This window comes from Lonchura striata, chromosome 2, assembly GCF_046129695.1.
Source record: "Lonchura striata isolate bLonStr1 chromosome 2, bLonStr1.mat, whole genome shotgun sequence".
NCBI lineage: Eukaryota > Metazoa > Chordata > Aves > Passeriformes > Estrildidae > Lonchura > Lonchura striata.
Genome location: NC_134604.1, coordinates 47,846,749 through 47,990,927, shown reverse-complemented (window position 1 = coordinate 47,990,927; position 144,179 = coordinate 47,846,749). Strand labels below are relative to the sequence as shown.

The following is a 144,179-nucleotide window of genomic DNA, read 5'->3' as shown; positions in this document are numbered from 1 at the left end:
TTAGCCCAGTTCTTCTCCACACACAGGAGGGCTACGAGCCCAGATGGGCATCACATAGCCTTGGCAAAGACATTTATTAATGTAGGTAAGAGCTGAATTGGGGAACACATTTGAGTTTAGATCCAAGTTCAAAAATTAAATTCTTAGCCTCATTGCCTGCTCTGTGCAAAACAACTTTCTATTGTATTTTCTAGTAAATGAAGACTGCACTGTGAAAATACAGATATGAGAAAAGACAGCATGGGAGAAATATAACATTTACTGGCTACCAGCTACTTTCCTTCAAATATAAAAGCCTCATAAAATAAAAGAAAGCTTCTCCTGCTAGGTTTTGTATGAGCTGGCATGTCCTTGTCTTACTGTGTATTTTATCTCATAGGAGACAAATGTTTAGATCTTTGCTGAAGCAAAAAGGCTGGATAGAGCTGAGCTCTGGGTCACTTTGATGTGCATTATTTTAGTTTAACACACTTATATTTGCAAGTAACAGAAAAACTAGTTGCAACAATAATACATGCACAAACATTTGAAAATTTCCTTCATGTTACTCCTCTTTCCACCATTTGTATGAGAAGGATTCAAAATTACTAAAGCAGAATCAATTGTTATGAAAAAATATTAGATTTACATTAGATTTACATTCCTTCAAATAATTTATTACACACTGAAAATGCAAGGTCTAACATATCATTAAGGTTAAAAGGCAAACAGATTAAATCCTCAAATTCTATTACGTTTCTTGTATTTTTTCACTTGTTTAGAATTACTGCTAAACTGGATCCTCTTGGGACTTTTTCAAGAGTTGTCTCTGAGTACTTGTACTGAAATCAATCTAAAAATATTTAGCATTGTGTAAATCCTGTAATAGGAGCATGCATCTTTGTTAGATCTTGCCAATATGAAAGAGATTTACAAAAATCCAATGTGTTTGTTGTACTATATTCCTTACACTACTATGACGATTATTAAATTATTTTCAGATCACAAAATTAATCTATCCATCAAATAAGATTATATAGTTTTTAAAAAATATTTATGATTGCAGCTGGATTTCTAAGGATACATTCAAAAGTATAATTGTTTAGAAAGCTGTGCATTTGTTTGTATGTGTTTATATTTATATCTATATAAATATATTTAAAAACTGAAACTAAATTGCTTCCTTCCCCTCAAAAAAAAGCTCTCTTTTTAGATATTTCAGAAATGGTTGCTTTAACACATTTCCAATGCATTTTCATTAATATTTTATTCCACCATCTTATGAACCCATTTCAAGTCACAAACAATAACAAGTACAGTTAGAATGCCTACAAATGTAGCCTCTTTTCAGTGACTTTCAAATACATGGGGATTTAGTTCAATAAGGCAATGCACCTGAATGACAAAGGAACTCAAGTGAACCAAAGTGAAAAGCACAACAGCTGTAGGCTTCTGAGCAGACAATGTGCCTATGTATTCTGGCACTGGGCTGTGCTCGACCAAAAGCAACACTTTGCATTCAACTTTTCTTTCACAAAAAGTAGGACGCTGAACTTTCTTGATTGCATATTTTATTTGAGATTTAACAAGCATTACTTCTAACTGGCCTGACCGTCTCTCTGACTCATTTTCTCTCCTTACTATTTTATGGTGCATGCCTTTTCATCTCTTGCATCTTTTCTCTTACCACTGCTACTCCCCAGCTAATTTGGGCTCCACATATGAGCCTAGTTCAAGTTCTTATTCAGGAATGTCAGGTATCTTTGGGTTCTAACAGAATAGTCTATTATTTTTCAGAGATAATTTTTACTACAACACGTAATGTACATGACTTTGTCCAGTAAATTATAATTGGCGAATCCTGACTTGCAATGCAAGAAAATTTAGGGGTTCTTTTGCAAACAAGTAGTCTTTTCTATTTAGTCCACAGTTTTAGTCAAAATTGCGGGTCCTGATTAGATTTAAGACAGTCATAAAAAAGAAACATGACAACATTTGAGTTGTTTTGACTGAGTTTTCCCTTTTCAAATCTGCCACAGTGTAAGCAAACTCTAAGGCAAAGTATTCTCCAAAGTACGTCCGTATAAGCATGTAAGCACGTATACACACACACACACACACACGCACACGCACACGCACACGCACACACACACACACCAAAAAAAGGGCATTTTTCTTTCTTTTACAATGTTAAAATTTAAGTTGAAACAGCCATGAATCCTGTTAATTGATATGTCTTTGGACACACTGCCTAGAATGATGTTCAAAGCAGCAGAGCTCATGATGACTGGTATGCCAAGAGAAGCCAATTAAAGACCAGATAAAAACACAGTTTCAAAATTTGTTTATGTGATAACATATTGCAGATTCAGTGAGAGATTTCTGGTTGTGAAGCCCTGATCTCCTCCACACTGACAGGTCTGTTCTTTTGAGACCCCAAAGTTTAAGCAGTCACCCAGAATGGCATGACCAAAGTCCTCCTATTTCTGAGGTCTTTAATCTCATAAATCACCTCTGCTTCCAGAAATATACTCTAGTCACAAGCCTACAGTGGAGAAGGAGAGAAGCAAAAGTATATTTGCTGTTCAGAAATGTAATATTCACGGACCCAAAATGGAAGAGAACAAGAAATCATGATGCAATATTTTTTGATTACAGCATCAATTGTTTGAGAGTCTGTGAAGAAGCTCAAGCCTAAAAGAGAATGAACATGCTTCATCTCCAAGAAACTGGGAAATCCAATGCTTTTTATTTCTAATGTTCTACAATGACTTGACAAACGGACATCAATAAAATTGAAAGATCATTAAACTGTTATCAATTATTTTATTTCTGGTCTAGGCCAGTTCCAAGGTACTCTTCATGAGGCACTTCAGTTTCAAAGATACTGAAGATCAAGAATTGTGATTCTTATCTAGAAATTCAACTTGCAATATAATGTTGAAGATAGTATGGCAGAGTGGTGCTGAAATCTAGACTTATCTCCAGACTGAGGAATTAATCAAAGAGGATATCTGTTAATTTCTTCAAGAGCCACCTATTTCCCTTTAATTAATGGTTTAGCAAATGAAGTATAGTATTTAGAAATAAAGATGGGAATGCTAGATATGTGATATATTGCTTTAAGGCTAAGGTGATCAACTTTGCTTTCCACATCCTAGCAGAGCCAGTCTGGAGGAGTCTAGGGGTCTAACCTGAAGCTGCACTGAACCTATAGCCTAAGCATGGAAAAAGGAAACTCCATCATTCTGTTTGTGCATTTCAAAGTTACGACACATTTCTGTCTTGATTTGTGTGAGATGAGACAGGGCAGTGTGAGAGATTTTGGGAGGGGATCTTATCATAAATGCTCTTGCAATCTGTAGGATTGTAACAATAAAAACCAGCAACTTTATGAATTGAAAATATTTTTGAAGGTAGGAGGGATTTGCATTCATGCTGACAGCTTCTGTATCAAGTTTAGCCCAGTGGGAATTGAAACCGCTGAGATATTAAACCTTGAAAAGAGGGATTTATAATGGAAAGGCTGACAGAACTTTAATTATAGCCAGTAGCACTTTAAGCATACTTAAATGTATTATGTTTTTATAAGGACATTATAAAAACCAAAGGGAGAGAGGTCACAGATTAGATTGTGCTGGAGTAACCACTGGAACATCTAAGCCTTTAGGCCACTTTTGGCTCATGTTGACTGACTGGGAGATAAAAAGTCAAGTACCTAGGAATCTAGGCAGTATTAGACAACAAAATCTCTTGTTTTTAAAGTTATTTCACTACCATTCATATACATATATATATATATATATATATATATATATATATATATATACATATATATATATATATATTCCAATTATTATATAATTGGTAGTATTTTGCCTTATACAAATAGATGAAAAAATGAAAATAAGGATAAAGAATTCTTTACATATTGAGACATTTTTATGCCCAAACCACCTAGTACATTATAATCCTAGCAGGGATATACCATGTCACTAAGAATTTGCTACACTGTAAATTTGTGATTTGTTCATTCTCATGGTTCACATATTTTGGGGCTCCCTTTGTTAAATACTTTACTATATTTTAAAAAACCCACCAATAAACATCTGCTATTTAAAGAAAAAGTCTAACACTAGAGAAAGAGGTGAGGCTGACACCCTGGTAAACAAACTTGATTGGTTTTATATGGAGCAGCACTGCGTCAAACATCTTAGCCACAGCAAGATATAGGACACAGATCTAAAATCTGAAGCCAGCAAATTTTTTCCTGAAGAGGTCACAGTGATCAAAGTCTCACTAGAAATGATTAATTTCAAATCTCAAATGACTGAGTTACCTTCTGGTAATGAAGGAACAAAAGGACTGTAAAAATTAGTTTGCATTAATCAGTAAATGTCAACAAATCCATGTTTGCCAAGTAAGCACCAAAAAGCAGATTTATAAATAAACATTTATATTTATTAAAATATATTAAAAAGACTAAAATAATGTAATGCAAGAGATAATTGTTGATAGGTTCAGCTCTTCCATTTAGCAAAGAATACCACAGGACAGCTGTTGACTGGGATCACGCAGTTTTTAAGAAATCAGTTTATGGGGAAACTGCTGTGAGACAGAAGAAGTATCTGCTTAGGTTTCACCCTAAGCATTCTGAAGTTTAAGGTTAAAAAATGATTATCAATAATATTAAGATTTAGCATAACCAGTATAACAGAAGATTCATTATGAAACACAGATCAGCTCTTTCACAGTTTTGGCTTCTATTTCCAGCCAGGACCAAACCAAAAGTGACTTCCTGGCTGCCTCATTTCTAAAAGAAAGGGAAGACAACTGAGTAGTTAATAAAAAGGCTTAGTTATAAAAGTAGCATAGTTAACAAAAAAACATTTTACAAAAGAATGGATGGTCAAGATGTTTGATACTCTAATCTCTGGTTATAAATATCTTCAATAAGTAATATACATATTAGAGAGGAGAATATGTTCCATTTTCTCAGTGTCTATAATGTCTCTTTCTTGAGACACTTTACAGATAAATGTAACAGGAAAACATAAGCTGAATTTTGTGAAGTATTTCTATAATTAAATGTTTAAAAAATTATCCAGAGTGAAATCTAGATCTGTTCACAAAAATTTCTGAAAACACATAAGACAAAAAAATCCTCTGTAACCCAAAGACCTTAAGCCAAGACATGCAAAATCACCATGTAAGTCCCTGCTTTGATAAATGCAGATTAAGGATCTCCTGTGATCTAAATAAACAATTTACCATTGTCCTTAGTGGTGATTGATAGTTTATGGTGAGTTATAGCTCATATCGTTCATATTTACTAGTGCTAAGCTGCTGCATAGTCTCAAGCTCCATCTTGGTACCCTTCCAAAAAAAGCCATGTCACAGTTTTGATTTCAGAAAAATACACATATAAAAATCAGTGCTTATAAATAAAAATATTCTATGCTAAGCAGCTTTAATGACTCAGCTTCAAAAAGCAGGAATGTTAATTTACAACACCAAGGTATTCATCAGTTCAGTTTGGACTTAGGTTGTGCCTGCTGTTGTTTCTAACCATTTAGAGATGCCAACTAGATAACATAAAAAGCATAGAAATAGTCAGGAGACAAGGAATCTAATCAACACTGCATCAAGGACTAATTCTTATTTCTTTATTTATTTGTTTATCCATTATTATTACCTTGGGATGGTTGAAGGACAGTAATTTTTCAACTCTCCTTACTGCCAGTTAAATTTGAGGACTTTGCAATTTGCTTACTGTTAGAAGCCTGGAGAATAGAAAATGGATCTTTGATTTTGACTGTCACTACCAACTACCATTTCCAACACTATCTAACCTCTCTCTTTCACTGAGCATTGCAGATCACTACTGCTGTCTCTGGACCATAACAGGAAAACACATGTACAAATGTATTGCGTTTTGTAAAAAGTGTGAGCTGAAACATGCAGGATTTTATGCAGGGCTGTGTTCAAAGGACAGGGAAATGCAAGTATGATAATAATTTGTGAAAGACTACAGAATGGAAGAGGGGGAGTATAGTCATGGACAGGCTCTACCAGTGGAACTAGAGATCAACAAGAACATTCCACATACAAAAATTTCCAAAGGAATTTGTAGATGGTTCATTCTAGGTGTACCTATAGGAATCACAGAGTTTAACCTTCATAGACAGGTGAAGTTGGTCCTGTTGCTTAGGGTAGCAGCCAGTCATTGACCATATCTGTAGAAGCATGACAGTGAAGAGATTTACTGCATGCTCCTGCTGCACAGCTACAGCTAGTTCATATTCTCCAACCCAATATCATCTGAAAACAGTGCTGCTTTTAAAATAGTAAAAAATAGTCTCTCTTTTATGTTTTTTTTCTCTTAAAAATACCCATTAACTGACTTTGCAGATATCAAATAACTGTGGCCCACTGTTGCGCTGATGTAGATACAGGAAAAGCAGTAAGCATAATGTATAGACCATGCAGAGTGATTTATTGAACTGGTTGTTTGGTGAAAAACTAAGCAAGGGGCTAATCTGATTTATGGTTCTAATTTTGTTTGGTCACAGTGTTACTTGCCTTTTTTGTAGTATGAAAAGATTACTATGAACAATAAACTTCAAAGAATCATTACCTCTGGCACTTGCAAGTGTGCTCAAATTGAGTACTTAATTACAAAATCTCAAATGCATGTTTTTTACAACTTTCACCTTATTAGGGAAGAGCTGTTGGAATATCTGCCTCATAGAAATGAGCATGATATTCTAAGACAGCAAGCAAAAATGAAAAATAAATTTTTTCTTTAAAAATGATTAAAATTATTTGTTAAACTCTTTTCACCCTTGCAAAATGTGATGATTCTAGCATATAAACAAATGTGTGTTCTGCTCACAACAAATAAAACTCATTGGGAGCTCACTTAAATAAGGTAAATATTAATTTATTTTTTTGCAAAAGTCAATGATATCTATTGATGCCATCAAAATCTATTAAGATTTTTTTTTGTTTCAAAACAAAAATACAAAGTACTCTTAGGGAGGAACTGAGAGAAAACCCACAATGCAGATATTGAGATTCAATTATATGATTAATTGAAATTGCAAGGGAGAAGAAATAGATTTCATATTTCAGTTGGTACTCATTTTGTATTTAAAATCTATTGGGTATATCTGTGGGTGTAAGTCCCATTAAACAGCATTAGACCTGCTACACTAAGCTTCTTGCAGCAAATAGATCCTAAGAAAACTTCTGTCTCTAGGTAGTTCATTATTGCAGAATTAATATGAACTTAATTACTTATTTCTTTTTAATTTCTCTAATTTTGAATCACAATAAACAAGATTACCTGGTATGAGATTAATGCTTTTCACCCATAGATTTATAATACCTGTATTTGCAATAAGTAATCAAACAGTGCAAGGCTACCCCTTTGTTTCTGAAATTGTATGTGTAAGTAGAGCAGATAGACCAAGAGGAGCAAAGGCTTGTCCTCTGCCATAACTAGTCCCACGCCTCTAGAAAGATCCCAGCTGCCTCCAGTGGACTTAGAGTCAGGTATGAAGTGGTCTTTGGAGAAACCTTGTGTTCCTGCCCACAGATCACTGGGGAGCTCTGTCTGTCTTAAACCAGTGGGATATTTAATTGATTTGCATCCTTATCAATTGCTCTACATGTAACAATAAATGCCACTCTTAAAAAAAAGTCTGCCATTTGTAAGAAATGAGTAGATCTATCAGCTGTCAAGGACCAATATCCTGGTGGAAAAAGCAGTTGCGCTCTTCTTTGTGAGTTCAGCCTTGCCTACAGGAAAACATTTTGCTTGCTTTTTCCCGTGCCAGCCTTATATAAGTGGCCAAAGAATGTAAAGTAGAGGATCTGAAATTCAAGAAGGAGAGGTAATATGTGTATAAAAGATGAGAAGATAAGAAGAAGAGCATAAGATAAGAAGATAATGGGGGGAGACTAAAGGATTAAGCAGGAGTGGAGCAGAAAACTTTATGAGTCTAGAACTGGCAAGCAGCTGGCTGGCATTAAGCCTAGAATATTCCAAGTATCAAATAATATGGAATGAATGGGCTTTGAATAAATGTGCTAGTCACCAGTGCTGAGAAATCATTTTTGGCATCATGCCCCATTCTTCTGGAAGGCTTGTAAAACATGTGTTCACTACAGTGACACATTTTAGGTCATAACTGCACAAGCAGCTGAAAAAAGACTACTACTTATGCCATAACTCATAGCAAATACAGAAGAGCAAATAGATTGCCTCTGAAAAGTCAGTGCCTACCAGAAAAATCAAGAAGCAAAACTGCACCTTCAGTGATTTCCTGGTAAGAAGGCTGAAATTTTTGGGAAATTTATTGACTGAGAAGCAGAATTATCAACCTTATCTACAAATCAACACATTGATTACAATGAAAATAAAGAAGTCCTTGTGTTACAAAAAAATGCTACTGTTTCTAGAAAGAAAAAGTGATGATGTTGCCTTCTAGACATTGCATTTCCAGTTTCCTGTGTAGGCACATTTCAAGACTATGTTTAGTTGCTACTGAACTGCAAGGACAGCAGCTTACCTTCAAGCACAGCCTATGTGACCTTTGATGTCATGTGTTACTTGTTGCTGGCCACCATGCAGAGGGCTAGTGTGCAAGGCTCACAGGATCATCTCCTGCTTTTGGAAAGGAAATGAGTCTTGCAGGCATCATATGTTGCAGGCCTGTTGCATGGCATTTGTGTTCTGTTTCAGATGTGCTACAGCAAAGTGAGGAACTGACTCATCACAGAACCACAGAATGAGTGAGGTTGGAAGCGACCACAGTGGGACATCTGGTTCCACTGCTCAAGGAGGTCTCTGCTCAAGGAGGGCCACCCTAGAGCACAAGTCACAGGATTGTGTCCAGAGGGTTCTTGAATGTCTCTAGTGAGGGAGACTCCACAACCACTGTGGGCAAGTCTTCCAGAGCAGGTTCAACTGCACTGTAAAGTTCCTCCTCTCATCCAGGTGGAACTTCCTGTGTTCCAGTTTCTCTCTGTTGCTTATCCTGTTGCTTGTCCTTTTGCTTGACACCACTGAGAAGAGCCTGGATCCATTGTCTTAGCACCCTCTCTTCAAATACTTGCATAAATTGATGAGGTCCTCTCTCAGTCATCCCCTCGTGAGGCTCAACAGGCTCAATTCCCTCTAGCGTTTCCTCTTAAAAGAGATGCTCACATCCCTTTATCAGCTTTGTACCACTGTTGGAGCTCCATGTCTGGCTTATGCAGTCTCACAAAGTTACAATTTTAAAAGCTAATTACAAGTCCTGCAATAAATGATGTGTGTTATAGGTTTGTGTAATCATGCAACAGATTAAATCAAGCACAGCTTTTGATGTGCTATTGATCATCCTCCTCAGTGTTTTGAGGAAGATGAAAGTGTTCTGTACAGTTGATCGAAACAGTTGGATTAGTCTTTTCATTTTCATAGAATTATAGACTCATTAAAGTTGTAAAAAACCTTTAAGATCATAGGATCTGACAATTAACCTCACACTGACAGGTCTGCCATGAAACTATGAAAGCACACACCTTTTGAACACTTCCAGGGGTTGTGATTTCACCACTTCTCTGTGCAGCCTGTTCCAGTGCTTGACCACCAATTCAGTGAAGAATTTCTTCCTAATATCCAGTGTAAATGCCCACTGGTGCATGATGGGGTCAGTTCTTCTTGTCCTATAACTTGTTACCCAGGAGAAAAGACCAGTCCTCACCTCACTATAACAAAGAGCAATAATGTCTCCCCTGAGCCTCCTTTTCTCCAGGGTAAACAACCCCAACTCCCTCAGCCACTCATCATAAGACTTCTGCTTTGTCATAAGACTTGTGCTCTGTTTTGACTTGCAAAACTCAGGAAAGATGTTCACAAACTCTATTGTTTTAAAATTTGTGGTGTCTGGGATGCCCTTGGAGAAGACACCTCCCATTTTAGCCATCAGGAGAGGAAGCAGTGAGTGGGAAGGCAAACAGCAAAAAGGCAAAGGTTGAAGGGAGTCAAAAAGCCAAAGCAAAACGAGGGTATATAGGATCAACAGGGCCAAGGGAGATTGTGGACATCCAGACAAGTCCCATAACCCTTTCTGAAAAGATGATGCACTGAGGACTGAAAAGGAAATTGAAGGATACAGCAAACTTTGCTGATAAAGGCAAAACTCATTATACTTCTTGCTTATGGCATCGGCAATTCTGTCCCTGATGCTGTATGAACTAACATCCTCCTTTACCACTGCTCATTATCATGGAGACTACTTTCCCATTTTTCAAGGCAGGTTGCTACAATAAATGGTGACTGTCTCAACTGGTATTTTACTCATGTGCTGTAAGTTGGCCAAAAAAAGCCTTTCATAATGATTGTGCCTAATTTTTTCCCCTGAGCACCAGCATACTGTTTGACTTAGAGGATTGCTCTCTGGAAACTTGTGAGCAAGTAGGCTATGTTTAGAGCTAGTGTCCTTCCCCTTTAGAAGTCCTCTGTGGAGCTTGAATGCTAAAGACTTCTTTACCATGATGTACATTTTCTCATTTTTAAAAATTTAAATATGCAATTTACAATTCTGTTTTTATGTTCCAATATATATCATAAAATTAATTATTCCACAATCCTTTTTGAATTCTTCTAGTTAGCATATCAAGTGTTTCTCCTACTGGAAAAAAAATCCTTGAATTTTGTTCCAATAAAAACAAAAGAATCCTTAATATTGACTGCTCATACCTTTTCACATTTCAAAGTAGCACCTTGCTTTGCAGTGCCTGAACAGCCTTCCTTTAGGATTTTGCTTTTTAAAATGTTAATGACTTCCTCCTCCTAGGAGATGACTGTTTCTGGGAAAGTTTGTCAATCAGCATTATATTTGTATAGATACAGTATTAAACATTATACATTTACATGGCAAATACAAACCATATCAATCAGTCAGTCGAGAGACTTCTCAGCAATCTGTGTCTGTACTTTTCATGGCCCAAGGGAATAATATGAAAGAGATCTAAGAATATTAATTCAAATGCAAATTTGAATTTCACATCACCCTTTCCTATGACCCATTTGTTTTTGCTTTCCTTGAACGTTAAAGCACTCAAGCAAATACATGTGAAATTGTATCCACCAAAGACCAGGCAGAGACATGTCTGACCCAATCCAGCACTGACCATATTCCCATTTCAAGCAGGGAGATGGCCCAGATTGTCTTCCAACCAACATCTTTATGGTTGCATGATTCTGTGGTTCTGAAGCTGATTTCCACACAAAAAAGTATGCAAATCCACATCCACAAAACCCAGCACCGATCTCTATGTTACATTCTAGTCAATGATCAAAGCCAACAGCAAGGGAATATGCATAGCTAAGTTTCTCAGAACAGCACACTTAGTTTGACCACTAGCAAGTCACTCTGAGCTGACAAGATACCTGCATAAGCTGTGCCATCAGAACAATATTTTTCCATTAATTTCTCAACTGAAGAAGTTGCCATGTTTGAGAGAGAAGCAATAAAAATTTTTGCATTTTAAGAGGCAAATATGTCATTGAGTAGCTGTTTATTTTTTACTATGTCCATTTCTAGGGGAAAAAAATTGACAAAAAGAGTAAGTCTTCATAGAAAACAAAAAAATATGATAAAATACTGACAACTCTAGGATTGTGCTACAAGGACATTTACTGGAATAGAAGGGGGATCTTTCTAGGCTTTCCAAAAATTCTGAGACCAAACTTATTTAATATTTTAATGTCTGAGTTAGGCAAAAGATTTATCTGCATTGAGAAGACATTTGCTGGTGACATGAAGTTGCATCACACATCAATATAAAGAAGTGTTGACATATTTTCTAGAAACAGGTAAATTACTATGGAGATTTTAATAAAGAATATTGTTTAAAAATTAATTTTACAAAGTTCAAAGTGATGCGCTCAGAGGTGAATACCAAGAATTACTGTAACAGGTATGTTTGCAAGCTAGAAATGGCAGAAGTGAGACACCTGTATGTACCAACTGCCCACATTGTGGCTATATCACTCTATTACCTACAAATATCAAATGCACTATTTCAAACTAACCTTTGTTTATTTTTAAAGAGGTTTTAGAGTTTCAAAGGAATGACTGAGATTAGGTAAGCAGCCAAAACTATAATTTAGAAACTGCAGCTATTAATAAAAAATAAGTTTCTTCTGACAATAAATGTATTTACCATAAACTACAATATTACCACACAAAACAGTATTTAAAGAAATTAAATTTAATAAATCGAATATGCACTACATTGGAAAAAATTTAATATAGACCTTTAGTTTTAATTTCCTTCAAGAAGATGGTCTCATCCTCCTAAAGAAACACTCTACCCAATCTGTGGACAAAAATACAGCCAGGAAATGGTATTCATATTCTAGGCTGGGAATATGTGATATGCCCAGCTCTCCCTTGCATAGAGGAGTTCTAAAGTCACACAATACTGAAAAACTTACTTTTCTTAACATACATTTTGGTCTTGATGAGAAGTCATCTGTTGGAAAACACACAGAAAGAAAATGACCTGAAGGCAGAAGTTTGCTATTTTGTTGTGAATATTTTCCCTAGAATATTTCACTTTCTCATTATTTCCATCTGGCAATAAGTATTCACTACCTTTCCCAAAATGAGGAAAATTTTGTATGATTGGATTTGGAGTGAAGTGGGAAGTGACAGAACAAATGACAAAATATATTATCCTTGTTTCCACAGTGTGCTGCACTGTCTGTGAAACAGACAGTTTGCTCTTGTTTTGCTAAACACAGGCCTTGGCTCCTCCCAGCCCGTCACACATCCACTTTCAGGTGAACTGAACGGCTCTCCAGGCTCCACTGGCTCTACTGTGCCAGTGTAGAATTCAGCACCTTCAGTTACCCTACACCACGTGTGATCTCTACACCACATCTACTAGCTGGCACAACAGGTGTCCTGGAGGCCAGGTAGGTGCTCAGGATGTCCAAAAAGAAATCTAATTCATGCACAGTCATTTCTGTGATTACATTTTCATTTTTTGTGATGAAAGAGAAGTATAGAAAGTCAGGGGCTGCAGCAAGCTTTAGTTTGGTAGGATGGTCCAACTAAAATGTTACTGTAGATACTCAAATTATCTATCTCAAGTTCCAAAATAGATGTACTTGTAGCAACCAAAGGCTTTCTGTCTTCTAACTTGTCCCTTCCCTCCAGAGGTAAAAAAGGGTGAAAATGAAAAGAAAGATCTTGTCCTTACTGTGTTGAATTAATAAAAATGAGGGTTTTCACTAAAAGAATGTATTGTCAGTGCAACTTTATTTTTCTAGGGGGAAAAACACATCTTCAACCAGTTTTAGCTATTTGCTATATTGCCCTTCTCTGCAGCACTGGAACTGAATTGTTCCCGGTAGCACAGCACTGAACTTCCATAGGGCAATAGTCCAATCCTCTCTGATAAATGCTCTTCTCCACTGTGGTATATAGCTAAATTCTCCCTGCTCTTAATTAGCTGCACATATCTCATTAATGAGCTTTAAATCAAAGCCAGTCAGAAAGTGGCTACTATCTCCACTTGCAGGAGGGAATATTTCCTCCCTGTTACCCTTAGAGAATCACTAAACAATCAGCAAAGGAGATTTCAGAATAATGTGTCTTCTTGTCCCCTAAAGCTATGCAAATGATCTTTTTTTATAACACTTTTCAATCTAATTGACACTTGTAATAAAATTCTGCCTGTACTGATCAATCTTACCTTAGAGTCATCCCACACCAGCTCTTTAAGTAGTGCCCTTCAATTAAAACTTCCACAAGGCTGTGAAGACTGTAATAATCCACTTGTAGGGAGAGGGAGTTACTTGTTGCTCTGAGGATTTCATTAAAGAGGTTTAAGACTACACATTTTAGGGCAATAGCTTTGTGAAGGGGGCTTTGTGAGCTTATGAATTCCACATGTTGTTTAATTATGTCCAAGAGTCCATTGCCTGAACTCAATGAAAACCATCCCATATTTTCAAAAGAATACAGATCTTTTCCTGTTGTCTGTAACAGGCAGCTTCACCTGTATTTATTTTGAGCATTCTACCACTACAAATCAAAATAATGATAGAAACCACACACTGTCAATAAGTGAAATACTATTTTAAGAAAATAATCCCAATCACATCACTCTAGATTGATCACTCGAAGATGCCAATTAATTATTCTCTGCAAGATTAATCACCACCAACCACATATATTTTCAAGAAAACCAGTGAAGTACTTGATAGAGCATTAGAAAGCCCTTCATATAGCCAAAATAAGATTTGCAAGGGAGATAAATAATTTGTTTTTAGCAAAAAGCTACAGCAACAGCAACTGCTACAGCAGTTCTCCAGAATTGTGGCACAGCTGTCAGTATCATAGAACATTTTGTATATCAAATAAGCAGTCCTACACACTGCCAGCCTCAATCTATGTGATATCTTCCCGCAGGGAAACTAGGGCAGGTTAAAGCTGTTGACATTTTGCTAGTACTGAGGGCAGAACTGGAAGAAAAATGAACAGCATTGTTCACCTTGTATTTTAAATCATTTTAAGAATTTTTACATATTGTTGAAAAAAGTTGTGCATTCTCACTAATGCCTGTGGTTGAGAGGAGGGAAACATCACTTTACAGGAGGATTTGATTCATTCAGTGCAATCAGATTCTGTGTAAAATAGTGAAATAGCATTATGTTGATCTTAAAAAGTGCAACCAGTGCTATGGTTCATTTTCTGTTCTTGTCCAGGGGATTTTTTCAGACCTTGTCTCTGCATACTAGGACTATACCTTACTCACCAAGCTGCACACAACTACAGGACAAGAGGAATGTCACCTTAGATGGCTGTATCGTTATTCTTCATTCTCATTCTGATGTGTAGAACAGCATATAGGATTTACAAAGGTAGATGAGAAGACCAAAAAGAGAGAGACTATAGTTTAATAAGCAAGTGACTTCTTCAAAGAGCACTGAGCTGGCCACTGCTTCTAGAATCAAAAAATGAAGCAGGAGAAACAAGCCTATTTTCTGGGAATACATTTTTTGTGGAGGAAGGAACCTCTTCATCTTGAGAGGCATCTTCCATCAACTTTCTGCAACCCAGCAGATGAGAATGCCTCTGTGAGATGTATCCAGCTCGGCCTTTGATCTACTCACACCTGAAAGTTACGCCCAGGCTGTTCCAGACTCAGTGCCCTGACACTGAGTCCCTCTTACAGAGGTGCTTTGCATCCCTCTGTGGTTGATGCAAAGGAGTAGAGTTCTGGCTTGCTGCCCCTTAACTAGTTTTCAGAAACATTAACCCCGTAAGCTACCTTTTTAACCCTGTAAGCTACCTAGACTTTTCATTCAGGAGGTCTTAATCAGTAAGACCAAAAATCCACTCTTGATATTTGTCATGTTGTGCATATATTCCTACACAGATCACTGAAGATGTCCCTCTGCCTCTAAACAAAGAAGGTGTTGGATTTCTTTTAAAACTTTGGCAATAATTAGGCATGACTAACCTAATTGATGGGAGTAGTCAACAAATTATAATGATCACAGCTTACTGCTATTTTATGGGTGACAAAAGGCAGTAAAAAATGATGCTCCAAGTGTGTGTATTTCCACAGACCCCAGCTTTCAGTAAGCCTGGTGTATTTTAAGCAAAAGTTGAATATGAGAGTAAGCTGCTCTCTTTAGAAGGTCCCGTTCTTCAATTCCTAAGGAGAAGACAGAACAATCAGTAAATTTCAGAGATGTTTAGTGGCTGAATATCCCAAAGAAGACACTGAACATTGCACTCATTTATTTCAGCCTAAGTTTGGCTCACAACTAGATGAGATGTTGTACTCCTGAACAGTTCCTTGCCAGTTTTGCCACCTACATTAGTGACATTTCCTAAAAGCATCTCGTTGCTAGCTAACACACTGGCTTGGGTCCCCTGGGGCTAGCAATAATTTAAAATATATTTATCAGCTTAGGAAGAGACAGATCAAAGAGCAGCTGGGTTGTGGGGTGGGGTGCAGGGAGTAAAGCAACAGCCAAAACTTGAGGGGATTCTTAGGTTTCAAAATAGAAAAAGTTGCTTTTATAGATTTTTGTTTTATATTATACATTTTTCTAACATCTCCACAAATATGCTGATAGAACAAATGAATGCATTCTGTATGAAAAAAACATCTGTGACAGTTTGAAGGACACAGGATTCTTCTGTTCTAAGATCTCTCTGTGGACACTGCCCAGAAGTGATGGGAATTCCTAGACTCCAAGTGCATACCACTTACATTAATTATTGAAATAAACTTCATATCAGGTTCAGCATTTTAAAATTTATTTATTTGCACAGAAGAAGAAAGAAGTAGGATGCCTCCAATGCTTCTGCCATCTGCTCCTTTGAAAAGAAGAGCTGTCTCCTTGTCTCTTAGCATAGATAATTTCTTATTTACAGAGCTGAAAAAGCTGCTCCAAAAGCCTGTGTTAAGCTGAGGACTTTAGTGTCTTAAAACAACACCTCTCAGTTTTATTTTCCATTTTAGAGTTCAGAAATCTTCATTGTGTATTCTTACTCTTGAAGGGCTGTGTCACAAACAACTTAAGGTAAAGCTGACATTGAAAACCCAACTTCTTGGTTTCCCTTCTCTGCTCACTTAACTCTCTAAGGCAGCTGAGATCTCAAAGTATTTAAATCATAGTTATTAAAATAAATTAAATTAAAATCAAGCTAAAAGCCTTCTGATGTTCCAGATCCTCCCCATCCACCACACCAAGCTTTCATATTCCTTATTTTTACACAGTGTTCTTTAGTATGCAGTTGCTATACAGTTCACCTCTAAAGAGTGGTTATGTACTTAGGATTCTGATGTCATTCCCACAAGTAGGAAACTGACACATTCTACACCTACACATTTTTCTACCATGGTTAAATCAGAGGCTGGCATCTTAAAAGCCAAAAGGAATCAAAGTCCAAAAACATCATCTTTCCACAAGCTTGCACTCAAAACCATTTTGAAAGGAAGTATTGTGAGTTTTGCTGTGTTCAGCCAGAAACCATTAGCAGTGAGCTATCACCCTCCAGACCCTCAAAATCAGAACACAGTAGCAGCTGGCCTTTCTCTGAAGAGCTGATTGATTGTCCTCTAAAAACTCTAAGATGTGACAGATATGCCAATACCAGGAATATTTTTCACAGCAGAACTTGTAGCAACCTTCCCAAAACCAAAAACAAAGAACGGAATTTGCGTGAAGGTGGTTTGGAGGAGGCGGCAGGAATACTGGGTATCCTCACCTGCAATACAAATGCCTACAAGCCAGTCACTTATATGTCCTTTCTACACATGCCAGGCTTTTTTTCTTTGTCCTTTGATTACTAAAGTTCAGTCTTTACAGGGTCTTCCATAATGCTTCTGTCTTCTCACAACCAGTCTGGGACTTACTTACTGAAGACTATGATTTTGTCTTATCCTTTGTCTCAAAATCCCTGTTCATTCCCTTTCTTCTCATAGACCATTCAAATTAATTTCCTTGCTCACTGCTACAAAGCCCACATGGTTTTTGAGAGGTATCAGTGAAGCAGGACATGTTCTCCCTCTGCAATTAAATCTGTATTTTTCATTCTGCCTGGTTTGACTCTCTGTGGTCACTATGAAAATAGCATTTTGCCTCAACATTTCCAGCACCCTGGCAATATCTTAGGTCTGTTCAAAATACTGCTTCTCACCTAAAACCAGCAACAATGTGAATAACATGAATTGATTGTGGATCAACGTGGAAGTAACTGTGAACTAATTAGCACAGGGTATTTTAACATAAATTGGATGGATGAAAAAACCTATTCAATTAAACACCTGTTTGTTGAATGAGGTTTGTCCTACTTGATTAATGAGCCTGAAAAGTTAAATAACCATCCAGGTAAATGCTCTTTTATCTACTAAACTCTTCATCCCTGTCTATTGAGATTCAAATCAGATGTAGAAATTCAGACATTTTAAGTAATTTTGCATTACATAGAGGAAATAACCGTACATTAAATATTTGGCAACACCTTTCTAGGGTCACTTTCATTTATTATTGAGTGATGGACATTCATCTAAGGAGGAAAAGTTGTGGTCTAGATACACCTGCTGCTGCAGATTGTGCTGCTGGATTTCTTTTGGTGAAACTGAGGCAAAATCATCCTGAGAGTAAAGACTGAGAGATCTTTCTTTGCTACGGAAAATTAAACTGCACACTTTTAAAATTAAAAAAAAGACTATTATAAGCATGTAATGGAATTTGGATTAATACAGGCTTGAGTGCTTTACTCATAAAACTCTATAAAGAGTAGATGACTCCTGTGGGGGATAGCACATCCCTTATGAAGACATCCAGCTCTGATATGTAAAAGAGGCAGAAAGAAGCTAGAAGACAATTCTCTGTCTTGCTGCTGACCTCTGCTTGGAAAGTGATCTTTTAAAATCTAGAGTAATGGTACATTTAATCAGCAGAAGACAGATAAACAAAGTGCCTGGGGAGTTACTTGTGACAGGTATTCATGAACCAAAACAAGAGAAAAGACAACTGAAATCAAATACTTATTGTCAGCACAAAAGCAATACCAATAAAAGCAAACTGAACATTTAGTTTGAAATCAATTCTGCTGAGCCAGAACTAACAATGGCTGCAATGCAAGGATTTCCTAAAATAATTAATTTTGAGACTTGCATATCTTTTGCTTGTTAATTTGATTTCTGAGGAATCCAAATGTTACATAAAAGCCATGTGGTCATTGGTGATATTTTTTTTTTCCAAAACTAGCCTAAGTTGTTCTGATTCTTTTTTTCCCTGCAAAACAGTATTCTGAAAGGTGCTTGATCAACAAAATACTTCTAGGATATAGTAATAACATGTTCTAAAAAAAATTTGCCATGGTTATTGCAGTGGGACCTCACATGTTAGGGTAAAGTTATGACCACTGGTGAGACATTTCACAGTGGAAAGAGTGCAAAACTCTGTGCAAAATTTCTTTAAGCATTTAAAGATAAATAGATAAGAAGTCTGTGGGGGATCACTCTGAGGTAAAAATCATTGTGGACTTGACATGCCTGCTGAGTAGTTAGTTCCGATACTATATAACTTTGTTACAAAGTAGTTTGGCAGTTTTTTACTTTTAAAATTGTAATGCCCTTAGCTCTCTCTCTTTTGTTTCCAGCCCTGAGTATTATAAATTGAGAACAGAAACTTTTTTAACACTCTGAAATTACTGGCATATACAGAGAGCCATATCTTAATCTTACTCATACCTAAAATCATTTTACTTGTAGAGATGAAAATGCATTTAAAAATTGCAAGAGACTTCCTGAGACATCCAAATATTTTTAATTTCCTCAGAAGTTAGAGCCTGGTCTAGAAATATGCTAGAAAAACTTTGAACTTTAGGTTTCAGGGAAAAAAACTGAGGATTATCTGTACCTTTTCTCAATGAAGATGCATAAAAGTCCTCAGTAATGCAACAGTGGCAAAGCAAATTGCTTTGTCTTTCATTTAATCTAATTAAGAAGTAGCATGAGAAATGATCAATGACATTGTGCTGGCAGTCCAAGTTTTTCAAGCAAGCAGATAAAACTGTAACACAGGCACACAGATTGTAAGGCTTTTCACACAAAAGAAAAAAAAAAAGTGTCTTTTTGTTTCTTTCCTTCATGGCTTTTTAGCTTTCAGCCTTAGTTCTTCAAACTTTTATTTGCAAGCATAATCAGTCAATTAATTTTTAAACTTATTTTAAAGAAAAAATAATCATCTTTTCTATGGGGACTCCTTAAAAAGAAAGCCAGGCTTGCTACCATATAGGGCAGAGATTTGATTTCAAGTATTTTGCTAAATATAACCCGATTTTAAAATTTTCTCACTGTTGGCTGGTCTTTTGTAAGGTTGTAAAGCCAAGTGCATGTGATGCATATGAGTATGATACAGTACGAGTGATAGGAGAGTGGGCACTAAGATGCTAAATGTTGGCAGCTGTGAGGTTACAAGCTCTGGGGTGTAATCAAGGTTATGACACTCAGTGAGAAATGTTAGACAACTGATCCATCTGCTCTTTCGTGAATCACCTGACTCAAGGAATGATGATTAGCTGCCTCAAAAGTATAACATAATGCATAAGTGGTGTTTGAATAGCATTTTAATTGGGTTGTAAAGGCAACCTTTTTTGAAAGAAATTTAATTTAGCTAGAATGCTAGACTGGGATTTCTGCTTAACTGGAGAAACTGGCCTTGGAAGGCTGTCCTCAAATCAAAGAAGAATCAGCAGGTTTCCAGCACAGATGACATTTGGATTGGCAGTCAATCCTGTTAAGGTCTCCTTTACTGCACTTGGCAGTGACAGGTCCCAAAATGTTTCATACATGCTGCAAGAGGCAAAGTACATGACCTGGTCCCTCTGGATGAACCAGGATACCCGATTTGCATCTCAGTTGTCCCTACTCAGGGAAGCAGGACTTCAGAGATAAAGTTCCATATGTAGTCCATGCAAGAATGCTTCTGAAAATTCCACAAAGAGAACTAACCTTTAGTGCCCAAGCTAAATGTGTATTCATGTAGAAGGCCCCAGTTCACCCACTTTTTGGGGGACAACAACACTGTGCATCTTAGCAGCATCTGATGTATAGATCATAGAATCACGGAATCGTAGAATGGTTTGATTTGGGGGTGACCTTAAGGATTGTCTAGTTCCAACCTCCTTGACATGGGCAGGAACACCTTTCACTAGACCAGGTTGCTCAGAGATCTATCCAGCCTGGCCTTGGACAAACACCTTGGGGGATGGGCATCCACAACTTCTCCAGAGAAGTGTCTCACCACCCTCACAGTAAAGAACTTCCTCCTAATCCAAACCTACTTTCTTTTAATTTGAATCCATTGCCCCTTTTCTTGTCACTACAGGCTCTTGTAATAAGTGCCTCTCTATCTTCCTGTGGAATCTCTTCAGGTACTGCAAGGCTGCAATTAGGTGTCCCTGAAGTCTTCTGTTTTCCAGGCTGAACAATCCCAGTTCTCTCTGTCTTATGAGAAGTACTCCATCCCTCTAATCATCTTGGTGGTCCTTCTCTGGACTCACTCCATCAGGTCCATGTCTTTCTTGTGCTGTGACCCCCAAGCTGAACACACGAGGTGCAGCTAAGGCAACAACTTCTTCCTTGTAACAATAAGGAGAATCTTTCTACATCTGTCCCCTCTAGTCAAACAGGCAGCACTATACTTCCTCCTATGGAGAGACTGATTTTAAAAAGTCTTATCAAATCCCTGTACAGTTAAAGCTCTACACTTCCTTCTGGGAACCTACAGCCAGCTCAAACAAGATGACTTGAACTTCTCAGGCTGAAAGAACGTGTCTTCTGTATAACATGTCATTAATTATTTCCTTTTGTGAATGCATTTGTAACACAAAAATCGTATCACAATTTCAAAGCTTGGGGAAGAAATTTCTGAACAAACTCCTTCATTTCAAAGAGGCCAAACTTATTTTGGGGATTGCACAGTTTCGGTTTTCTGAAACCATTAGCTTTTAATCTGTAGATCCTAGGGGCAAGGTGGGATTAGATGGGGGTGTAACAGGCTTCCTTTTGCTGCATAGCCTTCAAGAAGCTATATACAAAGAAGACTCTGGTTTGCCAGACCTTGCCAGAGGAGAACATCTGTGGAAAAGTTGGTTGCTCACAGACAACTCTACTTTTTTCTTACATCTTTTTTTTATCATCTTCCTACAGACCATTTTAAACAGATAATAAAATTCCTTTGTATTATCACATTAGTCACTACTACACAGCATCCTCAATTGCACAAACTTTTACTAGGCAAATTAAACAGTACATATTAACTTTAACTGTAGTAAACTCCCACTATGTGCACCAAGCAGTTTTACATCTGGTAGTATCTGTATTGAAAGTACAACTCAGTGTTTGCAGTAACTGAAATGGTTTTCTTTACATCAAAGAGAGACAGATTTCTTTTTCTCTTAAAAAGACACATAACCATGTAAAATTAAAACAGTGTTTCAGCAAACATTAAACCTTATAGAAAGTGCCTTGTAGTGTCAGTTTATGTGACAGGAATATACTTATTTTTCTTGACTTCTTTCCTAAAATTTTTAAGTATATGTTCATATGAAAACTGTAAGTTTTAATGTGATGGATTTTTATTGGCCACTACTGAGATAAGTGGAAGATCATTTGTTCACTGTGATATGCTCGATTACCTTGGTTTGCATAAGAATGTACTGGTGTGTCTTTGAAATGCTTATTTGCTTACAAGGTGATAAGGAGGTTGAGATTAGAGTCCTGGGTATGTGTATCTGGTCTGCTTGCTGCATCTCAAAAGAAGAGACTTAGAAGATATCACAACGACCAGACTCAGACTACATCTGGAGAGTCACGCCTGCAAGGAGAAGGGGGGGGATAAAAGGAAGGTTGGGACAGAACATTTTTGCGCGCTGTTGGTGGAGCAGGAGACTCCCCGGCCACCCAGCGCTGTGCTTTGCCTGCCTTACTCGCTTGCTGTTTTAAATAAAATTGCTTTATTGAATTAAGACACTTCAAATTGCCGTGTCACAATTTATAATAACTACCACAACCTCACAGGCAGCACAACTGAATGCTCATCCTATACTGCCCACTGACCTAAATATCACATATGTATTTCTGAATTTTCTATGTACATCCCATTGAAAGGCATTGAAAAAATTCCATTAGCATTTTCACTTACACAGTCTCAGGCTTCTGGAGTTTCTTTTGGGGTAACCTGCACACAAATGTCTGTTTGTTATTGTGGGAGCTGTAGTTTTGTCGTCATTCTTATATGTAGCTTTCTGTCTCAAACACCCGTTGCTTTGTCATTAAGCTGAAGAGTAAACTTTTCATAGCACCAATTGCTTTTGTGTGATTTTGCAGAGGATTTTTTAAATATTGTTATCACAAAGGTCCTGTTACAGAAGACTTCCTGTTACATGGAAGACTTCTGAGGCATAAAATATTGAGAAACTGGTGAGTGACAAGGGGAGCTACCCAGGTATGAGGGGGTTGCTTTTCTAGCATGTTTCTCACAGGGACCCTCAACCAAAATCCTGACATTGTCACCCACAAACTGCGCTAAAGGGCCAAAAGGCACAGGCTGTTCCTGCAGCACAGGACAGACTGAAGTCCTTAAACTACTTCACATTTTGCTGCTTGGACTTGAACAAGGGCTTTCAGAGCCTGCTGTGTTGATAATGGACCCGTACTGAGAGAGGGCACCCTCTCTGGCACAGCGCCTCAATTTCGTTGTGGGTTTAACTTCTTCTGCCTATCCAGCCAAGGACCCTGCATTTCCTCCAGCAGTAAATTGAAAGCTATTACATACAGGTTAATTTTTAAAACATGAGCTGAGCAAAATCTTCTCTGTGTGCTATCTTCCTGTTGCTCAGGAAGGTGTCTTGCATGAGAGTTGCAGTCCCTGTGATTGAAATTCAACACAGAAGTCCTCCTCTGACATTGGCTGTACTAGAAACACACCAAGACTTGATGTGTCTTTACCTTAATGTTTCTGCTGCCTACCCTGGGCCTGAAAAGGCTGGATGCTTTTGCTGGTGTGAGAATGGAGGAAGAACACAAAGACTTTGGACCCTTTCATCCCTCACTTCAAACAAAAGGTGTGCTGAAAGAAAGAACTTGGGAAATAACTCATGCTTGAACTTGGGAAACATTTCACGACTTGCTGCATGAGTCATGTGAATCTTCCAAAAACAAAAACACCTTAGGAAAGTGCTTGATTCTATAGGCAGAGAAGCAAAAAGGCATTGTGTTCTTCCCAAGTGATCCTCTGCTTTGTGGAGATTATCGCATTTATGGAAGAATAATACATCTCCTCTCATGCCCTATAGTGGGAAGACTCCCCATTTGACCCATGTGTGCTACAATTTCCTCTGTGCCAGTGTCATCCAAAAACCACCATTATGAGTGGAAAGGAAGACAGACATGAAAGGATTCTGTAAATTTAGCAGGTACCAAACAGATTTCACACACTAAGAGGATTGAATGTTCTTACTCTCATACACAGAAGATCAGAACAGTGATACCAGTGGCACAACACTTTTCTGCAGACACTGAAGGATTTCTTTACAAATTTAAGTGAAGGGTGGGGAAGCAGTGCAGGCCTTTCTCTTTCTAGCAACCTATTTGGTGCCAGTAATTTAAATTATAGGCTTTGGGTGCAAACTCCAAGTGCCTGAAAGCCCCACTCAGCATGAAACAGTCCTTTAATCTCGGGACAAAGACGATCCTTTGGTTGCCTCCAGCCATTAATCAGAAGTTTGGAAATTTTGCTTCTTACACATCTCTATCCCAAGAGCAAAATTAACTTACACCTCTTTCTCACAGAGATAAAACAGCAGAAAATGTAAAAGGCGAGTGATGCTGTGCTAGGGGAATAAGGCAAAGGAAATGTTAAAAACTGATAGCTTATTCCCAAAGAAACAGTATGAGCTCAGCCAAGCAGAAAAATGTGCAAATACTACTCTTAATTCACTCTTGACAATTTGTCGTTTATAATATTTTCTTTAGAGTCTGTGAAATCACAAACATGGTGGGTAAACTGCTGCTATTTCTCTTGTTTAGTTGCTTGCCCGGGGAGGAGAATGGGAACATGGGCAGGGGGTTGTAGTGAGATAATTAAAAATTATCTGGAACCTTAAAAGTTAACATTGAGGTACTTATGGTAGCATTTTCCTCTCATTTGCATATTTAATTCCTTTTAAAACTCATATGTATGACAGGTAAATCTCAACATTTTCTTCTAATTTGTTTTTTCCCCATAATGTTTTAATATTAATACATTTATAATAAATTCAGTATAGAGAAATCTGTACACACATGTATGTGCAGGAGTTTGGAGGGCAATTTACTAAAATGATGAAGTGACATAGACCCTTTAAGTCTTATTGACTTTCAGGGGAGCTATATTTTAAGCTATTTTTTCCCAAGGAAATTGATGGATAAAGGGTTTTTTTGGAAGGTAATGAAAGCTGTGCACATTAGAGCTAACAAATATATGTCCAGAAATTTAGGAATAAGTTACCTTAATTTGTGGCTTTGTAAAACACCAACAAAAGATGTAGTTCAATAGACAGTATAGCGCCTGTGAATTTGACAAATAGCTGTGATGTACATAAACAGAAAAATGAGGCAGTCAGTAAATAAATTATCGAGTGAGAAGTTTTCATTTCAGTGTTTTTTAGGATGAAATATTTTGGTTTCTTAATTTGAATCTTTTTAATGAAAAATCTTTTCAAGTCTACCTGTAAGGAAATGGCTTGGTTTTATTTTTCAGCCTGAAGAAAAATAAGAAGTTTGTTATCTCTTTGTCCACCCACTCCCCACTTATCTGGCATGCTAAAACCCTGTAATTCATACTTATTCCATTAATTTTGCTATGATTTTATTTTCTAAATCACTTCTCTTTTTTCCCAATATTTGTACATTCAATGTTGAAACTATAATCACTGCAGCAACACGGTTATTCTAAGTAATTATGTGAGTCTGTTTCCTCATGAAAAATGACCCCTTAGGCATGTAAAAGTTAACTGTGGGCCCTGAAGTTTCATTATGTACTTCTTGTCTTACTGTCAATTTGGAGGTAAAATTAAGAGCTGAAACAGGTCTCCTAAATCCTAACTACAATACCAAATTCCTTTCCATAAGCAAAGTACTTGATCACCCCTCTGAGTCTTAATCAAGTAGATATAAAGTATGACCTTATGAGCTAATAAGAAGCTGAGACTATTTTTTTTAAATTATTGCTTCACTGCATTTGAAGATAAGAGTTTGACTCCTAAATCATGTAGGTATCTTGGCAAAATTGTCCAATTATTGCAAAACAATCCAACTTATTTTTGTGGATAATTTTTAATGGAAGAAAAATGTCCACAAAAAAAGTGCTACAGTTCCAGATCATACTTTTAATGGAATTAGTTTAGTGAAAGTTCTGATATTCTATTTATTTCAGTATTTTTAGTCTTCCACTGAGATATTAGAAGTCAAAAAAGAGTAATCTTTAGGGATTTCTAAAAGATTAATTAGTAAAAAGTTTAGGGTTTTTTTCAAAATAGTATTCTGTCTTGTTTTGATTCCTGTGTATTCCCAATATATTTCAGTTGCCACAGAGATCAACAGGAGTTGAGCACTTCTTACCCATACCTACTCAATGCAAGGTTTCAGCCTTAATAATTCTGGATTGAGTTGTTTCTTTCCTTTATGTCTAGGTCTGGAAGACATCCATTCATGGACTTCAGCAGAAACCAAGTGGCTGTGCAGGGATAGGCACCTGCCAGGATGAGCCCTTTGTCACACAGGGCCTTTTGTGTCTTGGTTGCTTCAAGCTACCTGCATGCTTTGCTCAAGGCTTTCTGGGTTTTATTAAAAGGAAAATCTAGGCCTTTGTCACTGATCTGTGCCTCTCTGCATGTGTTAGCTAATGTCTTACTGTTCTAATATATGGACGAAATTTCCTTTCTCAGGGAAGCTTTTTATCCATCTGTTATCCAAGGATAATGGTTTTATCCATTAGAGGCCAGGACATAATCTGATATGCATTTTAGAACAAAGTGCAAACGGATCTCATCCAAAATACCACTATAAGCTTTCTGTCAGCAGACTTTTCCCAGTCACTTTTGACCTGTACATGTACCCACTGGAAATGGTTCAATGTAATATTAAACCCTAATATTCACAGTCTGTCTCTCAGGGACTAATATAATAAAAAGTATATAGGAAAAAGATAGGAAAAGGACCTGGAGACTTTATCTTGTCCACTGCATTGTTGCAGTACAGGATCATCTCTGTTCACATCCCTCCTGACCACTTTTTCTCTAATATGCTCTGCAATGAGAAATAATCCACACAGAGGCACACAGATTATCCTAGTGCTTCAAAATCCCTTGCCATTAAAAGCTTCTTCTGATATGAATGCATTGCATTCCTTCTTTTCCGGGTCACATGAACATGAAAACAAGTCTCTTTTTAATTCCTGAAAAATAATTATATGAGAATAAAATTCACGTTCTTGGAAATTCCTACCATGTCCCCACTTGAATTGCTGTTCCTTATAGAACAATCCCAATTATAGAAGTTAAAAAGCTCTCTAAATCTCTTCTAATTCTTGAAACTGACTGCACTTCTTGCCTTAGCCCACATCTGCCTTGCAATACAATATCTGGAAGTTTGAAAATTTTACAGTAGAGGCCTTATCAAGGCTGTCAAGACCAGAAGGATGTACTGAAGTGTGTTGAAAGCTGTGTTCTTATTGATATATCATATTGTGAGTTTGGCTCTCTGAAAGATATATTCAATCACATTTAGTTTGTGATCCTAGTTTATATGTAGTTTTCTAGGTCTTATGCAGAATGTTGCTCTTATTCATCAAAATAATTCTGATTCCTTACTCATTCCTGAAAGATTTTTTCTGCAGTAGAGTCACACACAGGGTCTCCTATACCAGGATACAATTTTTAATATCCTTTGACAAGTGCAACTGCAGTGTGGGGAGTCAGGCCATGCAGGCATGTTAAGCCTTCACAACGCTGTCTTCTTGCTGCCCTAACTGCTCCCTTTGATTGGCTGTATTGTGAGGAGCTCAGCTTGGTGGCACATCACTCTGCTTTCAAACACGTTCTCAAAGGGGCTGTTCCTGCTGTACCATCCTGGAAGAGACATTCTTCAGAGCTGTTGCAAAGGCTTCTTGTAAGTGTGGTCACCGTGAGAAAAGCCACACTGTTGCCTGACGTTAGCTGTGTTGAAAGGGAGTGCTGGATGAGCAAGGCTGCTGCTGAGCTTGTCTCAATTCTCTCCATCTTTGATCTGAGTAAGAAGCATCAACTAAACCTCACTGGTAATCTGGAAAATAGTGAACATACGTGCTTCAGAGGGCAGTAAACAAGGAACAGCAGAGTCTGCCTGTGCTGCACTTTGTATCAGCTGCAACAGGGATGATGTAGGCTCGGGGAAGCAGATGCAGCATAGAAAACATATTAGCTTCCCCATTGCTTTTCTTTCAGTTTCATCTCTGCATCACAGAGGTGAAAAGTGGCTCCACAGTGGGGAAAAATAATATCAGGGAAGAAAAAGGAATAAATCTAGATAAATACAGATTTGGGGTTTGACATAGTTTTGCAAACTACAATGCTGGACTTTCTTTAGGACAAGATAAGAGAGACTATTGTATTCCCAGATAGTCAAAAAGTTGAGAAAATGTAATGTTCAGTTAGAAAGTCAATGTTTCATTTTGGAACATTTTACAACTTTAAAGTTAAAATAAAAGTCAATTTTAGGGAGAAAATGGTTTCAAGTGCACTGAACTGAACATTTTAAGCTTTTAGAGACCAAGGAGGATTCCTCTCAAATTAAATCATTTTTTGAAAATGAGCCACATTGCAAACAATGTTAGTATCTTCAAATTGTCCTTCATCCCCCTCACCCAAATTGCCCATCATAAAACTTCACTCACATCTTACAAAGAACATAGCAAGTATAAGGAGTTAAACACAATAAAAAGCAAAATCTTTAGCAAATGGAAAGAAGAGTGATGTTTCAACTTTTACTCCCCAAATAAGGAAGGATGTAGAGTCCTTTGGGAAAACAACTAATGTAGAAGGAGCAAAAGACTCTCTTTCCTGGAATAACAAAAATACACATATATTTTAATCTCTCTTCTGGCTTTCATAATGCAACTACATGCTTTTGACTCTGTGGTGCTGTCAGCAAAAATTAATTTTAAAAGTAGTACACATGAGTGACTTCAGCCTTTGCCTTAATTTAGTTTCTCACTAAGAGCCGAGATAAGACACAGCCGCACAGAAGCAGGATGGACGGCTGTACACTATATTGTAGGAGACGATAGCACTAAATTAATCATGTTGTAGCTGGAATTTGCAATTCTTTCAGAGATGCTCAAGACAATATAAAAAATTTAGTGGTAACAGTGAAAGTAGGCAGGAGGTTGTGAGGCAGAAAGCTTCAGAGGGCACTTTAAATGTGAAAGATGCATTACAGTTTCTCACACATGAACAAGATAGCATGCCTTACTAAAAATATAATAAATATGGAGTGTATTCTGCCAGATGCAGCTGTGAAGGGAGCGCTCTCCCAGTCAGATGTACCGAGTGTGATTGACACCCCCTTAGCTTTGCTGTGATATGACTAAATATGAAAACGAACAGCCTCGGAATGATGTTTGCATTAGGAACAACATACCATTCTGTTCCTCTCAGAAGCCCAGCAAATATATCAGAAGTTTTGGTACACATACTAGAGGAGTCAGTCTGTTCCTCAGTCAGGATTTCACTTTTCATTTGCTTTTCTCCTTCTGCCTTGCTTTTCTTCTTTTCTTTTCTTTTTTGTTGCACTGTCTCAATGCTTTTTCCTGCTACAAACATCAGGGGAATGAAGGGAGACGTAAATTACTCCATTAGTGGCTCACTGCTGATCGTCTGCTGTAATTTGAATAAATCAGCACACGCCTGGCTGCAGCAGCAACAGGAGGAAGAGACAGACGTGTGCAGGTTCCCCCTCCATCCTTGCGAGGCGTTTCAACTCTGTGAGCCTGCACAGCTCACTACTACATGAGTCCTCACCTTACAGAAAGTAAAATGCAAAAGGAAAACTCCCCTTTAAGTTTGGAAATAAATAACTAGTGAATTTTCTTTTCCTTGCAAACCTATCCACTGCAGTCAGTGGATCACAATCAAGTGTTGAAAGTTGCTGTGGGAGTTTCCACAGCGATCAAAAACTCTTCTGAAGGAAGAAAAGATTATGATCCACTTGATCAAAATTAGTGAACTAAGTTCCCCCTTCCTATCTGAATGCACTATTGATGCTTTTGAGCCAGGGTCTCTGGTGAGGATCTGTATAAATTTCGGAATGGAAGGAAGGACCTTTCACACTGTGGGTTCAGAGATGTGGGGGAAATGACAACCTTTCATCAGGGAAGCCTTGCACATAACTTTTAATCTTGACTCTACTGTAGTTATATAGGTGAATCTAAGAACTGTGGGAAAAGCAGCCAAAAATATATGTGAGGAAAACTCCTAGAGAACTTTTCCTAAATATAGAGGATGAGTGTACAGTTAATGCATAGGAGCACCGTGAGATAGTGACAGTGACAGTGTGAGTGAGGCACACCATACAGTGTTAAGGAAGCATTTTCTGAAATTATTGCCTCATGATTTTGGTAATTCCTGAATGTACAGCAGTGTCTTCCTATTTCTGGTTGCAAGACCTTTTTTTGCAGTTGGATTTTTCTGAGAGATCACAACAAAAATTACACCTCACACTTTAGCTTGAGAACTCAGAGGTCTGGGAAACAAGAAGTGCTTTAAAGGATACTTTTGGATCTCAAAATATCATCAATGAGCATCTGGAGTTAAAAAGCACCTGTTACACTGCATTGGTGCAATCTGCCAAAAAAAGTAAAACCTCTAGGCTTCACTTTTCACTGTACTACTTTTTTTCTGGGAGAAAACATTCCAAACCCTATAGTCTTAGAAAGGAGAGGCTGAAAAAATGCTATTTTTTTCACATTGACTGTTTTTGGCTCTTTCTCTTTTCGCCCACCTGTGCTGTTTCCTGGGAAAAAACAACCAGAGAGCCCACAGGTGCCCTAAATGTGTCTTTAATTGCCAGTAGCCCTGTAAACAGATCATTTCAAGAGCAGAAAGAGGAGAGAAAATGAAGCTACTGAGTAAATAAGTTGAGTCTGTGCTGACTGAGTTTAGTAAAATAATTCTATGTTAATTACAAGTGAAGACAATATTTTATTGTTCTACTGTTCATGTCTCAAAAGATTCACTTTTGACTTACCTGAATCTGGTGATTGTAACCACTTAATAGAGTGGGTATTAGTAACTGTTTCATTATAATTGGCTCATAATTTTTCAAATTCAATTTATGCATGAAATTTCATTTAACTAATGGAATTCATTTAATTATAGATTATGTGAGGCATATATGTTATTCTAAAAAATCTAATAATTTGTAACAAAGATTGATAAGATTCAAAAGATCTCACTGGATACATTTTCATTATAGTGTTCACAAAGTAACTAATAAATCATAAAAATTCTTTAAATTCTTTCTTTTCTTGGAATATGCACACTGTTAAGTACTGCAAAGTCAATCTTGTCTATAAGGTTTTTACCCATTTCAAAAGAGACCTATTTCTGCAGAAAACCAAGCATCTTCTCAGCTCCTGAACTGTTATTTGTTTTTCAATAGCTTTGAACTCCTTTCAGTGTTTAAAAATATCAATCTGGGTTGGAGTACATTAGTATTACTTTATAAGTTTTCAGTTTTTAGACAAAATGGATCCCAACCTAGCAAATTCATGATGAAGACTGGGTGGTGGAAGTTTATCAAAGCAAGTTTTACCACCTTATTTTAAATATCCTGCACATTATTATTTTCTAATTTCATACTATTATTGCCACCTATATACATTGGGGGAGGATTTTTCTGAGTTTGAGGGGGTTTTTTTCATTGTAGATAATTCATCTTGACACATGAGCTGGTCCCTTTGATTATCATGAACCGCAGAAGCAATTTTCTAAGCTGGATTCCTTAGGTCTCTCCTTGTGCAGTAAGAGAAGAGAAGGTGTGATGGCAGCATGAATAATTATTACAGCTTTTACATGGTTAGTAAAAGCATGGACATATTAAAGGGAGGAAGCAAACCTCTGTGCAAATTGTCATATAAAGTGATGTTAAAAGGGTGAGGCAAGTTCCAAAGCCAGGCCGTTATGACAAGTTGTTCTTGAAAATGCTCCATTTGAAAATAATTTTCCAATCTTTCTAATGCTTATAAAGAACCAAGGAAAAGTTACCTTTATCCACTGGGGTGGCTAGGAAGGAAGAAGAATTAGATCTTACCAAGTAAGCAATAATTCAGCGGTTTACTGTGATGGCTGATTTGTGTGTGTGTATATGTATATTTTTGTGTTAAAATAATTGTAGAACAAAATATTCTGATGCAATATGAAATCTTCTGAAGAGCCATTTTAAAATAAAATGTTTTAACTCATGAGTATTTCAATATTTCTTTGTCAGTTGCCAGAATTTTTCTTCACATAGCTAAATACTATTTTATAGGTGGTTCCATTTTTTTCTAATCAATTCAATATTTTGAGGTTCCTTCTAAAGCAGTCGGTAGTTGAATTCACTTCTTTAGCTGAACAATCAAGTACCCCCTGGAGGTCCTTCTATAAATTAGGGCCTTCTTCCCACCATTAGGGTGAGAATATTTTAAATTTAATGCTGCAAAGCATATACATGTCATCTGGCTACAAAAATGCATCAGTTGAGCATATATAGCATAAAACTGGGTTTATTTTTGATGGATATTAGTACATCTTTGAAAATGGAGAGCAAGCATTTTCATCAATTGCTCTTAATACAGTTTTGCTTACCGAGTGGTACTAGCTCCCTTCAGTGACTAGGATAGAAAATGTCCCAAGTGGGGAAAAAAATTCTTAGTGCTCTTTCCTTCTGTGTGAAGCAATGCAAATCCATGACTGATCAACACAATTTATTTTCAACTCTAGTAGAATATATGCTTTTATTTATAAAATACATTATTGGTTCAGGACAAGATGTTAGCTTCTCTGGTCTTTGAGTACCCTGATATAAACTAACCATATTCCAAAAAGGTTTTATCTGCTACTATGTGAAAATGGCAAGCTCTCTTTTTTATCTTTATTAGGAATTTACATCATTCTAATTACAATATGGTTGCTAAGTGGAAGTAAAAAGTAGGATCTTGTGTTGATACACATTAAAGCTGATACTCTCTTTTTTTGCATGAGAGAAACTGTAAGGGCTCATATAGATCCACTACATTTTATGTCTTCCCACTGAAACACCTTTCTGAGGAAACAATCCATACACTTGTCCCTAAAAAATTGTATTGAGCAAAAATTATGTTAACTCTTCAGTTTTTCTGCTGCTTGTGTATTATATCAATTTATATTGCAAATTAAACTTTATATGATTTGGAATAAATGCCAAAATATCTTCAGCCATGAGTGAATACACTTTAAGCCATTATTAGGGCAGAAAAAGACCCCAAATACCTTTCTTGCCAGTTTCAGTATTGTTGAGGTACAGGGTTTCTACTACTGGATTGGACTGTGTAGCTACTGGGGACAGAATGGATGAGGAGAAACGACCCAGGCCTTAAAGACACTGGCAGAGTTTTACCCAGAATAGGGAAAAGATTTCAGCTGGGGCTAGTGTAGTCAAATCTGAGAGAGTCTGAAAATTCTGTTTTCTCTCCCTCACAAAGATAATAAATAGAACTTTGAAACTGTGTTGGACTGTGTGGCATCCTCCTCTCAATAGCTTATATCTCAAACAGCTAATTAGAGTTGAATTTCTAATGGCGGTTGTACAGTAAGAGTGATTTCTATTTAAGACACCTTGTTACCACTCACCTGCTTTGGCATTCCAAAAATTTCAGATTTTCTATAAGACTTAGATTCCACCATCCATATTGTAATTATCATTTTGTCTTTGCAGGGATTACTATCCAGTAAAGATGGGTGACATGCTCAAGGGCATACCTTGTGGAAAAATTCTTTAGCTGAATACACGAAAACATAAAGCAATGGAACAGCAAATAAAGAAATAACCCAGAAAGAATCACTAATCTAACAGTTATATATGCATATAAAAAATCTAACATGCTAATGGCAAAGTTAGTTTGGTGGCAGTTCTGCCGCTTTTACTGTTGTCCAGGAGTCTTTCCACCTGCTTGTGGCAGATACTATTTGTGCTTGATTTTTGGTTTAAAGAGTAAATGGGTTGTTTTGTTAAATTGGAACAGCCATGTTGTCAAAGGGATATATTCCAGCCTGGGAGCAGAGTTTACTTGAGAAGAGTATTCAGCTGAGGCTGTAGAGCTCCTCAAAGGATGTCTCACTCTTGTGACAGTGACAGCAATCCTTCTGTCAGTTCCTGTTAGCCAATTGCAGAATAACATTTCTCTTACTGTGACTGGCAGAGATGATAGAAACTGTACTTTTTAATTAGGAAATATCATACATGCAGACACAAGTCTGGGCAGGAGCTCTGTTCATGGCTGCTTCGTTTATGCTGCTGCCCCTCATTTCCCATTCTGTTTGTGTTTACTCTCTCGTGTTGAGTTGACCTTGACTTGAGGTATGGGGGAAGGTGAGGTACTTTGTGGTGGCAAGAATAAAAGTTTAAATTAAACTAAGCTTGAAGTTTAAGTTTTCTATTAAAGAATAGTGTAAGAACTTGATTTTATGCTGAATACAATAAAATACCTTGATTTTAGGAGCTTAGGAGTAAAACAAGGACATGAAAAGATACATTTGCAGAGAAAGAGTCTGTCCTTTTTTGTGGTAACCTATTGATTAGGGCATGCATCCAGAGTGTGAGAGATCTGGACACCAGCTCCTTCTCCCATTAATATTTAATAATTATACAGAAGGAAAAAGCAGCTAAAGAGAAATTAAGAACCTGGCACGATTGCAGCGGCAAGACAGACCCTGGGGCAATGGGAGACTGACAGACCAATATTGCCACACAGAAGAGTGAGTTGAACCTAGGGCTCTTATACCCTGGCAGGTCCTAAATGTCAGGTTACTGAGTAAAGGAGGAACATCTTTTCTGCTGATATATCCCACCAAAGTTTATCAACTCTCCTTTCTTTCTTCACCCTTGTTTACTGCAAGGTAACAGGTCAGGAGAATGCTTGAAGAATGAGACCTACACATCTGACAAAGAATTAACGGAAAATAATATACAAGCTTTATAACATTGCTTATGCCATTGCTCAGTAAAGCTAGGGAGTGGTTTCAGAGGTGTGTAGACATATTATAACAAAAATAACACCATTAGGATTCAAATTATTACTGTATGTTTCATGGAAAATGAGTTGAAAGAGTTGGAAAGCTCTCAGTTAAATTTAAATAAATCTCTTTAAAAAACCCAGCTAGACAGAATACAGGCAAAATAACCAAGGACAGTATTAATTCATAATTTAAGAATGATAAGTATTCATCCATTCATTTGTATAAATAGTACCTATATGTATATATTTATATGCATTTTATGGCATATATATGCTTTTATCTATGCTTATTTTCCTTTTTCCATTAAGTTTTTCACCAATGTCTTTCTCTTATATGCAGCATATTCTGTATTATCAAGCAGAATTGTTAATGAACAACAAATTAATGTACATATTTAGAGTTACAAACAAACAGACATGATCGATTGGTTTGTGTATCCACAGCAATCCTTTTCCTACTTTCTACCTCCCTAAACTAAATTTGACTGCTTGGTCAATTCTAGACAGAGACTTCAAAACCAAACAGGATAAACCTGCGCAGAACCTCACTCAGATCCTGAGGCAGAAATCACCCAGCCTTGACTTAATTGTAAGGTGCAGAGACAGCAGTCCCCTTAAGTTAGGTAGAAATTCCCAGCCTGTTGAAGCAGTTAGGTGCACTGTTTACTCAGTGGAAAACAGTGGATGTATTGCAAGGTCTCAAAGAGCAGGAGATTATGTTCAAATTTGGATAAATTTAGGGTTCCTTCCTTTGGAATCCTTTGAAAATATCTCCAGCCTTCCACTGACATTACTGAGAAATGAAGCTGCCTTGGCTATAGAATTAAGCCACTCATACTAAGGTTTCAGGCAAAGTATCTATGTTAAGCAGATTCTTTTTAATGTTTTGTCTCTACAGCTTCTACAGGTAGAGTCTGGTATACAAATATACACAATTTTACCACATAATTACTTTTGATTTTGTGGGCTGACAGCTGAAGTTAAAGCTGTCTTCATTTTGCTATCATGATACCTTTCAGAGAAGACCATAAGTATGCATGAAGATGGCATGAAAATTATCTTCTTTAGGTCAAACATTCATCCAAATTACTTGATTTTGAGATTTTGTTCTCAGAAATCTACCATGTAAATCCACTTTTTTGTTTATTCAACTAAGGATGTCTATGCAAAAGAAAATATACGCTTTGTGTATTTAAATTTTAGGGATGATCTGCCATTCTTTATAGGACTTTGCAACAGTGATTTTACAAACTGGCAGCATCCCCTACCTCCTCAATGAGCAGACATCTAAAAAAAGTTCAGGCAAACAGCAATAAAAGTGAAATTCTTCAGGAAGTACTGCTTTACCTGCAAGTACTTCTTTATCTGCAGAAAACCAATATATCTGATATCCAGTGTTTCTGATATCTGTAGTTTGGATTTTGCCCAAACATGGACCAAGAGGAAGTGGACTGGAAAGCATCCCAAAAATTTGGAACATGGAGTATAGGACATAACTCTTTCAGAAATATGTTCTGTATTTGGAACTACAGATCAGAGGAGGCAACGCCACCCTTATGCTGGTTGAACTCCTAATTTACAAATCTGTAGAAATTTGGATCCTGCAAACACTTGTTCTCTTGCCTTCTTGATTTTGAGTGCCAGCAGCACCACTGAAATCATCCCACCAGCACGCCTGGGGCTCAGGTGACAGAAGTCCTTTGCAGAGCTGGGCACACTTGCTGGCTGTGCCTTTTAAGTGAGCCAGTATATAATGGTTGTGTCAAGGGGGAGGACGTGGGGCGCTGGCAGCAGCAAAGGCTGAAAGTAATAAAAAGTGTTTTTCTAATTGGCTGCAATAATGTTTACATTTTCTAATAAATAACATCCACACACATCACAAATAAGCCCTAGGTGAATGTTCCAATGGAGGTATTTATTTGGAGCACTGAACAGATTACATTTACAGAGTTATACTGCACAGCAGGGAAATCACTCTACATGGAGTGACAGGGCAATGGTCTTATAGCAGTCCCCTTCACAGCAAAGCACTAAGGCACGAGAGGATCGATTTCAGTGTTGCAGCTCAAGCTTAGTATTATGGATGTCTATTGCTGAATTGGGTTGTGGAGAGGTGCAGAAACCGAGCAACCTTTAGGAAAATATTTATAAGATCCAGGTGGGGTGTGATAAAGTCCAAGTTCAAGTGCAAGAGGAAGACTGATTGCTTTCTTCCTTAATTTTATGCCCTTGCATTACAACTGTCTAAATAAATGAGTTTATTTTTTTAATGTGTTAACAATTGCATTCTACAAAAGAGAAATTGTGCTTTGTCAAGAGAAATATACTCACAACAATTAATTCATTTTTTAATTAAGAGATGTTATACTATTTTGTACCTTAAGCCATGCAGCTGCTAGGGTTTACTGCTTCTCCCTGTGTATGTGTGTTTGGCCCTTCCATCAAAATGTTCTCCTCCGAGTATTTCTTTTTTTCCCTGTTCTGTGCTGGGATGCATGAGGGAACAAGATGAAACCTGACTAATATTGTTTGGTAATATGGTTGTTTGCAGTTTATTTGCTCTCTGGTGGATTTTATTATAGCTGCTGAATTTTTACTCATTAGTTTAATGGTGGTTATTTTGCAGATTTCTTTTATTCTGTATTTTTTATTGAAACCTTATTCACAATACCACAGTGACTTCACTATGCTCTTCATGAAGCAAAATTTAATTAGATACTAACTAAGTAAGTGGTCCATTAAAATATTATTCAGATTGTTCAGGGAAATGTTTTGGTAAACATTTTCTTTGGAAGTTGACTTTTTGGTAAGGGAAATGGAAACAGACAAATGAATGTTGCTGTTTATTTTGTCTCTCAGCATGCAAAGGGTGAGATAGTGTGCATCTGAATTACATCTCCATTTGCAGTGGGAAAAAGGACCTTGCCATTAGAGGAATCATAGGATCCATTTATTATGCAGTTCAGGTCTAGACTGCCTATACTGCAGTCCATCAAAAAGTATTTTAGGGGAAAGATGCTCATAATGAAGCAGGGAGCTCCACTGTTTGAATGATGATGATGATGATGCACTGCAGTTGCCAAAGCCACATAATACACATTGCTGGAAAATGTCCCATAAAAAAATTTGAGCTGGAAATAAAGATATACATTGTGTGTATTTAAGTATGGCTCAGTTTCACTAACAAGAGAGGCTTTAATTATACATGGGTTTTCACAAACAAGTTAGTTCAGAGAGTGTTCAATTCACAAAGGTCTCTTTCTCTATACTCTGGGCTCTCTGTTCTAAGCAGTTTTGCAGCTATTGAAACAGCTGCACAATTTTTGATTTGGTCATGGATACTTTTAATGTGCACATAAAATGAAGAGGAGAGGGAGGGAACATTTCTTTGCCAGCTCTGTGCAGAAGAGTGAGCCAGCTCGGTATCTGAAGAATACTGAAGGGGTCTGGGCTGACCTAACGGAGCCAGAAATCAGACCTCCCTAAGTCACACACACAGCTTTGATGTCAGGCAGTTTGCCAAGCGGCAGTACATCCTTCGATGGCAAGAGGGAGGGAGAGAGACTTGTTAAATAGGGAGGTGAATAGGAAAAGGTCAACTGTTAGAAGGTGAGAACAGCATGTGAAGTATTGGAATTGGTAGAAATCTCAGAAATACAAGGGTAGAAAATTTCTCTCTCTAGACAATGTGCTGAAACCTTTCAGACAGAGATCTGTAGTCAACACTAACCCTTGTACCCCAGATAAACTGCTTATTTCAGTACCACAAATCAACTTTCTCCCCTCAAGGACTCCTTAGTCTGGAGCATTAGCTGCTTTCTTCTGAGATGTGGCCAAAGGAAAATGCAGTCAATGTTGTGATGTTCATGCACGTGCACAGTGTGAAAATATTGCTATTGAGCAAGCATATTTAAACCAATGCTACAGATAAAGGGGGAACCAAAGTAGGAGGCAGAGCTTCAACCTAGAACTCCACCAGGAGCTAATATGCTTTGATGCTACCATTTGGCAAAGTAGTAACCCTGCCCCACAAGAAGTTCATCTCGGGGTTGAACTGGAATAAGGGACAGGGTTTTGGGGGAATATGGAAGGAGTGAGCCCTTCAGCATTACTAATGGGATTTTTTTGTCCTATGTTAAAGGATGTGTTACTAGCTCTAAAAGGAAGCCAAACCCAAGTGCCTTTCAGGATTCTGGATGGAAAAGATAATCAGATTCAGGAAAGACAAAATGGTCTCAAGACACTTTATAGCAGAGACTTGTTTCTCAAAGAAGTTATCAACTGGTTTTCTTGTCATTCCAACACCAGCAGAGTAGATGATATCTCATTTGCTAAGAATTTACATCTTCAAGTTCAGGTCCTGTGTGAATTACCTGTAGTATTAGTACTTGCATTGCAGCCTTTCAGCCCTCTCAGGAAGGAATAGAACTCCTGCCAATTTCTATAACCATTTCATTCTACAACACTTACAAAAATATAGCAACTTATCAAATAGCATTAAAATTGGGTAACATATTTGTAAACTATTATCATGAAGAGTGCAGATAAGTATGCACACATGCCTGACAATGTGAACATACACAAATGATAACAGAGCACAATCATGTGAGTTTCATATCCTTGAGACATCAGATGAATTATAGTATTTCATTCCAAAGAAATAATGATGTATGTTGATTTGAAAGGCTGAGAGTTCTAGCTGTTCGAAAAGTAGCAATAAAATTGTAATAAATGAAGAATTTTGGAAATTAACTAGATATTTTAATATTTTCAGACTTTCTTTTTGCTCCAAAGTATTCGCAAGATTACCTTAGGATTGCCAACTTTGTATTCTCAGTCCATTCCAAAATTCTAGTGTAAAAATTAAATGTGAATCTGAAAAAACACACACCCCAAACCCTCCCTAGTGAAAAAAAGGAAAAAAGCAAAAGAACCTTATGGATGCAGGTTTCCAGACAATATTTTCTCTTTCCCATTCTAAGCTGTGGCACTTAGATTCTCTGGGAGATCAGGATGTCTTTCTGTTGAGAGGTAAAATGGATGATGCAGCCTTCCAATATCCTCTCAATTAGATGGACAAGGCAGCATCATTTCTGGAGAAAGGATTTTCCCCATTTCCCTTCCCCAAAGTGAGTGTGGAGACAAACAGCATCTGTGGGAATTTGTGCCCAATAGCTGTGGGAGCTCTTGAAACTGTTACACAGATCCTAGAACGCACTCTTCTGTGAGAGCTAGACTGGACAGGGAAAGACAAAAAAGCATTGCAGGATATGAGGGTGGAATAGGAGACTACTAAGCACCTGTCATATATGTCAGGGTCAGTTCTACCTTTCCTCTCTCCTCCATGGAAATATGTTTAGTCAAGTGTCACTTTCACTTGCAAAGAGAGAGCATCAGTTTTCTCTTGTGTTGCACTGTTTCAGGTTTCAGCAGTGCTTGGGTTATGTTGCATTTAAAGGTTTGTATTTTATTCACATAGCTTAAATGGGAGTTTTTCCTATCTTATTGAACCTATAGATGGGAAAGTTCAAAAATTATAGCAAATTGACACTATGAAGTAATTTTTAAAGCATGAGGCACCAGAAATTGTCTTTTGAGAATCATCAGTCAAGGAATATGATGCATGGATGGTGATATTGTGTTATCATTGCACTCATCATAACAGTGTCAGAGATAAGGGATACCTGACCTCATATCACTCACAGTCCTTTCATGTTTTTAAGAGAAATGGAGTAATTGATGACACTAGAGACAGCATCTATTGTAATGTATTTTGGACAGGTCTATACCAACACGGGTCTTCGTAAAGCATGTGTGATGCTACAGGTGACATGCCTGAGATTCCTGCTCATGATTCATCAATGGCTTAGACAAAACTGTGGGATCCCACCCAATTCCTTCCTTCTCCTTCCTACCTCCCTCTTCCTTGCTGCCTAGCAAAATTCCTTGTTGAAAACACTGTATCCACTGTTTCTGGTATCTATGCTGCAGGTGGTCATTACTCTGTCAAACTTTCATGCGCTAAACTGTATAACAAAAGTCCTTTTCTTTTGAGCTATGACTCAAGTCAAAGAGGTTCAAGAAAAGATGTAGCAATAATGATCAAATGAGAAATTGTGGAAAACTCAAGGATGTCTCAATTAGAACTGGGCTCCTTTCTTAATAGAGAGGGTCAGGTACCTTTCAAAAAATATATAAAAGTCCAAATCCACAGTGTGTGACTCAGCTTGTATCTATCCCAGTACATTTCACCAGTGAAACACTGGCTGTGTGCTAACATGTTTTCCTTTGAGTCTGGAGGAGATAGTCTCTACCATGGGTTGGCAGAAGACTCTTGCACAGCCACACAGATTATGTTGGTCCCTGCTGAGTCTGCTTGGCTTATCCTACCTGAGTAGCTTGGGATGCTATCATAAAATATGCTCCCAGTGAGGTCAGTAGCAGTTACTTCCAAGAAGTAATTTCAACACTTCTACTGTTTCAGTACTTCCCAGTGACACCTCTTCCAAAATTTCCTTTGAAATAAGCATGAATCCATTTGCGAAGTCACTGTGCTTCTTAGCCAGTTTCTTCTAAATACTTTTGATCTCAAGAGGTGGAGACATGGGAAACTTTTTCTTACATCTATAGGTCAGTATTTTTCTGTAGAGTCAGGGAAAGTTGACCTTGGCATGTAACCATTTTGGATTATGGATCTTTGCAAGCACACACTTGTGGCGTGCCCGTGGATCTGCTTTAACACAGTGCCACTCAGTGATAGGGATGCAGCATGGCGAGGGAGAGGAACCCAGATTCCATGAAAGGGCAGACATCTGCCATAAACCTGCTCCTTTATTTTCTCTCTGCTGGGGGTGGGGGTTTGTTTTGGTTTCAACTGGATTTAGTTTGTCTTTTTGCACAGATAGTTTGGAAATAACTTTTTGCTTCTAGTCATCAGAGTTTATAAGGTTATTACTGGTTGAAGTCAACATGCCTCTAAGGTTAAAGCATTTCACTTGTATAATTACACATCCTCTACAACGTTTCAGACATCTCTCTCTCATGCTTTGCCTGCAGCCTATTTTGTGTTTAAAGTTGTCTTTGGACGTGAGATGTAGCTTGTTGAATCTGATCTAATAAAGTGAAAATTAGCCTCAGAACTAGGGCACAAGAACTGGGCTCCTAAATTTTTCTTGATTGTATCTTGAGTCCCAAGATACATTCTCTAAACTTTACATTTTGTGAGCTTTCCAAGAGCATGAATATGCCTTGTAGGAGGCACTGCTTGTGATAGGTTTTCCTTGCATAATATTCCCTGACTATAGGTTTTATTTTCATTACAAAAATTTAGAACTCCAATTCAATATTACTGATGATGACTGGATAGAATATATTGTCTCTTCTCATGAATTTGACAAACTCTGCATTAAAACTGCTCCTTCAGGAGTTTTGTTCCCATTTTTTCATGTGGGAAAGCTTTCTTACTGTTGTTGTAATCAATAGAAAAAACTATTGTCATCTGTCACATACATTTATTATGAGAAAAACTTAATTTATGACATGGCTGAAACTCTCTGATTTCCCCCATAAGTGGCCTGATAGGCTTCTGGACCTTGCTTTACTACCTTAATTTCCATTCTAAATGTTGGCTTAGACTGCCTAATTGTCCCTTATGAAAGAAAAAATTATATTATCACTTAGAAGAAGATTAATATGGAAAGTTATCTAAACTAATACAAGTTACATTTATGTTGTCTCACTAGTTAGTATAATGAGATCAGCTATCAAATTTTTGAGTAAGTTCTATCTTTTTTAATAGTTTGAAATTATAGCAGTTAAAAGAGCTCTTCTACTGGTGATTGCTTTGTACTTTCCCACCATTTGCAGTAATAATTGCAAAAGCAAGTGTTGGAATGTGAGGTTTTAACCCATATTTTATGGGTCACAAATGGGCTCTAAACCCACTGCAGTCTTGCAATTTCATCTAGAGACAATTATTAGATAATGCCTGCAGTAAATTATTTGCTGCTCATATACTTCCTAATAGTCACTACCCACAGGTAATTATTTCACCATTTCAAAGAGACAGTAGATTTGAAGCTATTAGCTATCACTTTTAGGAGCAGTACACACAATGAGCAAGCCATTGTCCCAGCATTGCAATCTAGAAGAATCCTTACCCGCATGGCATTGCTTCCTCATCCCTGATGTATCTCATTCCATTTACTCTGGGTTCACACAGGTAGGTGTAAGAAAGGCCAGAATTTTTGTCCTAAGTGCACCTATGTCTCCATTAAACATCTGTGAGGTTTTTGGTTCATAAAATCTGTTCTGGCGCAGCTGACTTCTTCAGTCAGACTGTCTCTCTTCCTTGATATGTTAAGAACTCACACAAGACAAAATTTTCTGTCTTAAAGTAGAACTCAGAGATTGAATGACAGGTCATGAAGCCATTTTGATGGCACACGTATAAAGAGTTTAAACTCCCTATTTTTTGGAAAATATTGTAAAAAAAAAAAAGGAGGCTTGTCAACTTGCTTTTTTAGAAAAGCCTAACTCACTTGGTGATGGCTGGTGTTAATAATTTTACTGGATCATAACTAACCACATCATCACCTAAAACCTACATGCAGAGTAGACTGCATTTTATTTCTAATCAAATCCATATTCTATTTACTTTTCCACTTCAGAGACCTCAAATCCACTGCTTCTCTTTCAGATTATAGTCAATCCAGGCAACTCAAATTCTTTCCACACTACCACAGATCTGTCTGCACATACAGAACTCTTCTCTTGCAGTCAAGTCATTTAAATGACAAATTTAACAGTAAATAAATTAATCCAAAACACACTCTTTACCTCCATGAAGGCAAGACTGGAAAGAAAAATACCTAGACAGCAATTTCACTGTTAATGTACTGTCCTGAAAGCTATTCAGGAAGTTGTTTTTGTCTCTGACAAAATCACTTAGAAGTAAACAAGGTAATTTCAAGGGTGGCCTTGACTGGAGCATTCAATATCTCTGTGAGCAATGGTCTTCTGCAGAAGTTTTTACAATATCTTATTTGTTTAGTAATCACATCCAAAGGAGGGCTACAGAGATGGTGAAGGGCCTAGAGGTGAAGCCATATGAGGAATGCTTGAGGTCACTTGGTCTGTTCAGCCTGGAGAAAATGAGACCAAGGGGAGACCTCATTGAAGTTATAACTACCTTGTGAGGGGAAGAGGGGGAGGAGGCACTGTTAACTTCTCTGTGGTGAGCAGTGACAGGACACAAAGGAATGGCCTGAAGTTTTGTCAGGAGAGGTTTAGGCTGGCCATCAGGAAAAGATTCTAGAATAACTTCCTGGGAAAGTGGTCAGATCACAAACTTGACAGAGTTCCATAAGTGTTTGGCCAATGTTTTCAGGCACATGGTGTGATTCTTGGGGTGGTCATTTGCAGGGCTAGGAGCTAGACTTGGTGATCCTTGTAGATCCCTTTATACTCGGAATATCCTATGATTATATGATTCAGACATCTCTTTTAAGCAAAATTCCTTTCTGTAGATACATCCTACAGCATGATGCCTCTTATATTTTTGTGTTAGGATCTGGAATCCCTCAAAAATTAAATTAAAAATCCTCTTAAAAATCTGTGGCATATGTAAATCATAAAAAAAAAAAAAAAAAAAACCCAAAACAACCTCAACCCAATTAAAAAATACCTCTTTCAATTCTGATTACCAGTAATGTTGGCTGAATCACATTAATAAAACTATATTCATTTCTCAAAACTGAGGTTTAAGGAGTTCCCCTCTACTGAAACCACCAAAGTTCTCTGTTAAGTGGTTTTGGGAGTGTGCTTACTTTCCATTGCTGGAGACATGAAACAAGTAAGTGCTAAATCCAGGAGAACGAACTATCACCTTTTTGGGTTTGAATTCCCCCTCTTTCAACAAGATTCACTGCTGAAGCAGATACCCCTTTCTAAAACTGCTGCTGGCAGATGGAGGGGGACTTGTCAGAGCACTGCCTGGAAGCTCACAAGGCACCCTGGCATGGTATCTGTGTTAGCATCTCTTTCATGAGTTCTTAAGTCATCCCAAATTTTTCAAAGACTTGTCATTGTTTTTCAAGTAGATTAAAGCATCATTACATTTCAGGCTACCAGTGCTGCCTTGTTCATGAGTTAGGGGATGTTAAACACCACTAAAATTGATAACAAATCAAATCACTTTCTAATTTACAAAATACAGTCAACTGACACCACATTAAAAGGCTGATCAGCCTTCAAAATTATTGCAGTGTGTTTATTTTTAAGATCATTTTTAGTCTTTGAAATGTCAAACATAGTGATCTATCTAAGCTGCAATTGTAGATGAACATACACAGCACTGTCATGCACCTGGAGAAGAGTTGAAAGCAATTGCACATGGATTCACTACAGAACTTATACCTGTTCTGCATAAAATTCATGAAGAACAATGTAACCAACCAGGCCCAGATCTGCTATTTAATTGTTTAACTTCTGAGAAGAATACACACTTTTTAGGTAACATTGATTCAGGTATGCAGTAAAGGCAAGATCATTGTACCTGCCCCCTCCTGACCCTTTTGTTGCTAAAACTTTTGAGCATACTTCCCTCATCTCACATTTAGAATCATAGAATCATAAAAAGTTTTGTATTGGAAGGGACTCTAAAGGTCATCTAGTTCAATCCCCTTGACATAGGCAGGTATACCTTCCCACTAGACCAGACTGCTCCAAGCCCCATCCAACTTGGCCTTGAACATCTCCAGGGATGGGGCATCTACAGCTTCTCTGGAAAACTTGTTTTAGTATCTCAGCACCCTCACAGTGAAGAATTTCTTCCCAATATCTAATCTAAACTTGCTCTCTTTTACTTTCCATTCCCTCTTGTCATGACACTACATGCCCTTGTGAAAAGACCCTCTGTGGCCTTCTTGTAAGCCACATTCAGGTACTGGAATGTGCTCCAAGGTCTTCCTGGAGACTACTCTTCTCCAGGCTTAAAAGCCCCAAGTCTCTCAGCCTGTCTTCATAGCTGAAGTGCTCCAGCCCTCTAATCAACTTAGCAGCCTTTTCTGGACTCATTTTAGCAGGTCAATTTTTTTATGTTACATTTCTGAAGCTTTGCATGGTAATACATTTTTAAAGCAGGGGCCTAAACTGGGTTTTCTAGAGCTACATTTGAGTTCCCTAAAAGAGCTGAGCTTCTGCAGCCAGAGAACCTTACAAATAAGGCAAGCATGCTCACCAGTTCTGTGTACACAAGTGCTGGGAAACTAATGAACTCTGGGAATATGCAGCCCAGCATATGAGCTCTGTAGAAACTGTTACTTCTAAATGTAATTTTTTGAACGACTGATTGTTACGGGTTTTCTTGCCCAGGCTCATGCTGTACAGAACCCATGGTTCAGAGTTGCAAGAAGGAAGCAAGCTTGTTATACTTGAAGCAGTGGTTGTTTGGGTTTTGTATGCTCAGTTCACAATCCTTTTATTGCTATAGCTGCCCCAGCCAAACTTGCCTCCTTTCTGCAATGCTGAATTATGTCAGGAGCAATAGACATAAAAAACGTTTAATGCTGTTAAACTAGAAAAACGAATTTTTCCTGAATTACGGAAACAGAAGCACTCACACAGAACCTTCCTCACAGCTCAGCTGAAAGTCAATCAACCACATAACACAGTTCTATTGGAAATTAAGCTTCATTAGTTCTGGTACTTATGGTACTACTTGTTTTTAATTAAATTACTAAATAAGGGATTACGTGCAGAGACTGCACTGATACTGTAATTGCTTCCAGTGATGAAATTCAAATTTCAGGCTGTGAGCTTCTGTATACAAATGGATTCTTTATCTAGTCAGAATATAGAGTTGCAGCCAGTTACAAATAAGGCAATATCTTTATTCACAGCAAAAGGGTTGTTCTGGCATTAGTGCTATGATTATTGTGTGACCTTTTCAAATAAACACATGTTTAAGTATGCACTCATATCAATGCATGAGTAATAGAGAAACTAGAGCTAAACTTGTATAGTAATAACAGCCATCAGTTTTCTTCAGTTATTATTTAAGTATGAGACATAAGTATCCATTTTTAAAAATTCAGAGTTTGCAAAGCTAGTAAGGAGTGGCATGAGTGTATCTATTCTGACCTCTATATTAACACCAGCTGTAGAATTTCAGTCAGTAGTTTCTGCATCATGTATAGTAATTTATGGTTGAATTGGAGTGCAGCACTTAGGAAAGAGTTGCAGGAAGAGGATGCATCCTGCCCCTTTATGTTCTCAATGCAAAACAGGAAATGAGGCAGGTTATTCCAAAGCTGCAGGCTAAGGAGCTGAAAATGCCTGTGTGGAAGAGAGGAGCATGGACACAGACATTCACTCAACAGAGAGCTGGCTCAGCCTTGTTCTTAAGAAGACATCAAATATTAATTTAAGAATGCCATATAACAGTGAATTACTGTCTCTATCTCTGCCCGCTTCCTTAAAAATGTCCGTTAATTAACTATACGGCTTATCAAGGTACTAGTCTGTGCTAGGTTATGTGATAAAAATCTCATCTCTACAGACACAAAGGTACACAAATGAGCAATGGTAAACTGGGGTAACAAGACTAAAGCCTTGCCTAACAACCTCCAGCCCCATCACAGAAAAGATGTTGGCCCCAGGGATGAAGCCCATCACAACCAGTCAAGAGAAGCAGATCTCCAGAACATCTTGTGGACTAAGGGAGATCACTTCCTAGGGACATGGGGTATGTTATGGGATGCAAAAGAAGAGTGGTTTGGGATTTCTTTCACATGACCTGCTGTGGGATGGTCAGGGTGCTGGTGAGTAGGCAAAATGGCCCAGGAGCCAGGGGGTATCTAAGGATAAGACCATAGGAACAGCTGGCTACTGGAAGCACCACAAAAATCCTATCCAACTGCTGGACAGATCTTGTGGGTTGGCTGAGAGTGTGGATGCCTGGAGAAAAGAGGATCCAAGGGCAATTTACTGGTATGTTCAAGCCCAGCTACTGGAGACATGCATGTTACATACATATCTATTTTTCCCATAACCAAGCCTTCAACTTGATCAGCCAGAGAACAGGATGAAGTCATAAGTGCCATTTGTATTCATGTGTGTCTGCCTGTGTTGATCTGTGTGGTAGGAGAGATATGTTTATTTATACACGTGTATTGTACACACACATTTGTGCATCTGCCTACTGGGAATATATTCCAGCCTCATCACTGGTCAGAGCTGGGCTCCTGAAGTTGTGTCTCTTTGGGAACCTCAGATCTGGCAACCTCTATGAACCTCTACTGACATTTTGATGTGCGTTTTAGAAATATGAAAACTTCTGGATTAACTTTGATTTAAAGATACTACACATACAGAAGCATAGGAGCAGTCACCTTTGTTTTGTTCATGTTAGGGTTCCTTTTAATTTATTCCTTTACTAATGCATACCCTTCTGCCATATCTATGTATTTTACTTTGAAAAGTTATCTTACTCAATTTACTGTCTAAGAGTAGAGGAACTTCTTTCTCTATGTTGGTAAAGCTCATCCAAGTTCAGAGGTATCTTTTGCCAGACAGGTAAGAAATTCCACTGTCACTGCTGGTGTCTTCACAGCACGGTGGTGGCACTGCATGTGGAAGGAAAGCTGTTGAAATCAGCTGTGTACAGCATACGCAGATCCCACCTATTTTATTATTCATATTAACCTCAGTTCATTTTAATTTTATGTGAGAGTTTTGATTCAGGTATAAAGAAATTTTTTATTATATAATATGTTTTATTATTATTCTTCTACCTTACACCCTGAAAGGTCCCAGAGGCCTCAATTTCTACCATTTGACTATTTGCAGTGTTTCAAAGTAACCATGGGGTGCCTGTCCTTTTTAGCATCTAATTACACTTTGTAAGGTCTTGATTACCAAAATGCATTAAACAATAATTAGATAAGGATAATTTACATCCAAACAATAAAGTTGAAAAGAACAATATAACTGGTAATTGGCCTTGACCAAGGTAAATAATGTCCTCTTTTTTTATTTACATTTGGTTTTCCCCATAAACTGCCTACTGGGTTGTACAGAAGTAAGAGGCTAGCAAAAATCTGAATCCCCCATCCATCAGTATTAATCTCACACTTTACTGAGGCCCCATCCATTTATCTTTCCGACACAAATTAGAAATTCAAGAGTTTTAACAAATGAGCCTGCAAATGTAAACTTATTAGGCCATATATTTTTACTACACACTGTGCAGTGCCCTCCACAAAGCTGTCCCTTCAGAGAGTGTTTTCCTATTTTGTGTTATTGATGGCAGCTAACTAATCACATTTTTAATGTTGTCTTTGGGGAGGGCTGTTTGAGTGAATGTGCAAACTAAACTACCCAGAATAAATCTACCTTATTAAATGCTTGAAATTATGTGTCTTTTACGATAAAGAAACTCTCGAGCATTGTTACATTTGCTAACCTTCTTTTTTGTAAAAATCAAAAGCCTGGGATTAATTAAAATAATATATCAAAACTGGGGTTTGTACAGAATGTGTCTGCATGTGAGAGAAAGGCCAAGAAAAATTGGTTAATTGGTCTCTTCATCCTTTCTCTTTTTTCCTCCATTGAAATATATTTTAAAATTGCTTTTAAACTAACCTTTGTTAGCTAAATATTGTCATTATTTATGCTTTTGTAGAATTTACTAGTGAACGGATCACAATCACAATGCAAACATTGAGAGACAGCCTTTCTGCACTTGTCACAAGACTTTCAAAGCTCCTGCATAGCAAGGAGACTCTTTGAACAAAGCATTTCAGACTTTACAAAATCTGGTTATTTTACTGATTATTTTACTGAATTTCTGGAGGTTTCTGTTACATTAGATACATTTAGTGATCTACTCGGTTTTCTAAGGCATACTTGTTTGCATGCCTTTAAATCTGTATAGTTTTAGAGAAGACTGGAAGAGGAAGGGATTGATCTGAATGGCACAGGCTTTTCTAGAAGATAATGTTTAAAATCCTTTAATACACACAAGATAAACATCTTTGACCAACAGCATTCAAGCTGTTTTATCTCATCATTCTTAGCATTTAACAAAATGATATTTACTTCGAGAACCTTTACTAGTTTGCCAAAAGATTGGCTAAATCATTTTTACCAATGATCAGTAGAAACGCTAATTGCTTTTTCATTACTCTCTTCCCAGCAGCAAATACAAGTCTGTGTGATATCTGGATTCTTATCTTTAAAAAGAAGGCCTATTTGCTGTTTCAAAGATTTGAGCAGTGAAGCTGGTTTAGTTTGTTGAGGACCTCTAGAACTGCTCAATATAGTATATTTCGTTACTGACTCCTATAGAAAAGGCAGAGAAATTTTCTCATTTTTCAGATAGATAGGAAATGAAACTGAGAGCTAATAATGATAGCTTTACAAAGCAAGGCAGAGAATTTAGTTCAGTTTTCTTTACATACAGTGCCTACTTCTGCCCTACTCACCATTTAAAATCATATTTAATTTGTAACAGACATTTTATAAAAGGTGTTCCATGAAAATTAAAATTATGCACTAGAGTTCTTGATATCATTCCAAAGAAAAAAGATTTTCAACAAAAGACAAGAGAAGCCTGGTGAAAGCTACACAGATTTAGGCCTCGTTTTCTCTATTTTTGCTAAAATACTCCTGTTTGTGCAATGGACCAGTCAGTCATTATTTTTCTTTTCTTAATGTTAGACTTCAGATTTTACAGTACTTGGCAATTAACTTATATCAGCTTCGTTTTTACATTAAATATATGGTTTTGCAGCCATTGTCACAAGCAATTTTCTTATTGGATGAGGTCATATTTTTAGCAAATTGCTCAAAATTTTGTATGATTTTTTTTGTTCTTACTATGTACCAACAGAGAACTCTGTAGATAACACTACAGAAGGAAAATTATCCAGCAGAATTTCAGAGCAATGAATATTCTGCCATTTCAATACAATATATATTCTATAAATAGCACTCTAATGGATATGAAATTACAAATACTGTTATGTTGTCGAAACCCTATGGCTTGTGCTATAGAGGAGGTCAGGCAAGATGATCATAATGGTCCCATTTGGCCTTACGATCTATGAATTTCCAAGAGTTATAGGTCTAGTTTAAGTGCACCCTCAGCATGAGTTGCCTTATTATTTAGCAGAAAGGGGGAAAAAGTAACCTTGTTCATGCTTATTCTGTAATGCAGTAGGTCAACACACACTTTAGCCATAGGGTAATAAGTTTACTTCTTTATATAAAAAGAAATGGCAATTTAATGTATGTCTTTCCTTGTATGTACCCCAGACCACACAGACGTGTAACTTGCTAATCATGTCTGTGTGTGTTTATTCTTTTGCATTTAACTATGGTCAGGAGCTGAGCTCATAGGAGGGAGGTCATACTTGTATATAAGATATATAGGGAAAGATGGATCAGTTGTTTCTCTTACATGCTGATTAAGTTACTTGCAATCTAAAACAAAACAAAAAGCAAATTAATAGAAGTTTGTATACTCTAACATTCAACTGAAGAGACTGAGCCAAGGAGAAACCTTTATTTACCCAAGCAGACCTGAAAAATGAGAAAATGCCCATGAATTACATGAAGGTATTTAGAGAAGGGGAGAGTTTTTAATCAAGTAACGATAGCTACCTAGCAGAAGGAAAAATGAAAAGTGCACATTTTATTACAGCTGAGGGAATATGGAAAAACATTTTTCACTAGTACTTGTTCAAAATTTTAAATACATTTATTTCCCTCACTCTTTCACATTTCTCTCACTTGCCTAGCAAAACATTGTATGAATAAGGATATTGATGGATATAGAACTTAAAAGAAATTCTGTAAATTAGTTTCTGAAATGACAAATCAGACATTTGCATCAAGAACCAAGTTTGGAGACCTGCATATTTCCATTTACTTTGAAGAAGATTAACTTAATAAAGGAAGTTCAGAACCTAACTTCCCTTTTCAGAAACTGCCTTTAAGCCCGTCATAGGTCTTTTGACCATAAAACTCATCCGCAGAGCTGATATTTGTTTTCTGGCTGTTTCATTTGCTCCCTTCCATTCTCTGATTCTCACACTACTTCAGAATAAATATAATAATAAACATAACTAAGTTCAGAGAAAGGCAGAGGAGGTAAAATGAGATGAGGATTATTTTTTAAATGAACACAAAAGTTACAGGGTTTAGCAATAAAATTTTCATGCTTCAAGAAGTTACGTCAGAAACAAAGCAAGACATTATTTTGTATTGTTTTATGGTTAAAATCTGAGAAAATAGTCTTATCCATATGCATACTTTTTAATACTTAATTCAGTTCTACCAGTTTTAACATATCTATGGGATTTTCAGATCAAATAATTGTATGGTAACATGAGATAGCAGTTTGGCAATAAACACTAACCCCGCTGCTGAGGAATAGGGGAACAAAATTTTTTATTCTTTTTATATGAAGAAAATTGATTTTGAAAACACAACCTATTCCCTTGAGTAGATAAATCATCTGCCTCTTTGGTCACAAAGATATCTCAGGATATTTCAGCTATTGGGATGTATTTTGTAAATGGGAGAAACTGGGATGGAATATTAGATTCACTCTGGAATTATCTTTTTGAAGGTTACTCAGAGTAACTTAAAAGATGCAACAATATTCTAGAAATTTGCCAGTAATCTTTTTGTTTTGGATCAGGAACTGTTACTTCATTGATTTTCAGAATCAAACCTGTTGGTTGCATAGTTGCAGTTTTTCAAGTACAGAATGAAGTTTTTTGTTATTTAACTTAAATTAATTTCTTGAATTTTTGCTGTTTCTCAGTTTGATGCTGTGGGCTTGACATGCAAATGAATAGCGTCTTCCAAACATCTGTATCCCTCTTTTCCAAACATTTTATTTTGCAAATATGATTTTTGTATTGGCAAACTTGAGAAAGAGGGCAGGAAAGGAGGTCAACTTTAAAAAGCTGTTAATGAGGAAGGAAATAAAGTAGTATGATGTGGAGGAAAGCTGAGAAAAAGGAAACTGACAGTATTCTAGTGATCATAAGCCAAATGTAGGAGCACAGACTACAGCACAAGTTATTTCTCCAGGTACATTTTTAATTACAATAGAATTCAGTCTCAAAAATGAGGAGGACAGTGTTCTCCAATATACTGACTTATGAATGTTACAATGTGATATTGCTGCAGGTAAATATACCAGGCTACATCCAAGGTCTTTAAGAGTTCAGTCCATTTAGGCTTGTGAAATGAAGGCTGTGACAATGTGACAACTTTTGATGAACATATCAAGGAAGTAAACACTAGGAAGGGAGAAAGGCCATTTAAAACAAAGGACACCTAACTGCAGATAACCTGGATGAAAATCGGTTTAGTTACAAACTTACCAGAGAGTTGGGAATATTTTACAGTTTTAAGATATATCCTTGATCAGTTATAGATTACATCCTACTACTACAACTGTTTTCAGTGAAATTTACTTCACGTGAAAGTCACTGTAGGGACTCCTACCCCTTCGCAGACACAATTAAATTAAATTAAAAAGGATTTTAAGCAAAATAAAAACATTCAATTTTATTTTCTTCAACAGTATTTCAGCCATGGCTGCTGATGAATACTTTTTTCAATTGAAAACAATTATTTTTATATTTTAGAACTTCTAGAAAAATACAGATTTTTGTTTTACATCTAAATATCAGTTTTCCTTATCAAGTTGTTTTTAGAAACCTTCAATGGTCCTGATAAATTTATATTTACTATGCCCATATTATCAACCACCTTCTTAAATTATTACAGCTACGGGCATTCAGGGTATAACCAACCAATAACAATACCAATGGTTTTGTAGATGATTCTATTTTTTAATAGATAATTGTTTGGCTGAACCTCCTCTCCCCTCACAAAAAAGCAATGTGATATTCAACTGTTTTAATTGGTGATTCCTTGGTATAAATCAAAAGAAGCGTTTACAGCTAAGTAAAAATAAATTCTGAATTAGAAATACAGCAGTTGTAGGTATATTTGGAAAGCAACCTCAAACCCCAGAATTTTGAAAAATCACAATAATTTGAACAATACTTCATCCATGATTTTTCAATGGCAGTGCAAAAATGGGTCTTAATTTCAAATGAATACAGCACCTCTGTAATAAGCTGCCACAAAGTGCCCAGAAATAAGAATGTGTTTTTATTAACTATTTCCATTTCAGGAGAAAATATTAGCTTTCATTTTGAAATAATATATCTCCCTCCTCTATACAATCAAAAGCAAAGACATTTTCCAGGTTTACAGAAGGACAAGATAAAAATGGCAAAATGCAAAGGCATATACCAGTAATAGACTGCAAAATCAATTTAAGAAGTGCAACTGCAGTTGTCTTTCCTAGGTTTTTAATTATGTGTTTGTTTGCCATGGTGGCCTAATTTAGTCAAGTAGATGAGCCAACATTAAAAGCTGGTAGGAGAGGTAAGTAATCCCCAGGGTGGGCTGCTTGTGTAGAGAGTTTAAAAGCTACATGTACAGAAGCAGAAGCCAAGGCAAATTTGAGAAGGGGGTCCACATGATAAACAGTGAAAAGCCAGCAAATCAAATTTTTCACAATTAGTTGAACAACAACTGTGACAGGTTCAGCGCTTAGCATTTTCATTTGTGTGCTCAAATTTGGTTATCCGTCCTCTTTTATGCAAATGTGATGTGACAGGAGAAGCTGGGAGCACTCAAGCAGGCCGATCACTCACAACAGGAGCTAGGTCTGTACAGCTGAGAGGTCTGGATTAAATGGACTGAGTGCTGATGGATAAATGACATAACCCAGGCTGCAAGCCTCATGAAGTGATTTAGAACTTCCACAAGATGATGCCCAGAATATAAATTGCATTTTATTCTCAAATGTAAAAATAGAGAAGAGAAAAACATCAGCTTCTGCTAGTAAATAACCATACTTATAATCTAGCTAAATCCAACATGCTTATTGCCTACTACAATAAGGAACTTGGGAAAACTCTAATAGGTATCTCTAATAATTGCTTATACACCAACCTTGTAACTCTACAACTCACTGTGATGTTTTTGTGCTTGCATGGGAGACTTGGAAAGCTGATTAGGCAATTAAATCATTCAATCTACTTTGACAAATGAGAGCATGGCTGATGAAATACATTCATAGACAAAGAAAATATTTTCACAATGTACTTGTAAGTAATTTGGCAGCAGAAATCATCAGGTCAGAGAACTCTATCCTACTGCAGAAGGTTTAATACTTAAGGTGATGTATTGTGCCAAAAGCATATTTACATATGAAGGCGTAAAGGATGAATTATCTCTGTAGAGCTCCCCCTCTGCCAGTATATAGGAAATTCTAGATGAAGGCATGCCAGAAAAGTATTGCAACTTGCCCTTTCAACTACACTACTGCATTACTGTTAGGTTAATTTTCAAGACTGTTGGTAGTATTCAGAGATTGTTCAAGAAACCTTCAAACCTTACTAATGATAGGATAGTTTGCATAAAATCACCTATGTAAATTTCAGCTTGAAGATAACTATTAATTTTCCTTAATACAGTTTCTTCTAACTCTGTATCTCACAAGACCACCATGTATTTTACACCTTTCATTAAATCAAGTAGTTACTGTGGTCTAAAAAAAATTAATTGTTAATTGCATTTGTCCATTAGCTGAACTACTAGGATTTTTATTTTTTTAGTACCCATTCCCTCTTTCACTTAGTGACATTTATCTCTGAGGAGGATGAATTCTTTGCAGAACATTGTTGACAATTTTCACTGCTTTTGAAAAGAACCGATTTTCCTTAAGGCCCCTTAATCTACCAGCAGAAACAAATCATAGTACCTACTGTTAGACTAAGTTTAGTAACTCAGACATCTGAATCTTGACACATCTGAATTAGTGAAACGAACAGGTCCAGAATACATCACAGGCACCAGAACCCTGCTGTGGGTTCCACAACTATTATGCTGTTAGGCCATAGCATCTCAGAGACCCAGCTCAGCTATCCCAAGACAGACCATTTCCAGTATAGAACGTGGATATATTTGTCCTGTTTTGAAGCCCAATAGTGTGTGTGAGACTTGTTCCATGCCAGTTGGTCTCAGCATCAGAGAACATCCCAGCCGTGTTTAATTTACTAGTATTTATGCAGACCAGGAGTCTGAGTACCAGCATTCTGACAGGGAACAAGACATTGAAATAACCTATGTCTCTAGTGAGTTCTACTAAAAGCAAAAGCTATGAAGACATACTGAAATGTGATAGTGCTGGATATGCAGCAACTAAACCACAGCATTACTGTATGACATGAAATTATTTGGAAGCCACCACAGTCTACTACTTTGCAAGATCTTCAGGCAAGTTGCTATAGGCAGAAGTTGGTGTTGCAAGTACATCAATGGGCTTTTCTCACCATTCATGTGGTTGTTGGGGTTGTTCAGAAGGTCCTAGAATACCCACATCATCAATCTAAAATACCATTTAAGATTCATGTAGAGGGTTCCTAACCCATTGTTCCTATAACCACTAACCAATACTAAACAGAATGGTTAGAGAAGACTATTCTTTGTTCAGACATTTGGAGGAAAACAAACAAAATACTGAGTTCTTCAAAAGCCAATGGGTATTTTTGCAAGTAACAGTATATACAGTATTTGGGGATATTTTAGAGATTTGAATGTGGATTCATGGAGATAAAAGTAGATAATTATTTTTCATAGTGATTTTTGGACTCTGATTAAGACTAAAGATTACAGTCTACCTTTCCTTTCACATAAATATTTTAATTTTAAATGGTTTTGATTATCTGATTTTAGAAAGCAGACATGAAAGCATACACAACCTCTCTCAGATAAGACAGTACTAGGGATGGCTCCTAACAGTTTTAAGGTTCAGAACAGTTACAAATCAGTTCAGCCTCATGACAAGACCATTGATTCTTTGTGCAGTCTTTGCACTGTGAAAGTGTCCATTTCGAAGGTTGAACTGACACAAGCTCCTGTTAATGTAACCACAAGAATTTAGACCAGTACCTTTCATTGTACTCTACAGCCAGGATAATGGAAGAGGATTCCCTTGTTCCAAGACAATAACTCAACACCCTACAATTTGTTCACTCAGCCAACACGTTAAACAGTTTAATACACAAGAAAGTCCCATTAACTGACTAGTTTATGTTATCCTACCTAACTTGGATGAACAGGTTTGAGCACACAAACACCCATTGACTGGACAAGTAGTCTTTCAAAAGAGAAACTGTTGACACAACATACTCCACAGGGACTCATAACAAGGAACACTAAATTCTGCAATTACTATGCAATGAAGAAGTAATCACTAAAGTGAGGCTTCTCTTTACTTCTAGGTATCTTGGATGATACTCTAAAGTTCCGAATGGAAGCTTCTGTGAAAGTACTAGTCAGAATCAGTATTTCATGGCCCTATTCTCTGGATTTAGCAGTATTTCCTGAATCTTTTACAGCATGGCTTGTCTGCAACGAACTAGGCTACCCACAGGTGTGGCAGAGAGAGGGTAGACCGCAGAAAAGGAAACTTGCATGTAAATAATTGTTTGGCCAAGAACTTGAAACTTCAGCTTCCACCTGCCTCAGCACCTCCTTCTAGAATTTTAATATTGGTAGTTTATTTCACTAACACCCAACAAATTTAAACAAAGCCAGCCTTTCTACCATCTAACCTAATTTCAAGTCCTACAGTGCTTAGTACATCCCTACACCTACTCTATTTTCCTCCCACCTGCTGTGTTCCCTGACTAAGGTCCCTAAATGCTGTCAAAATTGCCTCTGCTCCCTGACAATGATTTAACTTTTCTACACAGATCCATTAGAGAAAATACATCCTGCTCCAACCTGCTCCAACCTAGCCTCAGGGCTGCTTCACCCAGCTGGCAAACCTGAGCTCTAGGAAGTGCAAGTGCAAGCATAAGCAAGTGCAAACACAATTGTTCTGCTGCACAATGGTAAGTAGAGGAGGAAACCCTGCTGCTGCTGCATTAGCACTGCACTAACGTATAAGTCACACAGCCCTTGACACAAAGCTACCATACTCACAATAAGCTAAACGAAGGTCCTAAAAGTCAGACAAAAATCAAGGTTTTTCACACCTCTTTTGGAGGTAATGGTTGACTGATCCGAGACTGCCTTCCCCCCAACAGAACCACTGAAGGATATGCCAAAACAAGTCCAAGCTCCTGCAGCAAAGTCCCTCTTTGTAAGGCTATTAAGAACACAAATGGGTCCAGAGAATCAGCTCAAATGCAGGGCCATGCAACTTTCAATTTAGTGGGTCACAGCTGAAGCACAACATGTTCTGTGCTTGTCCTGAGTCCTGTGCAAAGTTCAAGGCTTCTGTTCTCAACTGCTCTTCTGATCTTCTGTGGAAGCACTTCAGCTTCCACATTCTTCTCACTAAAGGTTTTATTAAGTATTTTGTCCTGGGCTCCTGTAAATCAGGGGAAGAGAGGAGACAAACCAAGAGTTAAAGCCTAACACATGTAAGCACAGTGGTGTGGGTTTTTTCAGTGAATGTAGCATGGCTTGAAACAGAATCATGGGATGAAGAGCTCTATTGATACCACCTACTCACTCCTGTTCCAACATTCCCCACCAGTAACATCTTTTCAGTCATCTGGTAGATTAGGAAGGTAGTTCATTTGTACTATCCATTTTTAAGCATAGCCCAGTTCCTCAATTACTACATTAGCACTCAAATACCTGCTGTGTCAAGCACATGGGATGGGCAGGAGTCACCAGCCACAGTCCTCTCTGATCCTGGCACATAACAAGACTATTTATGAGAACATTTTTCACAACTTAGTCCTGGCCATCAAAGCATTAATACTGCTTTATCTAGAAAATGAATTCTTGAAAAACAGTATGAAGTTCAACAGTGGGCAGAAATTCTTTCACAGAAAGATTCAAATGCTAAAAACTAGTGCAGTACTTGTTAATTCAGGGTGACTCCAGAGTGTAATTCATAAGCTTCTAAATTAATATTTTTAAGAAGGTCATAAAATGTGAACTTTAGTAACTGCTACAGCCAATCAAGGTGCCATCAATCTTGACTTAGAGTACTAACATTAGCAATTACCTACTCAAATGACTTTAAAACTTTAACAAAAGCTTATCTACAGATATTGTAGCATCTTAAAAATAGTAGTGTACTGAATTCTCCTGGTAAATCTTTTAGTTATTTCAGATTCAAATTTCTGTAACTTACTCTCTATTTATTCTGTATTCTCCTGGTAAGCTATCTTCAAAAAACAATACATGGTAGATTTGCAGAGAAGAGCCAGTAAGGAGCAAAGACCTCAGTATTTTTAGTAAAGGATTATAGAAAAGAAGGATGAAAGAGAAACAGTACTTACTTTAAATTCCTTTGAAAGGATGTTTGGAGACTGTTCAACACAGAAACTGAAGAAATAAATATATTTTAAATTATTTTTATATTCTCATTATTAGAACACAAATTTAGTGAAGACATGCAAATAATGTTGTGGGAATTCACCAAGAGAAAACTGCAGAAACAGAGAGAACTAACCTATTGAAATTTAACAAAGCCTAATATGAGTTACATTCCTTAATTGTTCATTATATATCGACAGCAAAAAGTGTTCTATATCATTCTGTTGTACTGCCAACATCCATACAATATGTCTAATAGAAAACCTATTTTGTAATTCAGGTCAGGCAGTACGTCTGCTGAGCAGCACTTTGCTTATTCCACCATAAAGACTTACAGCTAATGCTTTTTGCTCTTTAATCTCATATTTTTCAGTAACAGAATACTCTCAAAGATAAATTTGGCTACATTACATTAATACATCTATATACATAATACAAAGAATGTCGCTTCTGGGAACAAAGAATTCCAAATCCCAAACAACAACAACAACAACAAAAAAAAAAAAAAAAAAACTCCAATGAAACAAACAAACAAACAAACAAAAAAAAAAAAAAGAAAGAAAGAAAAAATCCAACAGAAGTAACTTGAAGGACCACCAGAGTCCAAATTCTGAATATTGGAAACAAATATTCACCAATTATTGACTTAGTATTTTAAAAAGAGGCAGATGACCCCACAGATACTGAATATACACTTTTGGATGTAGCTGCAAAATCAGATTCTTAATCTCTCTAGAGAAAGATTAACCCATTCAAAATGTGTTAAAGTACATAAGCAGTTATGATTCCATATCCAGGTCCAATCCATTACTAGAGCAATGCATGGAAGCAAAGTTTTCAAGTATGAGCAGGTATCATTTGCCTTCGGTGTAAGAACTTGTTTGAAAGATGGTCAAGACTTCAATTACTTGGGTATAGGAAGTTCACCTTTCTGAACATCTGTACAAAATTCTATGCTGCAGGAAGTTTTCCACACCTGCTCACTGGCTGCTTACTGGATATTTCTGTGTTCTTGATAAAAATTCTAATTCTACTTAACCTTACACAACATTTTTTTTGCCTAATATGTGAAGGACGGTACAACCAATAGGCGAGTTTTGAAAACAGCACCAATTAAAAAGCTGAAGATTGTAGAACTATGCAAATAAATAAACAGTATCCAAACACTACCACAGAGAAAGTAGATAGAAAAACATAATTAAAAACGGCATAAAAAATACTCTTTGATTTCCTATTTAATGAGTAGAAAGACCACACAGGGGATGTATAATTTTAAACATTACCTAATACCTCTGTGAGAGCAGCAGTGGATAAATGTTAATAATCTATCAGATCAGAATGCAAAGAAATAATCACGATAAATAAAACCAAGTCATTTTTACAAGCAGAATTCCTCTTCTTACAATCACTTCCAGCAAGTAAAGTTTCCTTCTTTAGGTGAATTCAAAGACACTGACTCCTTGGAAGCCTTGCAGCATTTTGCGATGTTTATCCACAGGTACTGATACAGCGGCCCCCTTCAAAAAAAAAGGAGAGCATATAATAATCTCCACATAGCTGATTTTGTGAGTTAGGAGGAGTATAAAAAGAATCTGTAGTGTCTCAGCACTTTTTGACACTGCACTAATGACTGAAAGGGAAAACAACACAGAATGAATTACATACATGTCCTGCATGATGTTGGCCTATATATGATTTGTGTGCATGGGTATTGCACTCTCAGAGTTCCAAGTGGTCCACTGCACACTCAGTGTTCCAATGCATGGGCTACCAGCAGCTTCCTGGTCCACCCAGGCAAGACAGTAAGAGACAGTGAAGGGATGTACAAGGATAAACCAATATTTCTACATCATAGCTGAAAAATTGTTTTCTGTAATTACAGTGCACCAGTTAGAGAAGCTACAGTAGTAATTATTTGATGTACTTAAGACGAGTCTGCCATAAAGCAAATATAACTGGCTACAGTGGTCAAATTTATTCAAACTATGTTAGGCTGGTGATTTCTGTTGTAGTTTGTATGAAAATCCAATGTTGTGTGCCATTTCTGTCCACCTCCACTTTCCAGCAATAAGTTTTAGCTTTTCCTATTCCAGACCACGAACATATTTAAAAGATTAGTTCTTACAAAAAGCTTTGACAAACAGGATGAAGACGCCCAAAATTTTCTGTAAGTTCAAGTGTAGTCTATCAAACCTAATTCAACTCCCAAAGCAGAAAAGGCAACAGATACATGCCTCTTGCAACACAGAAACATTCTTCTGTTTTATTCAGATTTAAACACCTGGAGTCATGTTTTGTCACTGGTACCTAAATCCAGAGAGATACTTTGTTTCAGTTCACACACACAGGATTTCTGCTGACATAGTAGGGATGTATACAGGTTTTTGCAAGAAATGCAAATATTAGCATGAGAACTGAAACAGGAGAAATATCACTGAAGCATTAAAATGGGAGCACTTCACAGCTTTTGTTTCACTTGTGTAGCCATAGTGCCCTCTGGTAGCTGAAAGAGAAAATACAAGGCTTTTCTCGAGAAAACAAACCCAAAAAAACTCCCAAAAAACCCACACATGAAATCAGAAGTTGTTTTTGGTTTCTTTTGTTTTGTGGTAGTTTGTTTTGTTTTGTTCTGTTTTGTTTTTAGGCAGAGAAAGGACAGTTTGCAAATGAGAGGAAGACCATTTCTTCGTGTTAAAACAAGGTACTTTAATGGAAAGGACACTTCTCTTATGCAGCAGAGCTCTGCAGAACTGGAAAGCTCTATAAAAATGAAAGGCTTTAACCTAAAGGTATTTCTGTGCTTCAGGAGATCTCAGCCACACTATACATGCACGTGATTTTAGCAAAAGGATATGCACAGATCAACACACATTTCTGTGAAATCTTTTCTCTTTGGCTCAAGTATCTTTACTGCACAAAATTTTGTGCAAGACAAAGAATAAATTATGATCTTTAAAAGCTAAGAAACTTTTGACATTTCCTTAGAGAGCAAAATATTGGTTAGAGAAGAGTTTATACACCTTAGAGCTGGGACATATCCTGTCTGGCTGCAGATTATCACATAAACATTTTTGAGAAGTTAGTATTTCTTTTCCTTTTGTATTTAAAAGAACACTAGGTTTAAGAAATGGAAGTCAGTCCTCAGCAACTAGGAAAAGAACATCTGTACTGTTCAAGTTTTGGGGCCTGTAAACAACATTTCTGATTTCCAATAATCTTCTCAGCTTGTCAGGAGGAACTCTAACATAATTACTTTTCTCCCTTGTCTTTGCAGGTAAAGAGTACACGCTAGATGATATTAGAAGATTTGATTTTTTAAAGAAAAAATTTAACCATCAAGTTACTACATAAAAATTTTATGTGCATCTGCACTACAGAAAAATAAAATAGTGTAAAAGAGTAAAAAGGCTATTCTATCCTCTCTGCACCCAAGAGGTCAAAATGAAACAAACAGGTCTACTGTAGATGTTTTTCAGAAAAATGAATTTTGAAGAGTATATGTCTCAAAATTTTTTCTTCTATTTGCTAATAAGGAAATATTAAAATCCAGTTCATCAACTAGACCAGACAGATTTGCTAAATATAGTATTCCAGTCTTTGGCAAAGAGAGGTGAGAAACGAAATTAATCTGTTCTGCTAACAAATCAGGAATAATATTGGAATTCAAGAATTAAAACTACAATATAAAAATTACTACACTATACCAGAGGGTCAGATGAGACGAGTTTCAAAGACATCAACTGGTCTCAGGATTACAAGCTTACTGCAAGAAGAAGAAAAAAATGTTAATCTTCACTCAAACCAACAACAAAGTACAATTATTCAGATACGTTTTAGCATTAACACATATAGAAGGATTTAAAAAATAACTATCTATTAGGAAAATTAGATGGTATGTGTGGTATAGGGGGTATGTTCTTGAAATCCTTCTCATCAGAGCTCCCATTAGATTTCAAGAGAATTCAAATAAAGACTGGAATCACTGGAATCTATTTTTGTTGTATTTTTTATATACTCCAAGTTAAAATATGGTTCAGATTAAAACATGCAGAGGCATATTTAAATTTAAAAAATTATTTTGTAAGACTGCAGTATTTAGGTACCTGTGTAACAAACACACTAGTGCATTTATAAAGGTCTACAATGACCTCTTTACAGAGTCCACAAAAACTAAAGGTCCATCTTCCCCAAGGGTAAGTTTACAGCTATATTGGCTCATTTGAAAAAGATGAAGCTTTCTTCTTTTATCTTGATCAAGAACTTTTACTTTGTCTGACTTAACAGATTAATTTTAAAGTAACTAAGTGCTGTAACACCAATACAGTAAGATACAACTCCACTCAGGACAATATGATGAATAACATTTTTTCAAATTTCACTTGGTTTCCCAGAAACCCCTCAAATTTCTGTTATTTGCTCCAGTTGTTCTAAATTTTTTTTTTCATTGTAACTTACTGTCTTAGTTGTAATAAAAGATAAGTAATGTAGGATTAAATCTGACTATATCTTCATTAGTTGCAACATAAAAAAAACTAAAGCTGAATTAGAGAAAATGAGGTGTTTCACTGAAAGTCTCTACCCCTTTATATTACTTTGTGCATTTGTACAACTGTAGTGTATGACGGGTCTTAAGAGAAGGAAAAATATGAATAGTACTGGCCATAAGCATTGCCTTAAAAGAGACATTCTGGTTAATTTACTGTTTTGTAGAGATAGTAATATAATCTGAATTACTGATTCTCTTTACTTCAAATGTTTTGTAGTCGAACCAAATGTAGTTTTAAACAGTATTGCCATTGAACAGCATGTCAGCTAACATCTTCATGTCCTTTAACATCCAAGTAGAAAATAAAATACCTTCTTAAATGTTACCTTTTATTCCATGGAAATTTTGAAAAGCTGTCTGGAGGAAAACCAAGCCAGCAGGATGTTTGGTTGACTGAAACAAGAATGCTGCTCCAGATGACAAAAGATTTCACTGTAAGCTATGTTAATAAGGATCTGACTGAATTGCAGGGACAAGCATTGGCTAAGGTAGTAGCAAAAAGATGGAGAGCAGAGCTAGACAAGGAAGACAGAGCAAGCCAACAAGAAATCATATGAAGAAAATAATTTGATAATGACAGAAATCTGTATTGAATCCATTCAGACTGAAACTGGGACACAGTTTGCTTATGTTGAATGACATACAACCAGAGATTGGTTTTGACTGAGGTTGGTTTTAAAGTGAGAATAAACCAAGCCATTCTGATGCAGGTGTTTTTCAACCATTCAGAATGTCACAAGGTAATAGCAGGGAATAAAATACACACCAGTAGGAATTTTGCAGAAGGAAGGTGATAATAAAGAATTTTAAAAGGTTGCCTCCTTTGCAGGATGCAAAGTTTCAATCAAATAAATCTTGGACGGATGCATTACCAGGCTGAATTCAAAACAAGCAGGCAAACTTGGAACCCAAGTTTTCAAATTATATGATACAGCAATTTCAGATGGTTTGTAAGAAGCATCCATGTAAAAAATACACTTATAGTTGCTGTTAGCTTCTGTTGAGTGACTGCAATGAAAAGGCAGGTTTGAGCAGAAAAGCATGTCACACACTTTATGGAGCATGGACAGTGTTTTCCTGTGCTGTACCTGTTCTGTAAGACAACACACAAAAAATCTCCACATCAATTTGGCACCCTTCAAATGTACTAAATTAATTTAAAAAGTAGGAAAGCTTGTAAATAATTCAGTGAATTAGAACAGCTCATTCAGAGCACTGGATAAAAAGGTTCTTAAAATATTTTATTTTGCCTGAAATTCAGTGTAAAAGGAAATAAATTTCCCAAATACAATTTCTTACGGCAAAATTTAGAACTTAGTGTAACAAGCATGGCAGTCAATTGTGACATTTCAATGTGAAACTAGGACTGTACAAAAATTTAAGTGCATGTTTTTTGCATCAAGATACACATACTCATCAGGACAGAGGCAAAAGCTTAACCAAATCAAAAGCTTTACAAAAAAAACTCAGGATCCAGTTCTTGAAATCCCTTCAAGTAATTGAAAAGCACAAGCAAAAATTCTACAACAGGAGCTCTTCTCTCTAGAATGCTACTACTTCTACTTTCCTCCATTTCTACGTTGGAATTGAAAAAAACAACAAAAAAAAAAAAACACAGGGATATGACTTATACTAGTTCTCCCCATCTTTTCAGCAAAAGACAAAACCATGGACTAAAGAAAACACCCTATTTACTGAAGTACTATCACAAAATCACAGAATATTCCAAGTCGGAAGGGACCCACAAAGATCATTGAGTCCAACACTTAAGTGAATGGTGGTACAGGCTCCTATCCATCTATTTGGTAAGACAGTGGTTTTATGATGCACTCATAAATGAATTAATGAGGGGGAAATTAAAACAACACCCCACCCACTCCCTTCAGAACAAAAACAAAAATCAAGAATTTAATACTTAACAAATGGGTTTCCTTTTGAAACCAGTCCAGCAAAATGCCACTAAGTAGAAATAAAACCAAGTCTTTCTGAGACTTTACTGCAAAAGAGTAGGCAGTTCCCCTTCCTAAGAAGCAACTTTAGACGCCATAAACCAGAAAGACCAGCTAGAAAGAGCCAATGAAGATTTTCTGTAGAGTACACTAACATTTCATATATTTTTGAATGCCTAGTATGTGCTATAGTGTGAACACAGGTTTTTCCAGGTGTTACTTTTTAAATGAAAAAATATAATCATAAAACCACAGAAATATAAAAAAATGCATTACTTGTGTACTCAAATTTTTAGACTATTAACTAAGTATTCAGATTCTCCTCACATATTTTTCTAAATTATATTTCAGTACTATATGTTATTTTTGTGGCACCAAACTTTCTTCTAGAGTTGACACAGTGCAAGATACATTAAAAAATTCCTTAGTGTTTAGAGTATTATTCTATTTAGGATTTGACTTGCATCACTTTAAATTCAGAACATCCAAAAGTTTTTATGAAGAGTACAACATGTATTAATGTAGATAAAACACGATTGAGATTGGTTTTTTTATATTCAGTATTATTTTAGTGTGATAGTGATTCAAGCTCCTTTTGTGAACATGGGGGTGGGGGTTGCCATCTGGAATGGTCTTTTCTCTTTTTTTTTTTTCTTTTTTTTTTTTTTTTTTTATCATGAAGGACCATTGCCTTAGCTTTTTTGGTTATTGCTTTTTTTTTCTTTTCTTTTTTTTTTTAAGACCATTCCATTTCTTTATTTTTTTAACATCTTAAAGTCATAAGGACTTATATGCAAAGCAGTCATACACTTTATCATTAAAACCCATAGGTAAAATACGTACACAAATCCAACAAAAGGCTAGTACATAGTAAAGCCTAAGCATACTACTATGCAATATTATGAATACATAACTTTAGAGACTTCAGTTTAGTACTGTTATCTATTCATTTCTGAAAACATTCACAAAGATTTTAAATGCAAATTTTCATTCCGTATCTGGAATAGAACAAAAATTATCTATGTTATAACAAGTTTTGGTCATTTGTGTTTGACCAATTCAGTAAATTACAAAGAACCCAAAGAATTCTGTAACTTTCTGTAGAACTATGTAATAAAAACATTGCATATGTTCCTAGTATGATGTCTTCAGCAATCATTTGAAATGTAACTCAAACATCAATCTCTCAAAATGTATAACCCACCAGCTGCTTTTTAATCTATATCAGAATCCAATTTCATCACAAAACCCCTTTTAATACAAAGATGCAGAAGTACATTAGGTAATACTAATGCAACACAGGTGCAGTTCTAGCATTGTTGTTGATCAGTTGAATCATCTTCTCCATGAACGAGATTCATTCTCTTCTTCCTCTTCATCATCATCTTGGAGCAGTGAGTCATCCACCAAAGATTCTTCCTGAAACTTCAAGAGAAAAATGTGGTAACTGTTAAATCAAAAAAATGTTAAAAATCAAAAGGCAAAATACAAATTTCTAGCACTTGAACTTTAATAAAGAAGAAAATTTGGTTGTGAAGAGGTAAATATTAATGCTTTCAAGAAAGTACACTGGAGATGTGTATTTCCTATATACATATATTACTAAATGGCAAATGAAACATTTTTAAGACTTCAAGATGACCATGACACATGCACCACTCTTCTGATTCTACAGCATATCATTCATGTCCAAGCTGCTATATTCCCATGAAACTTAACATGCTATACTGAAAACTAATGGTTTTTTGCATTTTCACAGTATCTATGTCTGTTTTCATCCAAGATCTTAATCCATATGTTCCACAGTATCAAAAAGGCTAAATCTAGGAATTTTTGATTTTGACAGCTTAATCAGGATTTAAATCAATATAAAAATTTAAATGAGGTAGGGAGACAGGTATTTAGAGAAATTCAAACAAACTGTATTAGTATATTTTCAATTCTGTTCCATAACAACATAGTAACTTGACAGACTTCAAAGCCTTTGAATATAAGTTGCTTTAATTTCTATCTATATATAGTTTATCTATATAAACTATCCTATCTTGGAAATTTTTTGATGATCACACCTAACACGGCAAACTCTGTCATAGCTAAAGAAAGGACTAAAATGTAAGGATGTCGTTTCTTAGCAAAACTGCCCAGCTGTTAGATAGCAGCTTTGTTCTTTCTTGCTTATTCTTTGTGTCAAAGGAATTGTAGGTTTTTTGCTACAGTATTTCCAAATTCAGCAAGAGGTGTGAAGGTTGATTTGCAAAAATATGAAGTCTTCTAAGGGAGAAGGGGCTCTAGGCTGAACAAAGCCTAGAACTAAGCCTTCTCTCTTTCCAGCAGACTCTTTTATAAGAGGGAGAAACCATCTTTATTACTCTTGCATATGGGAAGCAGAGTTTCAAAAGGAGCTCTGCTGACACCTGACCTATCAACGTATGCCTGCATAGTCTGACCCTGACTAAAACACAGAAGCTTTCTGAGGACTTAAGATTCATTCCTGGTATTCCCTGATGTTCAGGGATCTAAAATACAACAGTGCAACAGTCAAAGAGGAGGTGTCCTGGGCAGTGCACAATGCAGAACTCTACAGAGCACAAGACTGAGTGGTAGCAGAGATGATCAAAAAGACAGGCTTCCATACAGGAGCACAACTATACGGAGAGAAAATAACTGAGGGGAACTATGACAGTGTCCCTGCATATTAAGTATCTTAATGAAAGTGGAGAGAACATGTAGGTGGCAGATCCAACAGAACAATACTTATTCAGAGTAGACATAGTTGAACAGTAGCATTCCTTGTTACAAGACATTACAGATGCTATTCAGAATCCAAGGAAACCAGAAAAATTAATACAATAAACACATGTCAAGGCCTTTCAACTACAAAGACACCACATCTCTGACTCAAGAAGTCCCTCAACTGCAAATCCCTGATGATTAAAAGCTTGTCTCTACTTACACATTTTATACTCTTCTTAGGGATCAGTTGCTGACTCAGCAGAGTCAGCTCTTTTGTTAGGCACCCAGGTGTAGAACATAACACATCTAGGAAGACCAGATGCTTTTATAATTAGCTGCCTACTCACCAGGGATTTTCTAAAGTGCTTAAGTCCAAAAGATTCTTATTTGCATAATGGACTGGGAACCCAGTTTTGTTATCAAGAATCTCAGCTGAATTACATAGCACTTTTTTTTTTTTTTTTTTGAGACAAAGTACTCACTTTCATTCAAATCTTAAGCCTGCTACCTTCTCTAGCATCGTATTCAGCTGAACTAGCATGGCATTATAGATAAGGAATAATTAAGAAAACATTTTTCATGTGCTTACAACTGCTGCTATAAAACAAATTAAGTAAGTGGCAAGCAGACAAAACCAATGAACAGCTAAGGGTTTTGATCCAAGTTCAACTCTTAGATATTTTCCACAGGAGTAATTAGCTAAGGCAGTTAAAAGATAGATCTCTCTGTAGTTCACTTATCAATGAATCTGTAGACTCCTTCCTTTACTCTGCTGAAATATTTGCCTATCCCTGCATGCCCTTCCTTCACTACACAAGAAGTCCCAGTGAAGTGGTTACTCAAGGAGACCTCTCCACAATACAGACTCCTTGCATCAACACACTGCTGTTGATCTTCCAATACAATGCTTCCCTGAGGAGATGTGACAAAATACCTAAGATGCTCTCTAGATTCTATAATATAGTCTCTTGTTCACTCACAGCTCATGACCATCTGACAACACTTGAGGTCTGTGTACATGAGGAAAGTAGCACCCAGTAAACTGGAATGCAAAAATGTCTAATATGAGAGGTACCTATCTTCAAATGGCACACAAAAAACGAATTGGCATTTTTGGAGACAGGAAGCCAGCAGACAAAGTGGCTTTCTTCAGGAAAAAAACAGAAAGCAAACATCACCAATGTAAGAAAACTAACCAAATTTGATTGTATCAAAGCAAACTTGTGAAGCTGCTTCTGTGGTAGATCCACCAAAATGCCGCAAGAAAATAATGAAAACAAAATACTGTCATTGAGTAAGTCGAAGTGCACTTCCATGTCAACTTTTCTATGCCAATTAGTAAATAAATTTGGAAAAAGATTGCCTAGCTTTATCCCCAGGTGACATTTATTTTTCTGAATTCACAAACATAGGTATTTTGAGTGTAATGAGTGAGATTGCATCAATACATATTGTCTCACTATTCCTACATTAACCAATTAAGATTATTTGGACAAGGCTTTAGTATCTCTCATGGACCATGGCGAACACCCAGCAAGGGTACTTTAGATATGTGAGTGAAGTCAGAAAATGCTCTAAATTACTCCTTCACCTGTATCCTCTGAGCCATATCTATAAAGGAAAATTAGAGTCTGAAATATGTTCCTCTAAGAAATTAGTGCCAAAATTAGATGGCACAAACCATGTTTTGGACAAAATCATCAATCTCTCTTATGCAAGTTCAAACCTCTGCCTTCCATTTTCTAGATAAATCCTCTAAATTTTTTTGTTATGTAAGAAATTAAATATTTCTGTGAGCAAAAGCAACTTCAACTTTCAACACCCTAAACCCAAAAAATATACAGAAATCTACTTTCTGATATCAAAATGTGAGTTAGATTAAAAAATACAAATATGAATTCACAGATAGATCTTTTTTTAAAAAACTGTATTATTTAATTTTTAAAAAGAAAAAAAAAATAAAGAAAAAGCAAGCTTACTTCTTCTTCATCAGGTTCAGCTTCTTCTGTTTCAACAGCTGACATACTAGCAACAGGCTTGTTCCATGCCAGCTTTAGCTCTTGTCCTTTGAAACGAGATCCATGAATTGCAGCCTAAAACAAGTTTGACTATCTCAGTTACACATGACTTTACAAAAGAAAGTCAAAGTTGCAATACATTCATACTAAAGTACTGTTACTAGGTTAAACGAAACAACTTCATTCACTCCACATGCAATTCATACATCCTTTGAGGAAAATGATGAAAATACGTTTAGAAGAAAGTAAGTTTGGAAAACCATATATCATTTGGCAATGTGGGTAACATACTGAACCAACACCTTTCTGGTTTTAAGTATTATTTTTCTGGGCTCGTCACCTTTCCAAGACAGACACAAAACTGTTAATGCATAACCTACTGAAGAAGTAAGACATCCCTACATATGATTTAACGTATTTTTAAAAACCCAACAACCAAACAACTGAAAAAAAGCCTTTTGTGATCACAATTTAGTCTACTGGAAAACGTTCCACTTCCTGTAAAGCTGTTGTAATTGAAATGTAAAAATTTTTAACTTATGGGATATTCATGTCTTTCTAAGTAGCAGCTGCATTAAGTGGCTACTTCAGAAATAGTATGTTCAAATTAAAGTAACATGAATGAACATAAATCAGTGTTAGCAACATTCCGAAATAACCGTCATGGTCACAAAAGATTTATAGTACAATCTGAAAGTACGGCATAATGTGAAATGTAGAAACAATTACATGTTCAATGACATCTGAACATGAATTGTGTGATATTAAAGTCCCCAGGTATAAATTTTAAATCTGTACATATAAATTTATGATAAATTTAAAAGATTCTATGCTTATTAAAATGCAGCTCAGGAGCTTTTTGTTCATGGTCTCATCACAATGTCACACAACTAGAATTTTTAAAAGTACTTATAAGTGACATCTAGGTCCAGAAATAACTTGTAATCTTTGGAAGAAATTACTACTACATAAAAATGGAACATTTTACAACAGGGAATCTTCCTCTTCCTTCTAGGCTAGAACATATATGATCATAAAGCCTAGGCCTATTTTCATTTAGGAAGGTAAAATATTAGTAGCATTTACTTCACTATTTGCCTCAGCAGAGGCTTTTAATGATTACCTTCTACAGTTTCTCAAATTGCCAGCCGTAATGCTTTGGTTGCAAACACAGACACTCCAATGGAAATATATTGTGATACACTTAATATATAAGAGTATCCGAAAGAAAATAAAAATTTTCCTAGATTTGATTGAACCCAGTTTTCATAAAATCTTCATTTAAAAATGAAGGTGAAATTAGACACAAAATCTAATCAAACATAATGTTGACAATTAAATGGTTTAATGCTCACTAGAACATGGACATCTCAAACACTGATCATGAATCCTGATTCTTGCAGTGAGAATCATACTCCATCTGGAAGAAGTAAAGACTTTATTTGGATAGTCCAGAAAAACAGATTATTGTTCTAGGGGATCTGTATTTCTTTACAGGGAAGCAGAACTTTCTCCACACTTGAGAGTATTTCTTATGTAAACCACAATGTCAAAGAATATGAAACTGCAAAAGGAAGTACCCAATACAAGGAAGCACCTGATCTAAAATCCCAACTTCAATTCATTTATGAGTATACTAATTACAGCAGCTTTTATCTTTGAACAGAACTTTTGTTCACTGTTGAACTGTGTTCCTTCAATACACCTGTATAATACTGTTTTCCCCTATCAGTCAGTATACCATGTACCTCCTTTTTTACAGAATAAATACTATCTCCATACAGTTAGTGCTCATCATTACTATAGCTAAGAGTTTCACAAATAAAACAGAATTCTGTGTTTTTGTAAAGCATCTTTGGCTGGATTATCAAAATATCTAACCATAAATTATATTCTAAGTGTTCAAAACTATTGTCCCCAGCGGTTAATTTGCACTGTAAATAGCAGTTTTTTTCTGTCAATTACCTCACTGGTGTCTCAAGATGAACAACAGAAGAGTCTGGCCAGGTATGAAAACTGTGTTCAGGTAAACTCCACAAGATAAAATTTGTGCAAAATATAAAAACAAACTGAAATTTCTCCATACAACCATACTGCAAATACGAATCCATTCTTTCTGTAGTCCCTACTATTTTCAGGAATACTCCATCCCAACAGTGACACAATGATTTTAAAGTAAAAATCATTTGTAGAACAATTATGTTCATGAATTTGTTCAGTATCACATAATAAGCCTATATTATATGCCTATACCATGGACAAAGTAAGGCAGGAGTCCTGCTGAGCCAAATGTATTAAGTTCTAATGATCCATATGTAACGATACTGAATTATAATGTAAGTCATCTCCAGATTTTAGTTTCTAAAAGTTACTTCTGCAACTCTATGCTTCTGTAATTCCATAAATTTTAAAAAATATGCTAAAAAGGTGGAAAAAAAGAATCAAATCCCATTTACACTACCGCAGGTTTTCAGACAAAGGTAAACCAAATTGATCCCCAAGTAAATATATAGGTTGACTGCAGGATGTCAGTGAAGTTCCAGGTAGACTATGAGGGTACCAAGTCTTCAGGTGAAAAAACCTGGCAATTAAATTAAGATAACCCAAGACATCTAAATATCAATTCCAAAGTATTTACCTTAATTTCTCTCTTATATCCTGCACCTTGCTTTACTACAAACTTAATTTCCTAAGGATTTCCTAAGTATTTCCTACAGTTCTGACATTTTTGTTTAATTGACACTTTTGTGGCAACAGTTTTAAAATAGTTAACAATATTACATTTAATCAAATACAAAAGTGTAACGTAAACAAAGTATTTGAATGCTGCAGTGTATTTTCAAGAAAGACTATACTCACGGCTTCAGCTTCTGCTCTTGTTTTAAAAGTAATCACCGCATGGAGAGAAGAGTCATCAATTTGGCAATCTTCAATTTCACCATATTGCTTTTGATAAATAAACAACAACAAAGAAGTTTAGTAAAATAGTTTAGTAAAATGCAGTCCTAAATCAAACAGCCTCAAAAAAAGTAGAAAACTACAACAGTGTATACATCACAATCTTAATGCCAGAGTACTTGTCCTAGACAAGAATACAGTTACTTGTACTTGCATTTCTAAACCATCGAAGTGCTCTCATCTCTGGATTTCCCAATTCCTACAGGTATGAGGTAAAACTATGATAGAAATAGGTGGTTCTGCTTCAGTATTTCTCTTCTGATTAGAAAGAAGGGATCTATTACAAAACTCTTCCACAGAAATATTTCTACAGGAGCTGTAGAAAAAGTTTGAAAACAACTGGGTTCTGTTTTTCAGCATCTTAACAACATGACCTATCTATTCCTGTAACGGCCACGATGGTACTGCTACCTTTGATGCTGCCATCACTGTAAGCCACAAAGGCCAATAAAAAACCACATCTGTGCAAGTGGACTGCACTACTGATGTGCACAGAGTTGTGGTATCACATCACAAAACCAGAAATACAGCTCAGAGTATTTCCAATGGAATCTGAAGCAAGTTTAAAACAGCAAACTTACTTATTTTTTTTCTCAGTGTTATCCAACTGACACTGTGAATGGAATTGTATTTGTTCATGTTACTAAAGATATTTTTGATTAATATTTGGCTTGTTAAAGATATAAGTTTCCTATAAAAAGAGATACAGGTCCTTGTTTTTTTGTTGTTTTTTTTTTTTTTCTTTTTAACCTTCTTGTATGACTGCCTGACAGAAAATATTAAGTACACTGACTGGAGCAGAATTCAGTGGACTAACTGGCTCCTGGACTTCTCCCTTCAGAGAGGACCACTGCAATTAAATGCTGGGGAAAAAACCCCAAACAAATAAAGAGGAGGGTTGCACAGATGGAGATTTACATGATATTCTTAGCATTTATTCCACAAAATAAACAAATTTGCTTTTATTGTACTATTCTTTTTTTATTTGGAATATAAGTGGTTTTTATAAATTTATGTTGATTTTTCACTATTTGCAAAGAAAAATTTGCTAAAAATTATGTATGTCGAATTATCATTTTTTAGACTGAAAATAGGAAAAAAAGTAGAAAAATATCTGAATTCTTAAGTATATGATTAGACAGAAATGTCTGGATGGCTTTTCAAGATCTACATATAATTGCATAATTTTCACTCTGACTTTTAAATTCATAAAGTTAGGCAAAAGCACTGAAAATATTTGAAGAAAATTTTCATTAAGCACTTGTTAAAGTACTTCAACAAAGACAGACTGAATTCAGGTACTGAAAAGTTAGCAGTAAATCAATCTTTGTTCTCACCATCCCTTCAGTTATTTTATCTTTTTGTACCTAAAAAACTGTAAAAAATTTACATATGTCCTGAGCAAATTAATATTACAAGCCGTTTGTCTTTGGAAGAAAAAAAAAGCTTTGTAAATGCTATGTGATCACAGCTATAACTAGCTGAAGCAATAGTGTATTTTTCCTGTTTTATCTTTTCCTAATGCATCCTCTGCATATCATGCTAGATTCATTCCTACATAATATTTCCAGATTAACCGAATCAGGAGAAAACAAATCATTCAGCGGAAGGCTGTTACCCAAAGAGAAAAAAAAGTGTGCAATTGCGACATACCGCAAAATGAGGCAGAAGATCTTCTCTGTCACTTTCGGTGAAGGCAGAGATCTCCAGTGCCCTGGGCCGATGATCCACCACCGCGTGCACAGGAACTCCTCTGCCTCTCCCCCGGCCCCGTATTCCTCTGCCTCTGCTACGCGCTGCACCCCGGCCTCTCGCGTGAACCCCTCTGCCGCGAACTGAAGAGAGAATCCCTCGCTTGGCAGCCTAAGATGTTTACACATAACATATTGATAGGTTAAAATTCACACCCTAAGTATTTAGATAGAATAAACAAACACATATTCTGATGTTTCCTAAAAACACATCCCCAAGAAAGCCCTAGACAAAGCAGTTTGCAGGTTTTAAAATAACAGAAGGTGAACAGTTAAGTAACATTCAAAAGCTTATTATCTAGAGGTCAATTATTACCAGACCAGTAATAGGACAGAAAAAGGAAACAAGAACCAGGTATCAAAAGACCCCTTATCTGTGAAGATTAACTCCTCATAGGAAAAAAAGCTGCTGCATAACTGAAATTTCATTATCAAAATTTCTTGATATGGTGTCTAACTAGTTAGTTAGTTTCCTTACTTTACCTGCTTGCCTCTGAAGTCTAGGCAAGGCTTTTATTCTGACCAGAATTATTGCAGCTTAAGAGCTTTTGGCCACAGAATTGTGAGATGTGACACAAAGGCTTCTAAGGGGCACCTCCAAGGACAAAATATTCAATGAACACTTGGCTCTAGGTACTCAAAAATTTCCATTTCCACAGTACCTGTGTATCCCTTCTAAAGAACTAGCATATGCTTTTCAAAAACAATTAAAAGGCTGATGACAATGACAGTCATTTAAAAACTAATTTCAAAAAGCTACTTTAAGCTTTGAAAGATCACTTTCAACTATCAAATTTCAATGTTTATAGCAAGAAGAAAACATCTTTTTGAACCCACATAGATCTGCCATAGGAATCAAATGTTAAATGAAATCACCACACTTTTAATAAATCCTACAGTGTTCACAAACTCAAGCAGTGATGGCACTACTTTAATCTATGTCAGTGATACCACCCATGAGGAGATCATTTTCTTATGGCTTTATTAATTAAATTATTCAGATAATTTTACCATAGTATCTAGTTTGCTTTTTAGTTTTATAAACATAATCCTGAGACCTTTGGTTTTTTTCAGTTTTGTTCTTTCTTTGGGGTTTTTTAAACATTTTAAAATGTTCAAATGAGTAATTCAGGGCATGCTGACTCAACAAACAAGCTGTAAACTATTTGGGTTTTCTTTCAGTAAAGTCAGGTTCACCTGGAACAGAAAAACAGGTTATGAGTCAAAGAAACAACACATTAAATATTGTGGAAGTTAATGTCACAAACACAGTGTGTGAATAAAGATTTTTAAAAGAATTTTTAAGAATACTGAAGAATCAAACAAACATCAAGGGCAATAAACCACATATCCCTCTTGTAATCTGTGCAAGCGGCTGCTCCCTGAAAGATATAAGTGTGCATTACTGATGATCCTGTTTTTCTCCATCTACTTCTGTTGGTATCTGCTAAAGGCTTCAGAAAATTTATTTAAATATTACCATCCTGAAAGAGCTCTTTTTACCTAACTCAAAGTACAAACAGAAATGGAGTAGGATTAGTGCACTCAGCTATGATGTGATTTTATGTGCACCTACTTTTCCTATTTGACATTTCATTTGATTCACTTATTTTCTGAGATGCAGAATTTATAAACAAGCTTTCAGCACACTTATACAGTATTACTCACTATCAGAAACAACATAAGCTTTTGTACCATCTCTATTCAATTGACTTGATTTATTATCAGAATTATTTTCATAATTACCAAAGCTGCATAAAAATTTAGTTTTAAAGTAAGGATATAATGCAACTTGGCCACACAAATGTGCGCTGTATTAATATGCAGTAATATGTAAGACATGACCAAACTTCATTAAGACAAGAGAAATTTAAGTGACACAGCAGCCCTGCTTAACAGTAAAAAGAAATAAGATTATCAAGTAATTCAAGTAGATATTACACAATCATATAGACAAGAAAGTGCAACACAACACAGAATAACATCCACAGTATTCAAAGTTTCTCAAAATTAGACACACATATGAAGAATTTTGTACAGCCGTCCCAATTTTTTTCAGATCAAGTACCTGGAATAAAAAATTGTGTTTTTACACATTGAATACTTCTTCAAACACTGTATTTGCTTTTCTTAAGTTCTACTCTTCAAACCAACACTGTAGTAATATCACTTTTGGCATCCTCAGGCTTGTTGATTAATCTCATTAAAAGCATGTTAACATTTAAGAACAAAAGATTAGGCATTATTTCTTAACTTTTCTGTGTCAAACACAAAATGACATTCAGGCAACAATTTAAAACCACTCCAGATTTTCAAGAAAGCATTAATACCCAAAAATCTATAAAATATCATATCATCTAAATAGTTACAGAATTTAAACAGATTAGCAATTGCAAATAGAGATAATGCTATTTCTCAATTCCACTGCAGTAGAGGAAGTGATTTTTTTAAAACATTATTGCGAAATGTCTTCATCTACACGCAACTTGATACTGCATTCTGGGTAAAAATAGTTCATTATACAATACGCAAGCTAATAAACATAAAGGAAAATAATTGATTAAAAGTTAACTGCTACAAAAGAAGACACAAACATACTTCCAGCTGCAGTTCTGTGTATTTTCGTCTTAATTCAGTAACTTCTTCCCCAGCTTGCATCTTCTTGTATAAATCCAGTTCAGTATCTAGTAATTCCTTCTGCATCTACAAAATTGTTATGGCAAATTATTAGTTCTACAGTTCACATTCTCTACAAGGAAACAATTGTTCAGTAAAAAGCTGTAACTTTGCAGGTATACTGCTTGTTACACTGGGCTTTCACCTCCAAAAACAAACAATGTGCAAGCTTTGGAGCCTTCATGTCAAGATAAAGCTTCCATCTGCGCTTTATCTGACATCTGAGTGATGTTAAACTTTTTAGACTACCAAGCAAAGCCAAATCTAATGGAATTTTTTCTAAAGATACATACAATAAAAATTCAAGATGTTATGGTGATGAGATGAACTAAAAAAAGATGAAAAAGGCAGTACAGCTATGAATGAATACAAAATCTATGATCAGTACTGAGAAAAAGCATCTAAGTTTATTACAAAGTTGGAATGCAAAAACACAAATATGGTAGTTCTGTTCAGGCCACAGTGAAAAAACAGGAAGTAACAAGACCTATGCTAACAAAAGACTCGTCTCTGAGGCACTCAAAGTTGCCTTCCAGGACACAGATTGTTAAAATTATTGAAGTCTTAAAAAAATTACTGAATGACCATAAAATATATACAATACAGAAAAGTTTCTCTGAATCCCAATTAGGACATGTTTACTGCAACTACTGAGATGCAGAGAAAGATTTATGGAATGATTAAAATTTAATTTGAAGTTCCGATTCAAAGTGAAACTTTTCTAATGGAAGAAGTAGGACTCAAACATTTCAGTGACATCACAAATGTAGGCTAACTATAAAAAAAACTACACAGGATTGTGAAACTGTTTACATTTACATGTGTTGATTCAAAACAACAGCATGAAATGTTTGCAAAGGCTGGATGTAATAAGATTAAGGTTTTGTGCTTGTAACAGCTGAAAGTCAACTATCACCACTGATAAAGAATGGTGATTTTTTTGATTTTTTTCCTGGAATCTTTAAAAGAAAAAAAAAAACTGGATTACTCAACTGGCAACATCAACCTTGAGTTTATTCATCCCCATTTACTGATTATCTACTGCAACCAGGTGAAAAAATCCATTATCTGTATAGTATTTTTCCAAATTTTTGAAATTGGAACCAATGTCTCTGAAATCCCACTGTGCTGCACTACATCAATGACATGACAAAAGAAGCGCTTCTGAAATTTAATGATGACCAGCAGCTAGCACTCACAGAGCAGCCAGTGACACTGGTGTAATGAAGACTTTTGAGATTTATTGTTAGTCGTCTTAATGAAGACTTCTCTGTTACAGAGCTGTGCCAAGCCTGAAGAAGAAAATACCTCCTCCAGGACGCACCAAGAGGCAGCAAAGGTTTTTCACTTAAGGGGGAAGAGCTTTTTGTAATCTCAATGAACTGGAAGAAGTAAAAATAGGCGAAGATAATGGCACAGTCATGTAAGCCTGATCTTCCAGATCTTCACCATCTTCCTCAGAGCTGTCCAGATCTTAAACACTTAAAAAATACAAGAGAGCCAAGATCAAAGCCTTTCAGAAAATTTTCAAAGTTGTAAATTTTAACCAAAGGCTCTGTAAAATCCTTACTTCTATGAAAGTCAGATGGGGCTGACTGTTTTTGCTATTTCAAACGTTGACAAAACTGCACACAGATAATGGATACTTTGTCCACTATGAAGTGGGTTTACTTGAAATGTTTCTTCATTTTCCGTATTACAAAGGAAATGGAAAAGCAGCTCAAAAACTTCATTAAAACTTCAACATTAGCATATTGCCTCACTTTTTCTTACTAAAAACAACTACCACACAAAGAAGTGGTGGACCAGGTTACCAAGCAAAGGGTGATGTGTGCAGATCTGCAGATAAACAAAACTAGGTTGAAGAACCATTTAAAACATAAACTTAACAATCATACAGATGAGGGGGTTCTACACAACAGCATCACAGGGACAAGCTCTCCTTCCTTTTCTGGGAAATCAGTGCCTCTCTAAAGAGCCTACACATTCATACACTAAACTTGTGAAACAAAGAGAAGACACTGGATGTCTGTGTGCAGTTACAGGGCTACAATCTCCCTGGGACTACAGAAACATCATAAAGAAACACAGTGGAGTGGTACAGTGGACAGACAGCCTCTTAAGGAAGGATAAGCCAGGATGGGAAGGAGTAGGAGCTGTTCTGCATTATAGAGTACAGTATGAACACACAGAGCTCTGCCTGGGGAGAGATTATGAGCCAGCTGAAAGTTTGAGTCGGGACCAATGGCAGACCCATGCAGGTGATACTGCAGTGTGTGTGTGTACTACACACTATCTAGTCATGTAAAAGTAGATGTGGCCTTCTCCAAACACCTGGAAAAAACCTGTTTGAATACCATGGGTCTGGGTAATTGCTGGAAAGGCAGGATGATTTCTAGCCTTTGAAGAAGAATTGCATCCTCCCAAATTCCAGAAGATGCAGGAAAAAATTTGGCAGGATGATTGCCAGGATGAACACGACGATTTTACTAAAACTTACATCCAAAACCAATGTGTACAAGAGTTGGAGCACAAAAGGAACACAGTGAAATTATCTAAGCATGCAGGTACTAGTTTGGAAAGCTAAAGCCCACTGAGGGCTTTGAATCAGGCAAGGGGGGGGGGGTGAGAAAAAAGAAGGGCTTCAATGTGTCAATCAGCAGCAAGAGGAACACCATGCTGTGAAAAATGTGGTCTTATTGCTGGACATTAAAGAGGACCTGACAAAGCACATGAGAACAGTGGAGGTACTCAATACTTCCTACTACTCAGTCCTTACTGAAAAACTTGCCTTCATCAATCCCATATCCTGAGACTGGAAAAGCCTGGAGCAAGAACCATAGAATCATTGAGGTTGGAAGAGATCTTTAAGATCATCAAGACCAACCAACAACCCAGCACTACCAGTGTAACCTGTAAACCACATCACCCAGCACCTGATGCAGACACCTGAAGCACCTTAAACACCACAGGGAGGGTGACTCCTCCACCCCACTCAGCAACCTATTCTATTGTCTGACCACCCTAATAATCTATGCCCATTTTCAGGATAAATACATGTTGCTTCAACTTCTTCCTGACAAACTATATAAGAAGCTACATTTGAGTATATAGAAGTAATTTCGGTATTCCTTCTTGGTATTTTTTTTCAAGGCTGTGATCTGTTTAGGAACAAATACTTCTATAAAAAGCAAAATATTGCATTTTAAAAAGTTAATATAATTGCATCTTTATGCAGCTGGGAAACCGGTAACATCCAGGTATCAACAAGAATGGTAGCAGAGGAAAAAGTATTTCTCACAGGTAAAATCCAAATACAGGCACACAGATCAAAGGAAAACTGACCAGTATAAGCTTCAATCTTAAAAGATTAATATATTGACAAATTTCCATGACACAAAGAGTCACAGGAAATTACATACCAGTACATTTTGTAAAGCCTGACCAGAAGATATTTGTGGTGCCTAACTACAATCATTTCGCTTAAGAAATATTGTTTTCATAATTTCTATTAAGAATTTATGAAAGCAATAGACTATACACAAAGCACTGGGCAAAGTAAAAGAAAGAATCATTAAGACTTGATTTGTTTTTTTTTCATCTTCTGCATGATGCAGTATCTGTGTAATAGCAGATACAGCTTTGAGACAACAGCATGGTTTTAAAATTAACTATGCTCCTTTGATAAGAAGGCAAAATAAATCTCACTTCAAAGAGGACTTAAAAACTAAGCCAGTTTGAGTTTTAAATACTACTGGTGGGATTATTTATTTTTATTCTTCTGAAACAAACGTGAATTCATCTATTAAAAAGCTGACCAAAACTTGAGTACCTGAGTTTTAGTTTTCATGCTTTTTAAAGGAGCCCCTCCTCCTGGTGATACACCTTTTAATTCATCCTTTAACTTGGTAATGCTATTAGTCAAAATTTCCAGTGTTTTCATGATTTCTGCTTTGTCTTCTGACTTCATGGCTTTATTCTTCTCCAGCTTTGAAATCAGCATCTGTCCAGTTCAGAAAAAGAAGAGACTTTTTTACTCAGCAACTACTGATACAGATCTGTTTTCCAGTGGTCTTTATAACTAATGGAAAAAACATACTGCATTTCTTTTGCTCTAACCTACAAACCAACATATAGGACTTTTAACACGTATAAATTAAAATATTTGTCTGAATCTCTGACTTGTTTACAAATGAAGATCTGATATTTCCAATTCATTTGGACAGATTTGCTTAACACACTTGAATTATTTCAAAATTTTATTCAATTTAAATGAAGTTTTGGCTTTTTTCCTCTTCCTAAGCGTAAGTGCAGTCATGCATCGTTTTCTACATCATTCTCTCCTGCTCTTGTCACATAGAACTTAGGCATTCCCTTCTCCCAAACACAGGCATGTTACTCCCAAATTAGGCAGTATCAATTAAAATTGGACATAAATTGCATAAGCTTGTAGGGTTTTATTTAACTGAACTAACAGGAAAAGTCAGATTAAAATTATAAACTTGAAATAGCATGATAATGCCATTCTAAGAGAATGCTTATTTTATAGGCTTTTTTTTTGTTCATTCTTACAAATTCTGAAATATTTTGAACTGAAGTAAGATTTTATAACTGAATTGATGACTGTCTTTGATGCTAGCATTTTACCTTCTGTGTTTCAATGTGCTTCTCCAAGATTTCTTGCTTCTTTTTTCTTACATCTTGCTGAAGTCGCAATGCTTCCTAGAAGCATAAAAAGATTACAGAAAGTTTCTAGACTTTGAAGCATTAATGCCAGAATAATATACTATACCTGACAACTACACAGCAGTAACTTACAATAACAGGGAAAAAAATCAGTAACAGGAAATGCGAGGTACTGATATTTCCAACTATGTTTTAGAATATAATACATCACCAAATTAAAGAATGATCTAATTATCTTTTTTAGTTAGATCTGTGAAGACTTTATTATTGCTCACATATAAAGTAACACCTTACACAACTCCACTGAAAGCTGAAAGGCAACATATTACACTACCTCAAGAGATACAGCATGCAAGTTTAAATGTGTGAGCACAATTACTTTTGAAACCAACTGTAATCAAGCCCATCAATTAAAACAGTCTCCAGAACTGTTACAAGTAAAAAGATTTTTTTTCCCTAAACTTGAAGTGTCACTCAAAGAAAAGCACCTCTTTTGTGTCTGAGCACTCTAACTGGGAACCAACAGTACAGCTACTCCATCTGCCAACAACAGAATCTTGACCAGGCAAATAGAAATGAACTGAAACTGATCAGTAAGTGACAATATTGCACTCCAAAGGAGAAGCAGGAGGAGATGCCATCCCTGCTGTGCTCAGTGCCTACTAAAGGTGCTTGTAAGAAAGCAGTTGCTTCTTTTTCTCAAATACAGAAGACTTCTACAACAGAAAACTCTTAAGAACTTTGATATCAACATATCTAATGAAATAGTAGAGGAGAGGCAGAAGATGATCAAATGGGATCAATTTCAAGTGGAATATCCTATACAAAGAGTGTAAATGCACAGCAGCCATAGAAAAACAGTAGTCAAGTTTCTGTATGTCTTCCCAAATACTGACAAATTCTGTTGCATGGAATGTTAGTTTTTCAATACAGTGTGCAATCATTTTTCTGAAGGGAAAGGAAAAGTAAGATAAGGGGATGAATGTGAAAAAAAGCTAGGGAGACAAGAGGAAAAGAAGGGAGTCAGTCCCACAAAATGTTTTTCCACAAGTACTAGTATATTGTAACAGAAATCTCTGAAGGCAGGAAGGAGCACAAGATCACATGGAAAAAGAGCCCATCACTTCTGAGAGAAGACAACGTTAGTGTCTTCTCTCAAAAAACCTCTACAGCTGTTATGATGAGTCAACAATTTAATTACAAGTTTTCTGCCATTTTACAGGCATTTAGAATCTTAACTTGAAAGGTAAAGGCTCTAATTCTAAAAACATGTGTTAGGGGACAAACATGAAATGAAACCTCAAAATCAGAACTGCTTTCTATAAATTCTGGACTAATGGCAAAACTCACATGCAGATACAAACTGCTAGTTCAAATTACATCAGACATAAATTACTGAAATTTAGCAGTACTTGACCAAAATCTTTAACCATTATACTGATTTCCACACTTACGTTTGGACATAACCTTAGTATTGTATTCATAATTTGTGGTTAAAAAATAGTAAGGCAAATAATGTCGTGTATTTAGTTTCTCTAAATGATAAGAATAAACCTGAAGAAGGAGCTCTGCTGTGCTCTCCTGAAAATTCTAGGCAAGCTAAACTATAACTGAGTGACCTAATAAGTTCAAATACATTTTTGTTACATTTCCTTTCTAACATATATAAAAAAGAGAAAGCCTAGCACTATGTAAAAATAAAAGCGGGTGCAGAAGAACTATAGCTTAGAAACAACAAAATGCAAAGTGGCAAAATTCTCAGTTCTCTTGAAGAAAGCATTTTGGTCACAGGTACAAAATGCACTGAGAATAGAGGCCAGTTCCAGAATAGTTTAAGAGAGAAGAACAGTAACTATACTATATACTCCCTTTCACTCACAACAGACAATTCATACCTCAATGTGTAGATTCTGATTCCAGGAAAAAGTGTTTCACATTTTGAATTTCTACAGTTTTAAACCTGCTTACACTGCCTGAACATACACTGAAAAATAACAAAACAACGCTGAATTGTCTTGTAATATGTGGGGGAAAAAAAACCAAAACATTATAGCGAATTTAATCTTGCAACAAGTTTCATCTATGTTCTTGAGATGAATATACATAGTGCTCTATCTCTAGGCCACAAGTTCCCAACTTAGGTCCGTTTTAAAAAGAAGCATATTTAATTTACCTGTTTTTTCTTCTGTGCTTCATTAGAGTCTAGCACGGAAGTGGAAACAACAGGCAAAGATTTCTGTGCTGCCTTCAAAGCAGCAGGGTTGTACACAGTTTTTGTCAAGCCAGTAGAAGTAGATAAAACCTATAGGAGGAAATCATTTTATTTTTTTGCCAGTGAATTTCAATCTTTTAAAAAACCCGCATAAGTGCTTCAAAATATGTAATTGTCTTTTCTTTTGTCTCCTTTGATGATATGGAATATAAAAATTTGGTGTAACCATTATATTTGGAGTTGTTGAAGTTAAACAATTTCTGAGGAGGCAGCACCACATCAGATATGTAAGCTATCAACATCAGCTATAATAAATCCTCTCCACTGAGATTTCATATGCACTTCCAAGTTTCAAATACATAAATATTTATGTATTTGAGCATAACTAAGGAAACAGAAGATTGAGATTTTTGCAAGACTAACTTTTGGTTTTGTGTTTTGAAGTCTAAAATACAGTATTTCATGTCTGCATGAATTTTCTGAGCAAAAGTTCAACATAATTTTAGAGACTAAGGTCCAACATAGAGACAACAGTTTCTTTTCATATGCAGTTGGTGCAAAGTAGAGCTTGCACAATCAGCAAGAAGTAACTGAAGTACAAGGAAGTCTTCAACATTATACAGCACAGGAATAGACTCCTATGTCTCCCTGTTCTCTTTCCTACATTTGTAACGAGGTCTGAAATTTCTCCATGACTTACTGAGAACACTGAGGACTGCTTTACAATCTCCCTCTCCACAATACCTGAAGATTTCAACTATTCTGTTTTCTTAGCCTGTTCCTTAAAGTGTTATTTGGCATGGTAATATTGAAAAATCCATGGCTAAGTCCTAGAGATAATACAGGTATGATCTTGCCCACCTTGTTAGCAAATACAAGAATTTATGTAATTGGAATGATTTCCAGGAGTTTAAAAATACTTTCTATCTATGTGGAAAATTAAAAGATGCATGCAGATTCTATTGGTCACCATGCACTCCATACAATAGCAAAATGCCCACCAACAGAAAGGGAAAGAAAGAGACAGACAAGAAACAGAAAGGCAGAAAAGACCAAGAGCTTCGAAGAATTTACAACAGGAATGGCTCATATAAACCCTTTGCACTTCAGTGTGGTATTTTATACTATTTCTTCCCACAGTAAAGTGTTTCCAAGAGTATGCAGCGCATAGAAAACAACAGCAAAAAGAAATCAACATGTTATGAGGTACTACAGGAGGTGATACAAAATGCCCTAAGCAGGTCATTACAAAGATGAAGGATTTTTTTCTAAATCTATTAAAGAACATTTAAGTATGCATATCTGACTCATACAGTTTCTATTACAAAGTAGCTTTAGGACAGGCTACAAGACAAACAAACAGAGGATCAAGCAAAGACAAAAAATACCGACACATTCCTTTCACCCTGAACTGTCTTCAGGGCAGAGTGAACCGCATCTCCTCATGTCTTTTATGTAGATGTAAGGAGAGAAGCCACAGCACCAACACAGACAAGTCAAAAGCAACACTAAGGTCTTCTAAATCGCTTAATACTATTCAAGAGAAGCAATAGCGTGAATAGCATTAATCTCTTCACAAGCCCACAAATTTTAAGTCCCTATACACAATGATTGTTTTAGCACCTTTTCCTCCTGCTCTTTGAGAAGAATAGCTACCTGCTTTCTCACTGCAAAGTTCTTGTCAAACCATGCACTCCATCAGGTGAAAAAAAAAACCATCTAGGACATGACACCTCTGTTTTTGATGGATGTCAATCATTTTACTACTAATGGTTATAGAATATAATGACTGCAAGGTATTTCCTTGTAAAGAGGCAGTAGTAGGTAAAAATAAGTCAAATCAGGTTTTAGAATCCTACTAAAAATGCCAAAGGAAACTGCTGCTCCACAACTCATCCAGTGAGGAGCCCAGCCGCTCAGCAAAATCACATCTGTACTGTAAGACAACAGAACAGAAAAACATCCTAGCATAAAATTTACTCTTTGTAGGAAAGTATTTCAGGGTAACTCTACTCTTCCAGAATGAGGAAAAGAAAGTATTTCCATTCAAGCAGCAAGCTGAAGCAGACTTCCTATTTCTAAAGTAAGCACGTGTTATGTATGTAAAATGTAGATCAGGAATACACAGCAAGGTATTTATCTGCAACTAATTTAGAGTACCAAGAATGGAACTAATCAAACTAACAACAAAATACAGGCAAGACACCTTGATCAGTGCATTCAGATGGACTGCTGGGCTTGAAATGAATCAAAGACACATTCTCTAATATGACAACTAATATTACCAACTTCAAGTATTGTTGCCTTTCTGTGTTAAGTATCTCTGGAGTGAATTTTACCTGTTAGATGCCACTTAATCCATCAACTGTCATATTGAAAAGGGGTGGGAGAGGAATGTGTGTGGGGAAATACAGTAGATGCTTCATTTATTTCAGGTCAAGCTAATTCCCTACAGAAAAGATATATACCTAGACAAAGGAATCCTGTTATGAGGTAAAACTTTCTGTGTTTCTACAAGTTTTCTCAAATGAATGTTAAAAACAATGGGGAAGCCTATCCCCTGAAGTGCTAAATAGATCTGGAAACATCCATTACAAACTTTGCTACTATAGTAAGCATATCAACCACTTTGTATTCTGAAAATTGGAACCATTGGCCAAAATATATAGCTCATAACTGCAATTCAGATGCACCTTTTCCCCCTTACCTTTCTATACTGATTAATTTTCACCATTATCTTTTCACAAGTACTGCAAATTGTAAAACCAAATAAAACAGTAAATGTTTAAAGCATCATCTTTTAAGGGGCACAGAAAACCAGAAACATTTTACAGAACTGCCTTCTATAGTGTCATATGTAATGTCAAAATTTATTTATTTGTAAAATTTATTTTTGCATACATCTAAACAAGTGAGGATTATGGAACATATTTCTTTTATGACTGAATAAAAGGAACCTGACAGATTAAACAAAATCCACAAAATAGCAGCTTTTATCCTTCTTATAATCATTTACCCATCTACTGAGTTTTGACTTATTATACTTCCTAAAACCAGTCCTTCACAAATTATTTTATTCATAGTTATGAAACAATATTGACACAAGGGGTTTGATAAAAAAATTAATTCTACTGAAAATAAATATGAGAGGAGAGAATATGAGACAATTTTCTTACCTTTTCAGTTGTTGGAGTAACTGGCTTTGACACAAAACCCAGTCTATCCTTCACAGATAATTTAGTCACATTCTGAGAAAACAAAGCAAAATTATAATTCAAATGTACACTACAAGCACTAGCAATTTAGAAAAAAATATTTAACTAATAAAATCATAGACTTTTAAGCAACAAGAAGATAAAAATAGTCAAACAATTGATAAAATTCATTTTAGATACTTGATTTTGTAATTTATATAAGTCTATAATTGGGTAAGACAACTACAAAGCCAAATTTGGAATCAAAGATTATCCTACATATTTTTTGCAGGAAGTTCAAGACATGCTAGCTGGCAGAGGATTATCTGCACAGGCCCTTTTAAATACACTACAGATCTTGTGTTCTATAATCCGCTACTTCCAGATTACATCTGCATCAAATACTGGAAGTTGTTGGAATTTAAACTAGAAATGTGTTCTGATTTGTGCTGGTCTTTCTTTCCAGAGGTAAAACCAAAGCAGCAGTATAATACTAATAAGGAAATGTTGCAAATATAATAAAACATTAAAGACTATTTCTAATGGGAGTAACACACCAGGTTCTGTCACTATTCACATGGTACTGTGGTTACATTCTTCCTTCTATTAGGGGAGATAAACAAATTCTAAAAATTCTTCTAGATATAGAGCTTCATTCTCTAATGGTTTTAGGTGTTTAACAGATAAAATACATACACATTAAAAAAATTAGCTTTTAGTTCTCTGGATAGAGACTGACTTTATTTTGAAATCTATCACCAGCAATATAACACAACAACCTGAAACAGTCTGAAATCCTTTCACTTTTTCTTTTTAAACTATGTAAAAAGCTAAAATACTAAAAAATTAAGTACCAGGCTTAGGTAGAAAAGCCAAATATCATTGCACTGAGGAACACTTTAATAGGAAAGCATCACTAACAATGTAAGCAGAAGCACTTTGAAGTAGAAAATGTGTACTTGCACCACAGAACTAACTGGTACCTTCATACACTACAAAACCTATTTCAGAAAGAACAGGCAACTGAATTTCTCACCACAATACAAACCTGAGTGACTTCTGTGTTGGCACCCTGTGCTTCTGCAGGTTCAATATTACTCGCAGGTACGGGGCCGAGCCGCTCCTTCACTGACTGCTTCACTACAGGCAAAGTGGGCTGCTGGACTAAGGGCTGGATCACCTGCAACACCACCCCATCCCCCAAAAGGCACAGAGCAAGATTAACAACAGAAGGCTGCCACACGTGTCATTTCGTTGTACACAATGAAATTACAACAGAATTTATGTTTACACTTCTTCCCTTCTACTATTCACCTGATGGGATAAACAACCACTTAATGAGATTTATTATGTTATACTGAGTATTTGTGTAGCGCAAGTAGCAATAACATTCATTTTGCACTTACATCTTACAGAAGTGACCAAAAAACTGATTTATTTCTATTAATTACATTTACTCAGCCTAACTTTAATTCTGCCTGTTAGAACAAAATAAAATGTAATAAATTGGTCTTCTGATTTCTCTTACATCATCAACTCTTTCACCATCAACCATTTAGTTATGAAAAGACAATACAAACTTGTACCACAAAGACTCTCACTTTTTACAGTGATACGTCCTACTTTTTATCTCCTATGTGTTTTACTTGGTCAAAATAGAAAAAAAAAGGATATAGAAACATACAGTCATGGGACTGAAGAAAAGAGAGCAGATAATCTTTGAATCTACAATAGATATACCCTGAGAGTTAACACCTTTCCTTTTTTTCCTTCGACAAAAACATTCAACAGTTAAGACCAAAAAATATGCTTCCAAGCAAGCTTATTGTCATATTTATAGCTCTCAGAAGGTCACCTAATCCATTTCTCTCCACTGTAGGGCAAAGTCAGTTATGCCATTACTGACAGTATCTATCTATCTCGTTCTTACAGATTTCAGTTGAAACAGGTCCTGTCACCTCCCTAGGCAAAAGTGCTTCAGTATGCTTCGGCATTAGAAAATGTTTTCTTAGTATTTAACCTAAATCTCTTTGTGCTGCCTTTTAGGCCCAGAACTTCCTGCCTCAGATGTAGAAAGCTTATTATTTTCTGCTTCTTGGCAGAAGTCTTTTATTTGGTGATTTATTATAGTTGGCTCCTACATCTTTATCTAAGTACTTCCACCGCTCTTGGAAATTCTACAGCAGAAAATTTCCAAAGTAATCCTGCTGATAAAATAGCAATGGTGAAGCAATTGTGCTGGACCAGATACTACTGAAGGGACAACTTAAAGTCAACTGACTTTACACTAAAGAAAATTCAAAAGCCTGTCCTGGTGCCTGATAGACAAAATCTGTTTGGAAGCCATTACAAATATGGGTGAAATTAATTAACATAACAGAAATCTTGACAAAAATACAAATATTTATAGTATATGAAGAAGTATAAAGTTTCCATACTACTCAGATATGATACCAAATATTAATTTCAACAAAAAGAGAAGTAAATATTCATGCTCCTGAAAGACTTATGAACAAAAAATACCTGTTTACTGACTCAACAATTTGTTAAATGTTATGTCTTGGAGTAGAAGAACATAGAAGCATTGTACTTAAAATTTTAATTTCCTGTTCAAAGTTTTTCTTGTTACTGTGTGCCTTCTGTTGCTGATAACAGACTTAAAAATGCAGTCTGCTGACATGTGCTGAATGGATCTGAAACTGTCCCCAGGACTAAGGGGAATTCATTCTCAAACCAGCAAAGTTAACTTGCTAAAGGTGGTGTGATTGGAAGCTGTTGACATCACTGAAAATTATGGGAATACAAAAATATCAAATATATAGATTGCATGTTTGTTTGGAAATATAGAGTTAATACTCCAATAATACTCTGAATAGCATAACTGGCAAACAAGCTGACAGCATACTCCAAGCTATCCTTTGAGTAAGGGGGAATCGCTGTAGGAATGTAAATGATGTATTCCACTGCCCTCTTCTGGCTGAGATGAAAATCAAGCTTAGAAAATAAAAACCCATTTTGAGCAGCACTACTTTAGACAAAGCACTAAAGATATTGATAAAATCTAAAGGATAAAAACAGGGAAGACAGTGAGATGTCATTACAACCGAATTTTTGAAGATAAAGCTCAGGGCAGTTCTTACAAAGAAGGAGAGAAAGAAAACTGTTAAAATGCTGTACAGCAGGATTGCCATGGAAAATCAGGTCACTTGATGACAACACACACTATCAAGAGAAAGTAGGAATTCCCAACTCAGAGCAGCAACCGAAAGAATCTTCTAACAAGTCATTCACATATTATATCAGCATACATAATTAAGTGACCATTTCTTCTACAGAGTCTGTCTCATATTTTTGAAGTGCAGAATGTACTGCTCCACACTGATGGCAAATCCAATAGAGCAGGACACAGATATTTTGAAGGACTTGCTACACCAGCCACTAACTGAGAAGACTCAACTCAATAACCCAGAGAGCCATGGTGAACTCAAGATTCCTCTTCTGCTTGAGTACAGCCACTACTGTACTGCTGACAACTCTGATTTGGCTTGACACAGGTTACAGACCTACCCTTCACAACAGTAATTGCTGTTTTATTTTTTAAAATGTTGCCAATGCTGCTACAAACATGACAACTTCCAAATGTTCCTCTGCAATTCAATAAAAAAACTGTAGATTAGAGCATTTCAGTTGTAAGGGACCTGCAACAATAATCTAGTCCAACTGTCTGGTCACTTCAGGGCTGACCAAACGATAAAGCACATTGCTAAGGATACTGTCCAAATACCTCTTAAAGAGGGACAGGCTTGGGGCCATCAGCCACCTCTCTAGAAAACTAGTTTCACTGTCTGACCACTCTCTCAGCAATGAAATGCATCATGCCCACTCTGGACCTCTTGTGATACACCTCCAATCCATTCCCAGACATTCTATCCCTGGATATCATAGAGATCAGCATCTATCCCCCTACTTAAAAACATCCCAGATCCCTTCCTAGAAAATTAGTCTCTGTAATGCAGTTCTTCTCTTCCACTGTTGTTTGCAAGTCCTTAGATGTCTATACACAGAGGCACCTATGTGTAAAACAAATTCTTCTGTTACTTCATATAGTACGTATGCTCAACAGGGAAGGGAAAGGGAAGGGGGAGGGGAAGGGGGAGGGGGAGGGGAAGGGGGAGGGGAAGGGGGAGGGGAAGGGGGAGGGGAAGGGGGAGGGGAAGGGGAGGGGAAGGGGAGGGGAAGGGGGAGGGGAAGGGGGAAGGGGGAGGGGGAAGGGGGAGGGGGAAGGGGGAGGGAAAGGGAAAGGGGAAGGGGAAGGGAAAGGGGAAGGGGAAGGGGAAGGGGAAGGGGAAGGGGAAGGGGAAGGGGAAGGGGAAGGGGAAGGGGAAGGGGAAGGGGAAGGGGAAGGGGAAAACCAGAACCTCATGGAAGAAAATGGACATTATATTTCATGAAAAGAAATATAACTCTCCTTCCTTTCTTATGTTCACCAGAAGAAATTAAAAAAGCCTATATTAACTAAATCAAAATAATTATTATTCAGCAGAGAGCTGCATCAAATCTTGCTTGACATGATAACAGAGTGGACTACACCAAAAATCACAGGAGGGCTTTCCTTAAATATCTTCGGTCTCATTTTGCTAATCAACTTCTGAACATCGTATATCAGGTCAAAGAATTTACAACTGAAGAGTGACTTTTGGAAATTAATGACATGAAGTAACTAGTCATTATTTCAAAGGGACTTAGTTTACTTGATATAAACAATCTCAAAAATGCTTTGAAGATTCTTTTTTACATAATATACTAAAACAGACTTAGATCCTCTACCTTCTGTGTGGTAGTCTGGATTTGTGGTGTGCTGCCTTCTCGATGCCAATAAACTTTAATAAAACGATTATTTAATACTGCTTCTGTACTTGATATAGCTTTCTTTGCTTCTTCATGTGTGGCAAACTGAATCAGGGCACCTTCTGGATCACCCTGATATGCAACCTAAGATTTAAAACAGAAGAACAAAACTTATCACACAAAGGATTCTCATTTGTGTCTACATTAGCATTAAATCATTAGCTTTTAGGCTTAGAAGCTTACAGTTTACACCCAGTATGTGTCATTAGATAAATACTTTCCATTCATGAGCCCCTTTGAAAGGCCTGTTGTCAAAATTAACCTTGAGTTTACGCTAATAAATTTTAAGAATAGTTAAAAAAGTCTCACACAAACAAAGTAAAGCAAAACCCCCAGTCAACCAGTATTTTTGTTTGCAAATATGAGCAGTTGGTAGTTGGTTTGAAAGACAAAAGGAAGCATCAGCAAAGTAAAGAAAATTACTATGGAAAATGCAGAGGTCAGATAGTAAATATCCTATGTAATATCAGAGCTAGACAGCAAAGCTCATTTTGATTTTCCTGCTTTGAGCATTAACACAATATTTTTGCTTCAAAAGCCAAGACTATACATTTTGCAAGAAGAGCATCGCTTCCAGTCTTTGTGTACGTATCTGTCTCTCCATACACATCCACATCTTACTTGCCTTAATGAATAATACTGCCTGCTAATACACCCATAGTCTTAGGTAAACTACAGAAAAGCTAAAGAAATATTTAATAGCAATTAGGAGAGGTTTAAAATCCCTCAGGTGTTCAGACAGGCACAGAGTGTTTATTCTGTATGGTATCAGTATGTACAATAATATTGTTGCACTTCATTCCAGCCCTCAGTGCAAACAAGAAAGGGTTTAGAAAAATGCATGACAGCATCTGAAACTTGTTGATAATGAAGCATGGTGAAAGGTCACATTGAGTAGCTTAGAGACCGAGTATGAAATACTGATACTACATGTGCAGTCTGCAACATGTAACATCAGCCTAAGTCAGCCCCTAGTTATTTCACTGCTTTCCCCTCTCTTCAATTGCTTATTAGGTAATTCCAAGAAATCACAAAGTAATTTTAAGGGACAAATCATCATTACAATGGAAACCAATTATGTCACAGGGACTGCTTTTTGCATAAGAAATGCAGGTTTTTTGTATTTACAATTTGTCTCTGAATATACAAAGCGTTTATGATAGCAGATCCAAACTCGATAAAATGGGTGAGAAAAATCCACATGCAATCAATTTTACATGTTTTAAACAATGTCTCTTAAAAGTCTTATCACTGAGGAACACGTTTGTTCAAAATCTAAAAGCAGTCTAGAACATTTCATTTCTGCCTCTTCAATGGCAGAATCATTAGAAACAATGAGATCTTTTTTAAGAAATAAGTTAGGAAAATAATAAAGAGTCTCAGGGAACTAGGAAAAAAATTGCCATTCTTCTTTTAGCAACTACCACTACCTTTACATCAAAGCATACTGCTTTCTCTTTGTTGACTCTTACCTGCAAGTTGACTAGGTTTCCAAACTTACTGAAGTGCTCATTAAGTTTGCTGATGTTGTTAAGTTCTGGGGGAACTTTTCTCAATTCAAGTTTTGTATTTTCGTTTCCAAACGGCACCTTCTTCTGGAAACCTGGACTATTTGTTCTGTTAAAATTTTGCCTGCAACAAATAAAAAATCAAGCCAGAAATCCATAGAAAACTAGCAAACACAATGTTAAATTGTATATGCTTACACAGAATCATATGTGTTTGAGACACAAAGATCTGCAGACTTAAAAAATAATGCCGTTTTCTAAAAGTGAAGGTGAGTACAGGTCACACACCCATACAACTGCTATCTTCCCCACTTATATTCTCAGCATACCCCAGAACATAAATCTGTGGGATAATTCATATTTATTTGCTCATGTCAGGGTAATTCCTAACTTTTAATTGCTTCTCTCCAAAACCTGTTTCTTAGCTATTCCATGAAACTTCCCCACTAGTGTTTCAAATAACTATCACTTCAAGGCTCTCCTCACTCCCAGCAATTTCTCAAAATCCCTTCCAAGCTTGCACTCTGTTTTTTCTCAGTAACATACCTGGCAACTCAAATCAAAATAGCAGTAATAAAATTCACATTTCACAACTAAAATCAGTCATCTCTAACAACTATCACACTGCAGCTTCCCTGTTTCTTATATCATGCCAACTTTCAAAGAAGAGATCTTCGCATCATCCAAAGCAATTTCACCTATCTGTATCCTACCTTTGATAGAAGACAGTCAAATAAATACAGCTCACACTATATTATGATTTACTTTAGTACCATTAGTGCACTCACGGTTTCACTTGTTTGCAATTTATATATATATATCAGATCACAGTAAAGCAATTAATGAAATTCTAGCCCTTAAGCCAATACTGTGTTAACAGTCACTCACTTGTCAAACCAAGTCTTCTTTGTAGGAACTCCACCATCCCCTGCACCAATTGTTCTTTTCCTGGATTCAGCATCTACCACTATTCTCATACTACTTTTATTAGGAGGTTTTTCTGTAAATAGATGAGAAGATTTTACTTTTTTAAAATTTATTTTCTGCCCATTTGATTGTAAAAAAGTATTCTGCTCACACTGAATTTGCACTGAAAAGCACAATTGTTTATTTTGAAATTACTATGATTCTTGTTCTGACTGAATCAAACCCTGGTCACAGACTTCTTAATTATCAACAGATGTTCTGAGAGATCAAAATAGCTAATAGCACTCATTTTGTCACAGTAACATCACACATACAGAAAACAAAAGAGGTGTGACAGAAGGCATCTGCTTTGAGATGACTGCGCTCTGATTCACAATGATTCACGATGTCCCATGCAATACTCTGAGGCTCACACCATTCCAGCTAACACCTCCATAATACTATTAGATGACACACACAAAAATGGCCATGATAGGAAATGCACAGTACTCCAGGGCAGTAACACCTAGGAGCAAGATTTATGGATGGACTGGGAAAGGAGTCACTTTTGCTGAAGAACAGGAATCACACTGGGGGACTCCTCACTGAAAATACACCAACAAAAACATAGTAAGATTAAATAGAAATACATACAAATGCAAATAAAAACCACATTTAAAATGGTTTTATCCCTTTTCCATTCTTATTTTGTGTGCTGCTGCTTCTTCTCAGGACCACAGGAACTGTGAGGTTAAGATTATTCGTGCATAAAACTGCTAAGAGATAAAAATTACTCCCTCCTCTCTGTAGCAAAAATCATCCTGAGATTCTACTATAGAAACATTAACATTTTTCTGTCCAAAAGATATACAAAGTGACCAGTTACTACAGCTAACAGTAAACTGTGCAATACTCTAGCGAGAGATTGCATTCTACCTGTAAAAATGCACACACTAAGAAATTATAGCCATAGTTCCCTATTCAACTAAACATCTCTTAATTCCAGGAGATTTTAGGAAAATGCTGTATTTTCCAGTATTTTCTGGAAAGTTCCTCAACCTGCATTAATGTAAGAAAATCAACTAAACTAACTAAGTATAGCTTTGAGAGCATACCTCTGGGTGGTAGATCCATATCACCTGATGTGAGTCCTATCAAATTTGGTCTTTGGGCATGTACTCTATGTCTATACATAGGTCTTGAAGTATTTGTTATACTTGGAGCTTCTGGATTATAGCCATCTGTGTCATACGTTTCTGGTAACAAAGAAATTGTCTAATTAAAATAAATTGCAGTTAAAACCCTTAAGGTTTCAGATATAATATTTAATTTAATTACAAGATAGAGTTACAATAAAAAAGTTGTATAACCACTATCATAAAAATGGTCATGCCAAGTTTTCTGTTAAACACAGAGAAAATATTACTCTCCAGTCAAAATTCACATTTAAATGCAAATTTTACTTCAGTCTTGAACTAAGTCTGAAAATAAGGATGTTAATTTACTGTCACAATCTATAAGATACAAACATTCTCCCAATCTATGACCATTATAATCTCTATAAAGTACAGTATAATATGAATCAATGTTATTCTATTTAGCAAACCTTGTGGGCAAAGCCTCAGTACTACACCTGCTGTAAAAAGAGAGGGTGGAGCAGGAGGCGGCTGGTGATGAATACCCGTGGTAACAACAGTGGGAACTGAGCTGGTTGCTGAGTTTGGGGGGGCATCCATGCCAGCAGGCTGCAATGGTGGAAGGGGAGGGGGTGGTCCTGTCAAAAACAAAGGAAAATCCTGCATTCATTTATTATCCACTACACTTTCATTATACTCCCTTTGTAAGGAAACTGATCTGAAATGCTTTTAAGGTCATTTAAGAAAAAAAGGGCTGAGAGGGCACAGCTGCAGACTTGATGCTGTACCGTAAAATCACACAAAACCACCCCCAACAGCAAATGACTCAGAACTTGGATTAGACAGAAAAGCATTTGAATCATTTAACATTTCACCAAACACCTTCTTTCTACAAGTAAAATTTAATTGCTAGACCAGTATTCATCTTTACCAAATGAAGCATTTTAAAGCTCAATGAAAGCTGATCAAATAAACAAATTCTATTTTTGAAGTAGAAAAGTATATTACAAAAATATGCTATGATGACAATAACTAACTTGACTGAAATTATGTTTCCAAACACTCAAGAAGAAATCTTCAACTCCAATGGAACGGTTCTTAAAATTGAGGGAGTTTTTTTGTTTGGTTGGTTTGACTTTTTTTAAAACAGGTAATGCGACTCTTTCGAAGCTAAGCAGTCAAGCCCGATCTTCAGTTTAATCATTGTCAAGAGCAGGTTTTGGAAAAAGTTATAAAGTGATATATCTGAACTTGTGAACCGGATTTGAAAACAGCATGTAACGCAGAACTGACCAAACCAGAGGAAGTTACATTCTACGTTAACTGAAATAAATACATTCATTCATATATTTCTTAAATATATTATCAATAGAAATTAAAATAGTTTAAGAAACTTCCAAGCAATATCAAATATCAATTACTCTGGAATAATTTTACCAAGTGGGACACCTAAGTTAGAAAAAAAAGAGAGAAAGGAATAATCCCATAAAACTAACATAACACACAAGGCAACTGAGCACTAAACTTCAACTACTTTATAAATGACAGCCAGGCTGTCATTTATAAGTTTTCATGTAATTTTTAGTGCTTCAGCTGAAGTACTTTCCAGTGAAACAGTAATCAAAGCTGAGACTATTTCTTAGTTACTTTACAAGTTTAGTTTTAAAATTAATTCCAAATGATATTTTCAGGCATAAATTTGATGTGGTCATGAATTATCTTTACTTCTATTACCATGAATGAAACAGTAAGGATCAGTTGTTTCCAGGATTTTCCCTTCTTTGACAGTAGTCAATTTTGGACAACCTCTCCTATAATACTGAAGGAATTGAATTTTGCCATGTCATGCTTTTGCTTAAATACAATGAAAATATTATTCCATATTAAAGAGTCATATTTAGCATGCAGCATTTTAGAACAACCAACTCTGCAACAATTATCATCAGACAGAATAATTTTGAGGTAAGCTATGCCACAGTAGAGCACAGTTCAACTTTCATAATACAGCTGTAATTCTTCAAAACAGCATTTTGCATTGTGTATAATTCAAGTAAGATCCAGACTTTTATATTAAAAAAAATGGGGCTTATCTTTTTAAATTACCTGTTACTGGTGGAAGGCTAGGTGGTAAGGGGCCTGGTGGCGGTACTGGAGGTCTAAGGTTAACAGGAGGAGGACTGAGAATTGGAGGAGGGGGAGGAAGTCCAGGAGGAGGTGGTCCTTCGACAACAGGGGGTTGTGCTGGAAAAGGCAGAATGCCAGGAAGATTCACATCTTCTACCACTACTGGATCGCTTCCATGATCAAAAGGACACATGTCTCCTCTCATACAGAAACCCTTCTCTGAAATATCAAAAAGAACTCATGTTAGTTATTCTTGAAGAGCTAATTCTGCACTGTATCATAACAAGTGGTGAAAACAAAAAATGAAGTCTAGATGTCACCACGTTAACAAAATCAATTTGTTTCTAAGCAATAAGTACAGACGCAAGGTTTGAGAAGCCCCTATTAAAAGTTAGAAGTTAATATTATGAAATTCCAACATGAGCAAATTCACTCAATTTTTTCCTCTTTTGCAATTATTTCAGGAAACATTATAACCATTTGCCATAGTTTAATGTTTACATATAACAGACACATTTGTAAATATTAAATATATATAAATAAAAATGAATACACATTCACTTCTTTTCTTTTACAACCAGTCAAACACAGAAGGAGGTCAGAGGCAGGCCACAAAAACTATCAGAACCACCTGTCTTAGGAGGAAGGGCTGAGAGTTGGGTCTGTTCAGACTGGAGAAAAGAAAGCTCAGAGCAGTGAATTTAAGTACTCACTGCAGCCTTTATATTTCAAACTTTTTGGTGGAACCTGAAGTGATAGGACAGGGGTCATAGTTTTAAAGTAAAACATGGTAGATTCAAAGCAAATATAAGAAAAATTAATTATTATAATGAGGGCGATTAAACAGTGGAAGAGGTTGGCCAGAAAAGTGGTGGATGCCCCATCCTTGGAAACATTCATGGTCATATTGGACTGGGCTCTGAGCAACAAGATCTCCTTGAAGATAACCATGCTTACTGTAGGGATGCTAGACTAGATGACTTTAATAGGGCCTTTCTATCCTAGACTGTTCTATTATTTAGCAACAGTGTCCACAGAAACACCACCAAAATACCAGTCAGTGCAATACAGGGAAAAGGCTGAAACACCCTCTGGTAAAATAGGAAGAAAGAGGAGTGCCCACTTCCTCAAGTCATGATGTGGAGAAACAGTATGTACTGCCTAATCTTCATGAAGAGCTATAGAGAATATTAAATTGAAATGTTAAACAAGAACAAAAATTCAGTAGAGGGTAAAGTCAAATTTGAAAGAGCAGTATGATGGAAACGTATAGCCCCTGAAGAGAGAAAACTTCAGAACAAAATGACACATTCACAATTCCAATTACTCCATACTGATGTGATGTACACTGGCAAAGCTATCTTCATAAGTACAACTCTGCCAACACTTGGAAGCTCAGTTTCCCATTTTTTTACTTAAAGAACATTCTAATCAGAGTTCTGAATGTTAAGTTCAGAACTTAAACTCCTCATTGTGGTACACAATAATAACAACAACAAAATCCCTCAGAAGCAACTTTACAGGAAGATCTAAACTCTCCTAAGCTCACAGGTTGACTGGCTGAGTTTAGTTAAGGCACTGCCAGCTGCAGCAGCCTCTTGTGCGTATTTTGGCACAAGACATTTAAAACAAAAGCGTAAGACAGAGATAAGTGAAAACCTAGCCTGTTTTAAGAAACACCTATACAGAATGAAATGAACCTGGGAAGTTTTAGCTCTAGACCTTTCTAGTTAAAAACTGTCTATTAGATAAGATAGAACAAAATAGGATGAGATCAGTAAGGTGCTAACTATTGTTAAAACCACCAAATACAGTATTTGGTTAGAACATGACCTAACACAAAAAAACTGGGTAAAACTGGATTTTTTAAACAAATTTTTAATATACTATTTTTAATTTATACAAAATAGTCCTAGCAAGTAAAAAAAATAGACAAACACTAAAACAGCAAGATGTCTGAAGTTAGTAAGAAGTGGTAACATGGTAAAATTTGCAATCAAGAAGTGTGCAATAGAAAAACCCCATTATACTAGGGAAAATCAGAGAAAGAAGGGTGAATTACCTCAGTCTTTTCAGAAAGGGGACAATCATAGCTGCAGGAAGCAATTGAAAAATAAAAATGTACTTACCATCATAATCTCTACAGCGTTTCTTTGGCAGCGGAGGTCGTCCATAGGAGTTGTGGTCCAGCTGCTCTTCATGGAACTCTGACCAACTTTCAGTAGTGTTATTTCCATGATGAGCAGGAGCAATAACAGTAATAGTACTGCTCAGTGTAGGGACAGGGTAGTGGCCAGACGAAATATTTGTCACAGAAGAAACTGGAGTATAATTGTTCTCTAATGGATCTGTTCTATCCATGTCATATTTTGGCTTTCCTAAATCCCTTTCTGTAACAAAAATATAAAAATAAACATTATACTGGATCATTGCTTATCCACCTTTTTACCAGAAGCAGCCATTACCCTCTAAATATCTTTACTCCACATCAACTCAATATATATGCACAATAATTGAAATGTTTTACAGGTTGCCCTAAGTGCCTGTGGAGTCTCCACCCTTGGAGTTATTTATAACCCAGCTGGTCCTAAGCAACCTGCTCTAGTTTATTTGTTTTGATAAAGGGTGTTAGACTACACCACCTCCAGAGGTCTTCATTAACCTCAACTATTCCATTATTCTATGTTTTGAAGGTTTAACCAGAAAAATAATAATCTGTGAAGTACATAGTCAGGCCCTGGGCTATTTTAATAACATATATCCACAGAAGAGCAGATACCCTATTTAACTTCAGGCAGAGTACATCTTCTTTAGTAAAGCATGTACTGTAAGAACTTCAGATGGAAAGTTTTTTTGAATAGAGGGAAGCAATAGCAAGAAAAGGGCAACCATGGCTTAAAAATATTATAAAAGTTACAAATCTTTAATGTTTCAAGACAATGCTATTGTTGTATCTTCATTTTGTTGATCTTCATTTTCTATTGCACTCAAATGCATGTATTTATTCCATGCAAAGCTTTGGCTTAATAGGTGAAATAATAATGCTTGACAGGTGTGGAACACTCCTGGGCAGATACCGTAAGTAAAATGACCTTTTATTCTGAATACATACAAACGATTCTCTCTGTTTTCTACTATTACCACCAAATAAAATGTAAGTGTCCCAATTAAGACAGACTAGTTATGTCATGACATAGGTTAATAGACTTCACTCCACATTAAAGGAACATTATGAAATATCTTAAAGATGCCTCATCAGTGTGGGTAAAACAGGCTTTTCTTCATGTTCTGAGAAAAAGAAAGAAAGCTTTCACTGTAAAATATTGTCCATAAGGTACTGTCATTTCAGTTTGTGCAAATAATCCTTAAATTAAGATTTAATCATGTTGTAATCTTTTAGTTAAACTGCTGTATGTTATTTAATTTGCTTGTTAATAAGTTGTCTGGAAAATATTTACTCTCATATTTTCAGAAATATGCATTCCTAGTTTTAAGGCTGGGTTACTAAGGCCTGTTTTACAGAAAGAAAAGTAATACACAGGAGAGTTCTACCAGACTGTTTTTTACCCATACATTGTCTAAGACAGGACAAACATATAAAATTACTTTCACTGCTCTTTTCCAATTTACCATTAAAAAGTATTGAGGGGAAAAAGCACTCTTTTCAGCTGAAAAAGCAATCCTCTTTTCAAAGAAGTTTAATTCCGCAAACTACAGTACTAAAGCTTTAAGTCCTACAGATAGATGCACAAATGCAAATATTTATTGTAAGGATTTCAGCCCTTCACCTATGACACTAAAGAGGGGGCAAGACCAAAAGAACTGAGCTGTACTGTTCTGCTTGACAAGTCATTTACTGTCAAACAGGCAATTTCTCTGCCAGTTCCACCTTTATTAAATACAGTATTAATTTCTGTATCCCCCTAAACCAGATTCTGAGTTTCCTAAAACTTAATGAAATGGAAATAACTATTTTTCTGTCTCTCTTGCAACAATGCTTAAAAGTGGCTGGCATAGGCACCTCAATACAAAGATATTAAAGAAGAACAGAGGGTAAGAGAAGAAAACTGGCACTGAGAACACAATCACAGAAGCCTCATTTCCCCAGAAAACAAAGATAAATTTGAACAAAGGAACAAGAACAATAGCTGAAATTCTAGTACATTTAGAACACAGTTTTCACGTAAAATTTCTAAATTTTGTAGAAAACATTCACCGTATTTTAGAGACCAACTGTTGGTACCTCTGCTTCGTGTTCTGCTCCGGCTTCTGCTCCGGTCTCGATCACGGTCCCTCAACCTCTCTTTGCTCCAGCTCCTACTTCGACTCCTGCTGTAGCTCCGACTCCTCCCTCTCCGTCTGTTGTATCGATCCCTATAGGAATCTCTTCTGGGAGGATTTCGGTCATAATCCCTCTTCCGAGAACGTTCATCTTTTTTCCTTTCATCACGGCTTCTAAACATGCAATATTAGAGGTTAATTACAAGAATTATTAAACCATAATTTGAAATCTTAACTACTTAAAACTTAAAGAAATGTCAGTGGAAAACTAGAGAAGAGCTACAAATTGTACGCAGCTTAAGGCTACTTCTTTCTTCTCAGAAGGATTTTAAAATTAATTTTGCTTATTCCTTTTATTTTTACCATACCTAAGATTTTAAAAGATATATAAATTTCTGTCTCTGACCGATACTACGTATTTCCCAAGTGGGAAACACTAAGACTTATTGAAGGGAATACTTCTAAATCAAAATTCAAACTCAGCATCAAGCAAAATAACTATTGCAATATAAACCACAAATCTAACAGCAGAATTACTCCTAAAACTCTACGGATAATAGGTCTGCACAACTCAAGAGATGGGTTACACTTACACACACCACTTAACTACATATGCGTAAAAGCAATAGAAGCCTTCATTTTAGGCTTACTAAATGACAACACAGAAACAAAGTATTTAATTCACTAAAAAATCCAAATCCATCTGATTACTGATATAATACAAGGGGTTAAACAAAATTTTTTACCTGGTGTCTCTGTAGCGAGAACTTGACTGAGGAGGGCTGTGATTTAATCTTCTAGAGAACTTTTTCTCTCGCTCTTCCTCTTTAACTATCTGAATTCAAAGCATATATAAAGTAGATCAAAACATGAGTGCACTAAAAATGCAGACTTCTGAATAACCAAATAAAACCAAAAACTCTGAACACTGAGCAATTAGCAGTAACACTGAAATTAAATATTTTAGTCTCTAACATAGTAAGAGAAAATTCATAAAATGTTTATTTATCTCTAGGAATATTCAAAGCCCTGTTTGAGAGAAAATAAAATAATCTTTGTAGTGCTGCACTGAAAATATAGTACTTTTACTGTAGGTAGAAAAAAACCATATTAAGGCTTTGGGAGGATTTGAGAAGGCATGGATATTCAACAACCAACACCAAAGTCTTTTTTACATCTGCAGGTTATTTAGTTCAGTTCACACTTAAAACACCTTCATGCAAGCAAACTTGGGCTGCTACTAAAAAGCACAAACTTACTCTTCTGGCTCAATCAACAACATAAACACTTGTGACAAAAGGATGTTATCTGTACCAAGTGGCTGAAGGAATGAGAATTTCAATTTAGAATGGCAGCCTGGATTTATGGAGAATTAAAGTGCAGCACAACTGCAACAGAAATCTTGACCAGAGAACTAATGCAGGTTGTACTGCAGCTCCTACACTACTAAATAATCTCATTTACCTTTGCCTCGGCAAAACCACCTTGGTTTACGTTTGAAACACCCACTTGTGTTAGAAAAACTGTGCAGCAGTGCTCAACATGCCAAGCACAAATCTTATTTATTTTAATGCTGTTGTATAGTTATTAATAATATTATTAATAAATATAAACTATTATTGCTATAGACTATAATAAATTGCCAATAACTATTACTAATAAACACTATGACGTTGGACACCTAAGCAAATTACATGAATGACGAAAAATATGTACATGTAAATTAAAATCAATTCCCACCTCTTCCTTTTTTGTCTCTTTTTCTTGGTGCTGAAAAAATTCTACTTTCAGGCTTCCTGATGATGGCTGTTCTGGTGGAGGTAGGTAGCTTTTTGTATTCACAGCATCAAATAGTTTTTCCACAAATATCTGAGTTTCTGAAAGTAAAGAGTGTACAAATATCCATTATACAAAACCATGGTTAACATTTACTTTAAATAAATAGTAAATAACTCAAATAAACCCAGACAAGCAACCAAAACCTGCATTCAGCAAAACAACAAAGAGTATTTTCTTTAAATACTGTGTTCCTAATTTATATTTTCAAAGGACATTTATAGAGTAAAAAGACATGTCAATAATGAGCAATGTTTCACAAAATTTTTCAATTCTTGAATTATTTAATGTCTCTTAATAAAGCATCTGGAAAAAATATTTCCGTCATATACACACAGAGGTTCAATACTTGCCCAGGGAAGTTGTGGATGCCCCAGCCCTGGAAGCATTCAAGACCAGGTTAGACAAGGCCCTGATGAACCCTGTCTAGTGCAAGATGTCCCTGCCCAGGATAGAGAGCTGGAACTACAGGACTTTTACAGTCCCTTTCAACCCAAACCATTCTATCGTTCTGTGCCTCTGCAAGTACTAACAAAACATATACCTAATATATGCGTGCTAACCTATACACCTGGGCCTTTTAAAATTATGTTATGAAAATTGAATTACATTCTACAAAGTAACAAAGCTAATAAAGAGATCAAAGACCGATTCTATGGTAAATGACTGCTTGAATAAATTGAACAAGACAGAATTTTCACTCAATCTTAATTGTTATGACAAAGTCCATACCTTTCTGAAGAAATACATCCAGCTGATCAACACACAATGCCTTCAGCTCCTTTTCACTTTTATCCTTCTTTACCAAAGCCAGAACATATTTAGCTAGGGCAGATGGATCTGCATCACATCTGCAAATAGATCAGTTAGGAAAAAAAAGCAATTTAATTACAGAAATTAATGTCTGAAACTAGTATGACCAATACATATATGGGGCATAATAATTTCCTACCAAAGCAATTGAAAAATACTCGGGTATATTTTTCAAAATAGAGTCCATATAGATAACATTTCTAAGTATTATTTTCCTTTTCAAGAGAACAATTGCCTAGAATATTTCCGAACAACGCTGCCCAGAGAACATCAGAGCTAACTACAACAAACTGTTTTATAAGAAACAGCCTCAATTGACTGGTTTGTATTAAAAACAAACGCAATGAATACTTCCCTAACTCCTCAAAGGTGGAATCAGTAATTCTGAATGTAACACTGAGTAACTGTTATCTGGGAAAAGTCAGTCTAGCCAATTACAAATTAATACAGTGATACAGTAGAAGTGATCTATGCTACAGAAAAAAATCAGACTCTCAAGTATTCTCTTAAATACACTATTGAACATTCTTATTACTACTTACATATGAACACCATGGAAACAGAAACTGATTTTTTCACTTTCAAATTTAGTTTCAAAAGCCTAAATTCATATATTGTAACAGAGACTTCTGTAAGAGATACACTGAAAATGGAGGGAAATTTAGGGGATCGTTATCCATTTGGCATCTGAATTCAGAATTCAACCTACAATTAAATACAGAGCACCTTAGTGTAGAAATTGATGGTCTTATGCACATTAACAAGGAGCTTAGAATGAAGAAAGCCATGTATCCACATTCAGTAGAACATAATTTAATATAAGTGGCATCTTTTTTTTCCCTACAGTGTTTCATAAACAGGAATCTACAATGAACTTGGTGGTGGCATTGTAAAGCCTGCCAAATCAAGTGAGAGTACTGCATAAAACCATTCATGTTTCAAAAAGAGTAACTAATGAAATAGTGAGACACTTTCTTAAACAACTTAATCTCCTTATTTACCATATACCAAAGGAACACTTCAGGCCCCACAAAACACCACAAGATTGAATGGATGCATACCAATCATGTGATAAAGACAACCTATTTGGGTGGTCATCAAAGTTGGTAATGTTTTAAAGAATAACATGAAGAAAATATTGCATTAGTGCATCCTAACTGTACATTCTGTCTAGCAAAAAATGACCAATAAGAAAAATAAATCCATGGTCAGGGAGTTGCACCAAATATGAACACTACACAAATACTGCCCTAGCATAGAGGTCTAATAGTCATAATAAAGGAATAAGAAGTTTGAAATCCCTTCTACAATGAGTAAGATACAAATATTGAAGCTTAATTATTAATCTAAATGTTGATAATTGAATTTACATTATTTTGGACATTGGGCAAAAGAACCTAATTCCCTAAACAAACACATCACAACACCTAATTGCTCTCACCAGAGAAACTTATCTCCTGCACAGCAAGCAACATCCCTTATGCAAACATATCTGCTGAGCAAAGGAAGCCTATCTGTCAGCATCACTCATGGAGAGGCTGGGCCCAGCACAGAGAGCCCTGAAGTTAAAGGTCAGAGCTTCAAACATAACCCAGCATCCTTTAAAAAGCAGGCAATACTAGAATTTCATGCTGAAAAAGCAACTTGGGCTGCTAGTACATGTACCACTGTATTCCATGTTAGTCTGCATTATTTATGGATACAGGAAACAGGAGTTCATAATCATTGAAAAAGGACCCACGGACACTAAATTAACAAAATGAGAATATATACTGCTAATGAAAAACCAGACTGCACAGTGACTTAAAATTCTTCAGAAATGTTTCACATCTAGTTTGCCCCATTCAGGTCTAGCAATTCTTTTTCCAGAAGAAACTGTAAGTCCAAACACCAAGTCAGTGTACAACTTGACACAACCTCATACAGTGAGAGCAGTAGGACTCTTTAATGCTGAAAGCACTTGAGCACATCAGCCAAGCAGATTCTCTAAAAGCCCACTGTGGAACAGTATTCATCACAGGCTGTATTGAGCGTTTTCACACAGCCTTCAGCAGGCTCAAAGACCAGCATTTTATAATCTCTCAAACATTGAATTGAAAAGTTATTAGCTTTTTTTACTGTTTCTTCATGCAACCTCAAAGGCACTTCAGATTTTCAATACTTTCCCAGTTTCAAGTTGAATTGTGTAATGGAAAATTAATGTGCTGTTTTCATCATGACAGGTGGGGAGCAGACAATTTTCACATGGTTATCCTCAAAAGTTTTCCCTTTTTAATTTCAGTTTCCATAAATTTGGTTCTCATTCGATAATACAGTCAGCTGTCGTTCCAAATCTGCTACAACTTATTTAAATGACATGTGGACTCAAAATTTGGGGGGGTGGGGGGGGGTGGGGGGGGGGGTGGGGGGGTAGGGAGGAGAAAAAGGAGGGGAAAAAAGCCCCAAGGCAGTCTAGAAGGTAAAAACTTAGTGCTCTTAACTACTACAATGTGTTTTAATTCTCCAGCTCCTACAGCACTGACTATACAACCTCATATTCAGTTTAAAGCAATTCCCCTTTCAGGAGCAGGATACAAACCAGAAAATCTTCTCTGGAAAGCCATCTAGACTGTAACAAAATCAACAAACCATAAACTATCCCCCCCCAAAAAAAATACCAAAAAACCCACAAAACCACACAAAACCAATAAACAAAACCTCAAAACCCAAACAAACAGATGATGTTTAAAAATAATAAACAGTTAACGCTTTCATTCTCCCTGCCATGATGACTTCAGAAGTCTTAGCAATCCTGTCCACCCAAGGACTTGAAGTCATCCACCCAACTCCAAGATATGCTTATGAAAATATTCTCAATGAAAATGTACTATAATTTGCAAAACACAGGATCACCACTCATGCACGTTTCAACATTTGTCACCCTGTAAGGCCACATATGAACAATGCAAAATAATCATACTGAATTCTACCATTATTATCATTCAGTGTGTACAGGGGAATTTCTACAACAATAAGAATTTACATGCTTTCAATTTTGGCTACTTAACAAATATTATTTTTAAAAAAATACTGACAGGCAAATTATTTCAAATTAACGCTAATCAAGCAATAATGAATACAGTGAGTTTTGTGGCAGAGATGAAGATGCTTTTTTAAATCAACACTAGGATTTTATGGGCTTTCTCATAATTTCTTAAAATTAAACTGCAAATGATCTCTACACAGATAGAGGCTGACATCCTTTTTTAGCTACTGACTTGAAACACAAGTCCCTTCTATATCTGTTCTTCAAAGATTGAAAAAACCCACAATTGATCTGTTTTTTCCATGCTAAGGTGAAGACTGTTTCTGCAGATAGTATCTTAAATAAATCTAACAAGTCTATAATATGATCTCTTATGGCTTTTCAAACTCTTATAAAATGCTTTTTTTAAGATTATGCTAAAATTAAATTGCTAGCAACCTCAAGTGGTGGAATAGAGGACTAACTGGTCTCAAAAAATTAAAGTTTACAAAACTGTGAATAAAGGAAGTCTGCCTGAAAATTTCTTCATAGCTATCAAGAGTTCTAGACATAATCTTTAATAATTTTGTTTGGGGGGAGAGTTTTTAAAAAGCAAATCCTTTCTACTTTTTCACTCAAACGTAATTCTGAAATGTTCTGTGTAAATTCTCCATCTACTAGTTTAGTCAAAATCTGCTGGTTTGGATTATGGGGCCTTGAGTTTTTCTGATAAAGAAGATCTTATGTTCTCTAGTTTAACAGTATTTTCTTAGAGAATAGCAGCCTTTGTGTGCGAATAATACGCAATATGCTTGCTCTGTCTCTATTGTGCATACATGGATTTTTCACTGATTTTGAGCTAGATTTGTCAGTTTTTCTAAACCTCTTTGTCTTGCATTTTACGCTTTTATAATCTACTTTGTTTTGTTAACAAGTAATGTGAGAATAAAGCAAACAGTAAAGGCATCCATGCTGATGGTAGCAAATATACAGTGTAGCACAAGGATTTATCATACTACATATGCATCCTGCTATATTCTTGCAGATTGAAAGATAATAGAGAAAGATCTTTAACTAGCATCTCAAAAAATGAGAATACCACCAACACATTTCAAATACTCTAACTTGCTCTAAAAATAAACAAAAAGTTTATATTTTGATTCTACTGCTCAATGAATTATATATATTTTCAATTATTAAATACAGGTTTGAAACCTTAGCTAAACTCAAATATACTGTGGTACATCAGTCCTTACCATAAATACAATTTGTGCATTACAAGTGTGACAGAATTTTATACATAACTTCATTATGATAACACCTGGCTACTAGAAAAATGGTCACATTCATCAAGGCATGTTGAAAAACATTTCTCAACTCTGATTTCCCTATCTTCATCCCCTCAACATCTTGTAGGCATGTGCTGCAAGCACTAATACACACCTGTAATCACAAATTTCTCCTCCTGTTTTCATTTTTGTGTTTTCTCTAACAAACAAACCAACAATAGCTGGCATAAGTAATCTAAATTAATTTCCACCGCTGCAAGTACATCCCAGTGTGTGCTACCACTAAACACCATACCATGTTTTCTTACACCCAAGTTCTGAATATATACCATATATTCAGAAATATATATATATCATTGTTCCTAGCAATGGTATGTTTTTAAAAATGTTTTTACCTCTAGTAATACTCTTTTGCAGTCTGTACTCTCGAAGTCAGAAAATACATAGTACCTATTTTTCTCTCTTAAACAAGGGAGATTGCTCATATAATCCTGCTTTAATAAACAGTATTGAATATACAGGCATCAATGGAAGAATTCTCTTGCTAGATCTCTACCTGTTTTTACGAGAATTATACGGATACCTCCAATTGCTATGCAACAGATAGAAGCTTCAAAAAGGAAAGCAATTCCCTAATATACTGCTCAGTCACAGAAGGAACAGTTCAATAAAGTCATAGGAAAGTTCAAAACCTCATGTTTCTGACCTCATGTTGTTTTGCAGTCATTATTTGAAATTACTATTTCAAATAAAGATAAACCAGAAAAGCTGAAACTATCAGGGTAAATTTAAGTCTTAATTTTTTTTGCTGTAAATAATATTTGAAAAAGGAAAAGTAATCTGGCTGAGCCACCTCTCAGTACAGTATTTTCTTCTTATTTGAATACTCTGCAATTTATTAAACACTTTTTAACATGTCTGTTTGCAATACTCACATTTTTGTAATATAAAATATGCTCTGAGAACCCACTTTGACTTTTTTAATCACCAGGCAACTGCAGAGTTTAGCCTTAACTGAGAAATGCAGTATAGGTGGAATAGATATTAAAGGTGTTTACAAGAACACATTAGTCGTGTAGCTGTATGTTCAAAAGTCATTATTAACACAGCTTACACTGTACGCACACACTACTTTTTTAAGATGCAAAGGAACTACAAGGGGATTTTCTTCTTCAGTTTTAAAATTAATGTACAAACCAAAATGATGCTGCAAATCCTGAAACTAGTTCCTTGACAAATTTGAACTACCACAACACACTGAAACCTCAGAAGCATGTCTGTAGTCCTCCAGGCAGCAAATGGTGTTGCTGTAAAGGAAATAACATGTAGGTGCATGCTATTTGTTGTGCTCTGATCCTGAGAGTTAATAACCTAAATTTCAGAGTCTAGTTTTGTTGCCTGAAGACCGACTGCTAAAATACTGCTCAGCTCTTGACATTAAGCAAGGTGGACATGGCTGTATTTGAAGGCTTAGAGAAATGCTTTCTACTTGAAGAGCTGAGTGGTTGCAGAAAGATGTGCACAGCATACTGGGCAGCCTAATTCAGGCAGTTGCACCACTCTGTTGTTACTTAAGAAAAAAAAAATCTATAAAAAGCTATGGTGTAAACTTACTTCAGTAAGTAAAATGAATGACAAACTCATTCAGCAAGATCCAACTTTTATCTTGAGACACTATCGTGGCTGAGAAGGACCACTCTTATGTTACTCACTTTAATTAACTCTCTAACAGTACTTAAAGCAATAGAAACACATTGAGGAACGCTGCAGCCTCCAAAGCTGCTATTCAAGCTAATGATGCCATTAAATCAGTTCTAAATTATTCTGATACCCAGATCTGACATGTTCATACAGCTGCAACCAGTAATTGGCAGCCTAGAATACCATCCCTAGATTCAAGACAGCTCTCATGAGGAAGAACAGCTGTCAGCTTGCTGGCTCTCCAACACCCATTCAATGCAGAAAGCAAAACTCATCATAGTGTCTCTGTGACTTGCAGTGTAGTCAAAGGGGTTTCACTTCACTGCTGATATTCACTGTAACAACCAAAAAGGTTTCCTGTAACAGGAGTAATTTTCTTATTTTCATTTTCTGCTTTCAACTATACCTAATAATAACAATCTTTTAATAATAACATAATACTTTTACACAGAAGCTTAGCAGTAAGTAAGATAGGAACCTTGATTTCTCAAATACAGTAGCTCTCTGTGAGTCAGGTGAACACACTATCAAGTTTCATAGCAGGTGTATAAAATAACTAGTGTTAAACATTACATACCAGTGACATGCATTTGTGCTTTATTTATCCTAGTTACAAATAGCTTCACACAAGGTGTTAACAAAGTAAGTGAAATGAAGAGAAATGCTCATTGCTTCTGAACTTCTTAGGAAGTTTCATGGAAATTTCATGGTGGCCCAATGAGTGTTATTTGATAGGATGATGTGCCACATGAAATGAAAAAGGTTTTTCATTTTAACTTATTTCTGCTTTCAATGTCCTGGCTTATTAGCATATTGCTTACACCACTGTTAAACTGTTTTTATTCGCAACCTTTCAGTAGTACCAGTCAGTACCAGTAACCTGTAAAGCCAAAAAAAAAAGGGCTAAAAAGCTTGACAAACTTGACAAACAAAAAGAATAGTGATATCATAACACCAGAGGACACAGGTCACTTGCCAAAAAACATTCCAACGATAAATATACTCAAAATATTTTTTTAAACAATTTTCATTTTATTCCATCTGATGCAAGCTGTTACAATGCCACATTCACTTACAGAATTCACCAATGCAAAATACTTTTCCATTTCAATGAGGTATGCCTAAATACTGCACAAATGCTGTGGTAGGCATTTCATCTTTTTTTCAAGTTTGATTTGGTACAGGAATAAACCTTCACAAAAATGTAAATACAGTGACATGGAAAAAAAAAATAGGTATGGGAGCCTTAATCAAATTGAAAGTAGAATTCAGCAGGCCACAAATATTTCAATTTAATTTATTTTACACAAAGTAATTAAAACCAAGGAAACTTTCCAGTGTAGAGAATTAGGGCAAGGGGGAGAACATTACAATGTCTTAAAAGCGAAATTGTGAGTGTAGCATTAGTACAAAAAGCTATTTTTTTCACAAGTAGAGATGCAAACAAATTTAAAAAAAATTACAGAAATCCCTACTTGGAACTTCACCAAGCCAGATATCAGGATATTCCAGCATGGACTATATACGCAGTTTATGGAGTATCAGGAATGGGCTTGCAGGAAAGAAACCCATCACAATTGACAGGCCCAGTGAGTGCCTCACTAGTACAGAAATCAGAAGTGACAGGCAGAAGGTTATATTCCAAGTTTAACATTTTCCAACACTTGACAGAAACCATGCCACGAACAAGAAAGTGTGTAACACCAGCAACTCAGTTCATTGCTGTCCGCAAGCAAGGAGGATGACTGGTAACAAAATGCCTTCTTTGCAGGGCTGACTGGAGTTGAAGATACAAGATCATTCTAGTCAAACACACAGTAGCCACAGCACAAAAAGCCTCTTGCCACTTTATTTGTATTGGTATTACATTTTCATGGCTCTATCTGCAATGATTCTGTGTGTATATTTAGCAATTCTGCACGAAGAGTTATTTCCAAAACAAGCCTCTTCTTGAGCTGTAGAAAGCTCCTACAGACCTGTTACCCCTCAAATGGAGCCCGACTGTGCAAATGCTCTATCTAGCATGGCAGCATTTGCAGTTTCTGCCTCACTGCAACAAGACAAAACTCACATAAGGCCTTTTTGTACGGATGATCACCAAGGCTTTGCCAAAGGCATTAGAGTAGCCCAAAACAAACAAACAAACCCAACAACCTACCACTAACAAAATTCCAAATCTTAAATCCTCCACCATCTCTCCCCTTCAAACATTCTTGTCTATGAACAGTGTTTCCCAGAGACTCCATTGGAAAACAGTGCAACAACTAAATCTTGTCCAGTCCATATAATATGTAACACACTTGTTTCATTATATTAAGAAGTCAGCATTTTTAGAACTGTTTAAAGATAAAATGAGACAATTTTTGTGGCTATTGCTATATTAATTCTGAAACATTATGTTTTAGAAGTATATGCATTATGGCCTTCAGAACAAGCTACACATCCTGATTAAAAAATGTTAGCTCCTTGAAAAAGGCAACTTGGAAAGTGCAGCATGTTCTAACTACTCAGCTCCAGGTAACTAGCACATAAATACAAATCTAGACATGTTTTTATAAAATTTATTTATGTTTCTTCTTAAATGCACTTCTCCCCCTAAAACCACCAAGACACCACCTCCAAAATTACCTAATACAGTGGTGTCTTTCTTAGTGTACTTAGGAGGTTAAGCCACGTATCTTGCAGCTAAAGGTTTCTGAAAGAGCCGCAAGACAACACTTGGCACTTTTGTTTCATTAACAGGAAAAGACAAGTCAAAAATCATTTTTGGGTACAGCAAAACCTTCAGAGGATCAGCAGTTAGCACCTCACTGCACCAGTAGAGCACCAGTTACTTCTTCAGAAGCAGCTGCACACTGAAATTTTCATGCAGCCAGAAGCTACGGCTGAAGTCACACACTTCAGATAGCTGACACCAAAAGCACCTCCAGTATGTGACTGCTACGAAAGGACAATACAACTCCACCAATTCTAACATCTACTCAACAATGTGGTTACACAGGACACTGCAGAAACTGAATAACTGCCGGTTTGTTTCCTCCAAAGCTAAAAATGCAGAGAACTCATCATCCTCCAGACCAGCATCTTCCTAGCTCTCCACAGTTTTCCAAAACAACAACCACATTTGATCTGCTCACACACCATATTTAACCTAACAGATACATGCTGGTCTCTTTAGTGGAAAAAGGCAGAAAATTGCACTGATCACAAAAGCTGAAAATCTCAATTTCACCCTTTAATGGCTGACTATTGCTAAGAAAGCTCATGGTTTAATATTCAAACAAAGAAACGTGGAACAACCCGAGTCTGTTCCAAGACCCTTAACCAGCACACTCTAAAATACTGTCATCAAACTCCTGATTGCCATTAACAAAATATTCATACAAGTACCCAGAAACTAATAGTGAGCATTATGCAGCAGAGGACTAGGGAAATCTATTACCCCAGAACACAACATATTGCATTATAATGACCCAAGATAAAAAGTAATTCACCTCCTCCAAACTACAGTTTTACAAGATTATGCCCTTTTTTCCCTGAAAATAAAATTCTTAAATGTCAAACCTCTTTTCTAACAAAGTCACTCAGTGTAATTTGTTGCAGGTCTAATTCAAAGACCACTGAAAGTAAATTCATAGTTCATATCTATTTCAATGTAGTCTGGATGAGACCCTATGCAATAAAAGGAGAGCCACCACCCCCCCCACTACCTCAAAAAAAACAAAAAAACAAAACAAAACAAAAAAAAAGCCTCAAACAAATAAAAGAACAACCCAGGTGGAGGTCTCCTAAAAATGTCTCAGCATTTTATAATTTTTTCAATTTATTTTGGCATAAGCCCTACAAACTCTATCTGTACCTACAAATACTTAACTAATGGCTATGGAAGCAATAATGCAAATTTTGCTTCCCCATCCGAACTCGTCAAGAGATAAATGTACAGTGAGCAAACACCTCAGCGCAAAAGTTAACACCAGGCTGAATTCAGAAGTTCTAGTTCATTTAACTCAAATCCAACTCCAGCAAATTTAATTCAGACATGTCAAAATAGTAGTTCAGAATGACAAAAAGAGTACATGCCTTCACCTGTAGACCCCTTACTTCCAGAAGATAAACCTTTAAAACTAAATTCACACTCTAGTTCCACTAAAATATCATTCAGAGAAGGAAGACGCACTTGCAGAAGAGCCCCACTTTACTCACGCGGATGCTGTCCTCGGAGGGCACACACGTATTCACAAACAGGCAAATTATTCTCTGGGGCTCCTACTCCCAAGTCCTCTACTGATGCAATTTTTATTTGGGGGAAGGGAAACCAGAAGGCATCAAATACCCAAAATAACCAAGAATGATGTGCAACGAGTCTGTAGCAAATGCTACTGGGAAGATCCCAGGATGCCTTAAGACGTCCCAGTGCACCGGGGTCTCTCGGAGAAGGTCCCTGCACAGGGCGGCGGGCCGTGCTCCCTAACGCGGCCTCTCCGGGGGCACCGCGAGCCGCGCACGCACACACAGCGTCTCCCGCTCTCCCTGGGCTACAAAGGGAAGAGGTAAGCGGTCGCTAGGGGGGGGAAGCTGCATCCTCCGGAGGAAAATGGTCCTACCTCCCGGCCGAGGACGGCGACGGGAGAGCGGGAGAGCGCAAGAACGGCGCAGCCCCTCACACACGGCGGCCGGGAAAGGAGGGTGGGAGCCGAGAGGGCATCTCCCGGGATGCCCTCCCGGGACTCGGCGGCACCGCGCTTCCCGCCCCTGCGGATCCCCATCTTCTACAAGGGGAAGGTTTATTTCTAGTAGCGAGAGGGCGAGGAGGGGTCACGGTTACTCACATGGGCTCCAAGGTTTTGCTGAGCCAGGATTTCAGCGCCTCGAAGTTTTCTATGATCATTTTAACCACCATCCAGAGCGGCCCGGGCCCCCCGCCTCCCCGCCAGCAGCAGAAGCCCCGGCGGCGGGGTCCGCGCCGCCCGCCGGCCGGCCGGCCGGCGCCCCGGCTCCCGCCGCGCCTCCCCGCACTCTCCGCCGCCTCCCGGCTCGGCCGAGGCCGCCCGGCAGGGGCCGGAGGCCCAGCGACACGGAGGGGGCGGAACCAGCCGAGCAGCGGCTGCTTCCCGCGGGCCCCGCTCTCGCCGCTCCTCTGCCGGGGAGCGCGTCCGGGCGCTGCGCGGGTGTCCCCCGCCGGAGGGCGGCGCAGCCGAGCGCGGCGGAGATGAGATGAGATGCGGTGCGGTGCGGTGCGGGACCGGCGGCCCCCCCGCCGCCCTGAGCCGCAGCGCCCGACACAGCGAGCGCCCGAGCGAGCGGGTAAGATGGCGGCGCCCCGCTGTCGCGAGAGCGCAGAGTCTCGCGAGGCCGGGCGGGCGCGGGGGCTGCCGGGAGGCGGGGCGGGCGCGGCGCGGGGCTGGGGCCCGGACCCTTCAGAGCCCGCGGGTCCTGTGCCGCGGTGGCCGGACGGAGCGGTGCTCCAGGGCGAAGGAAATACCATTGTGTGTTCCCGACTGGTGTTTGAGATGCGCGTGTACTTGTTTGGTTTCTTAGAAACGCTGTTTCCCTACCTAACACGATCACAGAACGGGTGAGGTTGGAAGGGACCACATTGTGTCGCCTGGCCCAGCCCCCCTGCTCTGGCAGGGTCATCCTAGAGCGCACGGAACAGGGTTTCTTCCAGATCGTTCTTGAAACTCCTTTAAGGAACGTAACCTCTCTGGACTTTCTGTTCTTGAGCACAGTCACCTGCACAGTCAAGAAGTTCTTCCTCAGATTAAGGTGCAACTTCCTGTGCATCAGTTTCTGCCCGTTGCCTCTTGTCCTATTGCTCATCACCACTGCAGAACCTGGCTTCGTTCTCTTGGCACTTTTCCTTCAGATAATCATTGATGAGACCCCTCTCAGTTGTCTCATCTTGAGATTAAACAGGCCCAGCTCTCTCAGCCTTTTTTTGTAAGAGAAATGCTCCAGCCCCTTAATCCACAGCACCTGGACCTGCTCCAGGAGCTCCATGTCTCTGACTGGGGAGCCCAGAACTGGACTCAGCACTTCAGATGTGGCCTCACCAGGCCTGAGCAGAATCATCTCCCACAACCTACTGGCAGTGATGTACCCAAGGATACCATTGGCCTTCTTTGCCACCAGGGCACACTGCTGGCTCATGGAGAACTTGTCCATCAGGAACCCCAGGTCTTCCTGAGCACAGCCGCTTTCCAGCAGATCACCATCAATCTGTACTGGTACTCGGGATCATTCCTTGTAATAAACCCACAGCTGGACACAGTTGTCTCCTGCCCAGCAGAGAGCAGTTCCCCAGTCCCAGGCAGCCAGGAGTTGCTGCAATAAAGAACCGTACCCTGGACAAGCAGGAAGGGAGGCACAGCCGGTAGTCCTTCAGCTCCCCACACGCAAACTCCCATAAATGATTGCAACAGGAAAAGGGAAAACACCCAAATATATATATATATATATATAATTTTTTTTAAGGCTTTCTTTTTTTTTTTTTAAAGAAGAGGTAGGAGCAAAAAAAAGTGTTTGAAAACATGGGAGCTGGCAGCAGAGGAAGACACGGGGAGTCCCACCTCCTCAGGGTGCACCTGGTGAGAGCCCAGCCCACACCACTGCTCGGACACCCCATGGACAGCGGTGGTGGGAGCACGTAGGATGGCCCCCTGCACACCTGTGCCCACCAGGGTGGCACCTTCCCGTGGAAAGTTATGTGCTGCTTTCTCTGGTACCTGGAGTTAACCGAGCACTGAAAGAAAATGCTCCCGCTCGATGTCCCTCAGTCAGATTGAGCTGCACTTTTCAAAGATCTGCATCCCGCCTGAGCTCCCATGCCAGGCGTTCTGCACAGGCAGCGCACAACGGCAAGTGTTTCATGGAAATCATTCACTCTGCCTTTCTTGGGGTGACGCCTGAGCTGCCTGCCTGGTGCTCTCAGAGAGAGAAGAACTTCAGTAATTCACTCTCGCCAAGACAGCTAAATGAGAGCTGGAGGAGGCTAAGGCTGCCTGCACACAATTATTTGTGACTTGATTATCATCCTTGGAAGTTTGTTGAAGACTGGAGAGTGTGGCAAACCAACCAAATAAGCTGCCAGCATAGTTAGTGCTCTGGTGAGGACTTCCCAATTATAAGATACACTTCAGTCTCCCTGCATAGTAAAGAATGAACCTCACATCCTGTCAGTAGACAGGAAATTGCCAGAGACTGAAATTTTCTGGAGACTGTTCTATAAACATGTAAAAAGTCCTCGACTGACAGTCACTGACTTGTAGGTTTGCTCCCCATGAACTTGTAAAAAAGATCACTAACCTTGGGATTCTGATGGGCCTCTGAAGGGACAGGCACACAGAAATTAGACATTGTGATAAAAATCTTAATTTGGTTTTGGAACTGTCCCCTCAATCCTTTGCAAAAGCCAGTGTCTAGTGAAAATAATTTAGACAAGCACTGCATTCAAGTTGCATTCACTGCAACTACCTTTGATCCTTGGGTATACAACAGCTATCAAAAAACCACAGCCTCTAAGGCATCCCTACATAAATCTATGGATGTAATCACGGTAGCAACTTTCCTTTTTTTTAGATGCTTCACTTTCTAAACTGCTTTTTCAGCCATTTGGGCACACAATGCTGTAAGTAAATGAAATTAATGATCACAAAAAGGTTTTCACAAATACATTTTATGCACTGGATAAGACTTGTCTGCATGTGGCAGTTTTTGAACATTTCTGTGTTTATAAAAGTGTGATGTTGTCACAATTCTGTGATAATATTCAGAGTAACTGAAATAAATAAATAAATAAATGCTGCTGACATTCCCAATTCTAGAGTTTGTGACTTGAAATCTTAAAAGCCTTATAAATATTTACATCCCACATCTTCAGAAGTGACTGCAATGTTTTGTAGCTTCTTTTGGGAAATATTCATTTAATCTCACAGCTGGAATTACAGGAGTACAAAATAAAATTATTTATTAGATCTGAGGAAATAATTTCCTTTGAAATATAGTGTCTTCTATATAATAAGGTGGTTTCTATTTAAGATGTAATACCTTTAGGTTCTTAATAGCAGTTTTTAAAACAAACACAAAAAAGGAATAGTTTTTATTTAACTCAAACTTCATTCACATATAAAATCAGTACATTAACTAAAACAAAAATCATAAAGATCATGTTTCATTTAAGGCAACATAAGTATCTGTACAAAGGGTCAAAGTAATAATTAACTACTACAGTGTCATAATTCTGTAAGACAAATAAGTTTTTATTTCTTATGTAGCTGTTCAATAGAAAATTCACAAACTGTTTAAGCAAAAAAAAAAAAAAAAAAAAATCACCTGAATTTCATCCCTACCTGTAAAAAGAAGCTCTGAATGAGGATAACAAGGAAAAAGGAACAGGCTGAACAGCTATCCTTAGTTTCAACAATTTAACACTTTCATTTAAGAAATAAGTTTCAGCTGATACATGATAGTGATATTCCTTATCATGTATATGACCTATGGATACCAAACATTTATTAGGAACTAAGTAACTAAATAATAATTTCAAAAATTTGAAAATTGATATATATATTCTGTGGATTAATGTTGCATTTTAACATCAATAAACCTTACATATAAATAAACTGTCGTGAAAATAAAGTAATACAAGTCTAATTCTCTTAATTCATGCATCATAGACTCCTAGCAGCCCTTTTGGCTTATGAAAATTTTGTTAAGTTTTTCAGATGCTTTCATGTGTAATAACTCCCAAAGTTCATAGGCTTGGTGTGCACTTAGTTTGCAGTAATCTTATCTAACGCAATGTAGTGACCTTTGATGTCTAAAAACAATGGGTTATGTTTATTCTCATTTTTATTGGATCACCTGCTAACGTGAGAGCCAAATTTGGCCAGTGAAGTTGAGATCGATCCTTCCTGACATTTCTTGAGATTTCATTTTCACTGACTCCTCTCCAAAGTCATTGAACTTGTGCTCATAAGCAATCTCTGTCAGTGTGTAAAGCTGCAATTTTTAAGTGTTAAATTTTTTTTTTGAAAGCTGATATTTTCTTAACTATTCATAGATGTCTTTTAAACTCAGATTTGTCCCATTTTGTTTAAATAAAAAAGTAGCTGTAGAAGAAAATAACTTTTAGGCACATCATCCATCTTTTTGCCAAACCTTCTTCTGTATTTGTTTGGCTATGGTTTGGTTGTTTTGGTTTGGCTTGGGTTTTTTTCTTTATTAGTTGAGATTAATTTTCTTTTGAAGACAAGCCAGTTGGGTCTATGTCATTAAAAATTCCTCTATCTATGCTTCTAACACTTCACCTTTATATTTAGGAAAATGCAATTGCATTTGCAATTGTATTTAAACATTTATCTCTGACTGGAGGTTTTCTTTTAGTGTTAAAAGTGATTCTGGTTTTGCATAGCAGGTGTAACATGCCAGACTTCAGGCTCCTAGTGTCTGTTTTCTCCCAGGAAAAGCTTTTCTGTGAGAAAGCAGGGGTTCCTGTTTTTTCCCAGGAGAAGCATTTCAGCATTATAGACCTGAGGTATATCAGACCTGAGATAAAGGGTTCCTTGTCCCTGAAATTTATCACAACCCCTAGCATCAACACACAGGCTAAAAAGTAGGGCTGCTGAAACTGGATGGCACCAAAATGGGTTGATGGAACTAAACCATTTTGTATGTTGTTCAGATTTTTAGTTTGTACTGTCCTTGAGTTTTGGGGCTTGCCACTGGTTGCTATCTAGATATGTATCTGTACATGCACTACTCTCTGTAAAAGGATCAAATGATATTCCTCCTGATGCTCCTTGTCTATGCTCCTTGTCTATGGTGAGTTTCATTTCAGGAGGCATCAATATGAATTTTGAGAATCAAGTCACAGAATTGATCCAGACCTGAAGACTCCCCACTTCCATCCTTCACAAACAGAAAATGATTCTTCGCTCTTGAGCATCTGAAATCTGAGGCCCTTTTGCCTTTCCCTATGAATACACCTACTTGTGCTTCCACAAGTATAACAAAGCAGGTCAGCTTTGTAATACTTTTACTTGATTGTGGTCCAAAAAGATCAATGTTTATAGGAATGTTTAGTCCTTTGCTTTTTTACTATTGACTCCTGCATAGTGAATTTAACCAAATGGAGGCATTGCTACTTAAAAAGTAGAAGTAGAACTTCTCTGTAGAAGTTCTCAGAGCAGATGGTCTGTAAGAAGAGAATGTCTTCCTCTAACCTTTAAACCAAAATTTTAATTATTAAATAAGCTCCAGACATTAGACAACTTCCTTGTCCATAGTCTTTCTATACAACAGCCCTAAACTTTGGGATTATTTATCTCTCCTGCTTTCTCTTGCTGCAGGAAGCAGATACATGACATAGCTGGAGAGAAGGGATCTACATGGCCCTGCTGAGCAGGGGAGGACTCCAGAGGTGCCTTCCAACCTAAACCACCCTACAATTTTATGAAAGGCTTTTTACAAAATGTCCCAAAGCCACAAGTGTTTGAAGTATTCATAGCTGGTGCATGTAGCATTTAGCTACATGAAATTGCAAGTTGTAGAATAGAGCATTGCTTTTTTGAACTGACCTAACAGTTGTTTGACGGGTCTTCTTGAAAGCCAAGGTTGCAGTAAATTGCTACTGTCAGAAGTCAAACCTACAAATGTTGTGGTTTTAATTATTGTTTAAATACAGAGACCATAAGTGGGATATTTAGCTGATATCCCAGAAGTGGGATATTTAGTTAATACATCACACTTCTGAAGTCACATTATGCTAAGTGTGTATTGTATATCTCTAAATGGTCTTGTGTTTTGAAACATAGGAAGTGTTGGTTTTGTTGTCATGATGCTGGTGTTTAGAGCTTCATTATTTGTACTAATGCAGAGATAACTTGCTGTGGACTTGCTCATTAACTTGTACCAGCACAGAGGCATGATTGCTCCACTTTGTCAATGGCAGCAAAATTAACCTTAGCCCCTGCTTGTGCCTATGGGAAGGTTGACGGAAAAGGGGCTTGGGTGTAATTAATACTGCCTTCATTTTCTTCCCAAGTTGCAGAGTAGCAGGAAAGGAAAGACATAGCTCATAACTCTGCCCCTATGACACCAACCAGCAGAACTTCTTCCAGAAATCCTGTTAATGGAGTCTCAAGCTACTGTGTCATTCTGGCTTGCACGAGCCACACCTGAACTTATGCCTGCATGTGGGGTAAGAGGCTGCCCACATTCCCCAGTTCCCTCGGGCAAACTGCTGTGAAGGAAGGGTTGAGACTGAAGGCAACTGTGACGCTGCTGATGGTGCTGCGGTCTCAGCTGTCATGTCATGAAGAATATATGCTGTGTCTGGGATTTACTGCTAGGGAAGAGATGCTGCCTCCCTAGTAATTAACTTGGCCATCTAGATGTTATTATCAAAATCCTGTCTACAGTGTCAAATGTTCTGCCCCAGTTTTGAGTCACACTACACAGTATGTGGACTGTTGATTCCTGGAGTAGCAGATTTTCACTTTGTGCTGTCTAGTCTATTTTGCTTCCCAAATCTTGTGGGGAAAAAAAAGGTATCCTTTCCATTTTAAATACTAATAATACAAAAAATTTATTATTTTTTAATAAGCAGGATTAAATAAAGCAGGATTAAATAAATTAAATAAAGCAGGATCTTTATTTTGTCCTTCCTGCTACCCCTCATGCCCAGTTCACTTTCCAATTAAATTGAGCAAGAGTAGAAGGAAATTTTCCCTAGTTTTTGTGTGGGGTATACCACACTGTAGAGAAGGCATTCCTGAGTCACAGTATGAGCCTTATTGCCACTGAGATGTCTCAGCTATCTAAGAGCATAATAAAACTAGAAAAAGTAATCTCAAGTTCCAGAATGTACTTTATCCATTTATTGTGAAACCACTAATTTATTTTTAATTATAAATGAATATATTTTCTTAGTTAAGACTGAAATAACCTGCTATTATTAAAGGCTGCTGAGAAGCCACATGACTAATCCAGCAAGGATGGCTTCATCCTGCAGATGAAAGAGCACTGTGTTGAATGTAGTAGAACCACTGCAAAGAATTTTAAAGGATACCCTCTGTCATATTTGAGGTGGAAGTTGTATGGTTCACACCACCTGTTCTTCTTCATAGTAGAGTATACATAATCATGTATGGTGATGCAATAAAATCTTGGTTCTATGAGTTCTTCCTATAGAAAGAACAAATAAATTGCTCCTGAGAGCATGAAGCTGTCTTTTTGTTTCTGGTACTGTTGGTTTTTGGGAGCTACTGGGTTTACAATTACACAATTTAAAAGGATCTAATTTTAGCATTAAAAAGAATATTTAAATCTTCCATGTGAACAATTCATTAGATAAGCTGTTATTTTAAATATTTCAGATTGCCCACCATGGAGATAAGGATGTCTGTAACTAATTATTCTTAAAGATTACCTGCAGTATTACAAATACTAAGAAAATTCCTGTTGTCCCTTGTGGCATTTTTATATTTTTTAATTGTCAGATCTTAGGGAAAACTTTCAAGAAGCTTGGAACTAAAATATTTTAAAAATAATTTTAGTTTACATTTGAATTAACTTTTAGTTTTTCTCATTGAGGAAGCTGAAACAGTGCAGTGCTTCACATTTTTTTTCATTCTATTTGCACAGATGTTGTCCTCTTTAGGATTTGCCCAGGTCAATGTTGCTGCAGAGCCAGGAGAGGGAGCACAGACATTGCTGCTTCTTGATCATACTTTTAGAGGTAACTTGGATTATTTCCAGAGGACTAAACTTGCTTTAAGAGGAGGCATTGTGGTATACTCTTTTTCTGCTTTTTTATTCTCCCAAGTTTTTTAATAATATTTAATTAGAGGAAATTAAAACTGGTATTTTCATCTTATAAAGCAAAAAAAAAAAAAAAAAAAAAAAAACACAAAAAAACCCCACCAATAAAACACAACAAAAAACCCCTGCAATTTTTATGAATGGTTTGTATAGTATTTAAACATTTTAGAAACTTTTAAGGAGTACTTTTGCATTTTCTTCCGCAGACACTGAGGAGGGTAAAGTTTACCAGAACCAAATATAGGAGAAAAACTTGATTCATTGCATCAGAAAGTGTCTTTCAGTATGTTTTTATAGTTTAACTTCAGATCATATGTTTACCCAGTAATTTTCAGGTATTAAAAAAATTATTTTAAAGACATGAAGGCTGTATAAATTCTCTCCAACTTTTTAATAGCAATTGTTAGAACTTCCCATATCTCACTTCTGACATAATTTCCTCGATTTCTCAGTTCTAATTTCTTGTATGACTTAGATATTTCTGACTTTAGAGAGAAAACCATCTGAAAGTGACTTGTTTCATCCTGAAACTTGTTTCATCCTACTACTTAATCAATTTATATAGGAGAGTTGCACTGCTTTCCTGTAGCAGGACTTGGATGAAGCTTTTATAAGAATTCCCTGAATAAAATAAAAATGTATAATCTGTGAGATGGCTTTGTAGTACTGAAAAAATATTCACTCATGTCTTTGGTTTGAGATCTGTGCCCAAAGAGCATAGACAGCATTAAAAGGATGACGTCTTACAAGTCAGGCAATGCCCGAGTGAAGGCTGCCAGTTGTCCTGATGGCCACCTCTGTCATTCAGGGCCACACACTCTCAATCCCAGGTGCTCAGGGAGCAGGAGGTTGGCTTCTCACTCAGACTGCATGAAGCAACATTTCAGGTCATGTCGTAGCTCTATGTGTCTCCCCATGGCTCCTTATATACTCCACAGATAAGACCATGTTCACCTCTCATCTATGTATAGAGGACTCATAGGAGAAGTGATGGTAGGTGTAGTAATACAAATGATAATCACCTGGCCGCACTGATCACAAAATGGTGGAGTTTAAAATTTGCAGTGCAGTGAGAGAAAATGTCAGTGAAGTCACTCCTCTGGACCAGAAGAAAGCAAGCCTTTAGTTGCTGAGGGAGCCAGTTTAGAGTGCCTTGCCTTTTGATGATGTAGGGCTTTCTGTGAGAGCAGGTCAGTTTTGAAGAACCACCTTCTGCAAGCCCAGGAGCTGATTATACCATGGTATTGTTAGCTGAACTGGGAACTCCTTTTGCGGCTTGAGTTGAAAAAGAAATTATATGTTCTCTGGAAGCAAGATCAGACTTTGCAGGAAGATCACAGAGCTGTAGTTCTCATGTGTAAGGAGAAAACACTAAAGGTGAAGAGTTGAAACTAGTCAGTGTTTTGTCAAGACAATAAAAATGGCTTTTTAAAGTATGTTTATATCAAAGCAGTATTTTACGGAAAATACTGAACCAATACCTGATGAAGCTGGTCACCTGACAAATGGTGATGAAGAAAAGGCACAGGCATTGAATGCTTTTTTTGAGTCAGTCTTTAGTATTACTGATAAGCCTTGGGGCGCTGAGTCACTGAGTCACAGGGCTTCAGGAATAGTGGTTCTCTATTTGTGGACACCAGAATTATATATCAGCAGACTGTTCACAAGTCCATGGGGCCTGATGAGATTCATCCCAGAGTTCTGATGGTGCTGATGGATATTATGACAGGACCTCTCTTGACCATCTACCAAAGGTCTTGGATGTCTTGGAGGGTCCCTAGTGACTGGAAATTGGCCGGTGCTATTCCCATCCACAAAAAGAGCAAGGGAAGACCCAGGAATTTAGAGACATTTTATTCTACCCACAGTTTCTGTAAAAAACACTGTAGAAGATTATACTGGGTACAACTGAAAGTAATCATCAGTCACATCCTATATGGGCTCACAAAGAGAAATTACTATTTAACTATAATTTGATATAGTTCTCTGACAAGGTCATCCACCTCATGGATGAAGAGAAGGCAGTGGATGTAGAGTCCTTGATTTTAGTAAGGCTTTGGATACTGTCCCTCACAGCATCCTTCTGGACAAGTTGTCCAATTGTGGGATGAGCAATACCTGGTGCACTTGGTGAAGAACAGCCTGAGTGACAAGGGCTCAAAGTGTTGTAGTGAACAGGTGGTATAGCAATACAAAGTAAATGAAGGTTTCCCATTCTTAACACCTATTCCAGAGTATGTTTACATTTTCTTCTGCAGCCTCTGAGGAAGGTAAAGTTTATCAAAATGGATGAAGCTTATCAAAATTGATGAATCACAGTGTATGGAGGGAAGACAGTTTTATTAAATGATGATACAAGAACACAGAATTTTCTTGGAAGCTAATCTGAAACTAGACTAGTTCCTAGAATAATCAATAAGTATACAAGGATTTTCTACCTGCTGTTTATGCAAAGTTCTGAAGGATTTTCAGATATATTTTTATATAAAAGATGCAACACTTCTGATATAAGAAAATTAGTTTTGTATGGAGTTTTTTGTTGGTTTTGTTTGGTTTTTTTTAACCTTTAGAAAAGGCAGAAGATGACTGTTTATCACTATTTATACAGTTCCATGAAACGCTCCGACCTGGTCCACAACAGTTTGTTTCCTGCATCCAACTTCTGATTCTTAGCTAAATGCCCTCTTTCTTACCTTTTCCCATATTGCAGCATCGACCCACAGTGTACATCTCGTGTATCTATCATGTGGACTGACAGAAAAACCTCTTCCAAAAACTCTCCTCTCTTCCTGCTAGAGGGAGAGCTCTCCCAGAATACTCGTGGGAAACAGTTCCGCTGACTGACTCTTCTACTCTAAACAAACGTTTTTAGGAATATTTGCGTCTAGTGGTAAGGGTTACCCTGCAATGAAATGATATGTAATGACATGTAAAGAAGTAAAATTTCTGTCAGGTCTTGGGGAAATAAAAAAAAAAAACAAACCAAAAACGGATATTGGTATTTGCTCTTTTTTTTTCTTTCTTTTTTTCTTTTTTTTTTTTTTTTTTTTTTCCTGTTAGGTACTTCTATATTTTATGGGGTTTAATTTTTTAAAAAAACCCAACAATTCTATGCACATTCTGAGGAGTGAAGCTGACAGAATTTTAGACATATAATTCTTGGAAATGTTAGAATAACAGAATTTGTACACAAGTATTTGGATCTTCATTATCAGCTATATTAATATGTCCACGAAATTGTTGGCTCGGTAAACCTTGACTGTGTTACAAATCTGAAGCCAAACACTTGCACCAGCACTCAGTAAATATGTTGTTCAACTAAAAATAGAAATTACTGTCACCAGCAAAGGGTATCCATGAGGGAATGATATATACTATAAATACACTAAGATACACGTGGATTAGTTTAATCTAATGAAGTATATGTAAACAAACCAATGGAGGGCTTCCTTTCAATGGAGGAAGTAGGATGAAAAGAAAAGGAAGTTCAAGGGAATCTGATAGATAAACTCCTTCATATTATGCCTTGTTTAAAAACAAAAAGCAACAAAAAAGTTTCTTGCATGTTGTGCAACTATTACATTAAGAACTTGCACATGACTGCCCCTACATAAGTCAATCAACTTTAGGAAGAATCTGAACAGTAGTGGGACCTCTTCTATATTTATCTTACACCTACAAATATCAGCCTGTGGTTTCAAGTATTTAAATTTTCCACCTGAGATACTTTAAAAGGGACAGGAATTCTGAGAGTGATTGCTTAGTTTTCTAAATGTGACATTTTATCTAAACCAGGCACATTTATAATTCAGGTGACATTCCCAAAAAACCATGCAAAATAACTGATGGCATTTTAAAATTTAGGCCGTGGAGTTAGAGATATGAAAACATTTTTAAAAGAGTAATTTATTTGTTTTCTGTATCCTTTTTCTGTTTCCATGTTGATCTGTAATCAGGAAATCATGGTTAGAAGTCACTTTGATATTCATGTTGAGGGATACATTCAGTGCCGGTAGCTCACGGTGCAGCTGCAGTTTGAGGTGCAGGCTGAGCTCAGGGTGTGGGAGCCCCAGCCAAGAGGCCATGAGCTGCTGTCCCTTTGCAGGACAGAGGGCACAGGGTCCTGTGGCCCAGCCAGGTGACCGGGGACTCAGGGACACGGCAGGAGCCGAGCACTCAGCTGGAAGACCCCAGACTGTACCCTGCACAGACTGTGAGGGTTTGAAAGCCTAGGGAGCCCTTTGTTCAGGGTCTGTCCTCAGGGGCAGCAGCTTGGCCTGTTATTCTGTGATTGAACCATGATTAAATTATTTTAGGGATCCAGATGTCTGAGATTCTGCTGTGGAAATCCAAGGGTTGAACCAGTATGGAAACCTGGTCTGACTGTATGAGAATGGGATGTGTGAGAGTGGAATGTCAAGACAGTTCCAACACCTGTCAGCCCTCTGAAGCCACCCGATGTGAAGGGACCTCTGTCCCACCAGTGACAGTCTCAAGTGGTGGGAGTGTGACTGCCAGAGTGACTCCTGGATGGTCAGACAGGGAAGTTTCCTTAATGTTCAAAGAGCTTTGGCAAAATACACACATAAAATTTTATCAGAAGTTTTAAAAATATTGATAATAATGCAGTCACAGGTTACGACAGGACTTGTACAGAAATAATTCCTTTAAATTTATTTGCAATGAAACATAGACACAGAAACATAGAAAGAGATATCTTTCAGCTCCAGAATCTGACTCCAGTCAACATTTATTACAATCTTGTTGGTTTAAAAAACAGTGCTCCTCACTATTTATTCAGGAGGATGTTGAAAGCCTGTGGATAGATACTATGTCAAATTAGGAGAAGTTAAGAGGAGGACCAAGCTCTGCTGACTAAGAAGGTCTCAGCTAAGCCATGCAAAGAAAATACCAGCTGGCTTTGAAGTCCAGCCATATTTAAGTGGATTAAATTAATTCATGTATGACCCCACTAAAGTAAATTTTTATATGGAGTCAGTGGGCAGTTTCAGCTGAATACATGAAATAACTTTGGAAGAGATAATCTAAATTTTTTTGGGCAAAAATTATAAAGTTAATAAACTATAACTTAAGTGGAGTATAGTTAATCTCCTCACACATACACACACACAGAAACTATTTTAATAAGTGAAATTAAAGAAGTAACATCTTAGCATTAAGAAAAACCCTGCAGACATTTTCTATTGATTTTCTCAAGGTTATAGCCCAAGATTATTTGGGCTATAGATAGGCCAATATCTATGTAGGCAAAATAATCTAATATATATTGGATAATTGTTCTACTACAGGATAATGAACATACAGAGAAGGCAAAGGACTTTCATATAGTTAGACAATAAAAAAGTTGTTAATGTCTTAGCTTGGCCTTTTTACAATGTAATTCTGGCATTTTCTATTTCTCTGTTATTTATTGATCCTCAAATGCATGTTTGTGTTTGTGCAAATACATAGAAAGTAGCTGTGTTCATGCCTAAACATTATCCATAACATTAGCTACTGATATTTTGGGGCACACACACAGCAGTAAAGTACAAGGCCATCGTGGGGGAAGAGAGACAGTGTTATAAGGAGAGACTTGGATGAGAAAGAACAGTTATTTGTTTCGAAATATTGCAAGCACTTCCATGAATATCAGTAGTACAACCTATAATAAAATTTTCCAGCTGCATCTCCTAATGCTCAATATGCAGCTGTCTGCTGCCTGCTGTACAGCTGGGCTCTGTCAGGATGCAGCAGCCCTGGGATACTCTACAAGGCCAGTGTAGCTGGCAGCTGGAAGGGATGGAGGGGCTGCTGGGACAGCAATTCCCACCACACAAAAAAGGGGAAAAGAGGAGAGGTGATGATGGGAACCAGGTCAGCCAGCAATCCGGGTGACTAGACATGTCTATGGGGATGAGGCAGGGGTCTGGGAAGTCAAGGGAAGTGCATGGGGATTCTGTTTGTGACAAACTATCAAGGTCAGCTACCACCAGTGATCTCCAAGCAAGCCTGTAGTGGTGAGGAAAATACAAGGTCATGGTTGTGGTATAATGGACAAGGAGATCGGAAAAGGATTCTTGCAGCCATTCAAAATAATGATATACTACATGGCTGGTTTTTTTTGCTTTAGTCTGCATTTCATCTCGAGCATTGAAACACAGTTGTTGCCAGCAACATGGCAAAATGCTACGTTGCTGTTTTTCTATTTGACTGTTCCTATTTTTTGAAATACCTATATATTACAGCTGATGCTGAGAAGTCAGAATGTCAATGCTTAGCTAAAGATTGTAGTAGAAAGGTTTAAAAGCTAAACAGAAAATAGCAACATTAGCCCCATTTTCCCAATTTAGCTGAGAAGGAGTACTCAGCCAAAATTATACAAGAAGACCTAAACCCTTGTTTCACAATTTCTGTGCAAGACAAGTCTTCTGTCCATCATTTGGATGATGAGTAGTCCAGGTTCCCTGGCTGTGACTAGTTGTTCTGTATTCCTAGCTGGAAGTGGCCAGAATTGGAGTCAGTACTAGGGGATTTCTTTCCTCTGACAAAACTGGGTGAGTAATTTTCACTACTTGACCAGTGTGTGACCACAACAATAATGTTTGTATTCTCAAACCCAGGAATATTTTCATATTTCTCAGGGAAGTTGCACAGCCAGCTACAAGGCATTGTGGCAGATTTTGGCATCAATTTCTTATTTATTTGTGAGGGAAAGAAAGAGGTACTGAGACTAGACAAAAACTGGAGACCCGCAGTGCCTCCATGTCAGTTCTGTCTGGGGTTCAAGACTGCACAGCATGACCTCAGCAGGTCAGACAGACAAGACATAGACACAGGGACTTGCATGGCTGTTTCAATCTTATCCTAAGCAGAAACACTTTTTGATTTGAGGTTTTTCCTGCCACCACTTCGTCCTCAAGTCCCTTGTTTTTCCCTGTATTTAGGCCCTTCCTGCTGCGCACACTGATTGGTGGGCTACGCAGAAAATTTATGATGCCCCATCCCCGGAAAAGTTCAAAGCCAGGCTTGATGGGGCTTGAAGCAACATGATCAGTGAAAGCTGTCCCTGACCACAGCAGGGGGAGTTGATCCAGATGGCCTTTAAAGGTCCCTTCCAACTCAAAACATTCTATGGTTGTGAAAATACTGCATTCTGTTTTGGACCCCCTGACAGAGGACATTGCGGTGAGTTCAGTGGAAAATCATCAGAGTGGTTGCAGCCTGTGAGAAGATGCTGTGGACAAGAGCTTGCTCAGCCTGAAGAAATCATGGATTTGGGGACACCTAGTAGAAGCCCTCACCTAACAGTGCCTGGGGGAGGTGAGCAAGGAGATGAAGTTTTGTTCTTCCCAATGGTGCATGGTGAGAAGAGATGACAAACACAAAGTGAGACAGACTAGACTAAGAAAGAATTTTTTCCACACGAGGGCAGTCAGGCAGAGAAGCAGGCTGTCCAGCGAGGTTTTGCCATCTCTGACCTTGAAGGTGGTCAAGACTTGGCTGGACACACATTGAGCAACCTGGTCTGACTTCAGTGAGCAGGAGGTTGGTCTGGAGACTTATTGAGGAATTATGCTGTGTGTTTATGATCTGTGTCTCTGTTAGTCACCTTGGTCTCCCCTTATAATTAACAACATTTCTAGGAAATTATTACTTGGACCTATTTATTATGAGTATTTATTTTAACTGAGAGGGATGGTGCTATACAATTGTTTCTTCATCATGAAAACAGTTCAGACAGCTAACTCAGATCTAATTATCAAGATATTAAGTGTCCAAAACTAGGTCAGGTGGATCCCATCTGGGTGTATGTGCTCCATGAAGGGCCCAATTAGATTCCAGTGAGGGAAGGAAGAAATTATTTCTGTATAGTGTTAGAGCAGTTAAAACACTTCCTCCAAAAGAAAGATATCAGAAATCTGGACTGCATTCTTCAAATCCTTATATTTTGATCCAAACCTCTTTGATACCAAACTAATAAATATGTAGAGCATGGAATTTTCCATCTTTCTGTTAATTCTGTCTGATTTTTCCCCTTTTCCATCTCTGGCCCCTTACACCTTGCACAAGGCTGTGCTCTCTGCCCCTCTCTTCCATGGATTCATGGCTTCTTCCTGAACCAGCTCTGTTGGCACCAGAAAAAATATAAATAGCTGAATTAGGTGCTTCTGCTGGGACTTTGATTTATGGCAAAGGGACAAGGTCTGATTTTAAAATTGAATTATTTAAAAATATTTTTCTTCATGTAATTTGTCAATAGGCTAGAGAAATAACATTCATGCTACCATAGCATCTTGTTCTTTTTACCAGTGTAATAGTAACTCAGCATGAACTCTTTAATACATTTCATACCTCTCTATATAGACATAAAAACAGTGGCATATTTATTTATGTTGCTAAAAATGTGTTGGCAACAAACGATACAATTATGTACATCAATAAATTATCAGGGTACCCTTGCCATCCTTGTCGATTTTTATTACAAAGAGTCCATAATTTCATGTAGTGTTGATACTCCTCTGATTTCTAGTCTTCTCAAAACCATGCCTTTAGCTTAATAATACCCATGGTTTTTCATGCCTTCTTAGTGTTCTGTGCTTTATGACCTTTGATTTTTCATGTATATTCATTATACCAAGGCACTTTGTGTTGCTTTTCTTCTATCACTTTGCATGTTATTACTGTCTTCCTTCGTGATCCAAGCAACCTCATCTTTGTTCGTAATAGTTCAAAGCAAGAATATGATCCTGCATTTGAAAATGTACATTTTCCTAACACAACTCCCCCTTCTATGTGGTATATTTTGTCTTCAAACATTATCACTCTGAGGCACATGTGTGACTGAACCTCGGGAATGTGTACTTTCTTTTGAAGTTTGTTTGAATTGCTAATTCACAACAGGGTCCAAGTCAGGATTCCTGAGCACAGAAATAAGGACTGGCTACCATTATTTTATTTTGGTGTCTCACTCACAGATTTGTACGTTTTCTTCCATAATTATTGCAAAATGTAGACTTCATACATATTGATAGATTTATTTTGTACTAGTCTGTTATAGAAAACTCTAACTTAACCTAATATTTTTTATTATTGTTACTTGACAACATTAATGCTGTTGCAAGGTCTTCATTGGAACATCTGCTGTACACAGGAATCTTTCTTTGCTAACATGCTTCAGTTATTTGCCTGAAGGCCACTGCAGAAGAGTCACATTTTTCTCTTTAGGAACTGTAGTTATCACTCAGTAAAATTAATTACCAATATGTCACCAGAATTTTTCTTCCAAATTGACCATGAGTGGCCTAGGACAGATCTTGCAAACCTAAGTTTACTTTTTTTCATGCTGGAGTTGTTATGATTATCTGTTTAGGATTAAAAGACTTCCTCCTTTGTATTTTTCTTGCAACTGTGGTAGGCTAAATTACTGAATGTATTTCCAGTAGACATTTGCAGAAAAAAGGTCAATACTTACAGATCAGCCTTCTGTTGTATCTATTAATGATTTTTACTGAACTCAATCAAATTGTCTAGTTTGAGCAGTCTCTAGATATGGAACTCTGTAGTTTCTCATTACATTAAATTGAACCACCCAGTACTTTTTTGTGAATATATGCTGAACAACCACCTACTTTAATGTCAGAAATTAAAATAAATGCTATTAAAATGTGCTTTCATATAAGCCTTCTATGTTTTACATTAAAGGCCTGATTGTTATAACTGATATTCATGTCTATTATTAAATAAGGAATTGCTCAAATATGCAAGCAAGTATGCCTATGCCTCACACACAAAAAATATGTTATGATAAAATAGAAAGTGACCTTTGATGAAGATACTCATTTAAATGCCTGTGACTATTTCAGAGAGAAAAGATATTTAAAAACACAAATTTCAGACTTGCTAAAGACTTGATAAACAGTAAGCTGGAATAATTAGCTAGATTTTTTGTGTATTCATGAAGAATAAAAAAAAACCCATACTAGATTCTTGCTTGTTTCATTTTTTTAGAAAAACAAATGCTAGTGACTGGGTTTGCCACACAATATTTGATTTTGTGTTTTGATGAGTCTAATTAAAAAATAATATATTATGGTTATATGAGAATATGTAAACATTTTAGGCCCTATTTGTAATAATGCCTTTCTACTTTGCTAGGTGTTACTCTTTTTGTAAATATGTTACTGCTGTCAGTAGCAGTAAAATTCATTTTGAGTATTGCGTAATATTTCAAATGGAATTTGGAATCTCAAAATCTGTGTAGAGTCCTGTGCACAGCCTGAACATGAAGATGAAAAAATAAGGAAGTTTTCAATATTATAAATATAACATATATAAAATATAGAAATGAGATCTTTTTATGATTTGGGAAAAATAATCTCTGGTTTAATTCTGCTTATTTCACTGGCATAATGAAGGGATGAATTTTACCCTGCATGTCATCTCAGGGAGAAAAGAAAAAAGAAAAAAGGAAAAGAAAAAAAAAAAAAGAAAATAAAAGAAATTAACTAAAAACCTCTCTGAAGAATGGAGAAAAATACAGTAAATATTTCCCGTTCTATCTGTGTTTGTACAGCTGATATATTGAGACATGAGCACAGTAGGCAGCCACTCTAATAATTGTACCAGATGCTTAAAAGGTTCTCCTCAAAGTTTTGTTAAGATTTTTTTTCCTTTCTCTGAGAGATCCTAAGGCTTTCTCAACAGGAAGCTGTGCCTTTTTACTTACTTATGGAGGAAATTGTTACCTTAATCTTACCTTTTCTTGCTATTAACCTCCTCTCTTTTATAGTAGATCCCAAAAACATGGTTTCAACATCTCATGTGTAGATAATTCTCTCCTTAAGTCATACCAGAAGTAGACGTTTTTTACAAAATACATTTTTTAATAGTAAACCAAGAGGAATAGTGGCTCATTTTATGAATCCTTGTAGTTTTCATTCAAATAGAAGATAAGAAATCTCCATAATTAAATTTTGATTTAAAATTATTTAATTCAGTTTGAATCGACTTTCAGATTGTAGTTGTCAGCTATCACATAATTACTCATATCCTCATTGCTGCTTTGGGGCCATGGTGGACTTATGTAAGGTATACCACTCTTCTCTTTCTCAGGCTTTCTAACTATTGAATAGAAGCAATCTCAAAGCAATCTTAGGTCTGAAAGAATATTGTTTTCTTAAAACGTGTGATTAGACTCTGATACTATTCTTTAATGCCCATCAGCTAATGGAATGTTCTTCTTTCTAAGTTTCCTTTCATATAATCCTGATGGCATTTCCCTTCTGATTAGTCCTTCTGTCTTTCTGTGACACAGCCCCATCAGTACATTTCATGTCAGTCATTTGTGCTGGGCAATGCCTGAAGATAATTGAGGAACTAAGGACATATTTCTGCTTATCAGTGAAACAGAGCAATTCACGAAGTAACTCTGTAAGAGCTGTCTTTGAAAAGTTCATTATGTTCTGCCTTTCAAACCAAATAACTACTTCTTTTTCTTTTTTTCCTAGAAATCTTGAACAAGCATGAAGAGATGCAAATACTTGTCTGATCTTTCTTCCTTTTAAAATAGGTTTGGTCTTACCATGAACATCTTAAATTTTTTACTTTTAAACCATCATCACAATCTGGTTTTCTTTTTATTTATTGATGAACTACCTTGTGAAACCTCCAAGTTTCAACTACTGTATGACAGAGATCAGGAAAAAAAATCACAAACTCCTGGAAAATAAGGTGGGTATTGACTCCCAAGAACTACATATACCAGTGTTTTTTACTATTGTTATTTATTTCCAGCAGAGGTAATCACATTGATAGCAGTGGACTACTCAGAGTAAGATACTTTTTAATACAAGCAAGAAGATCATAGTCTGCCTGCCTAAAAAATACAGTGCAAGGAAAAAGACTTAATCCACAAAGGACTGCACAATCAAAGCCTGCCTTTCACAAGTTAATATGTTAACACCATATCTGAGAAAGTGAGGTACTGAAAAGCTGGAAAGAACATCCTAATCTAGCAGGAAAGATATTGTGGGAAGGATATAGTGGGAAGGTCTTTTCTCACTGATATTAGTATAAGTGAACCAAGTGGATTAGGCTAATCTTTAGCAAACAGGAGCAGTGAAATAGTAAAAACCCCAACCAAATGAGAGGCTCTGTTTTTAGAAATCCTGAGCATCTAGGAGTGCTTACTAGCCATGACTGTGCTAGCAATTTCAAAATACTGGAGAGAATCCTCAGGCACTTTAATGTAAAGCTTTGTATCATTAAATGGAAAGTATGATCTCTGGGACAAGTCTGGGCTTTGCCCAGCTATCTAATGGTTCCTAGGCATGGTGTGGGGAACAGCATGGGTAAGGGACCTTCCCCAACAGGCAATTTAGGTCAGGCCACCCTGTTCAGGACAGCCTAGTCACATAGGTATAGGGGTGAGGGCTGCTCCATGCCAATTGCCTTTAGTGTCAGCAAAGAGTCCTTGGGACATATGATTTCTTAATATAGCCCAGCCAGCTGATGTGGAAATTTCCAGGTGCCTGATAATTTAGAAAGTTCAATTGCTTAAGTTGAATGTATGGATTTAGGGCCTAATTATAGACCTATTTTAAAAAATACATTGGCCTGAATAACTGGATGAGTACAGGGCAAAGAGTTCTTCCTTAATGTGGGAGGAAACTTGATGTCTAGGAGACATGCCAGATGCCACTTGCCAGCTGGATCACTCCTTGGCTTTCCCCTTCTCTGGCTGCTCAGTAAATGCCCAGAAATGCTCCCTCCATTACCCATTTGTTATAATTTAAGCACACAAAAAGACTTAGGTTATTGTCAGCAAATACTTGTGAATAAAACAGCAATACTAATGACTTGACTTGATTTGCTTATATTCCTTTGCCTTCTTTGCTACAGCAATGCATCTTCCAACAAGTCATGTCTAAAAACTAATTGATAAACTAACAAATTTCAGGCCGCAAATATGTAAAATAAATCCTCATGTTAAATGCTCAAAGTTGGAAGAAAAAAACACTGCACAGACATTTCATTCTTTGAAGTGCACAGCTTCTTTTGGTTTCAATGAACCATGAAAATATCAAAGGGATAACTTATAATTCAGTATTTTGATGTTCATCAGTCCTCAGATTGCTTTACTAAGAAAAACAGTGGCATGGTATTGTACAGCAATGCATTACATGATTCAACTTTCTTTTTTCTGTTGGTATGACTGTCTCAAATAATTAATTCTGTTAAAGAACGCAGAATCTTCAGTGGTCCTTGTGAGGTGATGATCCTTTAAAAACTCAAAGTGGAAAACTTTTCAGGGAAAGTGAAAAAACCATCCTATTTTGTATGAAAATGACACTTGGGTGTATCCTTCCTTTTGAACCTATTTATTCTTTCAAGGTATTCTTGAAGATGTGATTGAAAATTTAAAGGAAAATTATGTTCTATAAATTTATGAAAAATGAAATTCACTGACCAAAATATAAATTGGTACTTAATTTTATAATATATTGAATTGTCTTTCGTACTCAAATGTTCCATCTGGAAAAACAACAACAAAAAAAGCCCTGTTAAGAATCTTGTATATGAGAAAGTATTTCACAGTTAATTTTGAGTACTGAAGTTATCTGAAAATAATTATAAGCATTCCGTCATTGTCCCCAGGCCTTAATTTACTCTGTCCGCAAATAATTCTTAGTTAATGCTTGTAGTTATTTCAATTGCTTTAACTTACTAATATTTATGTTTGCAGGCTGGTGGCTAATAGAATTTGTCAACTTACAATAATAAGTTTCTTCTTGTTATTGGTATTAATCTCAAATTATTTTGTCCAACTCCAATAACTCTTTTTTTCCCCCCCACAATCTATGTATCTTATTTCATAACCAAATAATTAGCGTATCTAAAAAGATGGTGGAACTATTCTGTAGTTGTGATATTCTGAAAATTTTATCTGATTATTAAAAAAAATTTCAGTACTCATTTTAAAGAAACTACTGTATATCCTGGAGTACTCCTAAACTGATACACTGATTTCCTTCTTTATCTATATAGTATATTTTTCAGCTTCCAGCACCTAATTTTATCATTCAAGTTCTTTGAGATTCCTAATTTTTCATCAAAATCCAAGTCTATTTTACAGAATGTCACAATAGGCCTTCCCCCCTACCACCAATTTTATAACATCAATATATTTAACAGTATTTTTCATGTTCTTCTTGAGTTCTTCTTATATTTGTCTTCTTCCGACAAATATAAAACATTTGATCCCCTAGGAGTAGCTTTATTTTAGATCTCCTATTGATGTTGCCTTCTCATTTTCTTTGATTTTGGGATTGTTTAGTGAAGATGGCAGTAATGATAGAGATGCTAAGATAGGCTTTCAAATTAATCTAATCATACTTTCTCCAGAGTGGATATGTCTAACAGTTTGTCTGTTCCACTGAGATATCTTCTGACTAGTAAAACTAGCTCATTAAGTCTTTTTGTTAACATTTGCATTTTATAATTAATTATTATTATTTTATAATTAATTATTACCAGCATGTCATCTTGCTTTTCAAGCAGTCTGATTTCCTCTTGTTAATTAAAAAAAAAAAATCTGCCATATTAGTTTCCAGAAAAAGCTGTTTGCTTATGAGATAATTAAGAAGGTTACACAAACACCCTCTCAATTTTTCTGTAACTGTATTCTTTGAAATAAAAAGATATCCATTTTCATTTTCCATCAGATCTTCTCCACTTCAGTAATAGTATCTTCCATATTTTCCTCTGCCCCATTTAATCTCCTTCAGAGCTATATAGCCAGTGATTCTACTACCAGATCTTCACTGGTTTGGAGGTCTGAAAAGGAGAAGGAAGCAGTCTCTGTAAGTAGGGTGAAGTGTATGGATAGAAATCAGCTGCTGATTTCTTTTTTTTTTTTTTTTTTTTTAAATAGGAGTATCAAATAAAGGTGGTGAGGGTCAGAGGAAAAAAAAAAAAAAAACAAACAGAAAAGGAAAACTCTTTTCACAATGTAAAAGTTTTGACCAAGTGTCACTGGAATATTAAAATGTCACGAGAGTTCAAAAAGCAATGAGCAAATGTATTGAAGGAAATTCTGTGGGGACTGTTAGATACAAAGACACTGCATGCACTTTGCAAGCTACAGGCTGGGCGATTATTCTGTATTGTGTCACTATGTGCTTGTCTTGTTCTTATTCTCTTCTCTAAGCATCTGCCAGATTTTGGGAGCCAGATTGAGGTAGTCAATCTCCCTTACTAGTAGTCTGACGGACAGAAGTTAAGTTGCCACCGGCTAACCTCATAATATTTCAAAGCATGTTATGAACTCATCATTTTGAATATGTAAAGCATATCTATGAATTCTACATATCTGATATAGAAAAAACATCACTATGAGTAATGCAAGCTACAGATATACCTCAAATATTAAATGCTTGGGAGCTAGAGGCTATTAGGCCACTGTAATTACTATTCATAGCTTTTACTTCTCATCAATATTTAATTGCAACCCAGTCAGATTCCAGGAAGGAATATTATAGGAACAAATGTAGGATTATATACCAAGTGCACCTGCATCAGGGCAACCTCTGGCATCAGCACAGGCTGGGAATAAACAGATGGAGAGCAGCCCTGCTGAGAAGGACTTGGAGGTGCTGGTGGCTGAGAGGCTGGGCATGACCCAGCCATGGGCACTCCCAGCCCAGAAAGCCAAACGTGTCCTGGGCTGCATCCAAAGCAGTGTGGGCAGCAGGGCCAGGGAAGGGGATTCTGCCCCTCTGCTCTGCTCTGGTGAGATCCCACCTGGAGCCCTGCATCCAGCTCTGGGGTCCCAGCACAGGAAGGACACAGACTTGTTGGAGTGAATCCAGAAGAGGGCTTTCAGCATGATCATGTCTGCCATGAGGAAAGGCTGAGACAATTGGGATTGTTCAGCCTGGAGAAAAGAAGCCTCTGCACATACCTTATGGCAGCCTTACAGTGCCTAAAGGGGGCCTGAAAGAAGGCTGAAGAGAGTCTTCTTACAAGGACATGCTGTAGCAGGACAAGGGAGAATGGCTTCAGAATGAAAGAAGGGAGGTTTAAGTTAGATATTTGGAATAAATAGTTTACAGTGAGGATGAAGAAACACTGGAACATGTTGTGCAGAGAAGCTGTGGGCACCCTATCTATGGAAGTGTTCCAGGCCAGGTTGGATGGAGCTCTGAGCAATTTGGTCAGTGGAAGGTGTCCCTGCCCAGGCCAAGTGGGTTGGAACTATGTTATCTTTAAGGTCTCTTCAACCAAAACTATTCTATATTTCTATGATACTTTATTAGCCCAAAAAAAAAAAAAAAAATCCAGGAAAACCCCTCTTTTCCAACAGAGTCAGATGATGGCTAGAAAAGTGACTCTGGCAGCTTGGGTCCTGGCTGTTCTCAGTATTCTTGATCTCTTGCTCTGCCTTCTCTAGAGTTTACTGTTTGTTTCATTTCTAAAATATGTGTGGAAATAGTGTTAAGATTTTCATGACAGTCCATTGAAGAATAGAAATTAGCAAGACCTTTGGGAGAAATACTTTAATTTAATAGATAACTGCTAGATCTGGGAACAAGACAGGATAACTGGTTATTTTTTCAGGATATTCTTTCTCTCTGCATGCTTTTCCTCCTTTATCTAATAGCTGCATAATTTTAAATCCCTATTATTTTTCTGGGCATTTTTCTTATAATGATAGCATATTGTTAATGGATATAGCTGCAGATCTATATAATACTTTACTCATCTACTGTACCTTTATTGTCAGCATGTTTCTCTTTCACTTACTAATGATTTTTTTCTGTGAAAATTTAAACCAATCTGTCTGGTTTTAAACTTTGAGAACTTTAAAAATATTATTTTAGAAATATAATGTTATCAATTAAAAAAATGAACTGCTACTGTGAATATCTTCATTTCTAAGGAGGCTGCTATGTGGTTTCACTGAGCAGAGGGGGTAGAAGGAAAATAATCAGACAGAAAAAACTCTAAAGGTTGGCTCAGTTGCTTTAACTTTCAGTTGCTATTTCAAAGACCCTCTGGTTTCTGAGGTAGATGTCTTCAGACACCTTTAAAAGCTGCGGTATCTCCTAGGTTTGGCCAGCACTATAAAGATGTCATGATTATCCCAGGGAATTTCAGATGAGCCTCACATAGAGCCTCAAATGATGGGAAAAGGGTGGGAGTGGGAGAAGCTTGTTTGTTTGTTTGTTTGTTTGTTTGTCTGTTTTTAATCTAGCATTTCCAGTTGATTTGGTAACTTGTGTAGCACAACTAAGCAAAGAGAGACAATGAAAGGAAATAATTGCAGCCATCCAGCCTTACTTTCCCAGGAACTGGGGCAAATCTAATCACTGCCACAAGTTATTTCACAGCTATGCTTTTTTAAAATCCAGTAGTCTGAGTTCTATTCCATGGGAAAGCAAATCTATTCCAGAAAATAATATTAAAAAAAAATTGGAGCAATACAGCAGTTTGATAACACCTGAGTTTATTTCATTTGGATTTATGAATCATGCTTTTAAAGCTACTTCCTTGTTTTGAGCATATGAAAGCAGTTAAGGACATGCAAAGTATCTGGCCCTCAGAGTTCACAGATGTTTAGTTTAGCCTTGCTTATTTTAAACATAGGAAGTTCTACTATTTTGGTACTAACTGTAGTGCAAAAGGTAGTATTATTTTATTCTAGACTTATTTTAAAATAAATTATAATGACTCACTGAGTCAATTATTCATACTTTGCTGAACTGACAACATGTTATTGTACTAATATACAGGAAAATATAAAATTGTATTTGTTCCTTAGCTTTGGACACAATGGCATTAAAAAAAAAAAAAATCAAATACCAGTGTGTACTTTGGCACAACATTGTCAGCATTTGTCCCTCCCTCTGATAAAGTGCAATGCAAGACCTTTCACTCAGCCTCTGTACAGACAAGGTCACTGCTTCAGGGGAATGCCAGACAATGTAGTAGCTCTCTGAGGTAGCCAGGGAAAACATAGTTTCCCTTACAGTTAGCTGCTGTAACAAGGTTACTCTCCTTGTTTTTATCATTTTTCCTTTATAAATAACTAGTTTTGCTCTCGTTCAGGTGAATGAGTGTTTTTTGCAGGAAATCTGCTTTTGTTACATAGAAATTTACAGGAAGGAAGTAGTCCTTCAGGAAGAGTTAATTCCCATGCATTTATGAATTTTCTATAGCAAGGTTTACAGCAACAGCAATTTCACTGCATTTACCTGCAATTCAGAAATAACCTTAAACTCTCATTGCTGTCAAGTACGTGTTTATTTGTCTTTAAATCATGACAGACATTTAAGATCCTCCTGTGACCTTAGTAAACTAACTCTATATGTTTTCCTAAAACACCAAATAACTTAAATTTATGTCTTTTTGTATCCATTGCCACCCTCTTGAGGGCATAACTGAAGCTGAGGGGCTGCACATTAGATGCTGCTTCTATTTTGCTCTCATAATGGGAAATCAGTTAGTTTGTACCATTGACTGTGTTACTATGAAAAAAAAAATTAGGTTGCAGCTTGAACTTTGAAATAAAAAGAAGAGGAAATTGCAGCAGATTTTAGCATCTACAAGAGATAGTGAATCATAAAGAAACTATTCAAAAGTCACAAGCAATCATTACACTCATTCTTGCACGCTTCATTTTGTGAAAACAGTGAGTTGTTTAAGATCTGCAGCTTTTCCTAGTTATCATGGACATTAATACGTCACAGTTTGGAGGCAGGTACGCCAAATCTTGAACTCTACATGACATTCAATACAAAGTCAACATACAGTTATTTATTTTTCTGAAGAACCAAGTTGGAGCACTTGTCTATGAATATTCCAGCTGTGGTGTACATAGTGCACATATTTAAGACATATTCTAGTTAGCAATGTCCATGGGGATTGTGATTGTGTCCTAAGTATTGACTGATTTCTGTACTGACGATACAAAGAATGAAAGAAGCCTGATCACCACACAGTGGTTTGGTTTTTTCCCTACTCATGCTGTTGGGAAGTAAGCCAGTCACTAACTACTGGGCCATCCATGGACTGACTCTATGCCATTTTTGCCTTAGTCATTTGTTTCTGTACAGACAGTATTTTTTTTCCTGATAGAATTATTTAATCAAAATTTTTCAGATTTATGAGCTCTTATAGCCAGGCTGTGAGTTGATGATCACATAAGCCCATTCTAATGAAGTTTACAAATAGAAGCACTAAATATAATTGTGTGTTTTTAGTGGCACCAGTACTACTAGTGAAATGAATTAGCAACTTGATCTATTTGATATATTAATTTGCCAGCCAGATTTGGGCAAAATAGCCTCTTTATCTTGAAAAATAGAGGATACTGGCACTGGTTTCCTGAATTGCATCACTGCAATTTATTATTTTCTCTGACATATGAATCACTATACTTTTCAGTAACATATGTCAGGTATAATGTTTAGAAACAGAAGAGTAACAAGTTACAGCAAAGATCCATACTGCTTTGTCATTTGTTAAATCCAAACTTTGCACCCTGGTGATAAACAGTCTTCTCAGAACTAGAAGAGGTTAATTATGTGACAAATCCCTAAACTTGCATTAAAAAAAAAAAAATCCTATTTAAGTAGTTCTTTTCAGGGAAAAAAAAAAAAAGCCTGAAAAGCTGTATTTTTCCCTCTCTTAGCTCTGGTTTTATGGACATCTGGTTCAGATGGAATTAAAGGTCTTCTAGTTCATTCAGACATCTGGTACTAAAAATATTCATGACTTGGTATAATTCCAATTTTTTTTTGTGTCCGTCAGCTTCTCTTGCTAAAAAA

At 36.8% G+C, this 144,179-nt stretch overlaps 1 protein-coding gene across 5 annotated transcripts; it reads right to left on the bottom strand.

Annotated features, from left to right (window-relative positions):
• Positions 1-66,397: 66,397 nt before the first annotated feature.
• On the bottom strand, positions 66,398-116,503 carry RBM26 (RNA binding motif protein 26). Of its 5 annotated transcripts, none has more exons than XM_021529384.3 (22): positions 116,355-116,503; positions 105,451-105,569; positions 104,623-104,759; positions 103,629-103,717; positions 102,818-103,056; positions 100,731-100,991; positions 98,581-98,820; positions 96,948-97,115; positions 96,457-96,597; positions 95,324-95,435; positions 94,400-94,559; positions 92,847-93,011; positions 89,068-89,199; positions 88,002-88,073; positions 84,787-84,915; positions 82,575-82,649; positions 81,760-81,930; positions 77,850-77,954; positions 75,154-75,363; positions 73,402-73,488; positions 70,504-70,617; positions 66,398-67,216 (listed from the first exon to the last, which is right to left on the bottom strand). In XM_021529384.3, the coding sequence occupies exons 1-22, from the start codon at positions 116,423-116,425 to the stop codon at positions 67,127-67,129; spliced, it is 3,087 nt and encodes a 1,028-aa protein (XP_021385059.2). In that variant the 5' UTR covers positions 116,426-116,503; the 3' UTR covers positions 66,398-67,126. The 5 variants fall into 5 exon arrangements, with proteins under 5 accessions (XP_021385059.2, XP_021385061.2, XP_021385060.2 ...); XM_021529386.3 differs by having other exon boundaries at positions 96,975-97,115; XM_021529385.3 differs by having other exon boundaries at positions 102,845-103,056.
• Between the last annotated feature and the right edge of the window lie 27,676 nt (positions 116,504-144,179).

Bases quoted from the DNA above. Each gene is read 5' to 3' on its own strand.
- RBM26 (XM_021529384.3), bottom strand. From the start codon at position 116,425: ATGGTGGTTAAAATGATCATAGAAAACTTCGAGGCGCTGAAATCCTGG. The intron at 103,057-103,628 runs GTAAAAAATTTT...TTGCATGTTTAG, and splicing joins TCTCGCTACAGAGACACCAG to AAGCCGTGATGAAAGGAAAA. The intron at 70,618-73,401 runs GTGAGTATAGTC...AACTTGTTTTAG, and splicing joins CAAGAGCAGAAGCTGAAGCC to GCTGCAATTCATGGATCTCG.